The following is a 144,179-nucleotide window of genomic DNA, read 5'->3' on the forward strand; positions in this document are numbered from 1 at the left end:
GAAAATAACAATAATTTATAATTTACCAAGGGTTCAGGAGGGCAGGGGATAGAGGGAAAAAAGAGGAGCTGATACCAAGGGCTCAACAGAAAGAAAATGATTTGAAAATGATGATGGCAACATATGCACAGATGTGATTGGTACAATTGATGTATGGATTGTTGTAAGAGCTGTAAGAGCCCCCCCCCCATAAAATGATCTATTAAAATTTTTAAAAAGAAAAAGGAAAACTTAGGTTTAAGAAAAGAGCTATAGGGACCCCCAATAAAACGATAAAAGAGACATCTTTAAAAAAAACTCTCTGGAAATGTTGATGGCAACATATGCACAAGTGTGTTAGTTTGGGTACATTAAAGAAACAAATTCACAGAAACTCATATACATAAGAGAGAGTTTTATATAAAGGGTAGGTGCACATCAAGAAAACATCCCAACCCAGTGCTGCCCAAGTCCACATGTCCAACATTAACCCATATGTCTGACACCAATCCACAAAGTCCTCCTCCATCTCACAAAACACACGCAATAATGCCGACTGCAGGAGGAAAATCAAGTCAGTGAATGTGTAAGCATCTCAGCACTGGCAGGGGTCTCCACATGGCTGCTCCAGCACCCAGGACTGCATCAGGGTAGGTCCATGCAGCTTCTCCTCACAATGTCTTGCAGGAAGTGAGCCTTGCTAGCTGAAGCAGGTAACTGACCAAGGCAGCTGCACCCTGGTCCGACCATCAGGAAGCAAGAGACCTGAGAACTAGAAAGGCGAGGCTCACTGAGCCATTTATCTCTCCACCCTTCAATGAACCCCACATGTGTTTATCGGCCAGGTTGGCACAATAAATTTGAACTATCTCAACAAGTGTGCTTAATATAATTAAATGATAGATTATCATAAGATATGTAAGAACCCCCAATAAAATGACTAATAATAAGAAGAAAAGAAAACCAAATCAAGTTAAATTACTAGGAAACTAACAGTAAAATTCTTACTAATACAATTTTCCCCCTAAAAAATAAACAACTCCTAATGGTAGATTAGTGACTTTTTCTTTCTGTTCCCACAGCTGTCTGCGCTGCCTGTTTAGAGGTCTTAGTTTCCCAAAGGAAAGACTATCCTTTCAGGGGATAAAATGGTGGTACAATTAAGCAGGAAGTTCAGACGACCACCTGGCCACTTTGAATTATTTCTACCAAGAAATCAAGAGGCAATGAAGTAAATTACTGCTTTGGTTCAGTGATGGTGAACATTCTGGGAAGAAAATTATTTTGTGTGGAATAATTGGTTACATTTAGATCCCTGACCACTGGGCATCACTACCAATATCAAACTCTAGTCATTGGTTCAAACCCCAAATACACTATTCTTGACTATCAAAACTTGAGGGATATGGAACTGCACTCAACTGAGAATCACTTTTTACTAGTGCATCCTTTCAAAAGTTAAAATGCTAATGTTTATAACAGTTTTCACAAGTAACAATAGAATAATAAGCTTTATAAAATATTTTGTATTGTTTTAAACAAAAACTGGAAGCATAGTTTTCTATTACTCTATTTTCTAGTTGGATACTTAGTCTCTAAACCACCTTATGAATTTGAAATATGATTATACACTTCATGAAATTGACCAGGGTGAGTTCCATAAGCTTAAAGATAATCTGAATGGTGATTTCTAAATTATGGATTCGTGGCATCAAAGATTATTTGACAGAGAGTCAACTGAAACTCTACAGTGCTATCAGTATTGGTAAAATTATTACTTTATTAGAGAAAAAAAGGTCCTCATCTGAAGGAAGAATTACATTGGCCTTGGCATAGCAAACTCAGTTTCTAAATTAAACTTAATTTGGGCCAATGGGAATTGCATCAGTTGGTGCAATGTGCATGCACATGTGTACAGACACACCCCATTCTGGTAATTCTTACCTTCTGCTTTTTGTTTTTTTATCAGAGTGTTTATTGTAGCAACAAGAGCAAAGCACTTCTGGAGGAAAGCACCTTACTGGTGGCAGGTCATACTGTGGCTCCAGAATAAGCTCTAAGGTCCTGTCAGCTTCTTGTATTTCCTGGGAATGCCCTCTGTGTCCCTTCTCACCCTGGCCTGTTGCTGCCACTGGAGACAATTCCCATCCCAACTCTGGGACTGATGAACTCCTTTTATCTCTCTAGGTATCAATCATCTGAATTGAAGAATTAAAAGTTTAATAAAGGGTCTCCCAAAACTTAAATATCCCTGCCCATGTCACCATATTGTGTATTTAGAACTAATTTCTGTCCTTATTGTTTCTAGTTCAAAGTCAGGGTGACATTTCCCAGAGCTATCCGATGCTACAGCAGCTCATAAGGAGACAGTGTCCGCTTGCCTCCTTAGAAATACTTCTTAAGCCGGTTGCTGCCTCCCATCGACTTCCTGACCTCCAAGGATTCAGGTTTCTAAGTATAAAGCTCTCTGAAACCATAGATAGCTACAGTCAGAGGGGCCCACGGAGGGGGTTATCACCTACCGAAAGTCTTCATTAAACAGAAGGGAACACTGTGTCCAGACTGACTAGAGCACAGGGTGACTTGCACAGGGTCCTAAAGGCAGTTGGCAGTAGGGCTGAGGGTTTTGTATTTATACTTCTTGACTCCCAGTGGAGTGCTTGTTCTATTGAGCCACGAGGGCTTCACCTGTCCGGTGTGCCTAGGGATGTCTGTAAGTACTGTATATTCTCTTAGGCACTGAATGTCTACGTTGGCTCTAAAATGCTTACACTGGGGTTCAGTGGGCTGTGGCAATGGTTGTGCCATTTTAAGTCCAGCAGCCGAGGCGCCCTCAGTAGTAGCAACAGGGAGCCAGGAGGGCCAAATGAGACTTACTTTTGCTAGGCGCGCGCGCGCGCGTGTGTGTGTGTGTGTGTGTCTCAGCATAGATTGGAGTGTGGAACGGCTCTATCCAGCGGTGCGATGGTAGAAACATGCATTCATGCATTCATTCAGTTTGCTATGTCCTAGCTTCCACACTGGGCACATTCATAGGTATTTAACATTCTACTTTACACACAACCACCCCCCAAGGCTGGTGCTGTCTCTCCTTGGAGAGATGAAGGAGCTGATGCATCTGGTTAGCACAGCTAATAAGCAACGATGTAAAATTAAAGAAAATATTGATATAAAACACCAATACACGCTTGCCAGAATCAATATATCTGCAACAAATATACTAGAATGGTTACCAGTGAGGATGTGAGGTGAATAAAATGCAAACAAAAGAGAACAAAGAGGCAAGCCGACTCCACAACCGTTGGTTGCTTTTTATCAGCACACCTACTGCGTTCTTACCATTCCACTGCCAAGATGATTAAGCCAAGGGTAAAGTAAAGCAAGCCAAGGCATTCTGACATTCAAGCTAAGGAATGGGGAGCACTTGGAAGGAGTCAGGGAAGAGGTCTCTGCTGTCAGATGCACGATTGGACTGTCCTGCATCCCTACAACTGCGGGATCTTTAGGCTGTCCATAAGTCACACTCTTCTCAGGGTCCTGCAGCCCCAGAAAGCCTTTGTGAGAGCAGATTCCAGAGGTACTGTGATTTCTGACTACAGGAAGGCTGTCCTCTGATCTCTGGAGGGCGCAGTCCATGAACATCATCAATGAACTTCACATAAGTAAATGGCAAAGATGTAATTGTGATGTGTTAAAAAAAACAACACTCTTTTTTTGTTCCTAAATAGAAGACTAGCTAAATAAATGATTCCCATTCATTTACCAGAATATAGACACTGCACAAGATATGACTATAGAATAATATTAGTGAGTTAGAAAAATATGCAGGATACGTTGTTATTTAGAAAATAGGCCAGAAAGTGATGTGTAGAATATGATCCAGGTTTTATACAACCTAGCATATATGTAAACTATACACATCCATATACAGAAATATGGCAGGCAAGGTACGTATATCATAATATGAACAGTGAGAGGGGTAAAACGGAAGGGCCATTTGTCTTATTTCACTTGTATCTTCTAATTTTTATATGACAAACCTGTATCGCTTCTATCAAGAAAAAAGAATCTATTTTAAAAATAGCTCAAGTGTTACCTATGGTCCAGGCTGCTTTACCTGTGGATTTGTGCTCCTCTTCTCCCATTGGCTTGAAGGAGACCTTGCCTGCAGCTGCCAGGCTGATGCAACCACAGCACAGGTGGCCGTCCTCAGGCGTGGTGGTTGCAGCACGGAACTGGCATGCCGGTTACTTACTGTGCACAGATCCAATTCCAAGGAGCTTGGCATCGTGCCCAGAACACGAGTAGGTTTGAAATGCGTGAATTACTGAATGGATATGGGGTCACTAGCCTTGGGTTTCGATACCAGCTCTGCCATTAACTGGCTCAGTGAATCCTAGACCCCTTGATCTGTGCAGAGGTCGTAATAATGATGAAAGAGTCCAATGATCCCCATGAGGATTTGCACATGGCTAAGTGGTGGTCCCAAGATGAGTGGGAGTATAGATGAAGAAGTTACTGGGATTGCTCCATCATAGATCAGGTTTACCTCTCCCCATTGCTTATTTCTCTTTGGCTCCCCAAGGCATCATTGTTACCATAGCAGCCAGATGCTGATGATGCCTCCGGGGGCAGTAAGGTGAAGCTGAGATAACTCACATCTTTGCCTCCCCAAGCCCTTGGCAGGCCGGCTTGAGATGGTCTGAAGCGGACTCTCCTGTTGGGTCCCCACCCTGTTGCAGGTAACTTAGGCCCACAAACTTTTCCTTGGGAGCCTCAATTTAGGGCCCTGGGCACCTCTTTGGAGACACTCTCCTCCCCAAAGCCCAGTCTCTTGGCACCCTGCCTGGTTGTCGTGGAAACAGGTTCCACTGCGGACAAAGGAGGGAGCTGGGTCCTGCTTCTTCCCGGACCTATAGATGAGGATTTTCAGACCGTGGAGACTGCGCTGCCCTGCGCTGCACCTGCCCACGCTCCCTGCGTGCTCATTCAAGTGGAGTTTGCCTTCGCTCGCCCCCGACGACACCATGTGTAAAAGCGTGACCACAGGTGAGTGGAAGAAAGTCTTCTACGAGAAGATGGAGGAGGCCAAGCCGGCGGACAGCTGGGACCTCATCATAGATCCCAACCTCAAGCACAATGTGCTGGCCCCCGGCTGGAAGCAGTACCTGGAATTGCATGCCTCGGGCAGGTGAGTAGCCTTGTGGACAGCCCCTGACCCTAAACCCCGGGAGCATTTTCCAAGAGGAGATTGAGCTCCTAGAACACAAGTGTTTAGGTTCCACCTTGCTGTTGGTCCAGGTGGAAAATGGGAGGAAGAGAATTCGTCCCTCACCAGGAGGAGTTAAGACAATTGAGTCACATTCCTGCTCTGGGCCACATTTTCCCATTCGGGAACATAAAGAGGTAGACTATTTTTAAACAGTCTTATGCTCTTATACAGTTCCAGACTTCAGGAATTTCTTAAAATGTGGAACCAAAGGGAAGGGGGCTTGAGATCCAGTGAGGTGAGGAGGCCTGCGCCCCTGACCTGGGACACTTCAATTTAGATCACTTTAACTAATCATTATTGAACCACGATGAGCACTAGAGAACAGGCTCTATTAGTAGCTCTGTGACCCCTGAGCATTTTTTGTGCTCTCCTTTTCCCCATTGGCCACACGAAGGGTTATCTTACACCTTTGCCCCTCACAGTGTGGTCCAGGGACTCACAGCAGCAGCAGCAACCTGAGTTAGAGATGCACAGCCTTGGGCTCCATCCAAACCCTCTGTCATCAGAACCTGCATCGTAACAGGATCCCCAGGTGATCCAGAGGTGTACCCTGCTTGATTCTGTCCTGCACTCCTGTCCATAGGTCTATAATGCAGATGCCTTCTCTTTGAGCTATAAGTTGGGGGGAAGCCAAGTGGTGCATCTTGGGGTCAGAACAAAGTCAAGAAAACTTTAACGGGCATTTTTATGTGCTGAGTATTGAGGTCTGAGCCGAGAGAGAAAGATAGTTCCTAAAGGATGCAAGAGACAAGAGCGCCCACGAAACCACAAAGCCTCTAACCCAGAGGTTCTCAACCTTCCTCAGGCTGTGACCCTTTCATACAGTTCCTCATGTGGTGGTGATCCCCCAACCATGAGATTATTTCTGTTGCTACGTCATCCCTTCAATTTTGCTACTGTTATGAATCATCATGTACATATCTGATAGGCAGGGTGTATTTTCATTGTTACAAATTGAACATCATTAAGGCAGAGTGATTCATCACAAAACAGTATGTAATTATATATTGTGAAATATTTATTTCTAATGACAAATGAAATTTTGTCTTGAAGCATGGGTAACCATCATCACGCTGGGTACTTGTACGTGGGCGTGTCTGCATGTGGGCGGACCCACCTGGAAACGATAGAGGTTCCTAAGACCATTAGAAATACGTGTTTTCCAATGGTCTTAGGCGACCCCTGGGGTCGAGACCTACAGGTGGAGAACCGCTGCGCTAAACTGGCTGGTGGGAGGGGGACAAGGTCTGGAAACTTTCTGGCAGTGGCCCAGGAGCTTGGAAGGTGGGTGGCTCTCACGGACCTGGCTGGTGACTTGCGATCCTCAGGGGAGCTATGGCCCTCGGGGACTGGTCTAGCAGAGATTGCCTGCACTTTCAGGCCCTGGGGTACATGAACCCTAGCACCCATGGGAGGCAGGGGCGGCCATTTTTTCCTGGTTTGGATCTAGCCTGCTAAAAAAGCAGTCAGTGTTGACAGAATCGACCAGGCAAATGGGTCAAATGACTTCCTATCTGGTGCCTACTTTCCACGTTGCCGCACTTACCCGAGCTCTGAGCAGGAAGAAGTCATTTAGCGCATCCTGTGCTTTTTCGAATTTGGAAGATGAGGTTTAGAGAGGCCCGGTGGCGAGGCCTGCGGGCACGTGGTGCAGGGAGCTGATGCCTACGGAGAGAGCCAGGTGGCCTGGGGAGGAGGGAGCAGGCTCTGTTCCAGGGCGCTCACACAGGGGCAGGCTGGAGGGCCTCAAGGGGACTGAGTGCTAATGAGCCCAGGAGGCCATCAACAAGCCTTCTGCCCATCACACCATCTCCACCTCTCCTCCTTCCTCTCTCCTTCCCCGCAGGTTCCACTGCTCCTGGTGCTGGCACACCTGGCAGTCACCCCACGTGGTCATCCTCTTCCACATGCACCTGGACCGCGCCCAGCGGGCCGGCTCGGTGCGCATGCGCGTCTTCAAGCAGCTGTGCTACGAGTGCGGCACGGCGCGGCTGGACGAGTCGAGCATGCTGGAGGAGAACATCGAGAGCCTGGTGGACAATCTCATCACCAGCCTGCGCGAGCAGTGCTACGGCGAGCGCGGCGGCTACTACCGCATCCAGGTGGCCGGCCGCCAAGACCACCGCCGGCACCGCGGCGAGTTCTGCGAGGCCTGCCAGGAGGGCATCGTGCACTGGAAGCCCAGCGAGAAGCTGCTGGAGGAGGAGGCGACCACCTACACCTTCTCCCGGGCGCCCAGCCCCACCAAGCAGCAGGCGGAAGGCGGCTCGGGCTGCAACTTCTGCTCCATCCCCTGGTGCCTGTTCTGGGCCACGGTTCTCCTGCTCATAATCTACCTGCAGTTCTCCTTCCGCAGCTCCATCTGAGATGTCTTGGGTGGGCCCGGGGGGGACCGAAGGGTCCCAGGGCTGTGGAGGCCAGCCGGCTGGTAGGAGGAAGTCAAGGGAGACCTGGACTGGGAGTGGGGTCCATTTCTAGCTGTGGGTGCAGTACCTCGGTGAGGATCCTGGACAAATCACCCACTTCCCCATCTGTCTGTCACATGGAGGGTTTGTGCTACAACCGGGCACTTGGAAGCAAAACCTCAGGACCCCACGTTTTGTTTCCTCCGGGACTCTTGGGCTGGGTCGAGTGAGTGGGTTTCCAACGCCTGGTCCAGTTCCTACGATCTCATCGGACTTTAATTTGACCAGTTCCATTCTAGATCAAGTTCTAGTTAAGGTTTTTGTTGTTGCTGTTGTTGTACTAGACAAAAATATCCAACTGCTTTTAAAAAGTTTGAAAAAAATACGTTGAACCCGACAGAAGGAGGTGATATCCAAAGGCTTTCCCACAGCGATGACGTCATGCCTTTTCTTTTATAAAAGCCCGTCCATCCCAGCCCCAGTGTCTCCCACATCCTGCAGCTGCAGCCTTAAGGAGGCCTGCCTAGGGTAGAGGCCTCACCCACAGCTCCCTGGTCGGGAAAGAAAAGAAGCAGTATCTTGCTCTCCAAGGCTTCCCCCCTAGGTTTCCCTGAGCCCCGGCTTTCCGCTTCCCTCCACACGGGGCGGCTTTTGGACCTCCCTAGCTGAAAGGTGGTGCTTGGGCTAGGGGTGTCACATAGATCGCAGCATCCTACTCATTTCAGAGAATGTAAACTGGCTGAGAACTTAAGGGAAAGGTCTAAAGGCAGAGGTTTAGAAGTGGTCCTAAATCCCTGGGAATCAAGCCTAAATACTGTGTCTCCGGAGAAACCACACATGACTAATTGTCAGCAGCTCTGATGGCCAGAACGTGAAGAAAGGGCCTGCTCTCCCGCATTCTTTGTGGAAACCATAGTTAAGCAGTTTTCACCTTTGGACTATGTGTGGACCCTGTCACCAAAGACCAAGAGCCTCGAACCACAGGGATGGCAAATTCTCAGCAAGAGGGTGTGCTAGAGACATGAACTACTCCGTCCGTAGAGAAGTACACAGATATGCAGGAACACCCTCCCATTGTATGCACTGTGCTGGGTACCATTTGGAATTGGGAGAGAAGACTTTCCGAATGTGGTCGTATGGATGTGGTAGGGGCAGGGCGACAGAGAGCGGGAGGGGAGATGCCACCCTGTACTCTTGTACACCCCACCTTGGCGAATAACTTGATTCCCAACCCTCCTTCCTGCACTGTTCTCCTCCTTCAAGGAGTTCACTACTCTCCATAATGGTGGAAGGAGGCCATTGATGTACTTTAATAAAGAGGGGAGATCATTCATCAGGCTTAGTAGTCATTGATGTGTGGTTCAGAGTCTCCATCTCCCTCCTATCCCTCATCTCTGCTTCTCTCGCTCTCTCTCCTTGAGTTATGGACCAGGCCTGTCCCTAATCAGGGGGGATACAACCCCTCTTTCCCTCTGTGCTGACGTTCTTCCTTGACCCCCCTTCTCCTCCAGAGGCTGCTTTACCTTCTTGTTTTCACAACCACACATTTTAAAAGATTGTGCTCCCGAGCTCCACAGTTTGTCTCCATTAATTCTATAGGCTGACAAACACCTTCCCAACGCCACAGAAATGGCCTAACCAAGGCCACCAATAACTATCATAGGGTTAAATAAAATGTGTGCTTTTAAACTGTAGTTTTCTTCACTTCCAAAGACCAGTGGCAGACATTTACTCCAAACACCTGTTTCAGAGATACGCCCCTCGCCTGAGTTATCTTCATTTCCTCAGACTTCTTCTCCACACTGTCTATAAAGAAGCCTCTGCAGGCCCCACCGCCTCTGCTGGCCTTCTGAGGATAGGCATTCTTTCGGGTTCTGTCCTAAATCTTCTCTGTGAACGGTCCGCATTTAATACCTATGTGCGGATGACTCAAAATCTAGGTTGCTGGGCCTGCATGCTCCATGAGGTTCTGACATTTATGTTGTTGTTGGTCGGTGCCATTGAGTTGACAGCCACCCTTAGCGACCCCGTGCTCAGCAGAACCAAACACTACCCCGTCCTGGGTCATACTCACCATTGCCCTTAGGTCTGCGCCCATTGTTGCAGCCACACTGTCAAACCATCTCCGCGAGGACCCCCCCTCTTGTTCGCTGCCCCTCCACTTTACCAAGCACGGTGTCCTCCAGGGACTGGTCTCTCCTGACGATATGCCCAAAGGATGTAAGATGAAGTCTTGCCATCCTTGCCTCTAAGGAGCACTCTGGCTGGACTTCTTCCAAGACGAATTGGCTTGTACTTTTAGCAGTCCATGGCACCTTGAATAGTCTTCTCCGGTCATCATTCCTTCTTCATTGTCTGTTCTTAGTCGGGAAGCTCCGCTGAAACCGCTTCACTCTGGGGGACCCTGCTGGCATTTGGACTACCAGTGCACGAGCTTCTGGCATCACAGCAACGCACAAGTCACCTCACTGTGACAGACTGACAGACAAGTGGGGGGCCTTACATTCATATCCCCTTCTTATCTGAACACTGTTGACAGCATGTTTCACAGGCACCTCCAAGTCCATGTGTCAAAGTCAGTTCTAAACTTTGCTTCCACGTCTGGCTCTCACTCCATAAGGGGATGGTGGCTCACCCAGGCAAGCCAGAAACCCACTGTCCTGGTGTTTCTCATGCCAGGCAGCCTCTTCTTGCCTTCTTAACAATGCTACCTCATCTTTTCACATCTCTCCATGTAAGCAGAGAGTTGGTGCTTCCATTAAGGTTGTATGTAGTTCCTTCTTCCTCTTTTGTTTCTTACAGCCTCTGATCCTCCTTCCAACTCTAAGGCAGGCTTTGTAATTTGGAAAGTCTCTTTATGGAGGAAAGTATTTTCAGGATGTCACCTGCATTTCGTCACCTGCAAAATGAAGACCTGGGTTACCTCATTTTGCAGGTGAGAAAATGTAGCCAGAACACGGAGGTGACAACCCCAGATCTCACTGTCAGTAGCAAAACAAAGAACCCACACCTCACCTAGCCCCATTCTAGAACACATTCTCAGGGCTTTCTACTCAGCTAGGAAGACATTGGTAATTTAATAAGGCTCTGTGTCCCTTCCTCTCCTGTCTCTTATTCTTGCTACAGGGGCAGAATTCTTGGCTTGCTTAGGAGCTTAGTCCATGTCTTGGCAAAGATTGTCTGGGCAGTTCTTCTTGGCACATATTGCCTTGTGCCACATGTTGAACTTGTTAAAGATATACTATGTGTCATAAGTAAATAACAGTAAGTGCTATAAATAAATGACCCCATGTGTGACAAATCAATGACTTGGGGACATCCCAGCATGCCAGGCCTCTCATACTGGGGCTTCCGTGCATTGCTTTAGATCTCGGAGACCCGAGGAATGCAGCAACATGGTCCCAGAGGCTGTCATCCTTAGGGTGAGGTCACCAAGCAGTGCCTTGATCTTTTCCCTCAAGTCCATCTGGACAGGAGACCAGCTCAATGGGAAAACATTTCCTGGTGGTCAGGAACCCAAAGAAAAACACCTAACGTAATAAATAATAGGCCATCAGAGCTGTAAAACCAACTAGACATTCCCAATTTTGATCTGGTAGCCTATAGATGAGAAACTGAATCTCAAATAAACTGCTCTAGTTTAGAGTGAAGACAAGATCATGACATTTGGGGCCAAGGGACACTTGAGTCTTGGCTCTACTACTTACCTCCTGCGTGAGCTCAGGTAGGTTATCGTCACTCGTTAAGTCCCATTTCCTCCTTATCAAAATAAGAATCATAACATTGGCCTTGGAAGTCTATTGTAAAAAGTTAGTAAGTCCACATTTATGACAATGGCTGACACAAACCATATATTCATCGACTATCTATCTTATTCTTCCTGCTTCCCCTCTGAAATTTTAGCCTCTCTTTTCAGTCTTTGGGTGGGGGTGGGTAATTTATTTTTCAGTGCAGACTAAACTCTGTTGGCAAAGGCTTTAGAAAATAAATGGAAGGCAAGGGCCAATGTCTCAGCTCAAGGGTTAGAACTGGTATATTTCACTTTATGTGAAGTCATTGATTTTCTGTCTCTCCAGCTTATTTCAAAGCAATGACTTCATTTTTCCAACTTTCTGGTAGTCACTTTTTGTTCTTCAAATTTAGCTATTTGAAGAATCTCCCCCAAACAGAAAACACCAGTGCTTTCTGGGCTCCTTTCCCATTGGCTGAAATACCTCTGAAGGCATTTAGTTCTTTTCCACATCCCATTCTGGTTCTTTGTAGGACTCCCAGCTAAGGAATTTCTTTTGGAATCAGTTTTTGGCATGGTGTGGGTACTGCCACATGCCCCAGGAAAATAAAATCCGTCTGCTGAATGACTAGTGTGAGGGTGTGCCGGTGGTGGCTGGGCTGCCGAAGCTCATTGGCAGGGAAGTCAGACAACCTGGATTTAGCTCTTCTTTCTCTTTCTGGTTCGCACTTTCCCCACTTGTCAAGCAAGGTGATAAGGTTCAGAGCGCTATCCGTTAGCTCAAGGCACCCAGCCTTTCTCACAAAAACTCAGTCCTTGAATTGGAATCCTGTTGATGTCCCTTGAATAAGACATGGTATTTCATCAAGCCTTAGCAGGATGTGGCTAGTTGTCCCCATTTCCCCCCCAGTGTATTTGAAATATTTCATAATTTTTAAAATGCACTAAAAGAAAAAAGACTTAGTGGGAAGCCCAGACTGCCAGCATGGATTTGCACATCATTGGATGTGCAAACACAGACCAAAGGGAGATGTCAGAGCTGCTTCAAGGCTGGATTTTGTTGACTTGGATCCTGTTGGCAGGACTGGGCCACACGGTGTTTACTAGGCATGGACTAAATAAGGCAGACAGTCCCCTGAGTCGGGCCAGATAGAATAAGATCACAGGACAAGCAGATGCAAGGAGAGTCTTCACTGTGAACGTATGTCAGGAGCTTTCAAGACCCGAGACCTGGGTTGCCCCTGCCCCAGACCCTGGATTCTTGAAGCCTTATACTGGCTCGGGTTGGCCCATGGGAGTGGATGGAACAAACATGACCTGTTACTTTGCTCCAGCCTCCACTTGGCCTGGCACAGGTAGACACTGCCACTAAGACGTGATCTTCCCAGCTCATTCCTTTATGGGGACTCCCTTGGAGACTTTGGGATCTACCTGCATGCTGAGACTGCACTGGCTCTTTTTGCCTGGGATCAGAAGCTCACTGCTGGGAACGGAGCCGGCATTTTTGCATCTATGTGACATTTTCTCAAAAAAGGCCAACACACACCAGATGCAGGAAGTCACTGTGAAGGCTCGGTTTGGCTGCTTCCCTCAAGTTTGGAGAGATCTTTGCCTTCCTTTCTGACACTGAGGCTTGCATGTCTCAAAAAGACCAGCGTCTTGGAAAACTGCTGTTCCTGTTGGGGAGTGGTCCTTACTCACTTCTCTCTCTCCTGATTTACCCTGGGCTGTTCAAAGAGGTTGGGAATCAGGGGAAAGTGGCCTTAGAGGCTCTGGAAGCAGATTCCTTTCCTCCATCGCCACTGTCCGGGCATCGTTGAAGACTACACAGTCATTGGCCTGATGTTTGTCACCACCCTGAGTCTCCCTGCCTTTAACTTTCTCTTCCCTTCACTTTCAGCATTAATGGCTCATTCGAAAGGTGTCCTTTATCTAGAGGGACATCAGGTTGCTTGGTGTCCCTAAACCTCTGGACCCCTTGCATGTCTATGCCTTCACACATGGTGCTCACACACGTCTCTGCTGATTTTCCTTTCAGCAGTTCGCCAGTGACAAGCAAAGACCACCGACTTTTTTCAGGGAGACGTTAATGCCCCGTGGCACTGCTGGGCAGATTCAAACCACCAACCTTCGGGTTTGTTGGTGGTGGTATCATTGGGCAGTTCCAACTTGTAGCAATCCCGCAACCCAAGTAGACTGCTGTGTAGGGTTTCTGAGGCTATACACTTTAGAGGAGTGGGATCTTCTCTTACAGAGACACTGGGCGAATTTGGACCACCAAACTTTCAGGGTGCACCCGAGTGCTTAGCCACAGTGACACCTGGGTTTTTATTATTTAAAAATATACATTTAAAGGGTTAGTAGTCGAGGGCAAACTGTTTCAGCCATTACAGGAGTAGTTCCCAAGTTCCAGACTCACTGCCATCGAATCAATTCTGTCTCCTAGTGACCCTATGGGATGGTAGAAAACAGCTCCTGTGGGTGTCTGAGACTGTAACTCTTTACAGAAGTAAAAGGCCTCATTTCCCCCTGTGGAGCAGCTGGTGGTTTTGAACTGCTGTCCTTGTGGTTTGCAGCCCAATGTGTAACCCACTACACCACCAGAACTGATTTGAAAAACCCAAGGCATGTTTGTGTATCTAGGCTAGGGTCTTCCAAGAACCATCTCTCCATCTTCACAATACAGCAGTTCTAATTGACTACAGCAACTTTTGGATAAATGAGCACACAACTTACTCAAATCATTCGTGCCTGAAAAAACACGCAAGCCAGGCAGTGGACTTTGACTCAATGCCAATGTTTATTGGAAAAGAAATGTGTGATCCTCCACAAGAACGATAGTTGCTAATGACATCTGGGCATGGACGTCATTGCTAACCATGATATTCCTTGCATGAAATCAGAGAGATATTTTACAGCAAATTTGCCCAGCACATCACATCATTTGCCATCTTGACTGTTACTTCTGTGGGTGTTAATTGTGGAGACACACACGTTGAAATCCTCGACCACCACAATCTTTGCTGAGCTTAGCAACTGTTGGTTGTGTTGTGAGGCTTTTTGTTTGCTGTGTTGAGGTATAAAGCTAGCCTGAAGCTTGTGGTCATTGATCTACATCAGTACGTGCTTCAAATACTCTTCGTTTTCAGCCAGAAACATTATGTCATCTGCATATCTCAGCCTGTTAGATTCCTTCCAATCCCAATGCTGTGCTCTTCAGATAGCCCAGTGAGGTAGTTAGTTGATTGTGCCAACCTGGCCGATAAACACATGTGGGAGTAATTGAAGGGCGGCGAGATAAATGGCTCGGCGAGCTTCGCCTTTCTTGTCTCTTGCTCTTTGATCATCGGACCAGTGTGCAGCTGCCTTGCTTGTTCTGTGCCTCAATTTACAAGCTACACTACCTGTGGGACACCTAGCCCGTGGACTGTGTTGCTGTAACTTGAGGTTCCTTCAAGACCGGCTTCGCCACACCATTAGAATTTATATCTCTTGAGCTGGGGACTGTCAGACCCTGTCATCTGGCTGACTGTTGGTGACCTGCCTTGCTGTTTGCTGCCTGTGCCCGGATAGCCTGAATTGCTCTACAGAGAACTACCCAGTGACCCTCAAGAGTTGAAGGACTGTCAGTGTCTCACGGGAGTGAGTTGCACTGAGCCATTTGTCCTGTTTGATAATTTAACTGCTTATTTCTTGTGTTATATATCTATCTGTATAAATATATATTTATCGGTATAAATATATATATTTATATTATCTGTATAAATTATATATATATATATAATTATCATCAATCTGGTTTGTCGCTCGAGAGAACCCTGTCTAACACACACAGCTACTTGACTCATTTGCTGAGCAAGCCGATCTAGTAATTATGACTAGAAGCTACAACTTGATGACAGTGACAGTCACTATGATTAGTGACACCCAGTGTGGTTCGCCATGATGCCACCTCACTGAGCCACGGACCTCTTATTACACCAGACAGAGTCTTCAGCAAAGCTCATCATGCATGTTAGCCACAGAACAATATGTGATAAATATCACTGTCCATGGCTTAAATGTCATATGTCTCAAATGAGTAATAAAATTGTTTTGTAAATTCTTTCGATTTTGAATTTCATTACTAGTTACCATATTAGTAACTGAGCAGAAGTCATTAAAGCTTTTGCCATTTTCCTTTAATTACTACTTAATTCTCAAGGAAGTTATTGCTATAGGTTCATAAGTACCACTTACCCCAATAGTGTATCTAAAACACCAGAACACTTGACAACCTTGGTGACTATAAAGACATTATCTGCAAAGGAACCAGCAGCGTGCACCTGTAGGGTCCACAGTGGCAGCCGTGTAATGTCTGACTGCAATGGGGACTAACTGTAATGGGAAGCCTGACTGTAATGGGGACTAACGACAGCTCCGGCTACAGCAGAAGGTTCAAAAGGTAAGTTAGCAGAGTTTTAGTCTTGTAGATAGATTGATACATGCAAACTTGGATAATGAAAATGATTTTTGTTGTTATAACTAATTACAGGAATATTTTATAAGAAAGAATAAACATCTGCTGAAATACTGCACAGAGATCTTTAGGACACCCATTTTGATGTCCACCCCTCCCCCCCATGGACAGTGTTACCTAGTGTGGCCCATCATTGTTCCACCCCCCAATCACACCGTGAGCGATTCCATTGCTGATGTGCACTTCCCTGATTTTAAACCAAGCAGCATCTCCCTTTTCTGTTCTAAGTGCTGCCTCTTGTTCTATGTACAGGTTCTGTGTGAGCACAGCTAAACATTCTGGGATTCCCATTCTTTGCAATGCTATCCATAATTCTTCATGATCCCCACAGTCAAATATCTTTGTATCATCAAGAAAAGGTGAGGTAAACAGCTTTCTGGTACTCTTTGCTATCAACCAAGATCCAGTGAATGCAAGGAATGTTATTCATCCTTCTACAGCCTCTTCTGAATCCAACTGAGATTTTTGGAGAATCTCCTGTCTTTGTGCTGATTCACATTTTAAAAATGATGTTCAGCAAAATTGTACTTGCATGTGATATTATCGGTATAGTTCGATGATGTCTTCATTCTCTTGGGCCCCCTTTCTTTGGCACCGGCATATATATGGACCTCGTGCAGTCAGGAGGCCAAATAGCTGTCTTCCCAACTTCTCTGCAGAGACAAGCAAACACTTTCAGCATCTCCTCCATTTGTTGATGGCTCTTGTTTTTCACCAATGTTCTCAGTGCAAGTTGGGCATCTTCCTCCAGGACCACTGGCTTTTGGTTTTGTAGTTTTTAAATCATATGCTAGCTCCTAACATGGTTGGATGTCAGCCAATTCCTTTTTGGCCCAGTGACTCTTTATACCTCTTCCATCATCTATAGTCCAGGGACTTGGGTATTGGTTGCATAAACTTTTTCCTAAGAGGAAATTGGAATGGGCTGTTGTTTGAGGTAGCAAATTTTCCATCATTCAAAATGGTCAGGAATAATAGACCAGGTGGTCCTAAGAGAGACATTTATGATTCTGTAAAACATTTTAAGTTTCTTTGATTTTAGCACTCGTTCACGGTTTGGAATTCTTAATAAATGCGTGTAGATCAAGGGCAAGAGGAAGTTCCGTGACCCGTCTGGACATTTTCTCAATGCAAAGATACACTTGCACTTGAGGAATAAGCAAGATATCCTGGGTTGAGCTTAAAGTCAGTGATTGGACACGAAAGCTGATGGTGTTCCAAGTTCTGCTCAGCGGTCTGACTTTAGGGAGGAAGGCTCTTTTAGATACCATGGCTGCTCCATCTGTCCCCAGAACCCAAAAGCTGGTTTCTAGGACACGAGGTTCTTTGGGAAGGAGTTGTTATGCTCTGAGGAAAGGTTGAGCATTCCTATGGGACTCTTCTTAGTCTCCCCATGTGACGTGCTCAGATTCCTTAACTTCTTTACTGTTCAGCTCCAGTACCAGCTCTTCCAGGAAGTCTCCCCTCACATCCCACCACACTTTCTGGTATGAAAGAAAGTCTGGTAGATTTTCTTCTACCACAGAGCACTGGGCAGGGCTCGTTTGTTCCATGGTAGTCACTTGTGCACATGCTACTTTTTTTTTTTCACTTTAGGAATTCCTAGAAGTCATGAATCATGTTCTCTTGCTCTCGAGAAGTCATGAATCATAGTCTCTTGATCTCGATCGTTCCCACAGTAGTCAGTACAGTGTGGTCCATATGGAAGTTAGCTTATGTTGTGCCATTGGAAAGTAGGGAGCCTTGGGATGCTTTGGGGCAATTCCAAAAGTTCTCATTATGAGTCTTCTTGGGTGTCTGTCCCCTTCGCGATTATTTAATGGAGTTGGGCATCATTTCTTTCTTCCCTTTACAAAATCAGCATTGAGGTCCAGAAAAGTAGAATAACATACCCAGACCGGCTGCACTCAAACCAGCAGGGGCTGAGTTGCTGTCCCTGAGTGTTCAGTCTACAGCTTCATGGCTATTACTTCTCATTTCCCCACATTGCCCCCTTTTTCAGCAAAATACACAGATGGACCCCAGAGCTGCAGGTTAGGCCAAGAGTTAAAATCCCTCATGAAAATCAGATTTGATAGTGCAGCAGTCAGGGACTTGGGCTTCTGATCTCTCAGAGAGCTCACATCTCACAGGGGAGCAGGGAAGGAGGCCTCTTCATGCTTCCTGGTGAAGAAGTGGCTCTTGGATGGTGAAAGCATCCTTCTTGGGAAGCCCCTAAGACTTTGAAAGACTAGAACCTTCAGGGGGAGGAATAGGGGTGAGGGAGAAGATCAGGGGGATTGCTCTTTGGTGTCTCTGTGGATTTGGAGAGGGCACATGCAGGAGCCTGAGGTCTCTTCCTACCTTGTCCACCCAGGTTCTCAGGGAGGGAAGGAGGCCAGAGCCCAGAATAGCTCCTTTGCTTAGAAATCGGGAGAGATCCCTTGGCTAGCCCTTTGTTTGAGCCCTGCCTGTGGGAACCTGGGTAGGTTGGAGCATTCTGTGTGCATCAAAACTCTTCTGAACTTAGGTAATATGCTTTTTGGTCATTTTGACTTTAACTCAACCTCAACCGGGGGGGGGGGGGAAATCTTCATTAGATTGTAGATTGCCAAAGCAGGATGGATCCTCTGACATGAAAGGAAGGAACTGGTCTCGGGCCATCCAGGGAGCTAGAGATGAGCGCTCATCCTAGAACCAGCTATCTTATGCTCCAGCGCATCATTCTCAGTCTCCTTTCTGGGCTCTGCTTCCCACGCGCATGCTCACGACTTGGCATCTCGCTCTTGTTTATTTGTTGTGGGCCATGCGATAGGACAAAGAACCTTATCTCTTCATTGTTTTATGGTGAGGAAGGGGGGCTGGGGTTGGGGAAATTATATATTATTAAAGAAGCGTGGAGCCTCTGGGGGCAGATGATCAAGGTTGAGGGTAAGGGTGTATCATGAGTCAGCTTTAAGATCTAGTCAGGAGTTTCTTAGAGAAATTTTTCTGCCTGAGAGACTCCCTAGTCTCTGAAAAAAAAAATCACATTTATTGAGCACTTAGTTTATGCCATATGTCTATATAAATTAATTTCATTCTCATCACGATTTTATGAGGTAGGTAAGGCATGCCATTCATTTCTACTTTGCGGATGAGGAAACAGGTTCAAAGAGGTGAAGTCACCTGCCCAGTGTTGCAAAGCTTCAGTGATGTAGCCTGGATCCTGTCTGTGCTTCATTAAAAGATGCCACCTTTATCATCAACTAACGAGTGGGCCCTGGTGACGAAGTGGTCACGCCTTGGGCTGCCACTGCAAGTTTGAAACCATCAGCTGCCCTGTGGGAGAAAGGTGAGGCTTTCTACTCCCTTAAAGAGTTACAGTCTGGGGAAATATATTTATGTGCGTATGTTTATAGGTTTAGTATTAAGGTAGCAGATGGACATTGGACTTCCACTCCAGTACTCCCTCAATGCAAGAATACTTTGTTCTATTAAACTGGCGTTTCATGATGCTCACCTTCCTGACACAGTCGCTGAAGACAGAGCAGGCGCATAAGCAAATGTGGTGAAGAAAGCTGATGGAGCCCGGCTATCAAAAGAAATAGCATCTAGGTTAGGGGCTTAAACACTTGAAGGTAAACAAGCAGCCATCTATCTCAGAAGCACCAAAGCCCATATGGAAGAAGCACACCAGCTTGTGTGATCACAAGGTGCCAAAGGGATGAGGTATCAGGCATCAAAGAACAAGAAATCATTTCGTTGTGAATGAGGGGGCGTGTGGAGTGGGGACCCAAAGCTCATATATAGGCAACTGGACATCCCCTTTCCTCTAGTTCCTTAATGCTCCCCCCCCAATATCATGATCCCAATTCTACCTTACAAATCTGGCTAGACCAGAGGATGTACACTGGTACAGATAGGAACTGGGAACACAAGGAATCCAGGACCGATGATCCTTTCAGGACCAGTGGTGAGAGTGGCGATACCAGAGGGTAGAGAGAGGGTGGGGTAGAAAGGGGATCTACACATAACCTCCTCCCGGGGGGTCGGACAATAGAAAAGTGGGTGAAGGGAGACAGTGTAAGATATGACAAAATAATAATTTATAAATTATCAAGGGTTCATGAGGGAGTGGGAAGCGGGGAGGGAGGGAAAAAATGAGGAGCTGATGCCAGGGGCTTACGTGGAGAGCAAATGATGAGGGTAATGAATGTACAAATGTGCTTTATACAGTTGATGTATGTATGGATTGTGATAAGAGTTGTATGAGCCCCAATAAAATGATTTAAAAAATAAAAATAAAAGAGTTACAGAAACCCACAGGGACAGTTCTGCCTTGTCTTATGGAGTTACTGTGAGTCAGCATGGGCTCCGTGCAGTGAGTGAGTGAGTGAGTGAGTGGACTCAATGGGGGTGAGACAGGGAAGAGGCAGGGGCAAAGGGTGAAGGGTATTTGGCATTATGATTCTCTGCTGCTTATGGACCACGCACAGATGGTGTGGAAGCTGAGAAACTGAGCTCAGTTCCTCACGCCAGTCATGCTCTGGATCCAGGCTTTGTTGTGCAGGATGTAGGAATACACTCCGTATTGATCCTTCTTTCCACAGTCCTCGCCCCAGGACACCGTGCCCACCAGGTACCACTGGCCTCTCTCTCTATCCAGAGTCACCATGGGGCCTCCAGAGTCACCCGCACAGGCATCTTTCCCTCCTAAGATGAGTAAGAGATGCAGGTCAATTACAGTGTGCCCACCGCACCCAGGAAGTTGAAGGAGGCCTCCCTCCCGCTGGCCCATTTGTCTGACTTGTAGTTCGGTGATTTAGACACCAGAGGGCGAAGCAGACTGATGACCCAAACCAGGGCTCAAAGCGGTCCTTGGTCAGACTTCCCTACAGCTGCAATTGCTTTGCGCCTAATTCAGGCCTTTCTCTTCCCAGAGGGGCAAAGAGGGACCCGGGACATGTAATGACAGAAATGCGGTACGTTCAACCTCAGGCCACCTAAGTGGAGAGTCAGGAACTTCATGCTCTTGCCTTTAGCTTAATGCTTGCTCTTGCCTTTAGCTTCTTCAAGGGTAGCCCCGCCCCGCCCTGCCCTGCCCTGTCCCATCCTGTCCAGGCCTTACCTTTGACTCCTTTCTCTCCACCTCCTTTCACCACACTCTAGGAGCTGCTGTCTGCCACCGGCCCCCGCCCCCCCCCCCCCCACACATGGCCATTGGGTGCCCATCAATCTCTGGAGCCGCCAGTGCCCTGTTCTCTGCCCTCTCTTGACCTACCCTCCTTCTCTCCAGCACAGATCATGTCCGGGGTCACGTTCTTCTTCAGCTTTGCATAGGCCTTCTGGCAGGTGCGATGGTCAACGATGGGGATTTCGATCTGAAATATGAAGCCGTGTTGGCTCCGACCCCAGGCTGGGGCACCCCTGTTGTTTTTACTTCTCCTGGAGCTGACTCTTGCCCACATCCTTCCTGCATGGAGCAGCACAGGTCTTCCTAGCACTCCGTTTCAGAAGCTGTCCTGGCATGCTGGAAGGGGCACTAAAGGGGGGTGCAGGGGATTCAGCTTCTGCCACAGCTTCAGCATGTACTTGCTGTGTGGCCTGGTGCAAGTCACTTGCATCCCCTGGGTCTCCTCTATAACTGGAATTGGATAAAGCTTGCCTAGTATACTCTAAGCCAGATAAAAATAAGGCTTTCTGCTCCCATAAAGAGGTACAGTCTTGGAAACCCATAAGGGCAATTCCACTCTGTTCCACAGCATAGCTGAGTCAGAATCAACTCTATGGTAGTGAGTTTGTGTGTGTGTGTGTTTTAGTATAATCTATGCCCTCTGCCATCAAGTAAATTCCAACTCATAGTGACCCTGCATAGAGTTTCTGAGGGTAGAGATCTTTATAGGAGTTGTCAGCCTTGCCTTTTCTCACAAGGATCTGCTAGTGGGTTCTGAACCACCAGACTCCTGGCTAGCAGTCCAATGCCTAACCCACAGCGCTGCCGGGGCTTCTTATTTGCCTAGCACCTGCATTATTTCAGATATGGCAACAAAGCAAAAGCCATGGTTAATCTTCTTTTCCACCACTTCTACCATTATTGGCTGTGGAACTTTGGGCATAGGATTCAATCCCTCTGTCTCTCGGGCCTCTGTAAATATTTCCTGTCTGAAACATTTGACCTGATGGTCACATGGGATCAAAGAAGAGGTGACTGGGTGCTCTGTAAATGCAGACGGTCTACATATTAGGTAATTGCCGGGGGTATCCCTGCTGGCTTTGCAGCAAACATCTGCTTGTGCTGTTCTCTCTCAGTAGAGTGTGAGCTTTGACATTCGGGGTCCAGCTTGTGCATTCCTGCTTTGCACTGCTGGGAACATAGTAAAGACTCAGGCAATAATTTGCTGAGTTGAGGAGGTAAATGCACACATCAATGTAATGCATTGTGACTACAGGCAGTCCTAGATTGTGAACACGTTTTATTCCTAATTCTGTCTTTAAGTGCATTTGTACATACGCTGGGACAGCTAGGTATGGTTGGTACATAATGCCAGTCAGATGTTTGTCTAATAGTGTGTGGTATCTGGGGTACCTTTCTGTGGATAAAAAGCATTCAAAGTGATGGCTCCAGCTACATGAAAATGCCTTGAGCGTAATGATGCAGCAATGATAACATTACTGTTTGATGGGTGTCTCGGTGTAGCCCCTGCTTGTTATAATGACCCATTCTAAATTTGCATATAGTAGGTTTCACATGGGTTGGTTCATAACTGCAGGTTGTACATCAAATGGATGTTCATTACCCAGGGACCACCTATTTATTGTTCCTGATTCTGTTTGGGGATCAATGTTGGCTTGGCATAGTGATCTAGAAAAAGAGCAAATATATACATCTCCTTCAACCAAACTCAGAACTGGGTGGGCAATTTGTCCCCCAGATACAACTCCTGGGGGTCCCTGCTGGCAGGAAACCAGAGATCATTCAAATCTCTCTTGGACCATGGCTTTCTCCAGTTGAGTGAGTGGGGTTGAGACAGCATATCTGCAGGCAATTGTCCATCTCCTGGTTCATTGATCCGTTCTCATCTAAGTGGCACTTTTTCTGGGAGAAATAGGAGCTTTGGTGGCATAGGGGTTATGTGTTGGTATGTGATCCGTATGTTTGCCCTTTCAAAACCACCAGCAGCTCCATGGGAAAAAGACTGGACTTTCTACTCCCATACACAGTTAAAGCCTCAGAAACCCATGGGGGGGTGGTGTCACTATGAGTCAACCTTGACTTGATGACAGTGAAACTCTCTTGGTACCCTAGACGAGGCAAAGCCTCATTATCTGATTTTATATGATAAGGTCCACAGCACCTTACACTTCTTCCTGATCTCAACTGGCCCCTCTAGCTCCTCTAATAGCTAGTCCAATGTCTGGAAGATGGGGGGGGGGTGTCACCAAAGACACACCTTGGAGTTAGAGAATGAAGGAATGAATAGGTGTTATCAAGTTCAAAGTTTAAAAGTTTAAAGTATGGTAAAATAACATGTAGAAGGATTTGAAGATAGTTGTGTCAGCTATAAAACCTGATGATGTTGGAGCTGGGAGGCTTAGCATCAGCTAGCGTTGTCCCCCTAACTTTGTAGTTTGAGATACGATGATCGAGAGAGACAAAATGACCTGCTTAGATCACCCCCCAAAGTTGGCAGGAGCCAGGGCTGGGAGCCAGTGATCCTAACTCCGAGTTCTGTGTTCTTTTCTGGAATGATACTGACTGTGGACTTCTAAATCCCCAGTCAAGTTCATTGTTGCAAGGACTGTGTCACACAGGAGTCTTGCCCGATTTGGGCCAATCTGAGATGTGGTATACTGATGGTCCATGACTCTTTACTGTACTGTTTTCTGAAAACTGCTCCAAAGCTCTGACTTTCATAAACCTCTAGGAACACTCCACAGTGTTTAGAAACAAGAATCTCATGACAAGTAGGATTAAACAGATCAATGTTGCTGGTGTTCGAAGTCCCAGCACACTTTGGAGGTGAGCCTGGTTGCTCCCCCTCCCCCAAATCTCCAGATCCCCGAGGGGCAAGATGGAGTGGGAAGATCCAATGCTGGACAAAAGGGTCATAATCCATAGGGTGTAAATTGAACTTCACCTCCATCAGAGTCTCTGGGAACTTTTGCAAGAACTGCTTCCCCCAGCCACTGACGATGACCATGGCCCCTGGAGGAGAGAAGATGCGATGAGAGCAGAGGCAGGGGGGAGGCAGGGGAGCTTTGTCTCTTAGATAAAGGTAGCATGACCGGGAAAAAAGACGTCAAGGTCAATGGTTACTTGCAACAGAGCTTAGGACACGGGATTCTGTGAGAAACTGCCTGCTTCATTTGGCTATTTGCTCCCACCTCTAATATGGAGTCAGGACTTCAAATCAGTTCTTTCTGGTTCAGACATGGCCAATGTAGTGAGCCGTTGTGAAATGTGTATGACTGAGAGCAATAACTGGAACGGGAAACATTGTGGGTCGCTGCCCTGCTAGAAACTTAAACAACGCACTGCCATTGAGTCATTTCTGACTCAGCGACCCTACAGGATGCAACAGAACAACCCCTGTGGGTTTTCGAGACTGTAACTCTTTACGAGCGTAGAAAGCCTCATCTTTCTCTCACAGAGCTGTTGGTAGTTTTGAGCTACTGACCTTGTGGTTAGTGGCCACCTTCATCTCCTTAAGAAACAAAATGCAATGTGTGGGTTGCATAGCAAACAAATTTCATGACTGTTCAAGTCTGAGACCATGGTGGCCTACACAAAGATGGTGGTGGGCTGCGGCACTTTGAAAATGCGTGGTTTTCCACGGGGCTGGCAAGAATCAGGCTTCTGAAAGGGCTAACTAGGCCTCTTCTGAGCCACCCAGTCCAGGCCTTTGACCTGGAACTTTCCTGTTCTGGTTATAGCCTCAGCCCAATTAAAAAAAAACAACCAAACTCCAAACCAGAAGACAGCTGTGCTCTGATTTCCTTGTGTTGGCCATAACAGAACCAGTTCTGAGCCCTGCGTGGGCGCTGCAGTCTATGGGGCCCCCAGTGTAGCCTCCTGCCTACAACAGTGCTGGCACCTAGCGGGCATCATCTAGCCTTTTAGCCTAGCCAATGGTATTCATGCTACCTTTAACAAGTCCCCTCTCTTCCCCTTCTGAGCCTCAGTTTCCCTGTCCTCAAAAGGAAGAGGCTAGACTTATTATTCTCTCAGAGACCATTCAACTTGGACTCTCTGGAAGCATATGAAGTTAGGAAACCTGGCCAGGGGTGGGGTGGGGTGATGTGAAAATGGATTGAGTCCTGATGGAGTAATTCTTTTTGCCTTTGAAAAAAGAGACTAGATCCGGAAGACCGTTGGGCTTAATGTTGAAATACGTTCATCAGGATGAGACAATGGACATGTGGTAGGGACATGGCACTTGTGGAACCAGGGCCACTTCTACCTGAGACTTTCCTAGTTGCTCAGATCTCCTACGCACTTTTCAGGTCAGATCTTTGCCATTTCTTTTCCTTCCATCATTTTTGAACCATGGGAAGTGAATGGCATCGCTACATTTTGAACGCTTACTTTATGTTGGATATATTTCAAGGTTATCTCGATTAAACATCATAACCACAGCATGGGAGTTCCTTATAGGGTTTAAAGGCAAGACATATGAGGCTCAGTCAGGTTAAGCCACTTTTTAAAGGCCACCCAACTAGAAAATGTCAAGATTGAGACTGGAACCTGTGCTACTTATTAAGTTATTGTCCCTCAGTTACAAACCTATTCTTGTGTATTTGTGATGTGCAGATGGGGCTCTGAAGGGGCAGCTCGGTCTGGCCAGCTGGTTTCTTGGAAAGTCAGGACACTGCTGGGGAGCCTGAAAAGGTTGCTGCCCCTGTTGCCATAACTCTCAAAGTGATGATACATCCCAGCAGTGGAAGTGGATTCAAGCTTCCAGGTACTTTCCGTATCATCATCTGTTGGGAAACTCTTCTGCCAGCAAATAAGTTCCAATCCCACAGACCCCCTTGTAAAGACTTCTAGGCTCAATAACTCCAATCGCTGCACTTTATCTTCCCGACCCTCGGCATGGCCACTTCTGCTTACTGTGGCTATACCTATCACTAAACACCTCTTTTCACTTGTGCAGTCCTCCACTACTGCTTTTCTGGCTGGATCCTAGTCTACTTAGAACATAGGTCTGCCTGTTTGCTGCATGCTTGCCCACACCATGTGCTTCCTTGGGACCTTTCTGACCTAGTTGTGCTAGAGGAAGAATAGGGAAACATGCAGCCACAGTCTGCTGGATCGGTTATTCAATCACAATCTATGTGGGCCCCAGGGCCTCACCAACTCTGAGGAAGAACAGAGTGAACAGGAGAACCCTGCAGAAGCACCAGCCGCTCTTCAGAGGTGGGGTGGGGAATCATACCTTCATCAGGGGGCCCCTCGGGCAGACAGATGGGCATCACAAAGTCATCCAGCACCGGGCTCGTGGATAGCTCCACCAGACCCACATCGTTCTCAAATGTGGTGGGGTTGTACAGGGGGTGGAGAATGGTGCGTTTGACCATGAGATGCTGTTCCTTTTCATCTGACCGCAGCCTCCAGTGCTTGCCTGGGCAAGAAGAAGACAGGTCAGGCCACGGGATAGCGGAGGGGGAGGTCACACCTGGTTCCTTGTCAGCCCCACGTCCTAGTCAGTCAAGGTGTCTGGTTCAACCCATTTCACTGCCTTTCACCTATATTCCCTGCAAGTCATCCCACCTATCTGCCATTCCCTACATATTTACATGGTTTCCCACCTGTTTGTCCTCTGAGTGGGTCCTTCTACCTTGTAATGCTAGTTTCTGTTGCCACACAGTCAAACCTTCTAGCAAGACTTCAGTGTCTGGTTCATATGTTGCCTCTTCCATGAAGCTTCTCAGATTCTTGAGTGAGATTTTTCAGTTAGAAAACCTTTCCTTAGGAGGGTGGCAACATTCGGTGTTTCTCTTATACAACTGACTTCTTCTGACTTTATGTGAGAGGTCTTTGTGCTCTTATTCCTCCATTGGGCTGTAAGACCCTGAGCAGAAGTCTGAATTGTGCTTTTAGACTCTGGAATAGAGGTAGTATGTAAATGTATATGGAATGGAATTGAATCAGCTGGTTCTCTTACTTCTATAAAGGAGAATTAAAACCTTGACTTTATGTTTATGATCGACTTAAAACCATGGAAGGGCCTATAGAAATGATCTAGACTGGGATCTTCAGTTTATCACTGTGAAAACAGAAGTCTAGTCGACTCCGATGACTTGCTCATGACCACACTTCCTGAAAATCACAGACGTGGCCTTGAACTCAGGTCCCTGGCTTCCAGTCCTTGGCTCCTTTTCAACTGACTTCCTGCCTTGATGAGCGAGAGAAGGAGTGAGTGAGAGAAGGAGCGAGTGAGAGAAGGAGCGAGTGAGAGAAGGAGTGGGTGGATATGTCCTGAGAATGACAGGAGTGGTACCTCCTTCCCTAGCACCTTGCCTGGTCTTCAAGAAATCCATTTCTCTGCACTCACCCAAAATGATTTTGAAGTCAGAAGGTCTGATCAGGTAGGAATCCTGCAGGACCGTGGCCTCCAAATCAAGTGCTTCATGGAGGCAGTGTGCAGCAGTCACGACCCAGTTGGTGCCTGGAGGACAGAGTACACACATTGTCCTGCACCACCCAGCCGTCTCCCCCCATCTCCAGGGGAGGGAAGAGCTCCCACGGAGTGCTCCAGGGCAAACCCAATTGTCTGCAGATGCACGCTGTGGCCTCAGATATGACATTTACGTGACCCTTATCTGGAAATAACAGACTGAAGTAGGATTTCATCTGTTAGCCCCAACCCAGGCCAAGAGTAAAGAGGGTTTCAGGGCTGCTGGGGTGGAAGAGTTACACACACACACACACACACACACACACACACACACACACACACCATGTGCTCACTGCTATGTTTCAGGACTTGCTACATAATATGGTTTATGGGCCATCAGCAGTATCACCTCGTACGTCCTGCACAATCTCAGGTTCTTACTGCAGACCCCAAACCAGAAGCTGCCTTTTAACAGCATCCAAGTGATTCTTCCATACTTGTAGCTCTGGTGCTTCTCAGCTCTGTCTACATGTTGGAATCTTTTGGGGAATTAAAAAAAAATAAACCGATGTCTTAGGCCATTTAAGTCATGGGAGAGGGCTCAGAAACCAATGTTTTTAAAGTTCCTTGGTTAGTTGCCTGTTAGCAGGATGGAGAATCCCCACTCTGATCTCATTTTATAGAAATGGACTTGAGTTCTGCTGGAAAGCACAAATGTCCAGGGCCACACAGACTAATGACAGGTTTGGGCCAAATTCTAGGTTTCCTGATGGCCAGCCTAGTGCGTTTCTTATGTCTCACCTGTCTTCCTCCCTTGAGCAGGTCCATCTCCCAGTCCTGCCCTTTGGTGTACACTCATTTAGGTGGGGCAGATGACAGGTAGCCAGGCCCGGAGACATAACCAGGGTAAGCCAAAGAGAAAGGCCCCAGGGCTTGGTAGCGAGGCATCAGGGGAAAAAATCCAGAGGCTAGGGTAAGCGGAGGTGCCTTTCTAAAGTAGGAGTCTGAGGTTCCACTTGGCCCTCTAAGAAGCAGGCTCCAAGATTCTGGGGCACCTACACCTAAGCCACCTCTGCTTCCTCTCTGAGGCATTTTAGGCACCTGTCCTTTTGGGGCTGTTAGCCATATTTGTCCAGGTGGGCTGACACACCCAGGTTAGAATTATCTTCCTCTGAGCAGGGCCTCTGAGCTGTTTAGATGAACCTAGGGGTGTGCCATGGGTGGGGGGCGGGGCTAGGGACCCAGTTTCTCCTTCCTGCTCTGCAAACTCTGAGTCTCTGAGCCAGTCTCTCTCCACCCAGCCCTCAGAGGACTTTGCCTCTTTCTGCTGTTCCTTAGTCTCGCTTCTGAGTCCTCAGCCCTCTGCCCAGCCTTCCTTCCCACTTCAAGACTGAACAAAAGAAGGAGGAGAAGAATTATAAGTTAGGTTAGCTGTGGGGAGGATGAAGTGTGTGGGAACTTTTAGGTTGACTGAGGGTAGAGAAGTGAACTTTAAACATCTTTCAAGACATAATGAGGAATAAATATGCAGTAAATACAAATAAGTGTGGAACGTCAAGGGGCTTTGGATCAAGCCTTAAGAAATCTAATTTAATTCCTAAGACTGTGGGCACATAACTCATCTCTTTGACGTGTCTTCTAACAATCCAAATGTCTGATGAAGGGACATCTTCACTTCTTTTCTGGGTTAGCCTCTCCTCCTCCTTCAGCCCCTGGCTGCTTTTTATCTTTTCCACCCTACCTCTTCTTCCTCCTCTTTCCTGATTTTCCCATTGTGCCTTTCTCTTGCACCTCCCCTGCCCTATCAATCTCCTTCACTCTTGTTGTGTTTCCCTATTGTTCTTATTCTCCTTTTTTGCCTGGGCTCTCTAATTCCACCTCTGTCACCCCCCCCCGCCCCCGCTCCCCTGCCCCCCCCACCAGTTTGTCTTCAGTTCCTTCTCTCTCATTGTCCTCTCCCTCCCTGCTTCCTCTTGGGGGCCTGGAGTCCCATCTTTCCGCACCTCTGCCCTTTAACACAGTCATCCGCTCTCCTCATCCCTTTGAGTGGCTCTCTCTCAGGAGTGAGAAACTTCATTGGGTTGTTGTTTTTTGTGCAAAGTTAAAGAGGAGGGCTTGCCTCACCAACAGGTGGCCTGGCTGTCTTTCTGGACCTGTGGGTCGTGACCCCTTTGGGGGGGGGGGTGTCAAACAACCCTTTCACAGGGGCAGCCTAAGACCATTGGGAAAACACATAAATATTTCACAATATATACTTACATAGTGTTTTGTGATTCATCACTGTGCTTTAATGATGTTTCATGATGTTCAATTTGTAACAATGAAAATACATCCTGCTTATCAGATATTTACATGGCGATTCATAACAGTAGCAAAATGACAGTGATGAAGTAGCAATGAAAATATTTTGATGGTTGGGGGTCGCCACCACATGAGACACTGGCTGGAAGGAGGAGGACCCCTGCTCTGGCTGGCTGAGGGCATGCGGAGTGAGAGGCATGGCAGCCAGACAGTGGTGGCTGACCCAGTCTCCTTCCCCTGCACAGGGGTGTCATCAGAAACTGGCCTGGGGCTCTGAAATGTCACTCCTTATTCTTAAGAGGTCAGAGCCACCAGGGGGCTGAAGTCATTTGGGCCATACAGCTCATTTCAAAGATGGATGTCTGAGCCCTGCAAGGCTCAAAATGCCAGAGCCAGCAGTGGCGAGAAGAGCCACTGGCCGTTCCATTCATGGCCGGACTCTCCACTCGCACCCACACGCAGTCCATCACACCGCAGTCTGAGATGCATTTCCTGACGCTTTTCAATCTGCGCCCTGATTCCCCTCTCACCCCTCTCCCACCTGTGCTTGTTCTAAGGCTAATTCCTTCTGTCCTCATTATTGCAGTTGCCACCCCACTGGACTCTTGGCCTCTAATTCACCCTGTTTTGGATCCAGCTGTCTCTGCAAAGCACCTGCCAGAATATGTTTATGAATCTGCAATGGTATTCAGAATAAAATCTAAATGTCCAAGTATGGCATTCAAAGTCTTTCTGTCTCTCCCTCCTGTGACTTCCCCAGGGTGAGTTTCCTATTTCTCCCTTATCCCACACTCTGAGCCCACTTGGCTCATTACCTTATGTTATAATTCATGTCTGAGGGTCTGACCCCCTGACTTAGTCCTTCAGCGTCAGAAGCTCACCTGATTAGGTAAGTGTTTGCTGATGGAAGGAACTAGTTAGAACAGAAACACGCGTCTCCTGCTTCCAGGTACAGGCTTTTCCTACCACATTCTACATGTCTAGGCTCCAATACTGATGTGGACAGTGATCCTAAACATCTCAGTTCACCTCCAGATGGGTCTGGGGTCCCATAGCACTCACCAGTCCCATGACCTTGATTTTCCCCACCCTTCCCACCTCCTTACCTAGAAGGGAGCCACCACAGAAGGGCTGTCCCCTCAGGTGTGTTAGCATGGCAATCCAAGGTGTGGCGCCCTTCTGTGCTGGGCGTCCACTGAAGATCCTGGCCGTCAGCGTCCGGGAGAACTTGGGGAGCCCACACACTGCAGCCAAGGGAGGGAGGGACAGGTCACATCTGGACTTCATCTTGCCCTTTCCCAGAGCTACCAGTTTCTCAATCTTTATTAGAAACATCTGTTTGGGGGATTTCCCAGCAGCCATTGCCCCTTCCAGAAGCAGTATTTCTCCTTTCCTTTTGCATCTACTCTTCATCCAGTCTTAATCCAAGTGGCATGAATCACACTGACCTTCTTTGTGTTCCCAAGGGTGGGAACATGGCCCAGACCTACATAATCAAGACCTCTATCCCTTGATCACAGCAATTGCTTGGGATAAAAATGTTAATCTGGACAAGACAATAGAACCTTGAACTGGGTCTTTTGCTACACATAGAAGGGAACAAAAGTCTTTTGTTCCACATGAGCAATTGCCATTCTGCTGGCTATCAACACCTGTCTTGCAGCAATTGTTCTCTTTTTTCTCATAAGCTGTTTTGTGTTGGTGTTCTGCCCCTTGCAAATGAACTTGTACGTAATAGTAAGTAATCCTCATGCTTTGTCTCCTGAGAAAAGCCCGTTCTCAGGATCTTGGGTCCCTGAGGATCACCAGAACAAGTCTATGCTTATTCTATAACCCGTCTCTTTGATTCATGGAGTCACAGACTAAGCAGGCCCTTGGAAATCACCTAGCCACTCCCTCCTATTACACAGCTGAAAAACCAAGGCCAAGAGGAGGGAATTGATTTGCCAAAGATGATTGGATGAGTTCATGGGAAGATTCTAGTTCTAGGTCCCCTGACTCCCAACTGTCAGCTATTTTCTCTTGCGGCAGCACTAGCTCAGAGCTACACTCATGGCTTCCCAGTGTATGCACACTCCAACCCCCTAGAGCTCTGCCTTCTTTCTCGCTGACACCAGTCGGCTGAATCGGCGGAAAAAAAATCCTGTGTGAATGTGCTGCAGCCTGGCCTGCATCCTCAGTACCTCTGAACATTGTTCTACAAGCCCCAGGCCAACTGCCCCATGCTGGTGTATTCCTCTGCCTCCACTCCCGGCAGATGCACAGAGACTGAAAGGTGGGCACTTCCAACGTCATGCATCCCCTCTATTTGTGAACTTTCTTCTATTCAGAAAAAAAAAAAAGCTCTCTGGATCTCTTCATTTCCTAACTTTCAGGATTGGATTTTGGGGATTTTCATCCCTCTCCTTCATCTTGTATCGTTCATTCTTCAATGTATGCAAAACATGGCGAGCCTTTCTATGTCAGAAAACAAACCGTCTGCTTTTCCTGCTTCCCATTCATTCGCTATTGTTCCCACTCCCCCCTTTCAGAGTCAGGATTATGGGAAGAGGATTTGACATGCAGGCTCCCTGCACCCACCCTTCAATTGGAGGGGGCCTTTGCAGAGGTAAGGAAAATAAGGGGCTCCTTACAAGATTGGAAATTGATATTTGTGGTAGTTACTTAATCTGCTGTCAATTTGAAAATTAAGAGTGAAGGGGAGGAGTTTAGCTTGTCAATTAGGCCACAGCTTGATGACCTCATTTGGAGGTGCAATGGAGATAAAAAGCTTGCCGGAGGCCAGACACTCCCACACACCCTGTGCCACATTGCTGACGACAAGCCACACGGAGATAAGCTGATGGCAGCCAGAGCCTCTAGCTGGAGAAACCTCATGGAGACCCACGCCAGCGCTGAAATGCTTCTACCACCACTGGATCCATAAGCCTTTCCACCCACTGGGCTGTGATCTTCCTGCATTCCTGTCATTTCATGGCTGCGTGAGTCTAAAGAGGAATTTATGGACTAGTATCAACATATGGGGTAATCAGACTTTGTATGGACTTGATCTGGACTGGGATGGGATGTTTTCTCAATATATAATTGCTCTTTGACATGAATCTTCTTTGGTTTGTTTTACTAGTCTTCCTGAACTAACACAATATTTAATGAATCTAAAATCATGAATAGAGGTAGAACCTCTGGACCCATATATGAAATTTCAGCGATAATGTTTGCATATAGAGAATAGTATTTTAAAATTTTTATCTTACATATTTTTCACCCCTAGGAGTTCCCATGGCCCTTCAGATTCCCAACCATTGAAATTGGAGTCCAGTCTTTCAGACAAATTCTAGATACAATTTTGACCTTTGAAAAGGCAAAGCAGAAGCCAAAGTTTAGAAACACAGATTTTCATTGAATAGTCAGCGTTTGTGGTATAAATAGAAGATTAACAATCAGTAGGATTTATCTTCGAAATGCAAAGGTGGGTCAGCATAAGAAAACCAATCAGTGTATTACAACCACATTAATAAACTAAGTGGGAAAAGCCCCCAGAAAATCATCCCAATCAGCAGAAGTATTTGAAAAAATCCAATATCCTTCAATGATAAAAATGCCCATAAAACTGATGATAGAAGACACATTCTTCAACTTGATAATGAGCATTTGTAAAGAAACCCATATTTAGCATCATGTTCAATGGTGAATGAAATACTGAAAGCTTTCCCCTAAAATAAAGAAAACATAAGGATGCTCACTTTCACTGTTGCTCTTCAATATTGTACTGGGAGATCGAGCCAAAGCAATTAGGTAAGAAAAGAAAAACAAAAGCCATCCAAATTAAAAAGGAAGAACTAAAGCTATCTCTATTTCAGATGTCATAGTTCTGTATATAGAAAATCCCAAAGAACATACATACCCCCACGCCACTACCAACACCAACAAAACAAACTATTAACAATAATAACAACAAAATCCTACTACAACTAATAAATGAATTCAATAGTTTTAGGGCACAAGGTCAACACACAATCAGTTGTGCTTTTATACCCTAAAATGACAATCCAAGAGGATAACTGGGAAATAATACCATCTAGAAATGTATTAAAAAGAAGGAACTGCCTCGGAATAAATTCAACTAAGGAGTTAAAAGTCTTTTATACCAAAAACTACAAAACAGGACTGAAATAAATCAGAGAGAGCCTGAAGAAATGGAAAGATAGCTTATGTTCATGGATTGGAAGACTTAATATTGTTGTGATGGCAATGCTACTCAAAGCTACCTGAAAACTAAATGACACTTTTATAAAAATCCAAACAGCCTTTTTTGGGGGGTGCAGAAATGGAAAAGCATATGGAATTGCAAATGATGCCAAATAGTCAAAACAATGTAGAAAAGGAAGAACGAAGTTGTAGGATTCACATTTCCAGATTTCAAAGCGTAACCACAGCATGCCTGTAGTCAACTCAGTGTGACGCTGGCTCAAAGATGGGCATATAGATCAATGGAATAGAACTGAGACCTTATAAATAAGCCCATTCTTCTCTGGTCTATTGCTATTCCACAAGGGTGCCAAGACCAATCAATAGAGAAAAATATAATTTCTTCAGCAAATGATGCCGGAACAACGGAATATTACATAAAAATAATAATGTTGGACACCACCTCACACCATATACAAGAATGAATTGCAGATGGATCCATGATTTCACACTAAGCAAAAACAATAAAACGTATAAAAGTTAAAGCAGTTGATCCCTATGACTTGGCAATGGTTTCATAATAAAGCTTTTTAAAAATTAAAATGACAAATATTGTCAAGCATCTGAAGCAACTGGAGCTGTTGTTCATTCCTGGTAGGAATGTAAAACACTGCAGTTTTTTGGAAAACAGTTGTGTAATCCTAAAAAAAATTGTTAAATATATAATTACCATAGAAGCCAGCAATTCTACTCAGGTGTATACCCCGAAGAATTGAAAACAGGTATTCAAAGTAATTACACGAACATGCGTGTTCATTGCAGCATTACTCAAAATAGCCCAAAGGTGTAAATGACTCAACCCCCTCAATGGATGAATGGATACACAAATTATGATATATACAGCTAGTGAAACATTCCGAACCCCTCAGAATGAAGTATAGATGCATTCAATAATATGGACGAACCTCAAAAACATTATGCTCATTGAAAACAGCTAGATATAAAGACACATATTTTATAATTCCATTTATATGAACTATCTAGAAGACAGAAATCTTTAGAGACAGAAAGTAGATGGGTAGTTTCCGAGGCCTTGGGGGCAGAGTGGGGTGGGCAATGGTTACCGGGTTTGGGTTGATGAAAACATTTTTGAATATCAGGAGGTAGTGGTTGCATAGTATTGCAAATGAACTAAAGATGGCAAAATCCGCGAACTGATTAGTTTTATGTTATGTGAATTTTACCTTAAGAAAAAGAAAATAGAAATTATTCAACAAAAGATTTGTAGGTTCAAGGTACCCATACCTAGAGAGCAAAGCATCTAAATTTTTACTAAAGCCGTCATAGTGAAAAAAGGGTGCAGAATATGGCGAGGGCCATTTCCTGCCTCTCAGGGAAGAGCAAAGCCCTTGTGGGGCAGGAAAGGAACCCGAGTGGCATAGTGGTTATGCTATGGGCTGCTAAACTCAAGGTCAACAGTTCAAAACCACCAGCCACGGAGGAAGAAAGATGGTGGAGCTTTCTCCTCCCCAGGACTCGGTGGCAGTCAGTTCGGCTTTTGGCTTTGGGGCAGAAGGAGCAGCCTAGAGAGAGAAGTCAGGCGTTGGAGACTTTCACACAAGCACACGGCCTGCTCGCCAGTCTTCCCTGAGAGCTGGCACGAAGGACTCGGTTCCTCTCTTTGGGAAGCGACAGTATGAACACAACCAGAAGGCTCCTGAGAAATGAGGATGGAAAGAGTTGACCCTTCCTCTAGTGTCCTTTGGGTATGTTCTTAGGAGGGACCTGCCCCTGGACTTTCCTGGGCAATTGAATACTTAACGACTTCTTGAAACGTCTTATATTTCCTTCCTTGATTCTAAAGTACATCTTGTCTTGCATTTCTAATTATTTTCTTTTGAGTTTCTCTCTCTCCTGCCCCCCCTCCTCAGGGCTTCCTTTTTTCCCAAGGAGCCCTGGTAGTGCTGTGCGTTAAGCACTGGGCTTCTCGCGGAACCATCAGTGGCTTGAAACCAGACAGCACTCACTGGCGAAGGCCTGGCAGGCTGCTTCCACAGCTCCAGAGGCTTGTGTAGTGTCTGCAAGGCTTCATTATTTCTTTATTTGTCGTTCTCTTTTTCTATCCACACCTTGCATGCTCATGTTTCCCTGTTCCAGTTTTGGTTTCTTTTCTTTTCTACACACCCCCGTAGAGGATACTCTCTGATCTCACAGGCTTTCGAGTCAAAGTCTCTACCTCTCCCCCCTCCTCTGAAACCTAGACCGGGATTCCTTACTGCCTACTTGCTGCTCGAGCTGGCTAGCTCGCAAACTCTTCAAGCACAGCACAAGCAAGTCCTGGTTTCCATTCTTCAGAAACACATGCCCTCTCCTCTGCTATTTCAGGTGTCTGCTAAATCTGCACACCCACAGCCTTGGACACTGAGTCATAGGAAAATGTCCAGGAGTAGCGGAGAATACTGTGTCCCCCTGCTCCATATCACAATATCCCCCCATCTAACCTTGGTGTAGTACTAGTCACAAGATTAGGTCCAATTATCTAAAGAAAAATGAAATTATGAAGAGCATGATACATGGTAGCCCTTGAAAGCAGCTACATCTGAAGCAGAATTTAGAATATTTGGTTCATAACTATGTAAAAGGCTTGGCATTTTCATTATGATGCAGCCCCCCAAACAGATCTCAACTGCATCCCCAGAAAGCCCCTACTATCAAGTTAGTGTTGGGATCCTTCTGCACTTTGCCCTCGCAGTGTATCCTGGGATGCCTACACACCACAACCTGCTACATATGTTATCATTGTTGAGTGCCTTCACGTCGATTCTGCCTCATAGTGAGCGACTAGTGTGACGGAGTAGAACTGCCTTGTGGGAACCAATTGTCAAGTCTTTCTCCCTTGACACAGGTGGGTGAGTAAGCAGCCAAATGCTTCAATGCACTGTCACTAGGGCTCCTTGTTGAATGTACTGCTTAAAGATTTTTAAACTGCCTGCCTGGAACAAGGGAAAGGTATATGCCAGGGCTGTATGCTTTCACTACTCTTATGGGATCTATATGCTGAAAAAGTAATCACAAGAAGTTGAACTTGGTAAAGAAGAATGTGACCTTGTTGTTGTTTTCAAGGACTCTATGAGCACAACATTGACTACTGCAGGAAGCATCAAAAGACAATGGAAGGAACACAGAGTCACGGCACGAAAAAGAACTTGTCAGCATTACACCCTTGCTAGAGGCAGCATAAGCTCAAGAACCAATGGTACAGAAGGAGGAAGTTCAAGTTGTACTGAAAGCATTAGCAAAAATTAAGGCTCCAGGAGTTGACAGAGACTACCAATGAAAATGTTTCAACAAACGGATGCAGCACTGGAAACATCAATTCATTTATGCAAAAAAGAAAACGTGGCAGAGATCCATCTTTGTGCCAGTCCAAGAGAGGTGACAATATTATCCAACAGTATCATTAACATCACGAACAAGCAAAGTAAAATATCTTTGAGGTAGATATTTTAAAAATTGTTGCCAACTGTAATCCACAGAGAGCTGCCAGAACTTCAAGCCAGACTCAGAAGAGGACGTGGAATGAGGAATGTCATTGTTGATGTCAGATAGATCCTGGTGAAAAGTCGAGAGGGCCAGAAAGATGCTTACCTGTGCCTTATTGATGATGCACAGGTACTCAACTGTGCGGATTGTAATACATTATGAAAAACCTGGCCAAGGATGGGATTTCCAGAAGACTTCCTTTTATTCACGTAGAACCTGGACAACCCCAGAGGCAGCTGCTCTCATGGAACAAGGGAGAGGTATATGCCAGGGCTGCATGCTTTCACTACTCTTATGGGATCTATATGCTGAAGAAGTAATCACAAGAAGTTGAACTTGGTAAAGAAGAATGTGACCCTGTGGGCTGAAAGTGAGAAGGACTTAAAATACTCTAGGATGCAAGTCTCTAGCCTTTAGTAGGGATTGCAACGCCTATAAAGAAAACAAACTGACAGCTAGACTAATAGACAGCCTCATGAGAAAGGAGGACTGGGTTGCTAAGAATCTCATTTTACCGGGATTCAAAAATGAACATGTACGGAAGCAGCAGTCAGGAAGTACATGACATATTGCACTGGGCAAATTGGTTACCGAAGATCTGTTTAAAGTGTCACCGAGCAAAGCATCCCCTTGAGAACCCAGTCACCTTGCATGCCTGCCACAACTGGTCAATGATTAAGGAAAACCCAAGAAGAACTGACATACTTGAAGTATGATTTGGGGAAAGAGTATTAAATATACCATAGGCTACCAGAGAAAAAACAATACTATCTTGTCTCGAAAGATGTACACCTAGAATGCTCCTTAGGTATGAGGATGGAAAGAACTGAGACTTTCTCTGGTGTCCTTTGGACATGTTATTAGGAGGGACTGGTTCCTGGGAAGTGACTAAGCATCCTTATACAGGGACAGCTAAAAAGACGAGGCGTGTTGAGGAGATGAATGACAGAGGCTGAAGCACACCGATGATTTCAAGGATGGTGCAGGCGCAGGCAGTGGTTCAATCTGTTGAACATAGGCTGACTCGAGTCAGAACGAACGCAACAGTCCAAAACAACAACCCACTCTCGGGCCGACTGCTTCAGAATTTTCCAGAGATGAGACCCTGGAGATTCTGATAGAACCTAGAGTTAACCAATTAGTAGATAGAGGACAGAGTCCAAGCATGCTATCGCCCCATGGACTATTTTACTCTTCCCTACACTTGTTTTCCATCAGCCGCCCCAGTCGTAGGACGACATCCTGCTTTTAGCTCTTTCTCTACCATAACCCCACCCCCACCCCCACCCCTTCATCTCCCAGTACATCCTCTGGAATCTCTCTGCCAAGCGATTCTTTCTTCTTCCACCTTTGTGAAACTGCCCTCAACTTTACATCCCCAAATGCTTCAATGTCTACTCCCATTACGACATGCAGTTCCTTTTGCTAGAATCAAATAGAAATGCACACAACCCACTCTTGCACGCTGGCTTGAGCTCTGTGCAATCGAAGCCTCAAGTAAGTGACAGGCCTGTAGACATGGGAACAGGCAGCCTCGGAGAAGTCAGCATCCCACCAATCACACTCTTGCCCTCATCCCTTCTCGTGGATGTCCCAGCTGCCGAAGGATGCTCTCTGCTTGTCATCACAGTTTTGGCTGAATGAACAGGCAGTTTCTCTTCAAAAGGACCAAACCACAATAACCAGAAAACACAAGGCTGTTGGTTAGTCATAGAGTTTATTTCCACGTTAGTCCCCGGACAGGAGCAGTGGCATAGAGGCACCTTACAGAGCAGCAAAGCAGCGATACAATGGATGCAGAATACAGAATCCTCTACGCCTGCCATTCCTAGGCAGAGGAGTGTGCACTGGTGTGTGCACTAGGAGTGTGCACTGGTGAGCCAACTGGAAAAGCAGACATTTCCCGATTGTTTTCTTGGAAGCCCTCCTCAAGGATTCTCTGGCTGAGCTCTTTCTATGGTGAAGAATCCTAGTTGCAAGGGAAAGGAAGATAATCAGTCCTGTGAGAGCCCGGGAGAAGCTTCCAGGAAAACATGGAATGACGGAGTTAGATAAATGCCTTCCTTTTACAGATGGGGAAACTGAGACCAAGAGTGGTAAAGTCAAAAGTTGTACAACCACTCGGGACAGTGCCAGTGGGGGTGGGGGGTTTCACAACCCAAGACTTTTGCCTCTTTGCCCTTTTTCATTGCCCTTCACGTTTGAATCTCTGCTTCTGTGAACTTGGGTCCCTGGATCCTATGAACATCTGTGCTGGGGTTTCCTGCAGAGCTCAGCTGGGGTCTTGGTGTCTCCCAACGTCCTTAACCACGCACAGTGTGGGCATTCTTCCATGCAGTCTGGCCCTGTCCCCACATCTGCGCTTATGTAGCCTATCGAGAGAACCTATTTCAAGGCAAGATTGACTGATCCTGGTCCGAGGCAGCTGGTGTTGGTTTCCCAGGCTGTCAGCTTGTCGTTGAGAATGGCATATGGTCTTCAATGACATGTTCTGAATTGACAGCAGAAATTGAAAGGGGTTGGGAAACTTTTCACCACTATTCTTCCAAGTCTTCTCAGCTTTCTCTGTCCTTTGAAATGTCTTCAATGAAGAAAGTCTTTGGGAGAGAAACCCACATTCAAAGGCATTCAACTAGAGGGAATGGCCCTCCCTACCACCCCCTTTCTTAACACCTGACCAGTATTCTCTTAGAGGAAGTGCTAGACAATGTGAGTTCACAGACCAGACCTAAGAAAATACGGACACAGAGTTTAGCTTAGCACAAGGACACATTTGATAAAACTCAGGCCCAATTCTCAGTTATAACAATAGTGGGACCAATGGGCTTGCTCAGTGATAAGGAGCGAGTAAGAGCCACTGAGATCAAGTGCGGCCTGGATAGGAGTGATGGAGCTGGCCCCAAGGTCAGCTAGGGATCCCTGTGCTGGCAGGGAGAGGAGGGCCCAGCGAGGAAAGGGACTTGCCCAGGGTCCTACAGCCAGGCCTCTTGTACAGAGCCTTTCTCCTATCCCACACTGTTGCCTCTCAGGGCCCCCGGGGCCATCTGGGGAGGATCCAAGCCCTATGGGGCCAGTTTGCCCCATTCCCTTTATGCTGGCAAGTAACCTGGAGTGCACTGTCAGGAGGGTGGGATGCAGCCTCACTTGGGGCTGGGGCAGGGCAGGCCGGCCCTGTGGACAGAAGGTAGCTCACCGCTCCACCTGGAGCTCCCCAAGACCCTGCTGGGTGCCCATCTGCTCCCACACCCAGTCCACATAGTTGGAGACTTTGGTGTAGACTCCATAGACCTGCTTGCTGCCACATTCTTCCGGACCCCCCCAGGACACCAGCCCTTGGGCCACCCAGTGCTGGGTTAGGTCATCAAGGATGACAAAGGCCCCCCCGCTGTCCCCCAGGCACGTGTCCTTGCCACCCTCGTAGTAACCCGCGCAGAACATGTTCTCTGTGACGCTGTAGTTGCCCGAGCGGGACTCGTAGCTGGTTTTGCATTCGGCGTGTGGCACCACGGGTAACTTGACGTACTGCAGGACATCCGACAGGGTCCGTGTACCACTGCTGATGATCTCATCTACTGTCACATTGGGATTGGAGATGCCCCACCCAGCTACCAGGCCCAGCATGTGGGGTGCTGGGCCCTCCGGCTCAGGCCTTGGCAGGCAGATAGGCATGACGTGAGGCCCCAGGGGCACAGGCTCCTGCAACTGCACCAGGGCAATGTCATGGTTGTAGTTCTGGATGTTGAAGTCCGGGTGGAGCACGACCCGGGCTGCTGAGCTGTTGACAGCCCCCGACTTGTCTCGCACATCATGCAGGCCCAAGTAGACAGTGATGTGCTCCTTGGAGACCGGGGTCACGGTGTTGTCCCTGCGCTGGGAGCGCAGCACGTGGGCTGCTGTTAGGATCCAGGACTCAGACAGCAGGGCCCCACTCCCGAACCACTTGTCATTTGGCACCCGGGAGGTGTCCTCCACCACTATCAGAGCCTGCCATGGGAAGAGTCCGGGCTCCGCGTTCCGGCCGCCGATGATCCGCTTGACCAGGTTTGGCAGGGAACGGGAGGGCTGACCGCATGCTGTAAGGAGAAGGAGGGGTGGGGAGGAGAGACATAGACTGGTCAGGTCAGCCACAGGAAAGCAGGCACTATGGGAAATTCATGACTCGGTCACTATAGATTATGCCACCACGAGTTACTATGCTGTAAATCTCTCTTAGACTAGGCTGGCCCATCTGTAGCTGGCCCATCCATGGCCCTACCATTTCAAGGTTGGGACTTCTCCATCCTGAACCATCTGTTCTGGACCATTTTGGGGACTGGACCATTTTAGTCAGGCCAATCTCCAGTTGTAAGGAGCCCTGATGGCACTGTGGGTTGTCCATTGGGCTGCTAGCTGGAAGGTTGGCCTTTCAAACCCACCAGCCGCCCTGTGGGAGAAAGAGGAGGCTGGCTGCTCCTGGAAAGAGTCACAGTCTCAGAAACCTCTGTGGGGTTGCTGGGCGTCAGAGCAGACTGGATGGCAGTGGGCTGTGGCCCACTGCATCCTTTCTCCCCTTCCTTTCCCAGAAAGGTCCTAGGAAAGGATCCTCAGATCCTGGAAGTGGTCCATGTTGTGGACACTTAGCAAATGTCTAACCATGATAGATGACGGAATTTGAAAGCTGGAAAGAACCTGAAAGCAGGTCAAAGCAAACACTGGACTAGGAGCCAAGACCCCTGACGCCTGGACCAGTCTTTTCTTTCCTATTTCCCGCCTGACTCTGAGCGGTTCACGTTTCCTCTCTGGATCTCACGTTTCTCCAATGATCCGTCAATTCCACAGACCTTGGAGTTGTGCTGTTCTACTCTGTACAGTTTCTCTGAGCGATAACCGTGCTGCTGAGAAAGTTTTTTATGGCAAATAACACGAACCCTTACCCGAACAACCACTCATGGTCCGGGTTCCGCTTTCGTAGGGCATTCAAAACAGATTCACTCCCTTCATGACACAGGACACTCCTGCTTCCTCCTTTGAAAATTAAAATGCTTTTTTCCCTCCATTTCAGAGGGGATGATAGCCCTCTGGTGGTTAAGCCTCTGGAGGGTTACATGGCTAGTAGACTGAGTTATAAACAAAAACAGCAGACAGTGGCCATGACGTTAGGGCTAACTCGTGACAGCCTCCTAAGCATCAGGGTAGAACTGTGCTCTGTGAGCGGTTGGATGACTGCTTTTGTCTAAGTAGATAACGGAGAATCCTCCCTTGGGTGGATTTGAACCACTCAACTTTAACTACAGCCTAGAATGCTGTTTACAACACCCAGGGACTCTGATAGGTTATGTTGCAGGAACTCCACTAGATTCTAAGACTAATGTCTTTTCTAGTCTTATATCCTATGCTCTCAGGACATGGTCATGGTCATGGACCCTTAAATCTTTTCTGGCCCAAAAGGATTTGTGAATTGGTAACTCTTGGTCAGTGTGGGGTTAAGGCCCACAGTGTATTGGAGGCTGGAGAAAGGTGGCATAATCTAAGAGCAATGATGCATGGGCCCTGCTGTGGGCCACCCATCATTGCACCCAGGAGCCTTGCTGTACCTTCAGGGGAAGGAGAAAACTTCATTCCATCGAGTTGCACCCAGAGCATGCACATGCACCACCAGCCTTCTGCAGCCAAATGCCTCTGCCCAGGAGTGGAGGGTCTTCCGCACCAGCACCCATTGGCTAAGAACAAGCTCTCAGGAACCCTGCCCAGGCAGGATGCTTGAGTCTGGGAAATAAGCCTGGTCTGAATGTGGGCCTCTTCCTGGTTGCAATGGGCTAGACTCGTTGGCCCTCAGTGTTCTCAACAATTCTCTGAAGACCAAAGAGCATTTGCATTTTATTGGCAACTTGGATTTTCAGTCACTGAATACCTTTCAGAGGTTCTTTCTGATGCCAGACGCTTCTTATGTGATTCTGCGGCTCCCTGTCATTTACCTCTGGCCACATGTGACCTGGGGCTCGCTAAATCTCTGTGGCCTGCCCTCTCAGAGTGGAGAGCTGGCCTGACTTCCCAATTACAAGCAGCGGTCTACACGGCAACATCTCCAGCAAGACTGTGGCCGGTTCTCATAACAACACATTTACTGCCAACAGGCTCCCACGGTGAGGAGCACACCTGTGGCCCCCATCCGCCGTGTGATGAAGCCAGCGCTGAACGGTGCCTTCCTGTAAGCACAGCCCAGAGAACACACCCAGGTCACACCCTGTCGGAGCGAGGGGGAACCTGGGAGAGCAGACTCTTTCCAGATAGAGAAACAGGTTCGTAGAAGGCAAGTGATTTACACAAGATTGTTCCTGGCAGAGTCAGAAATGGAACTCATTTCTGGAGGCTCTATCCTTAACTTCCCTCACTAACATTCTTGATGGACTTGTATCATTTTATGGGGCTGAATCGTGCAACAAACCTTTAGGAGCGCTCATTTAAATGACAAAATCCTTGGCCACTGCCAATCCTACCCAGAGTGTCCTGGGATAAAGGAATCTTCCAGCAATGTTATAACTTTGTTTATGTTGAAGTCAGGCTTGGGCTCTAGAATATACGGGGATGCCAAGGGGCGACCCTTAGAATAACAATATGATCGCCAAGATGATGAGCTCCTGAGTATAGTGTCAAGCATGTGCAAAGTCAAAGAATGCCTCTCCCGGCATTTGAAACAAGCTGCTCCGCACGACTCATGCTGATATAAAAGGTCTGTGTTCACTTTCCTGCCTGCTCCCAACTTCCTGGAGTGTCCTTGGGAAAATCACTATTCCTCCCCAATCTTTAGTTTTCACATCTGTAAAATAAGGGAACAAATAATATTTGCTTAAAAGGTTCCTTGGAAGGGTGGGCATTAGGATGCTAGATGAACAGTCTTCCCATCACGGCTTGCACCCGGTTGTAATCTCAGTATTCAGGAAGAGAGGATTTAGAAATCCCTGGCTGGCCTTCACCATGCATAATACATTTCATGACTTATTGTATCCAAAGTGCTTCATACAAACAGACAGGATGATGATGGTCGCTGAGGCATAAGATACCATGGGCCACCTTAGGCTGCTCGCTCATTTGCGAGGTGTGGAATCTGGGTCCCGGAGTGGTGAGACTTCTTATCCAAGATGACAGTAAGGACCCGGCAACCGCGGGAAAACGCCCCAGACTGCTGCCTCCCCTGCTGGAAGTCACACTATTTCTGACCTTAATAAAATCCCCATGTAGGGTTTCAGCAAAATGGGAATGTGAATAATCTGCTAGAGAAACAGGAGGCCATCAGCTGATCTGCTCGCAGGTAGATTGGCGGGCCTTCCTTCCGCAGGACCCGTGGAGGCGCTCGAACCTACAAATGTTTGCTTTGTTGTGGAACTTTGTAACTCTGTGCACTATCCACGGCCTCCTTACCTCCCTGCCTCCCTCCTTCGTGGAATCCCATAGCACCTTGGGGGATCAAGAACTTGCTCCCAAATGATAAGATTCCCCCCAACCCCAGTCTTAATGATTTATGTTCTATAACTCCATAGTCTTCCATTTCCACGTCTAATACCAACAATCGAAGTCTTCTGAGTGGCTCATCAAAGGTTGCTAATACATTAGAATAACACATTATCTTAGTCTAGTCAGCGCTCTTGCTTTAGTGAAGCAGACACGCCGCCACTCATCACTCAATACGTAAGCATTGTGCAAAGTGCCTGCTGCCCGTGCACACGCGCCGACAGAATCAGGAAGCACACTTAGTTATTTGTGCTCCTCAATGTTGCCTTCAACAAACCTACCTTTCAATCAATACGATGCTTTTTTTTTAAACCTGTCAATTATTGTGCTGTGAATATTAGATATTGATCGTGGGGGGTCATTGTCTGACGTGACAATGGTCATTTGGAAGGTGTAAGTTTTCATGGGTAGCTGTGGATATACGTATGCATTGTAATTGCATTACAAATTCCCCAGGCTCTGAGATACCAAAGCAGACATGCGCAAAAGCTCCCCAGAGCCCATTTACACAGTGACACTTTCTGTTACCACACAGTTCTCTTTCCGTCTTAAAGTGGGACCAGTAAGTGAGCCACAGAGAGGAATCTACTTCAAAGGACATGAACACATTGCTTTTTGAAATGTTATTCTGTCTTATTATGCTGTTTGATTAAAGCTTATTGTGCTGCATGCGGCCAATCTCCCAGGTAGTTTGGAGAGCACCTGAGCACAGAATGGCTATTTCCTTCATTTTCCTGGCACACAAGCAGTGCACACGCAAACTGTGGTGGGTGAAAAACCTAGGCGGGGGAGTGCGAAGCGGGGAGGAGGCAGAACTGGAAATAAAGGGGTTAGGAGGCTCCTCGGCTTGTTAAAACAGACTGAAAATCGAGGCTGGTTGGTTTGAGAAGGTGAGAGATGGCTTCTGTGACCAGTAACATCACCTGAAAACATCTCCCTAAAGACAACCAAAGCAGCCTGCCTTCCCTGTACTCCCTCCACCCTGTGAACAGGCAGAGATTCTGGGCCCCTAGGGTCTTGGATGGGAGACTTTGAAACATAGGATTTGGAGAGAGGTACCTGGTAGGCATGTGGGCAGCTTTCTCCCCAGTATTTTGTTCATCCAGATGCCTTGAGCAGAACAGGTATATATGCCTAGGAGAGTGGGTGTAGAAAGAGAAAGAAAATCGTTGATTTTTAGCACATGGGAAAAGCAAGCTGAGTGAAAATTCCTCTGTTGTGGATCATCGCAACATTCCAAGTAGTCTCTCTGAGCCCGTTCTCTGCCCAGAGCAGCCGGCAAGGCCTTTCTAAGATGGGAATCTGACCCCAATCCTCACTTATAAAACCTCCGATGCCTCCTCATGGATCCTCAGATAGAAAGGAAACTCGTTAGCATGACGCCCACAGTTCCCCAAACAACACTGTCCACCCGAGGACTGCTCCCGTGACCACTCGCACTGCCCAGCCCCTGGCAAGCGCCTTGTTGTGACTAGTCCCCCAGGTCTCTGTGTCGCACATGCCCCCCAACCCTTCCCCAATGAACACACGCTTCAGAAAAACTAGCACCATGCGCTCTACCTCTGTCCACATTTTTGGAGAAGTGAGGCATTGGAAATTAGAATTTCCAATTAGAAATTAGAATTTTCTTAGAATTAATGTGGTGGAAAGGAGTTCTGGTGATGCAGTGGTTAACATCGGGTTGTTCACCACAAACAAGGTCAGCAGTTCGAAAGCCCCAGCGGCTTAGTGGGAGAAAGATGAGGCTTTCTACTCTCAAAGCATTTCAGTCTTGAGCATTGTAAAGTCGATCAGGGTAGATGTAGTTAGGTTAAAAGCTAATATTTTACCATTGGACCTCCCTTTTGACTCATTTTAAAGTTGTTTTAATTACAATAAAAAGTGAAGGGGAAATTCACATGGATGAAGCCTCTGGTGACCAGAGACTGGGATGTGAATGAACTGGCTTTCACCAAGAATGCATTGGAAAGTAGATTGGAAAGGGCAACCGCAGTGAGGTGAACACCTTAGCATATGGTCTTCCTTTTGATCCATTTAAAATTGTTCTAGTTTTAAATATTTCCTGTTTTTTTTCTATTGAGTTTTTTATCTGTTTTTCTTTGTTTCTGTTACTAATTTTTGTTTTTTGAAAAGTTTTTCTGGATATGAAATCCAGGGTCCGCAAATCTATAGAGTCAGTAACTGGATTACTGATTCCTTGGGGGTATGGCAGGGGAGAAGAGGGGAAATAGGGAGTCAATAACTATGAGTACAAGAACAAAGAAAATGGTCTAAAATTGTGGTGGTTATTGTACACCTCTTCTTGATGTTATTGAACTATTGAATTGTATGCTATGTGAATTGAATGCCAATACAACTGTTAAACAAAGAAAAGGAATTAGTCTCAGAACCCCACCGGGGGGTTCTACGCTGGTCTGAAGGGTCACCAAGAGTCGGAATTGGTCCCACGACAGGCAGTGAGTGTGTAGCAATGCGGCAGAAGCAGACCTGCTGGGTCTTCTCATCTCCCTGAAGTCCTGCAGCCATACTCTTCTCTGACATGAGCGAGTGAATGATGAGTGAGTGTTGGGTGCTGTGTGGCCTAACTCTGGGGGGTTGAGGGTGGGCTTAAGGCAGGGAGAGGTGGGGCAAGTGTTCTTCCAAACCCTTCCAGACTTCCACTGTTGAGACCAGTAGACTGCCTATTAGTGGTCCTTTGCCCTGCAGCCCTTGTGCTGCTGTCCAGTTCTTAGGACGGTCAAGGGTCTTCTGCAAGGTTGGGTGAACGAGGCCTGGACAAGGGTAGCCACAGCTTTGCTGGAGAATAGCTCAGGGGATGCGCCCGCTAACCTGAGCTGTGGCTCTGCCCCTCATGGCATTCTACCCCAGCGGCCCCTGTGCATATCGGGGGACGGGTCTGGGAGGGAAGGCGGTCACCAGGCCTGCTGCATGAGTCTGGTCTGATCAGATGCAGCTTGGACCAGAGGCCCAAGCAGAGGCTGATGAGGCAGCAGTGCTGGGCTTTTCCCCTGGGTCCCCAGATCAGCTTCAGACAACATGTCATTGTCTTGGGAGATCTCCGGCGTCCTTCAGAGTTCTTACATATTCCCTTGGTGGTGTCCGTATACAGCCCCTTTATATCTCCAACAAGGTCTAGGCCAGCGGTTCTCAACCTGTGGGTCGAGACCCCTATGGGGGTCAAATGATCTTTTCACAGGTGTCACCCGATTCATAGTAGTAGCAAAATGACAGTTATGCAGTAGCAACAAAATGAATGTTATGGTAGGGGGTCACTACAACATGAGGAACTGTATGAAAGGGTTGTGGCATTCGGAAGGTTGAGAACTACTGGTTTGCACTCATTGGTAGACTCTATACAAGATTAAATTTTAAAAAGTAAAAGAAAACCCCCCAAAGCTGGGGTGTGGGTTCAGTTTCTGCATCTTGAAATGGACACAATCACATGCCCTCATGGGTGCTGGGACCAATTAACCCTTTCATGGGGGTCTCAGCCTTCAGCTGAATTCTGGGGGCGCGAGGAGCTCACCTGTGATGTTGCGGAGCATCTTGTAGTAGGGTTGCTGGCAGGAATAGCGAATCTCAGACTTGTACGTGGTGAGGTTGCTCCTGCTGCGGAAGGTGACCAGCCCGTGCTCCAGCTCTGCCGGGGCTCTGCAGTCGGCCACTGAAAGGAAAGAGGGGTGAGGCCTCCGATACACCCTGCACTTTCCCCCTAAGGAAATCTGGTGCGTCTGGCTCCTAGGGATGGGTGGGTTTTAAGCTTTCAGAACTCCAGATGGAAAGAAAAAAAAAAGAACTCCAGATGTGCAGTGTACAACCTGTACAGCAGCCAATGGTCCTGCTTTTGGGGACTCTCAGGTCCACTGTGGTGCCACTTGTGTGGTCCAACTCACCTGGCCTGATGTCACCTCTAGAGGAGGGGCAGGTCTGCTGGAATTTCAGCTGACCTCAATCTCTTCCCCCTGGGCCCCTTTCCTCAAGGTCCAGTATTACTGGGCCATCCTCTCAGCCTCTCTGCCCCTCCTGGGAGCCCAGGGCTCAGGGAGAAAACTCTGACCGACCAGAACCCCAGACTCTTCCGTTCTCTGCTCAAACACATGCGGAGCAAGGCTGGTTACTGCACTTACATTGGCTTGGCAACAGAAAACACAAAACACCAACAGAAAAACCAGATCTGGCAGGATTCCGTACCCCTGCCCATTGCACTCTCTGATGGCTGCTTCCTGGGCCTCGGAAGGGTGAGGAAGGGCTGGAGTGGATCAGTGTCTACTCTCTGCCTGCTCAGTTTCTCCATTTATTGCTAGCTGGGCATCTGGGCTGACTGGAGCTCACTGCAGAACACGGCCAAAGATGCCTACTCCACAGAAGTGGTCTTAAGGGTGCTCACTGGTCCTTAATGAATCCAGTGTGAACCAGAGACTTAGCACACAATTTGTTAATCCCTCCTTAGGTGCCTCCTTTGGGGATGACAGTCTCTCTCTCTCTCTCTCTCTCTCTCTCTCGCTCTTTTCATTTGATTTCATTATTATTTGTAAAAGCTTCATTTGTATTTATTCAGCTCTCTGACCCTGGGCATGTGCCTTCCATACTTCTACCACAAGGCTCTGCTCCTCAATAAGGAAAGCTCCCGTCCTGTCTTGGACATGCTCGGCACACCTGGCACCACCGCAGGCCCTGCTGACATGCTTTTTTTGGTTTGGACAACCTCCTGAGAACTTTAGGTCTCATGGCACAGACTTCTTGAAGTTGGCCTGGGCACATGCCCCAAGCAGTTTTGGTGCTTGATCAACCTTCCTTGTATAAAAGTAAGCAATTCTATTACCAGGGGTTCAGGACCACCTAGTTTTGTTAGAGGCTGTATCATAGGACAGCGTACGTGGCTCGGTCAGACACTGAATGCCATTTTGAATGCCTCTACCCAGCATCCCTGGAAGATCAGGATGGTATTCCTTTTTAAGGAAATAGATCTGGAAACAGGTTATTCCAGAGCCCAAGAATTATAGAGAACTCCCAGAATTTCACAGTTGTGAAAGAAATGAAGGCAGACAACATAGGATCTTCTCTTTAAAAATAGAGGGGAGCCCCGAGAGGGCACTATCGGGCCTAAGACCACACAGCAGGTCACTCTCAGATGGAGAACTAGAAGGTGGGTTTCCTAACCTATCTCAGTGTTTTTTAGTCTACTGCCTGTTCTGAAAGATTGGTTTTCCAGTCCTGGAATTTCTCTGTGATTCTTTGACTCTGACCTAGGATTTTAAATGGCTACTAACTGAAAGGTCAATGGTTTGAACCCCCAACTGCTTCACCGCAGTCAGGTGTGGGCAGTCTGCTCCCATCAAGTTGTACTGCCTTGGAAACCCCAGAGGCAGTTCTCCGCTGGCTTCTATGAACCAGAATCAACGGCACGGCTATGGGCTTAGCTGGTTAATGTTAGGTATGAGCTGCTGGCCTGCTGTGTTTAGAGGATGGCGTCCTACGGTCCTGGTAGAATTCCCAGAGTCCCTCCTCCTCCAGATTGAAAACCTCTCATCCTGGGAAACAGTAGGACCACGTCCCTCTGAAATGCTCTCCAGATATTGTGATTTATGACTCCAATTTTTGTGCTGGAAGAGAACTGAAAACATAGCTGTTCCCCAGCCCCTTCCAAGGAGAGGGGAGGGATAGAGGATGGCAGGAGTGAGCATAGGTACGTCTGTCCACAAAGAACACACAAGCTAGAAAAGTGGCTAATGGTGTGCTCTGGTCTCCATTTCCCCTGGGCAAGACATTCTCATTTATTGTTATCCCTTAGAAGTAAAAATACACATATACTCTCTACGGTGAGTGTATGCGGGTCAACATTAAAGTAACACGAAGTGATAATATTTATTATTTACAACTACAAACAGTTTTAGATTCATTCTCTTGCTGGTGCTCAAAGCAGGGTTTTTTTTCCTCCTTTTTGAGGAAGTGCTATTGATTAGCAGCTAACTATGGTTATTACTCTTAGCAAGACTGCCTCTAGTTTTCCTTAACTTTGGCCCAGCAGTTCATTCATCTAAAATATGCTCAGATGTTACTACTTAATTCCTAGTGGAGAAATTCCAGGGTTGGTTTTAGACACGGCCAGGTGGTCAGATCAATGTCTCCGGCATTAGCCAGGGGTTGTTTTCTGGGTCAAGTGTCTGTTTTCCCATCACTCTAAAGAAGGAACTTTGCCCACCGAGGAGCTGACCCTACCACCATCCACAAACCAAATCAGACTAAACCATTTGACATCAAATGGTTGCCAAATCATGGTAACCTCATGCAGTTCCGAGCAGAACTGTGATCCACAGGGCTTCCTTCCAATGGCTGTTGCCTTTGGGAAGTCGATTGGTAGACCTTTCTTCCAAAGTACTTCCAGGTGAATTTGAGCAGCCCACTATTTGCTTATAGAGAAGATAAACTCTTTGATTATAGAGAAATTAAAATATTACATTGAATGAGGAAATGATGGCTTTCTTCCCTACAAAGAGGCATGGCTCCCTGAGACTGGGAGGCAATTTCCCTTAATAAAGGCCTACTCAAAGATCCTATATCCAACTCCTGCCTCCTCCGTTTTGCTTCATAGTTTTAGGACGGGCTCTATCCTCTTGACTGCTCCTTGTCATTACCTGGGATAAAAATGACTGTCTTTTTCTCATCACCGTGATCCCCTGTTCTCATAGTCTGACATAGGATGGTCCACCCCCCACTCTTTCCCCACTTTGGTTCTTGCTGCCTTGTCTTTCAGACCCACCTTCCTTGACCTGAGCAGGGTTTTGCCACAATCTGGCAGGTTTCCTAGAGCCAGGGGCACAATCAGGTCCCAGGGAGTTGGTGCCAGCCCCCTTCCCAGTCTCATTGCCACACTCCCCTTGGTACACCTGGATGCAGCACCACCAGACACCCCCCCCCCCTTTCTCATTCTTGCCTGTGGCTTCCCCCTTCCAAGTCTCGGCTTGTCTAATCGCTGCTGCCTGGGATGACTGCATGGCCATGTCTCAGGCATGCTGGGGGCCGGTGTCAAACATTACTTCTCAAACATCTATCTTAATTCTTCTCACTGGAGAGCACAGCTTCCTTGTTCACCTTTCCTCGTCCTTCAGTCTCTCTTTTCTGAGGACGTGTCTCTCAGGACTGCTGGTACAAGGGGAACTTTAAAAAGCTTGGATAAAAATGGAATGAAAAGATAGTGGAGTCGCCCCCCCACCCCCTGCTCCATGAACTGTTTCAAGCCCCCTCACATAATTCTGTAGCTCCATATCAAATCTTCTGTTCTAAATTTGGAGCCCCCCTACTCCACCTGGTTTTCTCCACTTTGTGGCCTTAAATATATTTATTTGATAGATCTTCAGTAGCTATGGTCTAAGATGGCAAGATTTTATTGCCTTTTTTTTTTTTTGCAGGATTCTGTTTACAGGTGGACATTGAATTACCCCATGGGGTGAGGCAGTCACAGTGTAGTGCAAGGCTCCTCTGGTATGTCTCCAGGTTTTGTTCGGGCCGAAGCACATTCCTGACACGATGGCCACTGTGCCACTGCCCTTTCCACACTGCTAGTTTTGACCCTGCGATGTCCATTGGCAGCATGGCCGAGGATGCTTGCTGTCAAGTGGGATGCCTTCACCTTTAATGTCTTTGTTTTTATTTCCGAATGTTTAGAAACAACAGATTTGTAACTTGGAGGAAAGACTCATGGGTGAATTTCAATCCCTGTGTTAGATGTGGGTGGAAGGGACCCTTTGGAGCATGAAAAGATGTCTGGGTCCTGCCCGTGTCCCCTTGCTAACTGCAAATTCTCTGAGTTATTAATTTTATCTACTCATGGGTATTAGAAAAGAAGGACACATAGAAACCTTAAAAGTCAAAGTTACAGGCATTCTGGCCTATGGAAGCTTGCAGTGGACAGTGGTTTGAACACCAGGCTCCACTTTGTTCTGGTCAGCCTAAGGCCACGTGATTGTGTATTAAAATCACAAGTCTCTGGGAACGTAAGTCATTGTCTTTTGAGAAGAAGACAATTAACTCAGAAGTGCTTTGAAAAACTCTTTCCTGGACATTTCCATCTTTTCCAGAGTAACATCTGTGAGAGGGGTAGACCCCCGAGTGGAGGATTTGTTCCCACACAGGCAGCTGCTTCATTTGCGTGACACCGTGTTGTCCTGTGAGCATCCATTCTAATCCACAGGGCATGGGGCTTGAGTTGTTCACAGAGTGGGTTTGTGCGAGGGCACTCGGGGCCCCGGAGGTTCTGTGAGTGGTCCCCTGCTGGATGTCTGCACTGTGTGGGGTCCAGTCAGTCATTCACTCTGTCACTTGCTCTGACTCCAGTTCTCTCTCCAAATCAGTTTCGCTTCCTGCCACCGTGGCGAAGATCAAAGAGGGATCAGGTGGTATAAAGAAAGAAAGCAGGGAGAGATAGAGAGAGAGAGAGACAGAGAGAGACAGAGAGAGAGAGAGAGAGAGAGAAGAGAATGAGAAAAATTAGCAAGCAAAGCAGAAATAGTTCATGCAGGAAATACAGAAATTGTTCCACCAGAATGGATTGAGAATGCGTCAGTTGGAAGTTACAGTCAGTTGGAAGGACAGTGTGGGATGGTGGGATTTGTGCCATGCTGAGAATTTGTGCAGCTGCACATCCTAGCACATGAGAATGATAAATTACTGCCTGTGGAGGGAAATGTTTGCATTCATCTGGTCTATACCGTCATTTGACATCAGATGGCACTGACAGTGAGACAGGACTGGTTTGCCATCGGCACAATAAGGCAGAGGCAGAGCCAGGGCAATAACTCAAATTTCCACCTCTCCCTCCATTGGCTTTTCCATTCCCTTGTACTGGAACATCTTGTCTGTTCTCAACTCCCTTCTCTGTAGTCTCAGAGATCTCTCAACACCCCAGTCCTTTACTGAGCTTTGACTGTGACCCATGTGCTCCATAGGTAAACCGTTTTGTAGTTAGCTCTCAATCAAATCGGAAAGGTAGAAAACAGCCTAAAAGGGGCTGAGCAAATTACTCAGGGACACTCAACTAGCAAAGTCTGGATTTGAACCTAGAACTACCTGCCTCCAGGGTCACAGTCTGTCCACTGACTCCATAACCTCATTCATTTTCTTCTTCCTTTCATTGTCCTGCACAGTGCTTTGCTTAGACTCAGTCACAGCACCACCGTATCGCGCAGAATGTGGATGGTCTGCTGACACTGGAGTTCCTTGATGTCTACGACCTGCAGTCCCAATCTGCATTCCCATAGAACTCTAAACAAGCATCCCATAGATGCAAACAAAGCCCTCCTTTCCCTACATTGGGCTCACAGGCCAGCCTCATCATCACATTAAAATCAAGAGCATTCTGCTTAAAGTTCTGCCTCGAATTTGCCTCAACTGCTTGAGAGTGTTTCCCTTGGGTAGTTGATGTTGATCTCTCCCTACGGAATCCATAGATCCATAGGAGAAGGAGAAGGAAGGCACAACTCCAAAGTTCACACGCAAAAGTCATAGGGTGGACCCAACCCTAATGGCTGACTCCTCCCTTCTCCATCCTAAAGCAAATCCCCTCTCCCTTCGTGCCACCTTGTCTTTTCCCCTCTTCTTTCCTTATTCATTTTCTTGCTCCATCTTTCCCTGCCTTTCCTGTTATTAGTCCTCTTTTTACCTGATGTTGTAGATAATTGTCCAAAATTGGATTCCTTACAAGTCCAGCATTACCAGCACTTGGGCATGTGTAGGGGCTGGAACTTTGTGTTTTCACAAATGTATATGGATCATATGGACATATAGATTATTTGACAGACTCTAAATTTATATATGAGTTATATGGACTGCAAGCTTTAACGATTCATTGCTCTGGATAAATCTACTGCACAAGACTGCTTTAGAGTGTTGAAAAGAAAGGCAGTTACTTGGAAAGTGGAGATGACCCACGCCATAGGATTTTCTTTCTTTCTTTTTTTGTGTGTTTGTGTGTGTATGTTTTTTAATTTAATCATTTTATTGGGGGCTTGTACAACTCTTATCACAATCCATACATCCATCCATTATGTCAAGCATATTTGCACATTTGTTGCCATCATCATTCTCAAAACATTTGCTTTCTACTTGATCCCTTGGTATCAGCTCCTCAAGCCCTAGGTTTTTCAATGGCCTCATATGCAGGTGAAAACTGGACATTGAAGAAGGAAGACAAAATGGTGATACCATGGACTGCCAAAGGGCCAAACACATCTATCTTGGAAGAAGGACAACCAGAACTGCTTAGAGGCAAGGATGGTGAGATTTTTGTCTTACGTTCTTTGGATTATGTTGTCAGGAGAGACCAGCCCCTGGAGAAGGACATCATGCTTGGTAAAGTAGAGGCAGCGAAAATGAGGGAAGCCCTCAATGAGATGGATCGACATCGTGGCTGTACCACTGAGCTCAAGCATAAGAACAACCGTGAGGATGTCACAGTACCAGGCAGTATTTCGTTCTGTTGTGCACAGGGTCACTATAGGTCAGAATTGGCTCAATGGCACCTAACAACAAGTTACAAAATTACTGACATATATTATAGAGTATTAAAGCTAGCTCAACGCTTTTCTTTTTATCGTTGAGGTGAAGAATCTTATCTGTGGCCACAGAGAAGTTAGCGACAGAGCTGTGACAAGAACTCCAGGATCCAAGACCCAGTACAAAGCTGTGTCTTCTTCCTCACACAGGTGCACAGGGGTGACCCCATGGCCCTTCCTACCCAGGGGTAATCACGAGCTGTCCTAGAAGATTTAGTGGGTGAGGCTGTTGGTCCTGTAGAGAATGGCAAAATAACTCAGTTCCGGGCATAACCCTTCACACAGCGGAAGGAAGCCCGGCCTGGTCCTGTGACAGCCTCACCATGGGACTTCTGCCGGAGCTCACCGCTGTCTCCTGGACGGGCACGAACAAAGCTTCTCGATGCCAGGCCACAGTCTGCATCTGGAAGCTCTTAGCAAGTCCTCACCCTTGCTTGTTTCTGGGCAGAATCACACACACACACACACACACACACACACCAATCTAGTTTCTGTCTTACCTTGACAGGTAGGCATCTTGTTACTCCACGATCCATCCTTCAGACACTCAATCTGGAATGTGTCCATCTCCACGCCATCCTAGGGAGAAGCATGTAGAAGCTGTGAGAAGAAGGCAGTGGAGGAGGGCGCAGGCAGTTGCTTGTCAGCTCAAACTCTAAACCTGGCTGTCCTTTCATGGGATTGTCCAACCAGGAGCCTTCAAGGACACGATAATACAAAATACCAAAATAGATGCTGAAATCACATCCACTTCTCACAGCCCGGAGAGGAGGAAGAGGAGGAGGAGCGGTTTATAAGAAGGAATCAGGCAGTGATCTCTGAGGGAATTGCTGAGCCCTTAAACTTCATCTTTAGGGGTCTCAAAGCTAGAGCTCATCAGTGCCATCTGCCGGACATATTCATCAAAGACTGGTTTGAGTTTCAAAAATATATGGGTCAACAGAACCCGACAACCAGGACAAATCACCAGAGATTGCTGGACCACCCCTGGAGTTTCTGATTCAGGAGGTCTAGTGCGAGGCCCAAGGATTTGCATTTCTTGCCAGTTTCCAGGTGACAGCGATGCTGCCGCTCTACGGGTTACACTTGGAAAACAGCTGAGAGCGCATTTGGGACGCGTGCTTCTGATTTCCAGAAGATGTGAACTTCTGGAGCACATCGGTGATTGCTGGGAAGCTAGGAAACCCTGTGCCAGGCCTATGAGACGTTCCAGAGACCCAGCTTCCCCAGGAGGATCGGGAGAAATTCTTCTCATCTGCAGACTCAAGAGCTGTACCTTTAGCACTTTGTAGCCTGTGTCACAGCTGATGAGCACTTGGTCTTTGAAGAAATACTTGGCCTGCAGGGGCTCGATTTTCCCATGAACAGGAGGCTGCAACTCTGGGCACTCATTCCCTGATGGGGAGCAAATGAAGGGACAGTGAGTGAAAAGCCGGGGAAAGTCTCACAAGGGGAGAATTAGCCCATAAACAGGAGGTGGGACGAGATGGAGAAACGCCAGAACTTAGGTTGGGAGACCTGAACCTTCTAGGCCCTTCCAGGCATGTACTCTCTTCAACCTTCAGTAAGTCGGCATCCAACTAGGGCCCTTCATCTCCTTATTTTTAAAATGAGAATGGCTAGCTCCTTTCGTTAAAACTGAGGATGGGAAGGAGATTGAGTGCTTTTGAGTCTAACCCTTGTCTGTTGCTTCTTCTACAACATCCTCCTGAATAGGCACTGTGTACATCTGTTTCCCCCACTTCTACCTTCATACACGGACATCTCTGATGAAATGATTAGGGTTTCAATATTCAGTTAAAATGGTCTCCCTATAAATGGATATCATTTGCCTCTCATAATGATCCCAATGTTTCTTTTTCTCCAAGATCATTGTTCAAAGTGTCAGCAAGAGTGTGAATAGATGTGTCGGAATGGTCTAAATCTGACATGGTCCTCAGGCCAGGATCTCGCCAGATATTGTCGGCTGACAGGTGGCTGTTTCTGAGTACCTTGTTCTACCCTGTTCCCAGAACGAGATAGCAAATGTGATAGCACAGACAGAGCCAAAGTCCCAGGCTCTATGCACTGTGGGTTAGTTACGATGCGCTATGGTCTTTTTGTCACCCCTGCCCACCCTCTTCCTTGACTTACAGCAGACCCTTCGGGGGGAATGGTCATGTCAAGTTTGGGTCAGCGCTCAGAGCCTGGGGGAATGGAGAATGAGACCTGTGGGCCTTGCCAGTCTGGGTAGCCCACACGGAAGTTACAGCCCTAATGCAATGCGGCTCCCAGGCCCACAGCTAAATGGCAGCTCTGGACACAGAGAAGGCTGGAGCTCGACAGATGCTCTCAAGGCCTAGTGGATCCTAGCAGGAGGGGGTTCAAGAGACAACATTTTTTTTAAAGCTCCTCTTGTGCTTCTGAAGTACAAGACATTTTGAAAATTACTAGCTGAGTTCAATCCTTGCCTTCCCCAGCTCCCGCTTTAGGAGCGAGCCCGTGTAGAGACCTCGGTGCTCAGTGGGAGAGTTGGAGTGCTGTCAGGTCAACAGAGAAGCCCCAGGCCAGCACCCGTCCTCCCCCTCTCTCCCCTGGTCCCTGAGAGGGCTGAGCACAGTGGTAGCCACCCTGGAGGGGGAGCCCGTGTTACCTGCCGCTCTGTACGAGAGCCTCCAGCCCCGGTTCTCGCCCGAGTTATCACTGTGGAACACGATCTGGATGCTGTGACTCTGGGTATTGATGGGTCCTGGGGCTTTCTCTCCACAGAAGGGGCCTAGTACTTTTGAACCCACTTTAATCTATGAGGTAGAAGATAGAGAAAGAAGTACCACTTTGGAATGGCTACGGTGTCTTCTGCAGGACAGCCCTCCCCTCCACTGTCAGCTGGGGATTCCGGAAGCCTCGGTGTGGACCCATGGTCTTTGCCCACGTTGTTGGTAGGCGTTATCATCCACTAATCCAGTTTCATCCCCAATCTCCCATGTACACTTTACAATGGCTCCGGAAGTGGACAAGGCTGCCTACTAATTCTCTGCTAAGCAAAATATGAACACGTTGTAGTTCAGACAGGTGTAGATCCTGCTCAGGAGCACTAAGGAGACAACATTTCTCTTTCCCAAAACCAGCAGTTTCGTCAGGGGAGACTAACAAGAAATAAATAATTACAGGCTATGGTAAGGGTTATAGAAAGAATCAGTAGGACTGATATAACACCTCATGCATTTTGGATATTTATCACGCAGATAGTAAGACTTATATCGCTTACATTGTTCATCATGTACATAAATGACATGAGTAGAGTAACTGAGAGAGGTGGTCAGGGAAGACCTTTTTGAGGAAGTGGCAGTTTATGTAAAGATGAAGGTGAAAGGTGGAAAGACTGGTGAGTTTTAAGAGCAAAACCAAGAAGTTCATGTACTTGAATCCCAGGAGTATGGTAGGGGCGAGTCCTGGTACATCCTTGAAACAGTAGGCAAGGGGCACATGTGCAATGGAATTTACACCCAATTCCAAGTTCAATCTTCATCTAATCCAGGTTTTATAAGCTACATGAGGCTAGATGATGTAGGGCAAGAGTGGAAACGAGGAAGTGAATTGGGTGTTGACTAGGAGAGACTCTGGGTGGGATGGAGAGGAGGGAGATGAAGAGAAGGGCAAAGTTGACTCCCGGATCCACCTTTCTCAACTCCAGGCCTGGACCCTTCTCTTGCTTTCCACCCCTTTGTTTTTCATCTCTGAGGACCAGGTCTCTTTAACCCTCATTTGGGGACTTCCACAATCTTGGGCGACATCTTGTCTTGTCATCATCTCTCTTATGAAGAAGGGGAAAAAGTAAAGTCCCCAGAGGTTAAATCCTGGATAAGGCTCACATCTCCCAGGAGACGATGTGTGTAGGTGAAATGCTAAACTACTCTCATAACCTTCTCTCTCAGGACTACTTTATGATAATGTTAGTTCCATGGCAAAAGATATTTTGTGGATGTAATTAAAGGTACTAATCCAAAACTTTAGGGATAAGGCTATTTGTCTGATGGACCTAATCTAATAACACAAGCTCTTTAAAAGCACACTTTTCCCCAGCTAATAGTAGGGCAGGAAGTCAAACCTGAAATATAAGAGGAACTCAGTGGAGGGAGGTTCTTTTGCTGAGATGAAAGGAATCATGTGGCAGGACTTGCACTCACAACTAGCACTAGCACAACACTTCAATTCTATGACCACAGGAGCTGAACTTTGCCAACAACTTGAATGACCTTGGAAGCAGACTCTTCCACAAAGTCTCTAGAAAAGAGCCCAGTCTGACCAACACCTTGATTTTGGCCTTGTAAGACCCTAAGCAGAGATGCCAATCGATCTCACTTAGACTTCCGACACACAAAACTGTAAACTAATTTGTTGCCACTCAGCAACAGAAACAAGTGCTCCGTGCTTTCTGCTAGACCACTTGACATCAAGCTGTCTCTTAGCCACCTTATCCAAATATCGAGTGTGTAAGTTTTCTTTCATAGACTCTCAGATTTCTTTACCACTGCTGACAGACCCCCTCTTTGACAGTCGAATTATTTTTCCTCTCGGCCTCTAACTGCGCCTCTCCACCCCATTTGTGGACACTTTTTCCCCTGCCTTTGTTCTTAGTCTGTTGTGTTCTTCCATCTCTTTCCCAGGAGCTCCCTCCTGTTTCTGTGGCTCCCACACTGCCAGGTGCCTACCTTTAGCTCACACTCAGCGCGGCTCCGGAGATCACAGCTTCCTATTCAGATGTGCGCTCCATTTGGGTATTTCAGCCCATCACACTCCAAGGGTTGTGGATCTTATTTCTTACACAGCTAAAAATACCGTTTCCACCATCCTGACTAACCACAGCTCACATTCAAATTCACATTTCACCGACATCAACAGAATAATCACAAATTGAGTTACTCTTGGCCTAACCAGGACTACCTCATTTCTGGACCCAGCGCAGAGGAGAATGTGGCCCCTGTTATAAAGTTATGAAGAATGTCAAAGATGCAACAGCAGGTCATTCCGCTAAGCATTAACCCTTCTGAGCAGAGTCCTGGGCAACTGAATCAGGAATGCCCCCAGAGCTGCCTTACAGCAGATTTGAACCTAGAACCCTCTGCTTAAACTACCCTGATAGTCAAGCATCAAGTTTGATCACCTATGGGGAAGCTCTAGACAGGATCTCACTGAGCTGGTGGGTGTTATTTTTAATAACAACAACTTTCATAATTTTTTTCAAAGAAATTAGCTGTTCAGCTTCTTATCTAGGGAAGAAGTAAAGGCCCCAGAATATCAATTTCCTCGTCAGCAGCTAGGGTTTTCCAGTCTTGTTGGGGAAATGTTCATCGCAGACTTACCTTGATGTAATCGTAGGGGCAGGACACCTCGGGATGGTCTTCAATGTCAAAAATGTCCTCAAATTGCAGGCTGATCATGAAGCCCTCCTCTAGCTTGATGGCGTAGAAGCATTCAGAGCTCTTGGGGTAAGGGTTGGGGAAGTCTGGGCTGGTGATCACGCCGGTCCTCTGGGTAAAGAGGTTGTCACTGCATTCCACTGTGGGAGACACACCAGAGCAAGATGACACACCAGAGCCATCTTTCCTTACCTGCTACTCGATCTGGTTTTCCCAGTGGCCTCAGGAAACCAGCCAGGAAGGAATCAATGCTACATTTTCCATATCTGGAAAAGTGAGGGGAAGTGTTTTGTCCATGGTCATAGACACACTTATTCATATTCACACTCTAGACTCAGACTCAGGCTTTCTGGTTCTCTCTCCGGGGTTCCCTTTATCTGGTGTGATGATTTGTCTCATCAGATTCTCTGATACTACTCAGGGGTGATGAAAAAATGAAAACCGAGAGAGCGAGAGAGTGAGAGAGCGAGCGAACTTGCTGTCTCTCTGCTTGTCCTCCCTTTGGACTAAGGTGTTCCGTGAGTTATGAAACTTTAAGGAGCCCTAGGAAAGAAGAAACTGTTGTGTGAGGCATAGTTCAGAGTTCGGAGAGAGAAGACTGGGGAACCCAGCTTTTCCTTTAACTTGAACGAGCTAATGACCTAGAGTAGGAGAGGAGGTAAGCCTGGGGGACCAAAAGGGGCCACTTGGCCAGAGTTTTGTTTTCTCATGCTGTCCTATGGTAACTTGAGTCCAGGATCACAGCTACATGGGAATTGTAGCATCTTCATCCATGAGGTATCTCAGGTCTATATCTATGGATTGCATTTTAATTATTGCTATGACTTGTGAGCTCTCTCTACTCCCGTTGGGACGATGTGCACATAAGGTAGTGTATGGACTGACTGCCCGGTCCTACCTCGGCAGGTCCTGTTGTCCGTGTGGAGGAGGTAGCCAAAGCGGCAGGAGCAATAGTAGCCGCCAATGTAGTTATGGCAGTAGTGGTCACAGGACAGCTCCTCATCCTCCCTCTCCGTGCACTCGTCCACATCTGCAGGGGAAGGAGAGTCCCTCCGTCATTAATACATAGGATGCCCAAACAGTCAACAGTTATAGACGCTGCCCATGGGGTGGCCACTGCGCTGGGAAATACACAGATTCTTGCATTGATTCCTCACATACAGCCCAAGGGCAGCAGTTATCTCACCTCTACAAGTGGAGAAACTAGAGCTAATGAAGGTAAGGCAACTAATCCAAGGTTGTAGAGAATCAGGTTTGAACCCAAGCTACTATGGGGGCGCTATGCCCCTAGCAGCTATAAGAACGGCTGTGTGCTCAAAGGCCCTGCCACTGTCCCCATCCTGTAAATGAAAAACGCAGATACAGAGGCATGAAGTAATTGATTCAAAGTTACAGTTACGTAGTAAGTGGCTGAGTTAGAATTCAAATCACGGTGGGTTCACTCCTGAGTGTGGGCTCTTAACAACTACTCCATGATGCCTTTCTCTCTATTTCTAAGTGCTTAATAGGTGCCAGGCTTATCCTTGGCATTTGGGGAAACAAAGATAAAAAGGTACATCTTCTCAAACCCAAGTTTTAAAATCTGCAACCATTTTGAACATATTTCTCAAAAAAGAAAATACAGAAAAAAAAAAGAAAATACAGAACATCTCAAAACATGATACTCCACATCATTGATGGTCAGGGAAATGCAAATTAATACTACAATGAGGTACCACTACCCCAAACAAATCAAACCAAACTCACTGCCTTTGAGTTGATGCTGACTCATAACAACCCTAGAGGACAGCTAGAACTTCCCTGTGAGTTTCTAAAACGGCAACTCTTTGGGGAAGTGGAAAGCCCAGTCTTTCTCTTGTGGAGTGGCTGGTGGTTTTGAACTTCGACCACTGTGCCACCAGAGCTCCAGTGGTGCCACTGCACACCCACCAAAATGGCTAAGTATTGAGACAATGAGTGTTGTAGAGAGACCAGAACTCTCTTGCACTGATGGTGGGATAAAAATGGTATGAACACTTTGAGAAAGGTTGATAATTTCTTAAGAAATGAAATATTCCAATATAATTACCATGGAGGACCATTCACTCTACTTTCATCATATCAAGATTCAGTTCTATACAGTCTTCAAGACTGGGATCAACTTCAAGAGCTAACTTACCCACAATAGTGTGTATTAAGCTTCCAGTGGAAATGAAATTATATGTCCCCCAAAAGGACTCATACAAAAAGGTTAATAGTAGCTGTATTCATGATCTCTTCAAAATGGAATATACTGCATTATTACCAATGTGTTTCCTCTGTGTTCATTTACATGAAACCAGAAGATTAGCACAACGGATCTTTACTCACTGCCATCGAGTCAATGCCAACTCAGAGCAGCCCTCAGGGGGAGTAGAATTGCCTCTTTGGAGTTCCAAGGCTGTACATCTTTATGGAAATACGAGGTTTCATCGTTCCCCTGAGAAGTGACTGTGGGTTCAAACTGCTGACCTGTGACCCACAGTCCATGTCATTTTGGGATTTAGTGAACAAATATTGAACTCTAGTTAATGATGGACATCAGTATGTAGAAGGAAGTGCACTGACAGAGGGGCAAATGGACAGAGACGGGGTAAATAAAGGATAGCAGAAATAAATGGTAGCATCTACATGGCGAGTATTCCAGTGTCATCAGTTCTCATAGTGCTGGGGAAAAGGAGGCAACTCTGGCCCTTTAGGAGATCATAGCAGTCAGGACACTGAGGTGTCAAAGCCTTCATTTGCATCTCCCCTCACAACCTACGGGCATCATTGCACACGGGACCCTCCAACAACTCTGCGAGGAGGCAAGGACCCATGGATTTATTCTTACACCACATAGAAAAGAATACATTTTGAGACCAGCTAAATGATTGGTCCAAGCTCATACAGCAAGTAACAGCAGAACCTATCAGCGGGGACTCTCTTCCCAGCACTGCCTCTCCTTCTCAACAGCATGCTGCTGCTCAGAACAAGCTCATGGTGAAAATCAATGGTGATGCAGGGAGGGAGGGAGAGAGAGAGGGGCGAAACTGTCTCTATTGGAGAAGCAAAGAACAGAACCTCCGAGCCGTGGTGAATTTTAATCTGATCTTGAAGAATATGTCGAACAGAGTCAAGATGTGATCAAAGTAGAGTGCAAAAACATCCCGATGCTGGACAGATTCTTCAGAGAGGTGGTGGGAGAGCTCAGAGCAAATGTGGGGAGTAAAGACTATTTTAGTCTGGCTGGAAAGTAGCAGAATTTGTGTTTTTGAAGAGAGGTATAAATAGCTAAATTGGCAAAGAGGCGAGCCTGGATTGTGGAGGACTTTGAGTGACAAGTGAAGAAGCACAGAGCTTGGAACTGGAATGGTGGAGCCTAGAGGGGAGGGATCATGGAGAGGTGCAGTGATTAAAGACTCTTATGGACAACTGCCTCCTTCCTGGCTCTTTACGAGACAGAGAGAGAGAGAGAGAGAGAGAGAGAGAGAGAGAGAGAGAGAGAGAGAAGTAAATGTGGGGAGAGAAGGAAGGCATGAGGAAGAGGAGGAGGAGGAGGAGGAGGAGGAGGAGGAGGAGGAGGAGGAGGAGGAGAGACAGAGAGGGAGGGAGGGACAAAGGGACAAAGTACTCACTTCTAACTTACCCACAGCCATGTAGTGGGCATCAAAGCCCGTGAATCGTTCCTCATTGGAGAAATCGGATCGGAAAGTGATGGACATGAAGGAGCCAGGGGAGAGCACTGGTTCTTGGCCAGGAGTCTGCTCTGTGTCCGTTGTCTCTCTGCCACAGAAGCTGACCAACACCTGGTCTTCAGTTTCTACCTTTGGAATCAAAGGGAAAGGGAACAGGATGAATAGCTTCCCGAGAGAGCTTTGTCTCCAAGAGGGAAATGGATGGAGCCTGGTCAGGAGTACAACAGGCAGCTTGGGAAACCCAAAGAAAGGGGATTGGGATTTTCAAGACACATTACAGGTTAAGTCAATGCCACCTTCGGTCACTATTTCACTTAATTGTTTTAGTACCATCATAAGTGGCTTGACATTTTTCATTCTTGTTGACTGTCAACTGGTTTCTCTGTTGGAAATAATTCAATGCTAAAATGAAAAAGAAGTTAATTGGCTTCATAGATGGGCTACGAGTCATGGTTAGGGGTTCGCAGATTCAGTTCAAGCGCATAAGGACCCTATGTAAAATGGAATGGAGCACTCCCCATTCCTATACGGTCCTCACAACTCTCATGTTTGACCCCATTGCTGCAATTCATCTGGTTGAGTCTTTCTCCTTTTTATGAACCCTTAATTTTACCAAGGACTATGTTTTTTTTTTCCTCCAGGAATTGTTCTTTCATGACAACATCGAGTCCAAAATATATGAGACTTTGTCTCACCATCCTTACTTCCAATGAGCATTCTGGCTATACTTTTTCCAAGACAGATTTATTTGCTCTTTTGGCAGTTTATAGTACTTTCAATGATCATCACCAACGTAATAACACAAATGCACCAATTCTTTTGTGATCTTCCTTATTGTGATAGTTAGGTTTATTGTGCCAACGAGGGCAAAGAGATAAAGGGCTCTGCAAGGCCCGCTCCCGTCTCTCTTACTCTCTGGTGATCAGTGTGCTGGAGTGTGATGCTGCTTTAGCTGCTTCTCTGCCTCGACCTGTAAGCTCCACTACCTGTGGGCCAGGCCAACCCATGGATCGTGTCACTAGAACTTGAGGCTCTTTTAAGACCTACTTCACCACACTGCTGGTGCATACATCGCTTGAGCTTGAGGCTGGTGGATCTGTTGCCTTGCATTGTTTGAGATGGATATCCTTTCCAGGCCTGCTTTGCTAAGCCCCTTAGCTACTGATTGTTGCTGGCCCACCCTGCTGTTTGCTGCCTGCAGACAAACTCTGCCTGCCTTGCCTCAGGGAGGACTCAGCTGTCTGCTTCCTTGACCTTGGACCTGGCAACCCAAAAGTTCCAATATATTTACTGTTCCATGAAAGTGACTTGAACTGAGAGCCCTCTGTACTGCTGGGTGGACTAATTAGCTGTTGTTTTTCCTTCTCTCCGTATAAGCTTATGCTCTGAAGTATATGTAATCATAAGTGTTGTGGTTTTGTTTCTCAAGAGAACCCTGGCGAGCACACATTCATTGTCCAATTTTACACGATTCTGAGGCGATTGTCAATACTAGAGTTGGAATCAGGTGCATCTTCTTCTTCAAGGTAACATATTTTGCTCTCCCAAACTTTAAAGAAGTCTTGTGCAGAAGATTTGCCGAATGCAAGACATTGTTTGATTTCTTGATTGCTGCTTCCATAGCTGTTGACTGTGGACCCCAATGAAATGAAATACTTGATAATGTCAATCTTTTCTCCATTTATCATGATGTTGTCCATTGGTCCAGTTGCAAGGACTCTAGAGAGTTGCAATGCATACTGACAGCCGCAGTCTTTGACTTGCATCCGCAAGGACTTCAGGTGCTTTTCACCCAGCCAGCAAGCTGTGCCTTCTGCATTTCATAGGTTGTTAATGAGCCTCCCCCAAACCCTGTTGCTGTATTCTTCATCATAGCCCATCTTCTTGAATTATTCGCTCAGCATGGTGCTTGAATAAGTATGGTGAAAGGATATAACCCTGACACACAACATTCTTGATTCTAAACCATGCAGTATTTTCCTGTTCTGTTAGAACGACTGCCTCTTGGCCTATGTTCAGGCTCTGCATGAGCACAGGTAAGAGTTCTGGAATTCCAAGTCTTGACAATGCTATCCATAGTTTGTTATGATACATAGAACTGCATGATTTTGCATAGTCAATAAAGTGAAAGTTGCTATCTTTCTGCTTTAGGTCAAGGCCCATATGATATCAGCAACGATATTCTTATTTCCACATCCTTTTCTGAATCTCAGGATGAAGATTGAGCTTTCTAGTCTCAAAAAGAGTTACAATCTAGGAAAACCCAGGAGCAGTTCTACCCTGTCCTGTAGGGTCCCTATGATTCGGCGTTGACTCAATGACAGTGAGTTTTGCTTTGCTTTTGGTTTCGGCAAATCTGACTTGAATTTCTGGCAGCTCCCTGTGGATGTACTGTTGTGGCTTTCAAAAAATTATCTTCAACGAAATCGTATTTGTATGTGATATTAATGATGTTGTTAAATGATTTTTGAATTCTTTGGGGTTGACTCTCTTTGGAATGGAATCTCTTCCATTCATTTGGCCAAATAGCTGTCAACTCAATTTCTTGGCATAGACTAGTAAATGCTTTCAGTACTATATTAGCTTATTGCAAGATGTGTTAGTCTGGATAAACTAGAGAAACAAATCCAGAGACACTCATATGTATGTAAGGGAGAGCTTTATATCAAAGAGTAATTGTATATTAAGAAAACATCCCATCCCAGTCTAGATCAAGTCCATAATTCTGTACTTACCCCATATGTCTGATACCAATCTAAATTCCTCTTCAGACTCACAAAACACATGCAATAACACCAAATGCAGGAAGATTACAGACCAGAGACTGGAAAGTCCTGTGGATCCAGTGGTGGTGGAAGTATCTCAACACTGGCGGGGGTTTCCATGTGGTTCCTCCAGTTCCAGGGCTCTGACTCCATGTGGCTTGTCAACAGAATGTCAAGCAGGGAGAATGGGTGTCCTGCCTCCTGGGAGGAAGACAGGAGTTCCCAGTAAACTCAGGAGAAGGCCATGCCCACACAGAGGCTTCATTGATCATTACCTGATTGACAGGCTAGACTCCACCCCTCAAGTTGATAGTAGATTATGTAAGTGCCACACAAGACTTCTGTTGGTATCCCATCAGTTTCTGGAGCTGTGTTTTTGGAGAACATCTTCAGGGCATCTTGAATTTGAATACCACTGACTTTTGAGCATGTTACTCTTTGAAATGGTGGAATGTCAATCATTTCTTTTGACACAATGACTGCATATTCCTTCCATCTTCTTTGGATACTTCCTGCATTATTTACTATTTTGCTCATTTAATCCTTCAATACTGCAACTTGAGGCTTGAATTTTTTCTTTCCTCAAGAATTTCAACTTCAAATATGCTGACTGTGTTTTTGCTTTTTGGCTTCTTAGCTCAAGGTCTGTGCACCTAGGGTGATGTGGTTTCATTATGGACTCCATATGCAATAGCAACTTATCATATTTCTAAAGATAAGAGGCTATATTCACAATATCGATCATTCATTGAATATCGAGTGTGCCTGTCCCTCAGCAGAGTTATAGTGATGAGAAGGGAGTAAGACATATTCTTGTTCACAGGGAGGCAGTATTCAGTTGAGGAAAAAAACGTGAACAGAGCAGAGTGCCATGGTGTGACAAACACTGTGAAGGATGCACTTTAAAGCTCTCACAAGAATGTAAGTTAAAGGAGTTGTAAAGCCAAACACACTGTCATCGAGTAGTTTCTGACTCATAGCAACCCTAAGGACAGGGAAGAACTGCCTTTGTGGATTTCTGAGACTGTATCATTTTTGTTTTTGTAAAAATAGCACAGGACACCAGATACATGCAGATGGCAGTCCAGGGGTCACACCAATCCCTCTCATTGTCAGAAAAGAACTCTACTTTGTGGAGCCTAGGAAACTTTGGGTGCTTGAATTGAGGTAAGAGCTGGAGTCAAGGCCTTGGCTGGAGCATCACCCTTGCTTTGTGCCTTGGTCTGGGTCTTGGACTTGGGTTGGCAGAGCCTTAAATCCTTGGCAATACATGTCTTAGCCCACCAAGCTTGGGGTGGATGGTGTAGGCTAGTTGACTGAGCTTGTGATTGATGCCCATTGTAATCTTAGCCTTGACCTACTTGGACTTCACAAGAGTCTTGATAGCCTTGGCACAAGCATCCTTGGCCTTGGCCTGCATTTTCTTCAGGCCTTTCTTGTTGTTATTCTTGCAAAAGCACATATTCCTCAGGAACTTGAGGTCCATCCCATTAAGAATTCCATATCGCTGAGATCAGAGTCTCTTGATGCCATTTCTGTGCCATTTCCGGGATTGATTGTGTGGTGTGGTTCTTGGAGTTGGCTATGTCTGCACTGATGCCTACTACTCTCGGAGCACCAGAGACTAGGAGTAAGAGAGCTATATAGCTGTAAGTCTTTATGGGAGTAAAAAGTCTCTTCTTTTTCTTACAGTGTGGCTGTGGTTTTTGAACTGCTGACCTTCCAGTTAGCATCCCAACAAACAACTTACAATGCAACCAAGGTTTTCAGGTTGTAGGAGGGCAGGGCTTTATTTTCCTTACAGAGATGTGCTTGGTCTACAGAATAGTACCTGATATATAGTACATACCCAATAAATGTTTGTTGTCAAGAACTAAAATTACAAGACCTTCTGAGAACAAAGAGGAGCCTGGGCATTTGTGGAGAGTAAAGGAAAACACCTACTTTCAAGGACAGTTTGAAATTTCATGATGGTTGGCATTGAATGTCAAAGTGCATGGCAAGAAGAGATTCTGACTCCTTCATGCCATAGAAAACTTTACACGAGGAAGTTATGCAATCAGTAGGGTACCAGAGAATGCTAACTGATTGGAGTATTTATTCAACCATTAGTACTTGATCTACGCTCCATGTTCGATAGATCTCCATCATCTTACACCTATACCAGTCCTAGGGAGTGTGGATAGCATGAGAGATGCATGCACGAGGAAATCTCTTACCAAGACTGTTTTCTGCTGTCTTTTGAAGTCATTAAATCAGAATTCTCAAAGGCTGCCTATTTCTAGTAGCTTTTCATGGATTCTTTGTTTTGCTCATTAGCTTAATATGTCAAAAGTATTCTTGACATTTGATACTTCTGTTCTGAAACTAATGGTTTATTTATTTAAAATAAGTGGGCGTATGAAAGAAACACAATTTCCACTGGCAACAAAACACAAGGACAATTAATCATTAACTTTGGGAAAGAAAGTGTAAACAGAAGATGAGATCATGGCTTTGCTATTTATTCCTCGTTGCTGGAGATGACAGCTGAATTCGCAGGAGCCTTACAACTGTATAATGTGCCCTTTTGCACAGGATGTTGGGCTGTGCTGGGTTGCTTGGCCTCCACTGAATGCTCCCAGCCTCTCATGTTTCCAGAAAGTGTATGTTTTTCATTTCTTTTTAATAGTGAGGAGAGCAAATTTTATTTGGTATATGTTGTGAAGAGAAAAGAGAGGTGAGATCTGGACTGACACGTCATCAATGCCATGTCTACCCTGGTTTTAAGAACAATACAAGCCCAACAACATATGTACAAAAGCCAATGGAGGTTTGATTCTTCTCTAGATAAACCAATTCTCAGTCATTGCATTTCTAAAGATCACTGATACACATTTGCCCCCAGACCATTTTATTAGGAGCTAATCGAGGCATCACACCATCCGATAGTTCAGTCACACCAAGCACGAGTGCACAATTTCTACCAGTGCTTATGTTTTCTTATGGAGTGTTTTACTTCTACTTCTCAGCTCATTCGTTGTACTTTCATTTGCTTATTTCTGCTTATGTTGTGGAATAGAAACAATTCAATAGTTCTTATTAGAGCGTAATACAAAAGTACGACTAGATTTATCGCGAGGCTCTGGGGGAGGTATTCTTCCCTGTGCGGTTGTATGGCCATCAGTGGATCACCATTGTGAGCTCTGCTTTGGAGCAGTGCAGAGGCTGAACTTGGCCATGAGAGGTCCTGGGTGCTATCCCTGGTCCTCCTGTACACTGCCATCTAGCCGCACCCTGTCTAACTCTCAGCGACCCACCTGCAGAATTGGGATTTGAACTAATGGAATTCTAGCCACCTTTCTAACTTACTAGCAAAATAGCAAGAGTTCATCCTAATGATACATTAAATAAACCAAATAATGAGATAGTGAACAGAAGTTTCAACAAACTCAGATTACTGCCTGCTGTTGAACATGAACCTGTTTGTTGCCTATAACAATATAATACCAAGTATGTTATGTATGACTCATCATGATTTGAGCATTAACACTTCCAATCCCAGCAACTTCCTTCCTGGAATGTCCTCTTCCCCCCCACCCCCCATCCCCCTTGGATTTGATGGTGCTCATAGCAGCCTGAATGCTTTGAAGTGAAACCAACCGAGGCAAATTGGATTGAGGGCCAGGCCTCCTGAGAGGCTGTGATAATCTCCTTTCTCATAACTTCTGGGATAAAGAACTATGTCGCGATGACAGTATAAATGCCATCACCTGCACAGTCACATTATCCCGAGGACCAGGAGCGGGTGCCTCATGTGGGCCCACAGGGATATATGAGCCATGTACACTTTTAGAAGCAGGGAAGAAGCTAGTAACCTGGGTCCCCAGGGATTCTGCCTGCAGCCCACAATAGAATCCTGGAATATTAGAGAGACCTTTTAAAAGCTATTTTATCCCTCTCCTCCTAGGGAAAATTGAGGCCCAGGGAGAGGAAGTGGTGTTCTGGAGAGTGGAAAGATAACCACGAGCATCCTCCGATAACAGTTTTGCCCATGGAACTACGCTGACCCTAGTAATGGGAACTCATCAACCCAGAGTACATGACCAAAGACACGGGCACTTGGCCAAACATTTTTCTTAAGATCAAGGACCTCTTGAATCCTTATCTTGTGTGCGTGGACTGTCTCCCAGAGAGGATGTCGCTTAGTGACAGCTCCAGTCCTACCCTAAACAGAGGGGTCACTGGCCGGAGTTAATATTTGCGGCCCCTTCTGTGGATCGTCAAGTTCTATAATGATCAGTTCTCCCTCGATACAGGGAGTGATTAAACTCTAGCTTTGTGGGACTGCCCCATTTCGGGGCCCATCGTGTGCCAACAGAACTGAGGGAAAAACCTTATCAAATGTAGCCCCGAGGTTCAGAATGATAGAAGTTGGTGATCGTAGGCTCCTTAATTGTCTCTTAGTATTCTTTCTTAATTTAAGCTGTTGTTTTTTCTTTTTGTTTTTTTTTGGGGGGGGAGGTGGGGTTTGGCAACATGTCCTTACATTTTTCCCTTTTAAGTTCATTCAATAGCTATTTATATACAAAGTTCTAGCTGAACTATAATGCGGGAGGTGCCAAAAGCACATCTGTTTCTTGAGCTGAATAAACAAATCTCCCGCCTCAGGGAAGCTGAAGTTTAAGAGGAGAATTAGATAAGTACTCAAATGTGCATGTGTCCCTGTATTGTCAGAGTGTGTAATTGCAATCAAAGACAGGAAGCCCCAGGGGCTGAAAGAAGGGAAAATTTACATTCTGCTGGAGGGGATCAGAAAATAATTAGCAAAGACAAGGTCGTTTGGGCTGAGGAAGGGAAAGTGGCCAGGGTTTAGGTAAGGGGAGAGTTTGGGTCAAGGTTGGGGAATTGTAGGAAGACAGGTAGGCGGAAGGCTTAGCAAAGCCCTGTTAGGTTCACTCAGTAGTTCCTATGTCCTACAAAGAGTTAATGCTGCTGATAGAAAAGGGGTGGGGGGAGAGGGTTGAGTCCACTCCGAAGTTCCTCGGAAGAAAGTCCTGGTGCTCTCCTCCTGAAAGACCAGTCCCCGGGGAGTCTATGGAGCACAGTTCTACTCGGACACACGGGTCACCATGAGCGGGTGTGGATGTTACAGATGTATGTAAAAGCCATACATCTCCTACAGCTGCAGAGAAGAGGGTGCAGTGAGGGTCATGAGTTAAGAGAGAGATAGAAAGAGGAGACGCCCGAGTCTTTGTTTTCCAAGCATTTTGATCCAGTAGGAACAGTGCAAATGTGCTGGAAAGGTCAGCCCGGAGCAGCAGGAAGTGGGCTAGATTTCCGTGGAAAGACAGCAGCAACTGCTTCGCACTCGGCCAGAGGGTTCCCATGTCCGAGTTTCCAAAGTGCAATGACACCGTCATTGGCTCCTTGGAGCCAGGTGTGGAGAAGGAAGTGTTTCCCCTAATTTTACAGATAGGGAAGCCAACGTCCAGATAACTTAGAGGAATCCGGCAAGGTCACATGTGAGTAAGTGGTAGATCCAGGTTCATAGGACAGCATCCTGATTCATTAGTCCAAAGTTCCTTTAAAACAGCAGTTCTCGACCTGTGGGTCGAGACCCCTTTGGGGGTCGAACGACCCTTTCACAAGGGGTCACCTAAGACCATTGGAAAACACATATCTCTGATGGTCTTAGGAAACCAAGACACTGTTCCTCTGTCGTCTCCAGACGGGTCTGCCCACATGCAGACACGCCCAAATATGAGTACCCAGCATGAAGACGGTTACCCATGCTACACCAGGCTTCAAGACAAAATTTCACTTATTTGTCATTAGAAACAAATATTTCACAATATATAATTACACATGGTTTGTGTGATGACTCACTATGCTTTAATAACGTTCAACTTGTAACCATGAAAATACATCCTGCATATGAGATCTTTGCATTATAATTTATAACAGTAGCAAAATTACAGTGATGAAGTAGCAATGAAAATAATGTTATGGTTGGGGGTCACTCCAACCTGAGGAACTGTATGAGAGGGTGGCAGCATTCGGAAGGTTGAGAATCACTAAAGACCTGAAGCAAACTGAGAACGACCAGGGTGCTCCACGACCTCATCGTCAATGACCCCAAGCGATATCCTGGCGTGCCTCCGAACATTTCATAGATCCTACATAAAGGCCCTTCACCGCCTAGCTGCAGGTGAGAACTGGGCAAAAGAGAACTGTGTGGTTTCAGAGAACCTAAACCGAGTGTCATCGAGTCCACGTCACCTCTTAGTCACGGGCAGAACTGCCCCGTGGGTTTCTGTGCATGGGACTAGACAGTCCGGCTGTTCACCTGAAGAGCGCTGGAATTCGGAACCCGTGTGGACTGCAGCCCCGTGCACAACCACTAGGCCACCAGAGCTCCTGCATGCTGCCATAGCACCCAGTGTGGTTTACAGAGCAGCCCGCACTATCCTCGGAAGGTCAAACGCTCAGATGGACAGATATCGATCAGACTAACAGGTTCTAACTTGTCTTCTGCTCTGCATCCAACTCTTTTCCTTCAATACGAGCCCTGATACCCTGGTAAACAATGGTGACCAAGGTCTACCGTCAGATCTTTGGAAATCGTCCCACAGGGGTCGTAGCTACCCTGTGCGAAAGAAAGCCTGCCCAAACCTCTCTGAGGTTCCCTCTCCAGAATCCCACTCTTGCTGCCAGGCAGGCTTGGCTTCCCAGACTCCTCTGAGAGCACCAAGCGCCTCCTTCATGTAACTGCCTATGGTAGGAATGGTATCTTCCAGTCCCCGCCCCCCCCCCCACCTCTGCCGCTTAGCCTCCACTTTCCCAGCTCTTCCTCTGATCCCATGAGTTCTAATGGCATATGGAATCTCCATGAATAGGAATCAACTCAATGGCAACTACAAAATAGAAAGAAAATGCCCAGAGTCACTCCTTATCTTTTCATATGCGGAGTGGAGGCTCTGCTTTCCTGTCTGAACCCTGATGCATATGGGAGGCTGCAGGGACACAACATCAGAGCATGTGGCCTTGATTTGGGAACTGGGTTGCAAGTGGAGGCAACAAGGCGGGGGTTAGAAAACAGCTAGGCGAGGTTTGCACAAAGACAATTTGAGTGAGGTGGTAGTGAAAAAATGGGTACAGCTATTGCCTGTGGTAACTTAGGAGTTGGAAAGTGTACATTATAACCTTGTGGATCTGGCTAAGGAAACCTTAAAGCAGAATCCTAGGCTGCACGGCAGAGGAGAATTGTTCTACATGGAGTCTCCTAGACCAACCAGCAGCCAGCCACCACTGACCACCAGATGGGTTCATGAGGTTATCTTAAACCTTTTGGCTTCCGTTAAGTCACTAGTTATCTCATGAATGAATCCCGCTGAATTTAGCAAAAGGGCTGCCTCCCTGAGCTCAGGCCAAACCCCTGACTCACAGAAACTTGAGTTCAAAATAAGAAAAAAACATTCTTTTTTTAGTTAGTTAGTTAGTTAGTTATGGGATAGTATGCTACACAGGAATCATGATTTGATTTAGGGAGTAAGGAACCAATTTGGGACAAGGAGCAAAACAGACCATTGGAAAATCATATTCTCGTGAGCGCTGCAGTCTTGAGAATCACGTAGACTTACCCCGATGTTTCGAATCTACCCTTAGGAAGAAGTCACAGCACCTTTTCATAATAAGCTTTAAAGACGGGAAACTTCTTTCGTCCCAAGATAGATCAGATAATTTCCAGTCGTCATTCATTTAGAAAAGTCCCACCTTGACCTCCTATCTAGGAATATAGCCTAAGAGGAAAAGTTCCAAGTAAACGAAAGCTTTCATGAACAAAGATAGTATTAGCAGTCAGATTTAAGAGTAGAATTTAAGATACATAACGAACATTCAATTATAGAGATTAGTGCAATTAATATCCACTTCATACATATTAAGTAAGCATTAACATATTCATAGAGAATTTACAATGAACTGGAAACATTCATAGTAGATTATATCAAGAGAAAAGGCAGGGGAAATTTTATAATTACAACTATGTTTAAAAAGCTTCATATTGAGCCCCTGCTGGAGAGTGCATTCTGACTCATAGTGACCCTGGGGTCCCAGGGCTGTAAATATCCAGAAGTACAGTGCCTTATCTTGCTACTACAGAGCTGCTGGGGTGGATTCGAACTGGTGACCTTTTGATTAGTAGGCCATGGCTTAACTTACTGCACTACAATACAAAGCAGAAGAAAGTAGAGCTAACTTTCAGCAAAAGCTGGAATCCCTGATGGGTGTAAATGGTTAAGGTCTTCATGTACTAACTGAAAGACAGGTATCTTGAGTCTGCTCAGAGGCTCCACAGAAGAATGGCCTGGCAATCGAAAAGCCTGATGGTCTCCTTCCATACAACCACTCGCTGCAAGCCCTTTGATACAGGAGATCTCTATGAATCAAAGTCGCCGTGATGGGAACTGGCAACTGGTGGCTAATAATGTTTGGTGGCACTACAGCAAATTCCCCCCTCTGTTTATATGAATTTTTTTTTCCTTTTGAAACTTGCGCCCAAAGTCTCCTTCCTCTAGCTTTTACCCCCGGTACAAAGCCAGCCAGTGTAGACCCGCAAACAGAGCACAAATAGGCGAGCTAACCCAGTCTAGATGTTCGGGCTGCCTTCCAATCCTCCTCTCTCTCCTACCCCCTAACTCCTTATGGGACATGGTGCGCGCCCTCCACCCGCTGCTACCTCCTCTACTTCTTCTAGCCTTAAGGTATCAACAGAGCTGAAAATGACATTAACACGCTTCTTCCGTTCCGGACAAACAATGCCAGACAGATAATGCAATGAACATGAAACACTAGGAAAACAAGCAAGAAAGGCAGAATTGCTATGATTTTCATATAGCTGTGAATGCCAAGGGAGCGTTTGTGTGAATGTGAGATCTAGAGAGGGTGAAGTATACGAGGATGTTTCAGGGGAGACAGACAAGATGCCCATAGACTTTGGCCCCCAAAAAGAGAGAGAGAATTGAGAGTGTGTGTGGAGGGGAGGGCGGGGAAGAAGTGGAGAGGGCGGAGGGACAAAAGAGATTGATTAGAAGTCAGGGAGAATTTATGAGTCTGAAAGCGAAAAAGAGATAAGCAAAGGTGCTTCAAAAAGTTAGTGACAAAAATGTATCATCTTTTAATTCTGTATTTCTATGAACCCCCTGAAACTCTCTCATACATAGAGAGGCTATTTAATAAGAAGGTGAACATTAAAAGCATCTCTACCTTTCTGTGATTTCTCAAAAGATCGAATCAAATCGTGAGACTTGCTTTCAAATATAACTATATCTGAAAAAAATATATCTACCCCAGTTTTCTGTTTCTTTACTTGCCAGCCCTGACTGAGACTGGATCATGTGATGGGAGTGAGGGCATGGTCGTTTCATGGCTTGTCCATGAATGTTCACCAATTAGTAGCTGTTTGCAATTACTTGAATTTGTCAGTTTTCTGGTCTGTAAAATATTCAAAATAATAGCATGCATATCACAGTATTGTAAATATGGCACGAGTTACGACATGGAAATCACTGAAGGCCGTGGCTGGTATCTGGTCAGCTCTCAGAAAACCAGGGAGAAAAACCGGACTGCGGAGATCCACTCCCCTGAGACCACACCTTCCAGGGCTCCCAGCTATGACAGGGAATAAGTGACTTCAAGAGTTTGAGGAAGTAAGGACCAGAAGTGTCCCTGGAGACGCTGTGATTTCCAGGTTTCACCTCCTTATTCTGAAACTCAAAGAAGAATCCCAGATAACCGACTGAAAGAGCCAGAAGGACACCTGGAGAGCCCGCAGTCCAGCCTGCTCTTTGGTCTGGTGTCTTTTAAGGGGTGTTTGGCTCTCTGCACTTTACTAAGGCTCCTAACAGCAGGAATGAGATGGGTGGAAGGCACGGAAAGGGTTGTGTCCTTATTTTCTTGGTGAAGACCCCAGTAATACAAGTGATCATTATCGGTAAGAGGACAGGATCAAGTGCAGGAATCCCTTTATAGTGGGGACTTCAAATGGTTTTTCCAGGTGTGTGCTTTTTGGGTTGATGCTCTAAGGCAGCTGTGGGCTCGCTCAGTTGAAATCCACTCAATGGCAGTGGGTTGCTTTTGGGTTTATAATCAGAGTAAAGACCTCCTAACAGAACCGGGAAGCTCTTAATAAGGCAGTGTGTACATGTAAATGCCAAACACCATAAAAGAGTACGAGGTCCCAAGAAACAGCTGGCAGGTCTTAGGGAACCTAAGAATTCCACTGCTGCTGGGAAGGATTGTACATTTGTGGGATGGTCTCCCGGCAGCATAGGCCAGGGGAGAAGAAAGAGCTGGCTGGGGAGGGGGCCCTGCCTCAAGCTCGGGAAGCAGGCATCCCGCAGGTGGGAAGCTGGCAGTGCCCACCATCTCAGGGGAAGAGGGGTAGGAGTGGGGGGAGGGAATAGTGTGGGAATCCCGGGTTGGTTAGGAGGGTCAGGGTGGGATTTATACTCTCTTTGGCTTGTGAATGGCTCAGACTCCTCCATCCCACCCCTTTTGGGATTTCTGAGCTGAACTCATTCACATGCAAATCCCTCTGCCACTGTGAGGCTGGGCCCCAAACCCTGCCGAGTAGGAAAATTGCCCAGGGACAGACCTACACAAAGGGTCCTTGTACTCTTCTGCAGCCCCAGCAGCCTCATTCAAGGTGTGTGAGCCTCACGCAGGAGGGTCGGCTGTGTTTAGACAAGCTCTGTGTGGCGCAAAGGGTTGCCATGTCTGGCTGCTAATCAAAAGGTTGTTAGTTTAAATCCACCCAAGGGGGCTTTGAAAAACAAACCAACCAGGGCCTGGCACTCTTCTTCCCAAAATAGACCCTACTGAGCACAGTGCTACTCTGACCCTCAGGGGATTGGCATCAACTTGAACAGCCACTCATTAGTATTGGAGCTCCTGGGAGAAGGCAAGGGGAGGATTTCTAGGAAGGTGTAAGCCGGCATTTGTCTGACTGTCTAGGTTCCTGCCAACCCCTGGCTTCACTTACATCCTTAAATCTTCCAGAGCATTTACTAGCAAGGGCTATGAAACAGGCAGCCGGAGTTCTAATTACCTCTCTACCCCTCATTCATTTGTCGTGTGTCACTTTCACCTCTCCACCAAGTAGTGTGCTGGAGCCAAATCGAACTTAGACCCAGGGCCACTTATTTGATTCTGACCCATACCAGCCCTATGGGATAGAGTCGAACTAACTGCTCCTTAAGGCTTCCCAAGACAGGATCTTTCTCAGAACAGAAGTCCTCATCTTTCTCCGGGGAGCAGCGGGTAGGTCCCAGCAACTGATCTTGGAGGTGGCAGCCCAGGGTTAGGCTGCTGTGTCATCAGGGCTCCAGCAAGATCAAATTGTCGAATTTTCGGGCATTTTGCAACCCTGTTGTTAAACACAGCCTAGCCACCATTAAAAATTAAGTTTCATAAATTCATAATTAGATCAATTATATTTTTTGAAATCATACAAAATTCATCCCTTTCTCGTTATTTTTATGTTTTACTATGATTTATGCTTTTTCTGTGTGGTACTGCCTATTATTGCTGAGTGGTTTATGGTGCATTACAAGCGTCTTTTCCCAGCTCTGTGCTCAGGGACATCAGTAGGGTGACTTGAATTCATCATGATGCAAAGTAATGCGAACTTCCTAGCTATAACCAAACAATTTGAGGGAATAGATTGCTAGTCTTGGGATCAGGACTATGGTCTCTGGGACACCAAGGTCAATTGGCAATGTAGTTCACAAAGACAACATCCTACTTGGTGAGCAGCAGCTGGGTATAAAGGCAGCTTGCAATTTTGTGCTGGTTTATCAGCATTTTGGAAGGAACCTATTTCCCATCACCCCCTGCAGCTCTGGCTCGATTCTCCTTGCTTCCCACCAGTGTGTCAGTGCCTGTCTGCCTTCATCTCCCATTTGTATCACCGTTATTCTGCTCAGTAATACTGCCATTGTAGCTGGTCTTTAAACATACCTAGCACTCCTCCACCTTAAGGCCTTCGCATGCTCTGTTCCCTCTGGTCAGAGTGCTTTTCCCACAGAAAATGACATGGTGAATTTTTTCTTCTGGAAGTTCTTTGTTTAAATGTAATCTTCCAAGTAAGGCCTGGCTATATTTAAAATCATAATTACTACCCTAACTAAGAGTCCCTGGGTAGGGCAAATGGTTAGCATGCTTAACTAACTGCTGCTAACTGAAAGGGAGGTGTTGGAGTCCACCCAGAGATCTGTGTTAAAAAATATATCGGCCACGGAAACTCTATGGAACACAGGTCTACCTGACGCAAATGAAAACAGCGCGACTAGATGGACATTAGGCTTTTGGGTCTGCTTTATCCCGACATAGTGGGAGGATCTTTCGGCTGCTATCACTAGGGCAGCAGGTGGAACTCATCAGCATCACTCCCAGGACAAAAGATGAGGCTGGCTGTCCTTGTCAAGAGCCACAGTCCCAGAATTCGATGGAACAGTTCCACTCTGGCCTAAGGGTGCCTAGAAGCTGGAATGAACTTGATGGCAGTGGGTTGGTTGGCTCGTTACCTTGCTGTGTTTAATTTCTTTGCCAGTCATTTTACTATTCACTGTGTTATTTATTTAGAAGCTCTGGTGGTTTCGTGAGTTATGCTTTGGGGTACTAGCTGCAAGGTCAACAGAAGCCACTGAGAGAAAGAGACTTTCTACTCCTGTAAAGATTTAGTCTCAGAAACCCACAGGGGCAATTCTACCCTGTCCTGTGGGGTTGCCATGAGTCAGAATTGACTTCACAACAGTTGGGATTATTTTATTTTCAGAATATCATTTATTTATGGATCGTGTTCAGTGTTTGCTCTCTGTTTCCCCCATTGGAAGCATGATGCTGCAGGGAGTTTTGTTTATTTTAATGGCCTCTGTATTCTGAATTCTTGTAAATTGCAGGCACTCGGTGAGCGTGTACTGATTCGGTGAATAAATTAACACCTTTCCCACACTGCTTTTTCTCTCTATGAGCACACAAAGCAAGACATTGGGACCTTCCCTTGACATCAAGTTCTGCTTTTACCATTTACAGGGAAAGCTCACCCAAGAACAGGCTGGAAACACGCATGCATGTAAATACACACCCTTCTCTCAGTCCCCCTAACTGCCACTCTCTTGTTCTCTCGTTCTCTTTCCCAGCGAGGGGAGCTTCTTTCTGTTTCCCCTTCCCGTTGCATTTCCTGCAGAAAATGAGTTTCACACTTTCCCAAAGCTCATTTTCACCTCCCGATTCTTCTGAATCAGCTAGAAGAGGTGTTTGGGACCCTGCCATCTCTGGAGTGGAAGAATCCTGCTGGGAACTACCAGCAGAATTTATGAAAGCATTCGTCCATTTCTCATTTCCTGGTGGGCTCACGCCCTTCTTCCTCCTCCTGGTTCCTGGAGCAAGGCCTGTGTGTCAGTCCCAGAGAATGAGCAGAGCTGCTTTGGAAGCTGGGATCCGAAGTAGTCTGGAGGTCGAGGGCCTGCTCTAAGTAAACACAGAGGCTGCACAGAAACTAGATGCTTGGGGAGTCAGGCCTGGAGGAGAAGGAGGGCTTGGGAAAGATTTATTTCTTACTTACTCTGCAGGCTGCAGAGCAGACCCCTTGCGGTCCAGGGGCGGGAGCAGGGGGAGTAGAAGGTGGACAAGTGCTGACACGTCTAAGGTCCCTGGAGGCTGGTTTCTATCCCTTTCCTTTACCTCCTCGACCATTCTTTTCCCGACCTCACGAGGCTGACCTTCTGGAGGGAATGACCCTGAAGGCGCCACCAACAATAATGGGCACTTCCCATCCTTGGAGGCTCAGGCTCCATTTCCTTATTTAAAAAAAATCATTTTATTGGGGACTCGTACAACTTTTATCACAATCCATCCATTGTGTCAAGCACCTTTGGACATTCGTTGCCCTCATCATTCTCAGAACATTTGCTCTCTACTTGAGCCCTTGGTATCGGCTCCTCCATTTCCTATTGTTTTTGCAAATTATTTACCCTCACAAAGAGGAGATAAAAGGGAAGGGTCTTACCAAAATCTCCACCACACTGGGAACTTCAAAGACCTTCCAGAACCTTCCTGTTCTCCAAAGTGTACTAAATTACTTCAAAAGGCAAAGTGTTGACTTAAGAATGATGGGTGGACAGGAAGCATATCCAGAAGGGCTCATTGGTGCAATAGAACCACAACTGAGTGGTCGGAAGTCCTGAATTTAAGAGCTGGCTTTGTTGTAGTGAATCATATAAGTTCATTTAAGCTCTTTGAAGTTAGTTTTCTCTTCTGTAAATGAAGCATACTAACCCCACATTCCATGAGAACTAAATGAGGTAAAAATTAGAAACTGATATAGAATTCGCATTACTGAAAGGTAAAGACACTGGAGAAGTAACTCAATGGCAATGAGTGGGGGTTAAGTGGTCTACATTTGAACTATCCTCTCAAAGTATTTTTTCATCAAAAAACCTGATTGACGTGAACAAGGTGATATAGTGAGTTAAGGGTAGAGTCGGCTTACCTGTCACCAGCTACTGTGGAGCTCATTCTGACTCCTGGGGACCTCACGGGTGTCCTAGTAGCACCGTGTCCCATAGGGATTTCAATGGTTGATTTTTATGGAAGTAGATAGGTGTTTCTGAGGTGCTATTGGGAGAACATGAATCTCTAACCTTTTGGTTAGCAATTGAGTACATTAGCCATTTGAATCATCATTCAGGGTAGCTGAGAAAAACGGCATTTTTTGAGTGTCTAGTTGATATCAGGAAAGCACTTCATTACTTCTCCGAAGCTCTGGTGGCAGAGTGGCTTAAGTATTGATCTGCTAACCCAAAGGTCAGCAGTTCAAACTCCCTAGGCCCTCTGTGGGGTCAAGATGACCCTGTCTGCTCTCATAGATTTACAGCCCCAGGAACTCTAGGGAGCAGTTGGAACCCATTTGACAGTGATGGGTGGGGTTTACCATCCATATCATCACCACTATACTGTAGTATTTGTCAAGCTATTACATGTGTGTTGGGCCATGTACTTTCCCATTAATATTTGACACGACATTATTATCCTTGGTTCACAACAGGAGGAAAGGACCCTTTGCAAGATTGAACAACTGTTCCAGTTTGAGGTCGGTGCAGAACCTGATTTCAAGTCTCACTGGCCTGTTCCTAATGACTTAGCTCCATGACTGTGATATTAATTCCACTTACGTCTATCGTTTTGTTTAAACTCTTCCATAATGGAGAGGAAGGTATTGAGTCATTGTGAACTGTATCTCACTGCTAATGCAGCCAATACTCAGGGGAGTTGCGAAGCTTGGCCATGGTCTTTCACTAGGATGGTGACATAGGATTTAATGATCATATTTGGCCTCTTTTCACCATTGTCTTCTCTTGTCTCCAAATCCAGACCAGAATTTCCAACTGTACTACAAATTCAATGCACTTTAAGAAATATCTGTGTCTTTTAAAATCGACTCCTCGTCATGTTCCTGATTTGCATTTCTGGGAAAGTAGCCACCACCACTGCGTCATACCCTGGGATTAAAGCCTATAATCCCATCTCCCATAGTCAGCCCGTTTCTGAGAGTCACCTCTGTAGATCTCCATCTGGGCCTCAATAACTCTCTAGATGCCTGCAATTTTCCTTGAAAAAATACTCTGTTCAATATAACTGTATTTAATGTAACAATATTTACCTAAATGGTGTCTGTCATTTTGATAGTTTCTATTTATCTTAGCCTGTGATTAACTGCCACTATATATGATTCCAGGTTATGCTTCGTTAAGCATTTTGATGACTATGTTATCCATTGTCCCAACTCCCATGCCATCATTTCTAACTGGAGGTCATAAACTCAAATACCAAATGATGCTAGGCAGAAAAAAAAAAAGGAAAGAAAGTGAAACAAGCTGTCTGGTATTCTATAGACAGAAAGACTCTTAGCACATTAAATACAGAGGAATACTATTCACTTTAAAAATTATATCTTTAAATAAATACCTTGAGGCAATGATTTGATGGATCTACCAAACTAGGACCATAGTCTCAGTGACACCATGATCAATTGGCATAACACAGTCCACAAAGACAATGTTCTACATCTTAATTTGGTGAATAGCAACTGGGGTCTTAAAATCTCTTGAGTAGCCATCTCAGGTGCAATTACTGGTCTTTCATCATCCACAGGAGAGAAGAGTAACAAAAGATACACAAAAACAATTAGTCCAATCAGCTAATGGGACTACACAAACATTAGTTTCCCAACCCTGAGACCAGAAGAACTAGATGGGGCCTGGTTATCACTACCAGCCAAATAGTGCCTGGTTAAAAGATTAGAAGGTCCTGGACAGAGTAGAAGAGAAATGTGGAACAAAGCTCAAAATCACAAAAGAGACCAGTCTAACTTGTTGGACAGAGACTAGTGTAATCCCCCAAAACTATATTCCTTATTTGTCCTTCAGGTCTAAGACTGAACTCACCCTAAGTTAGAATAATCAACTATTTAAGATGAAAATGGCAGCAGTAACTCAAGCACAAAGCTCAGGGGGTTATAAAAGAAGGAGACATGTAAATAGGAACTACAGGGAGAAAATGAAATAAGGGATGGTACATTTAGGGAATTGCAATGGATGAGTTGAAAAAAGAGTTATGATTTATTGAATGTAAAACTTAGGATCTGCTTCGTAAAGCTTCACTTAATTCACAATACAAAGTTAAAACAATCAAAAGATGCTTTCATTAATTTTTCTGCAGTAGATGTTCTCAGATATTTTCATCTGTGATAGTCAGGTTGTTTTGTGTGCCAACCTGGTGCCTGTAAGAAGATATGGGTGTTTAGCCTGTCAATCAGGTTCCAATTTGATGACCTCCTTTAGAGGTACAACCAAGATAAATGGCTCTCTGGAGGCCAGCACCACCATCGGATCCACAAGACCTGCTGGCCTGTGATATTCATGTGTTCTGTGTAATTGCTTGTGACTGTATGAATCTGAAGAGGGACTTATAGACTAGTGTCAGACTTACGGACTTGAGTTGGACTGGGCTGTTTTCTTGATAAAGTTTCTTTATAAAAATTTCCTTCTTATACATATATGATTTGTTTCTCTAGTCAACCCAGCCTAACACATTATGGTGCCTGAGGATGGGATACTAGAGAAAAATAATTATGAAAATGGCAGTTGAAGTTTGTCTGAATTCTGCCTTCTCGGTTCTTCTTCTTTGGCTAGCCAGAGATCAGATATTATGCCCATGCAGTTTACTGGGTTGTTTTCTGGAAAGAACATGGAAAGGGAAGGTTTTGATACCTAGAAGTTGTCTCTTGTTATTCTGCTCTGAAATGGTGAAAAGGAATGTGATAAATGTACATTTGGAGCTCAGGAGACAAAACCTTCCTTTGAACTTCTCTGAGGCCAAGTCGCTTAGTCAGAATGGCTAGTAGAAGGCCTGGTCCTGGCTTGAGGCAGTCAGAGGCATAAGGCCATATTGCATATGAATTGGATAGTTTAGATAAAAAAGGATTGCATTTGACTGTTTTAAGAATTGTGCTTAGGATCTGACTTTACTAGGATGATATTGATTTCTTCTAACTAGCATTACTAATATAATGTGTGATAGAAATGATTATTGGGAACTATGAATAGTTTGTAAGCCCACTGCCTTCAGCCATTCAATTGGTATAGGACAGGCCTGCAAAGAATACTTAGAAAAGATAAGCCCCACCCAGTAGTGCCTTGGGTGCTCTGGATATTTGCATTTGAAAAGACATGCTGAGAGAGCTGTGGCAGACTGAGGAAGAGGGGCAAAAGGAGCCATTTGGCCTTTTTGAATTTTGAATTGGAGGTTTGTTCCTGAAGCTCAAAAAATCTGGAGCGATGAAGGAACTCTCCTCTCTACAACTGAATGTTAAAGAGAGCCTGTGGGAAGTCTGAAATGCTAGCGAGTTGACCACCTGGATCCACTTGTTGAGCGGAAGTGGGAGAAAAGCAGCATAGAGTCTGGCCACTGACACCCATGGACTTGGTTCACAGGGACAAAAGGGAAAGATGAGAGTGGTTGGCTGGTCTGAATTTTGAGGGGTTGAGTGGGACCTGAGCTTGTAGTATGACCTAGCCCAAGGGGGCTAAGGTTGCTAAGAATTTGTGATGGAGTGCATAGTCGAAAGTCAAGATGGCCAATAGGCATTCTAGTGAGGCTAAACAAGGCAGTTCACATCGAGTTGACCAGAACCCAACTAGGTGAAGATAACATTTTTGAGCCTGTGAATTGGTGCATATTGCTGCTGACTTTATGGAAGGTCTCTCCTGATTTGACTTGCTTATGGATGCAGATTTATAAAGTTCCAACTGGAATGAAGTTTCTTCACATCAAAGAACATGCTTGTCTCAGAGCACTAGATTGATATAAATGGGTAATATAGAAATTGGATACCCCAAATAGGGGGTTTAAAGTTATGAAGTAGCTGGATTATAAACTTTCATAGGTGGGGAAATATATTGATAGTATTATAGGATTAAGGTGTAGGTGTTTACATAACTGCAATTGTTAGGTATAGAATATTCTTGTTTTGTTTACTTACAGAATGTTATGTTAAATGAGGCTGGCACATGTTGCGTTATATGTACTTTGGTTTTATTCAGTTAGGTACAAATATGATTTTACTGTTGTCATTATTTTAAAAATTATATATGACTAGATAGAATTGTATAAAAGTGTCAAGAGACAATGACCGGATTGTGAGAGTTAGTTTTTTGTGCCAACATGGCACCTGTAAGAAGGTATGGGTGGAGTTTAGCCTGTTAATCAGGTTCCAACTTGATGACCTCTTTTGGAGGTGCAACCAAGAAAAACTGCTGTCTGGAGGTTGGACCCTGTTTCGCTCTCCCTTCACCTTCCTTCTGGTGAGTTACTCTGAGACCTCCCAGAGCCCAGGAGATGTGTCCACTGCCATTCAATCCACAAGACTTTGCACCACCGGTCTATGATATTCCTGCATTCTACATCACTGCTTGTGACTGAATCTGAAGAAGGATTTATGGACTAGTATCAGACTTACGGATTTGAGTTGGACTGGGCTGGATGTTTTCCTGATAATGAAGCTTCTTTATATAAATTTCCTTCTTACACATATATGAATGTAACTGAATTCTCTAGTCAACCCAGCCTAACCCATCATCTTTCCCTCTTTTGATAGAGACACTGGGGGAAGGGAAAGGTGTGTTTCCTTTTCTCTGATGTAGAAGAAGCAAAGTACAAGAAGATGCAAGAAAACCATAATAAAAAAATTCCCTCGGGAGTGGGTATGGTGGGGGACATTATCTCCAATGCCCACCTCCACTTGGTGTCAGCTGATGGTTGCTATGCAGGAATATGCTGGAGTGCCAGATTTTGTTGTTTTCTATGGAAATTGAGAAATTTGAATTTTTGGGTGAGTTCAGAAATTTGATAATGTTGACATTAATTTCTTGCTTCCCCCACCCCCACTCCCAGAATGAACCACTATTAAATTTTCCTCTGACATGACTACTCTTAAATCTGTCTACTCTTCATTGACATCATTTCAGACCTATCCAGCCTTCATTCCTCTGTGGTAACAATGCTGTAACCTCCTGCTTGGGGAGCCGCACTCTTTTCTATTCGCCTCACTAGACTTATCTCGGTCATCAGCTCTTTCAGAGATTTTCCTTATCACCCAGAAATCATCACTCCAGAAGGGAACCCTAACTCATACCACCCGAATTACAGAATCCAGCCCTGAGTTACTGATGACGCCCTTGTGTCCTCACACACTATCAAACTGTGGGTTTCCTGAAGGTAACACACGTGATGCTCTCCTTTATTGGCCCAGCGTTTGGGGCACTGTGTAGCTTATGATAGAGCTTCAGTAGGATCCTTGGCTTCATTCCATAGACAACGGGGCGTCATTGAAAAAATATCTGAGGATGATATAATCACAGTGATGCTTTAAGAAGATCTCATTGACTGCATGCAGAGAGGGGGCCACATAGAGAAAGACTGGTGGCTGGTGGTCCAGGTGAGAAAGATAAAATTAGGACAAGATGAACCACAATGAAAAAGATAGAAGAAATGTTGGATGCATCAAGAATAGAAGATTAAGAGTAGTACAAAGGAGTTATCACATATGAGCTCTCAACAAAAGTCAACTGCATACATTCAACAAGGCAAAATAAAAAGCAGAGAGAGAATACTCAGAGCGGCAGTGACTTTTGCCTCCTTTTCCAACGAACACCCTACCTACCCGTGCTGTGTGCTTGAAATTGGGGTTTTTGCATCTACGGTTCTTCCAGTAGTTCTGAATTCTAACTATTTCCTTTAGTAACCGTGGCTCCATGGTTCTTTAAAAAATAACAAGTCAACCACTTCATCTCGTGCTCAACACCCTCTGTCATGGAGTTGATTCCAGCGCATAGTGACCCCATCCCGGGTTTCCAAGGCTGGAAATCTTTTGGGGGATCAGATAGCCTCAATGTAATCCTTTGAATTGGCCAGTAGATCTGAACCACTGACCTTGTGTTTAACAGTCCAATGCTTACCTGACAAGCTACTTGGTGTTCAACCAAAGGAACGGTACCTACTGAAAAATGATATTCTTACTATCTTAAAGGTATTTTAAAGAGTATGTTGGACTATAGTCAACATTTGCCGAACATTGCAACTTAAAAAATGTAAGCATCTACAAAATCATACTCCATTGTAGTTTATTTTAAAGGACTCTGTACCAAGACTCTTGGGGGGTGGAATTCTGATCCTAATATGACCTTAGCCAATAAATTGATTCTCCCTGGGTTTTCAGCATGATCATCATGGAGTTGGACCATGAATTCTAAGGTCTTCCATTTATTAATAGAATACCAGGGATAGAGAAATCTGGTCCAACTCCATGTAATTGGCAAAGGAGAAAACAGAGGGCTTTTTGAAAGGAGTTACTTGTTCAAATGAACTACTAGCAATGAATAAAAACCAGAATCCAGGCTTCCTTACCCCCAGTCTATGTATTTATCATCAGTGTCAGGCTGCCTGCAGCTTTAATAAGCCATGACCCGTACCCGCCAGCTGTGCACTGCAGGAATGCACGCACTGCAGCCACATTCCAAAGAAGCAGATGTGCATGTGCCTTGAAGACCCAGGACTGTGGGAAATCACACTGGAGAGGAATTTTAATCAAATGTGACCATCCAGACTGCAACCTTGGGTCCTGCTCTTCGTCAAGTGGTCGATGTGCAGTGCCGGTACTTCCACCATCAGAACCCTCATGTAAGCAGTTGAGAAGAGTGTTTTGTGCGCTTCCACTGAGCCAGAAAGAGTTCCTATGAGGAGCTGGACTCTATAATTATTCATGCTCTTGGCTGCTAACAGGAAGGTTTGAGTCCACTCAGAGGCAAGTGAGGAGAAAGATGTGGTGCTCTGCTTCTGAGAAATCAGCCACTCAAGTCCACAGCTCTACTCTGACCCCCTCGGGGTTGTCTTGAGTTGGCATCAACTCACAGGCAGCTGCTGTTTTGTTTGTCTGTTAGACTTGTCAGGGAGATTGAGTCACAGAGTAAGAAGACCCTTTATAACAAGGGGTGTGGTTCTATAAAATGAGATGATTATTTTTTAAGTTAGTATTTAAACCAATATTATTTAAAGTTGCTTGGAAACGGGTGGTGAAGGCATGATATCCTCTTCAAAGGGTCTGCTCTCTGAGACCTCCCCAGCAGACGGCAGACACTGCCTGGAGGGCTGATGACCATGGGACTTTGACCACGGACAGTTGCTACATGTCACTGACATTATCCTGAGTAGGCTAATGAAGGTTTGGCTGGGTCATCAGGACTTTTTGGATTGAGAATAGAATTCTGAGATTTTAGAGGAATCAGAAATCATTGCCTCTCTTCCTGTCATGGAATGAATGGGTAGAAAACACAGAATTTTGGGAGGGCAGTTGGCTGACTCATGGCACATGGATACTTTAACCCAGATGGAGAAGGAGGAAGCCAGAGAGTCTGGAGAAGAGTTGTCGATGGCACACTTAGAACCAGCAAATGGCTTTCCAACTGTATGTGGAAAGTTTCTGGGTTGGGGAGTGAGAGGCCTGAGTGACAGTCCTGGACATGAATTTTGGATTTTCTTCTTCATCGGTCCAGCGGAGGAAGTTACTACAGCAGTAATATTCAAACTATAATTTTTCAAAGGTGCTGCAGTACCTACTTTTAGAAAGTCCTCTGTTTTCTCCTCTGCCAACTGCATGGAGTTGAACCAGATGGTCTGAAAAGCCTAACCTACCTCTGGTATTCTATGAATGAATATACGACTTTAGAAATCATGGCCCATTTACGTGATCATCATGCCAAGAGCCCAGATAAAATCAATTTATTGGCTAAGGTTATATTAGGAACAGAGGGAAGCTCAGCTGGACATGTGTTGGCAAGAGCATGGGCTCTGGCTTGTCCTTGTGAGTGCCAGATGCCAGCCTTTGAGGGCATAGCTCCCTGCTGAGGGAGGCCTACATGTGTCTCAGGCTTCAGGTATCTCAGCTGGGAGGTTCCCAGGACAGAATTTGGAAAGAGAGCCAGTTGAGCAAGCAAGAGATATACAGCCTCACTGCCCCTTCCCCCACACCCCAGCATGAACCCTTTTCCCAAAGGAATTGGAACCCTTGTATATGTATTTGGCTGTAAACCACAAGGGCAGCAATTCAAAGCCACCAGCCATTCTGTGGGAGAAAGATGAGGCTTTTTACTCCCAGAAACAATTACAGCCCTAGAAACCCAAAAGGGCAGGTCTCCTCTGTCTTGTAGGGTCTGTAGGATTCATGCTCAACTCTACAGCAGTGAGTTTGTTTGGTGTGCAGAGGGATTCCACAGCTGGGCTGCTAACTGCAACATCCGTGGTTTACAAGCGCTGCTTGCTGCTCTAAGAAAATGGCAGTGTAGGAAAGCTTATGGAGCAGCACCCCCCCGCCCTTGTGCTACAGGCTTAAAAAGTGGGATCTGAGGGCCCCACATCTCCCTGAATGAGAGACAACCTTCAATCCGATCTGTCAGAAATACTCTGACCTTTCTCAGCTCTGCTTTAAAACGAGAACGGCTTCATAGCTGTGCCATTCTTTGGGTGGCTTCTCGATAAAATCCACATATGTGCTTATCTCTCCATAAATTGTTTACATCACTTCTGATCATGACCTTTCACCTCCATCTACGTCCTTTGCTGATAAAATGCAAATTCCTTATCATGACACGCAAGGTCTCTCAGAATCTCACTCCAACCCCCTATCCAAACACACCTCCTCCCGTGTGCTCCAGCTCACCCTACCTTCTCCAAGCACTGGAGCGTTCCCAGTTGGTGAAATAAGGCAGTGCTTTCTAATGCTGTGGATTTGGACATCGTTCTGGCTCTGTGTCTGGTTGATTCTTGCTTACTCTAGGGTCTCTGCCCTTTTCTGTTTGTTGAACTAAGGGTGACCTTTGGCCAGAGGCAGTGGGACTCTAAAAGCTTTTCCCCATGGAAAGTGTGTTCGGCTGAGTCACACCCCATCGCCTTCAGCTTCCATGGTAGTCTTTTCTAATTCTCTCCACTTCCTGCCATCGCCAGCCTTCATTTATCAGTCTGCTACCCTGGGAGCCAGCGTCTAATTCTCCTGTGCTTCCTAACTTCCAGGAGGGGGCCGTGCCCGACTCACCTTCACATGGTCGTATTCACAAAGATAGGACGATTCCAAGTCGAAGTGCGTGAAGTAAAGTTTGATCCGAAATCCCTCGGGCACAGTGATATTCCACGTCACTTCAGAATCGCTGGGATAGGAGTCTGGATAGCCCGGGGACTGGAGGTGACCAAACATGTCATTTAGCTCCACGGTGTGGGCTGACGCTTTCAGCAGTGAGAGGCACAGAGCGTGACAGAGGAAAAGCCACCTGAAAAAGATGAAGGCAGTCTGCTTACATCCACAGGTCCCCAACCTTGAACTAAACCAGCAGCCGGGAGCCCCAGTCCTTGGAACCTTGCTGCCATGGATCTGGGAAATAATCCCCCTCTTCTGCCTATGCAAATGCAGCCTGCAATGCAGGGGAGGGGTGGCTAAGTGATTTTTCAGTTGTCCCCCCCCCACCTAGTTTCACTCTTTTAAAGATCTGATAACCATATTAAACCTTTCCTGAAAGCCCCAAATGTGGGATGCTCCTACCTTTCCTTTTACTGTGGACCATGTGAATTTTATGATCAGGTGAGCGCTACTATCATTTCGCCAGTTTGGCTTCCTTAATCCTCGACTCATTCTTTGAAAAAATTAAGCAGCAAAACCATGGTGAAATCAGAACCAGAGTTCCCGGGGGCTGATTATCTGCTCCCGCAAAGGGTGACCGTCTCAGAAGCCCACAGGGCCTGTTCATCAAGTAGAAACCTCGTCTATGGCCGTGAGTGAGAGGACCCTCGGGTGAATCGCCCGCTGCAAAACCAGCTACTGAGGAGTCTGAGGAGCACAGGTCTGTGCTGACACCCATGGGGTCTCCTTCAGTCAGAAGCACCTCGCTGACTCTTGGTTGTTAATATGGGGATGGGATGTAATAGAATCTGGGGTTTTCAGTGATAGAATCTGGGGCACCTAACCGAGATTTATTCGGTTGAATCAAGTATTTCACCACAAAATTGGTCAAGACACATAAAATCTTGAATAAAGAAAGCATGAGCAAAACAAGTTTGTTCCTCTTCCCCTCTTGGAAAGAGTTCTAAGAACAGGGCCAAAGGCTTGTAGCTCATTTCCAGAGATCACGGACAGGAAAAAGGGTTGCACAAGGTCCAAGGACAACCCAATAAAAGTTACAGAACGTGCCAACTGTGGCTGACGCAGAAAGAGCTAGAGGTAACTGAGGCTGGTCCAAACTGCACTGGTTGGTGTGTTCACCAGACATCGAACACCCCATCCTCCTGCAAGTGCCAGGGTCCCTGAGCTTAAAGACCCTGCCCTCTTCCCGAATAGGACCTTGTCCTCATTTCATATTGCGTTTAGTAGGCTGATCATCTTGTTATTTACATATGCCTGAAAATTTATCACATTTCCCCTCTTACGTGACACTCAGTAGTTACCGACTCCTATTTATTCTAGGTATTTCAATTTGGAAACTCATGTCTTCTTCTGTAGCAAGTCCTCAGTACTCAGTTTAAACTGGTTTATCTTGTCTATTGCTCAGGCATCCTAACTGGTCTTCCTGCTTCTATCCCTCACTTTATAACACTTAGCAATCTTCCACAGAAGTTGATCTCCTAAAACACGGATGCGACAATTCCACTCCACCGCTCCTGCAGGGAAAAGCATCTACCTGCTCCCGGCATGGTTTTTGAGGCCATCTTTGACCTGGCACACTGCTCTGAGGTTCCGCCTCATCTCGATGCCAGTCAGGCTGGCCTCCCACCACCCTGGGAGCTGCTGTGCCTTTCCATGCCTGTGCCCCAATGCACATGATGTGCTCCTTCCTCACCACCATCTACTTCAAAAGCTTCCCAGCCTAGGATGTCCGATGCCATCACTCCTTGTCTCAGTCAGAGGGAGTATCACACTGCACCGCTCTATTCACACCCCTTACAGTTAGGAGGACTTTCCCCACCTACTGGCTTTGGAATCTTCAGTAACGAGTGTCTCCAAGCCTCAGTGTCCTCATCTGTAAGATGGAGATTATGATCCCTAAAGCGCGGGGTTCATGCATGTACTAGAGAGGTATAAGTAAGGGACCAAACTAACCACTTGCTGTGGAGCTGATTCTGACTCACAGCAAGCTCATGTGTTAGAGGGACTGTGCCTCAGTGGGTAATTCAAGTCCATAGAAGCCGATCACCAGGCCTTTCTTCTGAAGCTTGCCAACCTTTAGATGAGGAGTGAGCATAAACCATATGCACTGCTCAGGGATGCCATGTGTGTATTTGTGTCTGCATGCATGTACTCATATGTGTGTGGATAAATTATAAACAATTGATTTTTTAAGTACTCAGAAAGACAATACAGATAGAGGTTATTAATTCATATATAAAGTGAATTGTGTTGTTGTGGGTGCCACTGAGGTAGTTTTGATCTGTACTGACATCACGTGACAGAGTAGAGCTGCTTCATGTTTTTTCTTTGTTAAAAAGCCTTTTATTATGAACTGACTGAAGGCCTACGGGATTGGGTTGCTTACTTTTACTGTTATATGATGCATTAAATGAAATGATTTTCTCTCTGACTAACTGAAGTTTGGAATTGATAAAAACTCAAGCGGTTCAAAAGGACAGAAGTATATGTGGAAATGCAATAAAATGTTTTCTCTCTACCGTCGTCTAGCCAAGGAGTTCCCATCTCTAAGATGGTGAACTTCAAACTTAATCTTACAGATCTATTTCTGATCAATCAGACACCTCTTGTATGTTTCACCTGTTATTTCTGTTAGAAAATTGGTGATATCCTCTCTTCATTGTGATGCTCCTTGCTGTTCTTGATACATGACATTATCTATCTTGTATATCTTTCCACATCAACACACGAAAAGTGTCTCCTTCTGCTGAGTTCCATCATATACATCTACCCCTGTTCAGTGAGTCACATCCTGCCTTGATGTTTGATTGAGGCTGTTTCCAATCTTTCGTTTCCCCAGGAAATTGGAATGGGTCACCTTATCCCTACATCATTTTGCCACCACTCCTTTGTCAGTGTGTCATGCTGTGGTCCCTTGCATGTTGTGGTGATGCTAGAAGATACGCCACCAGCATTTCATGTGCCAGCAAGGCCACCCATGATGAACAGGTTTCAGTGGGGCTTCCAGACTAGAATAGACTGGGAAGAAAGACTAGGTTGTCCACTTCTGAAATGTTAGCCACGGAACACCGTATGAATGGCAGCAGAACATTGTCAGGTAGAGTGCCGAAGATGAGCCCCTAGGGTTGGAAACAACCGGGGAAGAGTCACTTCCTCAAAGTAGAGTGGATCTTCATGATGTGGTTGGAGTAAAGCTTGGGGACTTTCATGTGCTGATGGAGGATGACTCACGACTGAGAAGAAATACACATTGCACGGGGTAAACCTGCTGCACAAGATCTTTCCAAAGAGTTAAAAAGCAAGGATGTCATTTTGAGGACTAAGGGCCACCTGACTCATGGTATTTCCAATCGCCCACCAGGCATATGAAAACTGACCAAGCAATAAGAAGTACCGGAGAAGGGTGGATGCATTAGAAAAATGGTGTTGGTTTAAAATATGAATGTAGCTTGGACTGCCAGAAGGACAAACCAACCTGTCCTGAAAGAAGTACGACCGTATAGCTTTATGGTTTTGAACTGAAATAATACCGTACATTCACCGACCACCTAGTACTTGTTTTGTGCCAGCCACTAAATAGGTCTTAGAGACACAACAATGAGCAAAGTAGACACAAATTCTGCCCTGTCAGCAACTTGCTGGGAACTCCCTCAGTGGGGCAAATGGCTCAGCATCGAACCACTATCCTGAAAGCTGGAGGTTCAAATCCACCCCAGGGTTCCCCATATGAAAGGCCTCGTGCTCTGCAACCCACACTCTCAGCCTTGAGAGCCCAGTGGTGTGCAGTTCCGTTGTCTACAGACGGGGGCACCAGGAGTCGGCTCCACAACAGCATGGTTACCCAACTTGCTGAGGCACGAGTGGCACACATTCTAAAACGAAAGCTCTTCCCACTCCCTTGGGGGAGGGGGGTGGGTTCTTTTTTTGTTTTAAGATTTTATTTTATCCTTGCGGCTGTTGAGAAAACACACATCAGAACATACACCAACTCAACAGCTTCCACATGTTCAGGTCAATGGCAGTGGTTACATCCTGCCAGTCACCCCACCATCCTCGCCTTCCGAGTTGGGGTTGCTCCTCCCCCACTATCATAAACTTAGTGCCATCTACACCTGCCACCTAATCCACCCATGTGCGCTCTGTTGTAAGTTTGACCCACCTTGAATAGACAGATCTGAAAAATCTCACAAGCCTTCAGGCAGACATTTTTCACTGGTGAAGTTAAACTACTGTTTGGCTTTAAGAATATTTCCAGGGGCACATTTTGGAGTAAGGTTTAGTGACCACCTGAAGGCAATCGTTTCTAGGGTTCATCCAGCCTCCATCGCTCCAGAAAATCTGGGTTCCATGGGAATTTTTAACTCGGTTCTGCATTTTCTCCCACCAGATTTTCTTGGCTGAATCTTGATGGAAGCAGATTTTCCGGTCTTGCTGCCATGGAGTCACTGGGGTAGATTTGAACCATCAACCCTCTGTTTGGCAGATAAATGCTTTACCATTATGAGTTTTTAAAAATTTTACTTTTGAGTTTGTAAAAGATTCAAATTTATCTAGAAGAATTATGGGGTTTTTTTTACAATAAAAGAAGATAGTATTTAAATTTTTTTCTAAGCCCTATCTAGCAGCAACAAATTCGATGCTATTAAGCAGGCATTTTATACCCATCGTCAGGGACAACATGTCTTTTGAACGTTAGTCCACGCAGGGAGAGCCTCAGAAGGAGTGAGAAGGGAAGTATCACATGGTGAAAGTTATCTAGGGGGAAAGCTGTGTTTAGACATTCTAACTTGCCAGCCCACTTCCACATAAGGAAAAGGGCCCATGTTAACAGGATGGTGAGCTGGGGCTGAATTCAGCTTGGGAGTGGAGAAGCCCTGGTCCTGGGTCAGAAGAAGTCGATCCGGGTCCAGTGTTTTCCTGCATTTATCTGATCCACCTTGGGAAAATCACCCACGGTCCCAGTTTCCTTATCCGTGAAGTGGTGATAACAGTGGCGTCGCCCAGGGCTGCTGTCTATCAGTGTCAAGGAAACGCCTTTGTGAACCGTCCAGTCCAAGGCAAACATTACTGAGGATGACTCCATCACGCCGCTTCCCGAAAGGCTGGGGGGTTAGGAATGAGCTTTGCTGTCCAAACTGAACTGCCCTGCTCTGGAGGCACTCAGATTATGCAAGGCTGAAAGGTCAGCTTTCTCCATGCCTGCTTTTTGCAGACCCCCGTGGAGGCACTAACCTTCTGAGGCTGGTTCTGTTAAAGACTGCTCACTGACAGCATGGGCTTTGGCCCAGCAGGGCCTTTTGTGGCAGATGACTGGTCAGCGTGGGAAGAAAACCTGCACAGCTTTCTGTTCTATTGCGCTTGCCTCTCCAAGCGGGTGGAAACATTTGAAACAACTAGCTCCGTGTGTGTTATGGGCTTGGGCATATGCTTGCCGGCTTCCATTCTTTAAGCGGCACATGGAAGGATGTAAATAGCAGCTGTCATTCTGCATCACACTCACGCAATGGTTTTGACTTCTGATCCCCCAGACTCTGGCTGTCCAATTTCTGACACCTGCTATCTACAGCTCTACCCCACCCCTAGCTAATCAAAGAATGTAGCTACATAAAGATGGGATTTCATGCGCTCGTCCAAATAGGAGTGGGCTACTTGGACCCATGAAAATGCCTAAATATAGCGATGGTTGTGGAACGAGCAGTACTCCCCACACTCTCGTCACTTTCCTTATTCCAATCGAAACAACGCCATGACTCAAAGTTCTGAGTATTAGAGTTAAGGGACTGCGGAGAGCTCTAAGACAGCACCCTTTCTTGGCAGACGATAAAATGATACCCCACCCGATGACTTGTTATGCTCAATACCATATGGTAAATTAGTTTCAACAGAAGACAGGAATAACAAAAGCTCACCGAGGAAGCTGGGCTCATGCCTCTATAATACCCAGGCATCTGGCCAAAGCAATTAATTCTGTGAAAAATAATTCATCAAGCCCCTGGTTTTCTGTGGAGATTTAAAAACATGCTTATAATGCCCACACCCCTCCCCCCGAGAGCCTGCTTTAATTCGTTTGGGGTAAGGCCAGCTCACTGGTAGTTGTTAAAGCACCACAAGTGATTTTATTTTATTTTATTTTTACCTCACGCTACCAAGCTAAGAGATTTTAATATGGCCAGGCTTGCATGCCACTGGATAGAATGGTGTAGAATGATATACTTGGTTGACAAGCGGGTGGAATAGAGTAGGGAAAAGCCCTGGACTTGCAGTCCTCAGGCCCTTGGCCTCTGCTCTACCCTCAATGTTGTGTTGGCCAATTTGCATAGGTGCTTATCTGTAAATCCTTATTTCATCTGTAATATGATCTCCAGGTGAAAATGTGTCCATGTAAAAGAGCTTTACACATGCCAAGGTACTCTATCTATGGAAGACAAGTTCACTTAGAGACTTTTCCAGGAGAGCACTTTATCAATATTGTTTTCTCTTTCAAGTGAGTTCTTTTTCAATTGAACAACTGAGTTCAGTTCAACCAATATGTACCAAGCGCCTAAGAGGAAATGGAGCCCTGGTGGTGCAGTGGTTAGACATTGGGCTGCTAACCTGAAGGTTAGCTGTTGGAAACCACCAGTAGCTCCAAGGGAGAACAAAAGCGAGGCTTTCTTCTCTCATAAACAGTTACAGTCTTGAGAACCCACAGGGGCAGCTCTACTCTCCCATACAGGTGGCTCTGGGTCAGCTTTGATGGGTCAAGGTACAAACTAAAGTGGGGGCAGGGGAATGCTCTCAGTTTAGGCTGAGCATATGCAAAGACCCATGGCTGTTATTCCGCCCTGTGGGTTGATATGGCTGAGCCAAAGGGGTAGGGAGGGATCTGGATGGAGACAGGAAGGCGCAGGTCAGTCAGATTATCATTGCATGTCAAGGGCTCGAAACCCCACGTCCCTTACAGGGAAGGGTAATGACTCTGGGTAGCCGGTGGAAAATGACAATGGATTTAGCAAGAGTAGGATGATGGAGATAACTTTTAAGACGTTATTGTCTTTGTGCCCTGTAAGTCATCTGAGTTCAAAGAGGCTGCACCCCCTCATCTCCTCCAGACCCAGCAAAAGTGCTAGCTGACTTTGCAGGACAGAAACCAACAGCAATGCTTTCCCAAGTGGACAGGAAATGAATGGGAAAGAGGTGTTTTGGGGACTTCACACAGAGGGAGAGTGGTGGTTTCGGAGTTTGTCTGTTTGTGTTTTGTTTGTTTGTATTGCATTTTAAATAACAGGGACATTTAAAAGTCACAAGAATAATGAGAGTGGCTGGACTTTGAGGCTCCGAGGAACATTGCAAAGGACTGCCTGGGAGGAAGGATAAGGTAACTCTCAATGTAGGCTCTGGAGAAAGGCTGGAGAGCTTAAAACCCATTAGAATGCTAAATCCGCAGTGTCGGAATGCCCTGAGGCGCGTCTTTTTATTTGATTTCCCCCACGTCTGTGGTAGCCCTTTAAGAGCCTCTTGGTACCGCTCCTACCCTGATTCATCCCACCAGCTACCTCTGGTTTCAGGGGGATATGCAGAAATTTCCAAGGAACTGTAAAATGGGGACAGGTTTTAGTTTTTTTCTAAATTGAGGTTTCAACTGGCAAACTTCGGAAGGGCTAAGAAACCACAGAGCTAAGTGGTGGGAAGCTGGTTTCTTTTCCGGTCCGCAGAAATAAACACACAAACACATCTCTCGCTCACAGCGTGTGGGGAGCGATCAACCGCTGCCCTTTGCAGGGAAGAAACGTGGAAGTCAGCTCTGTAGGCAACAGGAGGGGCCACCCCACCCCACCCGACCCGCCAGCAGGCAGCGCCCTGTGCTGGCACAGCGAAATCTGAACCTCAGCTGCCCGGGGCAGGATTTGCATAGTCGCCCAGTCAAGTTGCAGGAGTCCCAGACAAGGCACCTTGTGCCAATCTCCTTTCGCAGAGCCCCAAGGGTTGATGAGAAACCCCCCCACCCCCACCACCACCCACAGGACACAGAGGTGAGTCTGCTCAGGGGTCAAGGTCAGACCCTCTAGGGCTACTTGACACCTGGTCTCTGAAAGAGCACCCCAGCCTTGCCCCACCCTGTCACTCACCTCATTTTCTGCCTGAGTGGTTCCTGGTTGCCTGGCCTCGGTCCTCCTCAGTGTGGCTTGTAGGCGAGCTGGTCCCCGGTGTGCTGTCAGCGATGCCTTATCTTTGTTCTGAGGTCCCTGTGTGTCTCTGGAATTGGCTGGCATTCTCCATTCAGGTCACGCCTTCCCTTGCCTGTAACAGATCCCCTCTCCCCCTCTCTCCCTCTGTCTTTTCCTCTCTCCCCTCTCTCCGCTGACTGGCTCTTCCACACTCAAGGGGAACCTGACAGAACAGAATCTGTCTTCTCCCTTAAATGATTTGCTCCTCCAGTTGCTGCCTTTATCCTGTGTGGCTGGCTCCCAGCCTTGAGAGAAAAGAACGGATAGGCTCAAACTGGTGTGTGTGTGTGTGTGTGTGTGTGTGTGTGTGTGTGTGTGTGTGTGTGTGTGTAGGGGGACAGTGTCTAATTTCTCTGTAGTCTCCTTTGCCAGATGGCTATAATTTGCTGCTCTTCTTCAAGACACAGGAAAGGAACACCAATTAAACAGAAAACAAGCAAGAAGGTCATGTTCACATCTACACAGGGAGGAGAACAACGCAAACAAATCCCAAAGCCTCTCTCTGGGTGTTAGCGAACAACTGCAGGGTTTCCGCGAACAGAGGCGCAGGCTCGGCACGTGAAGACACAGCCTGCCCCGTCCCTCCCTGGCTCTTGCCGCTGCCCAGCCGCTCTCCCAGCGGGCACACCAGCTCCTCCGGCTGCCGCTGTCTCCACTCCACTCCAGCCCCGAGAGGTCTTTGATCACAAGAAAGCCTGATAACCTGGAGGGGACTGAAAGTCCTAAGCCTGCCTACACCTGGCCTCTAAGCTGAGCTGAAGCAAAAGAAAAGGAGCTACCCCTTCCTTGCCACCTGAAAATAACAACCAGCGCTGAGCAGGGAGAAGCCCCGTGCGTGCGAGGGCACGAGGACCGTCTGGAGCCTCTGCAAATGCGGAGGGTCTTCTTGGGGTCTTCACGTTACAAATGGCGTGAGTTTCTTGTCTAAATACCTCGTTACTCATCATGAGTCCCCTGCCAAAATTACCTTCATTGCTGTTCGTAAACGTTACCAATTTGCCAAAGAGCCCAGGGATGATGGGCTCTCCTGCTATCGTCACTAACTAACATTTATCTCGCTCTCGGTGTCAGACCGCGTTCAAAGCACTTTGCCAGCACCACTCCGGGTTAGCTTTACACTTTGTACAGGTGTTTAGTTACGTATCCCTATCTCACAGGTGGGGAAACTACCCAGAGAGGGTACATAGCTAGAAAATGGTGAAGTGAGGATTTGAACCAATGAAGAATCAGAGTTCTCACCGCTCACTATATTATGCTGCCCCTCCCATAGCATTTTAAACACACACACACACACACACACACACACACACACACACACACACACACACTCAACTTTCATGGAGAAATTCATTTGGAGGCATACTAGAAAGTCAGAGCTCGATTGTAATCTCTCCTTTCTTCCAAATCCTGCTGTGCACTTTGGACATAATACTGAACATCTCTGATCTTGTTTCCTCATCTGGATAAGGTGGCTTGCTATGGGTTTTGCTTGAGATTATAGTTATAGAAGTGCCTTTTCAGCTGTCCAGTGGGGAAATGAGGGAGGCCTTCAACTCCTCTACCCAAGAAGACACACGCAGGCACCCTCCACCCTCATACAACTCCCTTTTGGCTCATGGTTGGGGGAAGAGTGGTTTTAATCTCCCTGGACTCTTCTTCACTCTGGTTTCTCTATTTTAACACTTTCAGAAGCCGGCTTTGCCAAGCCTGGCGCTGTGTAAGAGGCTTGTGGTCGAAAATACAGATGCAAGTATATGAGATGAGAGAATGTGTTTGAACTCAGGCACTGTTTGGGCCAAACATCGCTCTCTCTTTCATGCAGGGTGGAAAAACAAAAGTTTTTAAAAGTCCTATTAAGAAGACTCACAGGCTTCTCAGACATCAAAAAAAACTCTCACAAAACAACATTTTAATGATTTAAGTGTAAATGAATCAGAAACACATGGGCTGCATTTCTCTGGAAATACACAAGGGTTTTAAAACGGAGAAAGAACTTGGCAGGATGTCCACCATGCCGTGCAGAGGGCCCTGCCCTCGGAAGGCAATCCCTCCATCCCCGCCAGAGCTAAGCCTGCGCTCTCCTAATTGGGGCACACACAGGAAATGCGCCACTTGTTCTGGGCACAGAGGGAAGAGGCTGGAAGGGACAACCACCAGCTTCTTCTTGTAAAGTGTCAGAGAGAAATGGGCCCACCTGGAATAATTTCCTGGCCAGGTGGGTTTTTTTAAAATAAATCTTTTTATTGGGGCTCATACAACTCCCATGACAATCCATACATAAATCAATTGAGCAAAGCACCCCTATACATTCGTTGCCCACGTCATTCTCAAAATTTGCCTTCCACTTGGGTTCCTGGAATCAGCTCGGTTTCCTTTTTTTTCCTTTCCCCCTCCTTCCCCACTCCCTCCTTCCCCCTGCTCCCTTAATAGTTTATAAATAATTATTTTATCTTACACTGCCCGGCGTCTCCCCTCATGCACCTTCCCATTGCCCATCTCCCAGAGAGGAGGCCACACATAGATCTCCAAGATCGGTTCTCCCTTTCTACACCCCCTTCCCTCCCGATGTCGCCACTCCCACCACTGGTGTTGAGGGGTTCATCCGTCCTAGATTCCCTGTGTTTCCAGATCCCTACTGCACTGCTGTGCATCCTCTGGTATAACCAGGTCCGCAAGGCAGAAATGGGGTCATGATAATTGGGAGGGGAGGAAGCGTTCAAGAACTAGAGGAAGGTTTTGCGTTTCATTGTTGCTACACTGAACCCTGAGTGACTCATCTCCTCCCCACTACCCCTCTGGAAAGGATGTCCAGCTGTCTACAGATGGGTATTGGGTCCCCATCACGCACGCCCCCGCATTCATGGTGATGTGATTCTCACCACCACCCCGCCTTTGTTGTTTGAGACCTGGTCTCCTCTGCCTTTCACGATCACACATGTTGGTGTGTTGCTTCCGTGTGGGCTTTGTTGCTTCTAGGCTAGATGGCCACTTGTTTGCTTTCAAGCCTTTAAGTCCCCAGATGCTATATCTCTCAGTAGCCGGGCACCATCAGCCTTCTTCACCACACTTGCTTATGCACACATTTGTCTTCAGCGTTTATGTGGGGAAGGTGATCACACAATGATTGTTTTTGTTCCTTGGTGTCTGCTACCTGGTCCATTCAATACCTTGTATTCGTTTAGGCTGTGTGCTTCTTCTCTGTGGGCTTTGTTGCTTCTGAGATAGATGGGTTTTGTTTTAAGGCTGTCAGTTTTCAATGGGAGGCACTGGAAATCTGTTCTGAGCCAAACTTCTGCCAATATACAGAGGGCCTGATTTGGGCTTCCATGGGAGTGAGCCAAAGCACAGACGAAATGGGCTTGAGTTCAGAAACTTGGTGGCTCACTGTGTGACCTGGGTGTGATTCAACACAATCTCCCATTGGGTAGAGCTATTATCCTGGACTTTAGATAAAACGCCCTAAGGTGTCATGAACAGGCCATAGTGAGTTACGGGCATGCACTGGGCATTGGTCAGAGAGTACAAGAACTGGGCTCAACCTCTGTAACCTAACTGGTGTATGAGCTTGTATGAGTCACCTGCTTTCTCAGATGGGGGTAGGGTGGGGGTGAAGCATCAGTATCATCAACACTAATATCAGAGAACTGGACCCATGTGAGCTCACGGAGCACATAGGATTGTGGGGGTGTACACTATGGAATGATATTACAGTGGACGTGTTCAGGCGGGATGCTAATGACCTATAACGGAAGTCTGAGGGTATCAGAGTGGTCCCCATAATCTTGCCACTTACCCTTTTCTGTGGTCCTTTACTTCATAGATATAGTATTCAATCATAGATATTGAAGGGGAAAAATTTAAATGATTTAACCAGTCTCTCAAATGCTTAGCAACAAGAGTTAAGGTATGCAGGCAAGGAATTAAACATGTATCAGAATCACAGACAAGCCAGACAAGAGAGGTAGACTTAGCTCCCTCTGAGTCGAGTCAGAGGACCTGAGCAGAAGAACCCTAACAAACCAGACCCAAACTGCTATAGCATTCCCACTACCAAAATGGTTTACATGCTCTACCAAGGTATTTATTCCAACAATTCCTGAGCCAAGGGTTTCTGAAATTCCACCAGTGAGTTAGAAATGTAAGGAACTGGGACAATGGGCTTATTTTGGCAAAGCCTGAAAATCCAGGCTTTACAATAAAGCCTGAAACCTTAGATATATACAATATTTAAGAAACCAAGAAACAGTTCCAAAGATGGCACCCTAGAATGAAGCACTGAATTGTCCGGCACGTGGCTTCATTGCGTGTTGACAGCCAGGGCTTCTGAACTTCTTGAAACGTCAGAATGTCCTGGGAAATTTAAAGCACATGAGTCCATGGGCTTCAGCCCAGGAGGCGCTTCAGGTTTAATAACCTGGGGTCAGGTCTCCAAACCCATCATTTGAAAAGCTTCCCAGCAAGGCTTTTTGTCTTTGGAGACACAAAGAACATAATAGTGTATTTACGATCGATGGCCTTTTAGATTTGATGAAATCCAAATTTACGTTGTGCCATATATGTCCATATCATCACTGCATGTGATTTCACAATCTTTTTTTTTTTTTTAGCAGAGAAACTGTGTTTTCTCAGAGACCTCACAGCTGCTAAGTGGTCATGTCGAGCACAGCTATCTCGGCCCTGGTCTAAGGTCCTTTCCTTCATCTACAGATCCCTGATTCTCCCTATGGGCATGAGCTATGTTCTCATCTATTTCCTGAGTCCAGAGGCTCCCCTATAGGAGGGGCTTTCAAAGTCCCAAGACTCTTACCACCTGTAGTGTTGTTTATTTCAGGCTTTACTCACATGGAATTCAAACAAACAAACAAACATGGGGTCCGTTGAGATTGCTTGGTAAGAAAGAGCAAATGTCGACTGAACCAGACAGTGTTTATATCCCTCCATAACAAGAGTCAGGAGGCAGGTGGGGTGAAGGCCGCTAGGCACATGGTTTTTCTTTCTGGCTGCCAGTCTTAAGATGTGAATTTTAATCTTCATCGTTTTTTCCTATGGTCACAGAAAGAACTGTAACTCCAAATTACAAGCAGGAAAAAGGAGGAAGAGGACGACTTTCACTTACATCTCACTGACTAGAACTTGGTCACTAGCTGCCCCGAGCTGTAAGGGAGACTAGAAAGTTGAGTTCTAACTTTTACATTTTACGTAGCAGAAGCAGACAAAAAGGCAGGACTTAGAAATTGGAGTTGAATGAGAAAACCTTCAGTAATCGCCACAATCCTACACCAAGAAAGTCCTGTCTTTTCCATTGCTCTTTTATCTCCCCAATATTTTTAAGCCCAAAGCCTCAAAGGTGTCATTGTGCCTTTACCTTTCCTTTTAACGAGGTGAGGTAGGTCTCAGGTTCAGAGTTTTGTTGAGGTGATATATTCTGATATGATTCTAAAACTCCAAGTCTTGGTGGTGTGGTGAGTGCCTGCATGGTGGGCTGCGATCTGCATGGTCGGCAGTTCGAAATCACCAGCCTTTCCAGGAGAAAGAGCGCTTTCTACTTGAAAATTCCCAGGGCAGTTCTACCCTGCCCTATGAGTCCGCATTGACTCAATGTCACAGTGTGGTTTTTCTAGGATGTGGTGACATGCTTTCAAGTGATTTTCAGTTTGTTTTTAGCAAACTCAGAAAAATTTTAAATAAAAGTATAAATAATAAGGTAGGTACTAGTCATACAGATTAAAAAAAAACTTATAAAGATCATGTAACCAAATGTTGGAAACAATGTTCTAGATCAGGGATAGGCAAACTTTTGAGACAGAAGATCCAATTCTGTCCCTCAAAACAGTTTAAAAAGACATAAATATACACTTACACCCAAACAAAATAAATCACCATTATCTGAGAGAAAAAAATTTTTTTTTCACTTTTACATCAGAGCTACAATGTGCATGAACTGAAAGAGCTGCATATGGTTCGTGGGCCTACGGGTGCTAACCTCTGCTCTGTGCAGGGGACAAACTCGGTCAAAGTCGCCCAACATAGAAGAAGAACTAGTTTCTGAGTCAAGATGCCCGGTGTGGAAGCCAAATCAACAATATCACCATCTACTCAGGAACCCCTTACTCGGTCCCTGCTACAGAGGAGATGCCGGCCCATAGGTGACGTAGTGGGTAGGCACTGGGCTGCAGTCCCGGCCCAAACCATCGTTCACTCACGGGAGTAAGACACAGCTTTCTACTCCTGTAAAGACTCATATTCTCAGATACTCTCAGGGACAGCTTTCCCCTGTCCTATAGGGTCACTATGAGTCCTTCCTTCTGCAGGCCATCCATTAATAGGGGCTATGGTTTCACATAGTAATATTTATATATTAATCATATCTCAAATTCATCATCATGTATCTTTCACTGCCCTGAATTAGCTGAGGACCTCATCAGTTCCCACTGGATTATTTCAACAACCTGCTCCTTTGAGTCTCTGCCCTTAGTTCCACTCCCATAGAATACAAATCTCATGAACATCCTCCCTTTGTCACATCTCTCAGGACTCTCTTTTGCTTGCAGGATGGTGATGGTGTACTTTAAAACATTTTAAGATAGCCTTTTAAGATATGTGGTAGAGCTGACGCGTTCTCACCAATATTTTTTGCTTAGTTGATCCATCTTGAGGAGCCCTGGTGGTGTAGTGGTTTGGTGTTGGGCTGTTAACCGTGAGGTCAGCAGTTTGAAATCATCACCTGTCTCATGGGAGAAAGATGAGGCTTTCTACTCCCATAAAGAGTTACATTCTCAGAAACCCACAGGAGTCATTCTGCCTTACCTTACAGGGTGGCCATGAATCAGAATTGGCTCTGTGGCAATGAGCTTGTTTTTTTTGTTTGCTCCATTTTGATCTTATGGAAGATGACATTTCCTTGACTCTTTTGTATTTCGTTCTAGGAACCCTGGTGGTATAGTGGTTACACATTGGGTTGCGATCCTCATGGTTGCCAGTTTGAAACCTCTAGAGGCTCCTACAAAGAAAATAGTTACTTCCGTAAATAGTTACAGTCTCAGAAATACTTCCGTAAATAGTTACAGTTTTAGAAACTTACGGGGGAGGGGGGTGTCACTATGAGTCAGCATCAATTCTACAGCAGTGAGTTTGTTTCTAGTTTTAGGTATAATGCATTTCTTCTGACCTGTGGGCCATATCCATATCTTTTATATACCCCCCAAGTTGATGTGTGGTTCACAATTTTTATTAGCGCAATTGCTGAAGCCTTATGTTGACAGGTGCCCTGCAGTTGAAGTAACCTGTGGAGCTAAGCCAATACATAGAAGACAGCTTCCTTGGAGTCACCCGAACCCACAGCAGACGGTGCACGCATGAGGAAAACATTTTCTTAGGTGAATCTACAAAGCTTTTGATGTTGTTTGTGACTGGAGAACAATTTAGCCTCTCTTGACTTACACAACACTTTCATATAGCATTGCTCTTTCATCTTTATAACTCACCCCACAGACAACATGAATACACTTGTGTGTATGTACATGTATGTATGCAAACATACACACACTTTAATGTCCATAACCGATAGCAAACTAGTTGGGTACTCCAGATTATATCATGCTGTCTCATTCCTCCTGGGACTTATATATATTTTCTCTTTGTCTTTAAAACCATTTCCCTCTTCATTGGCCTGGAGAACTTCCTCTTATTCATCCCCTAAAATCTTGGTTAAATGTCAGCTTCTTTGGAAACTATTTCCCAATCATCCAAGTCAGAAGTGAATACTAATTCTGTGTCAAACACATTTAAGTCATTCCATGTTTCAAATTATAGAGCAAATATTTGTCTACTTAAGCCATTCTTTCACTGGATGAATTAATTTGAGGGCTTCAACAGTATCTCTGGTACTCTGAGATCAAGAGAACTTTCTGACTCCATGGATTTTTATAAAAGATATCCACACGGGTAAATACTTGAACTTCATCAAATCTGGAAGTTTTCCATTTACATACCTATATCATAGAAATAGTAGGGGAGACATGTGAATTAAATTAACAAATGAAGAGCTGTACTCAGGAACAAGAGGAAGAATTGGACGCAATACCCCAGAGGGATGGTTGATAATGCTCTTTAACATAAAATGACAATGCTATCTCTGAGGTACACCAGAGACATATATAAACCATAGATGCATGAATGGATTTTGTACTTCCACTGAATTCTAGCCTCGAACTAAGAATAATTAGTTCTTATTACATGGCCCTGCTTGATGCTCTATATCAGTGGTTCTCAACCTGTGGGTCACGACCCCTTTGGGGGCTCAGAGGTCGCCTGATTCATAATAGTAGCAAAATTAGAGTGATGAAGGAGCAACGAAAATAATGTTATGGTTGTGGGGGTCACCACAACATGAGGATTTATATTAAAGGGTTGTGACATTAGGAAGGTTGAGAACCATTGTTCTACCTCATCAAGAGATCACTGAATATATGAGTGCTATAGCAAAGTGTGCTGAAGAAACTAGATGGAGCCTGACTATCCAAAAGCACAGTATCTAGATTCAAAAGTCTTAAAGGCTTGTTTTTAAACTAGCAGCCATCTAAGTGAAGTGCTAACTCGGTCCATATAGAAGAAGCAGACCAGCCTGTGTGATTGAAGGATTATAAACAATACAATCCAAATTTAATGTAGCGAAAGTGACATCAGCATTGATTTGTGAACACTTGGTTTGCAGAAGGGTATGGAAGACAATGGAACCCGAAATCCATTTGCAGGGTCCACACAGAGATCTTCCAGTTAATCCTGTTCAATCACAGTTGAGGGATGTGAATAGTCCTGTTAGCAGACAGAGAGCATTGTAAAGTCAGTTATGGCAGCTGAAGTTAGGTAAAATTGTGACATCTTATTATTTGACCTCCCTTTTGACATATTTTAAGGCTATTTCAGTTTTTTAAAAAGTGAAGGGAAAATATACATGGATTAAGCCCCTGGTAAATCTCCTGTGATCATGAACCAGGGATGTGAATAAACTTGTTAACATGGAGAACTCATTGAAACATGGGATTGTCATAAATGACGTTAGGTTATGGTCCATATAAATTGGCTCAAGTTTTTTTCCAATCATTTTATTGGGGGCTCATACAATTCTTATCACAATCCATACATACATCCATTGTGTCAAGCACATATGTAAATTTGTTGCCATCATCATTCTCAAAACATTTACCTTCTGCTTGAGCCTTAATATCGACTGCTCATTTTCCCCTCCCTCCTCTTTCCCCCTCCCTTATGAACCCTTCATAATTCATAAATTATTATTTTGTCATATGTTACACTGTCCGACGTCTCCCCCTGCCCTCTTCTCTGTTGTCCATCCCCCAGGGAGGAGGCCATACTTAGATTCTTGTCATCGGTTCCCCTTTTCTACCCCACATTCCCTCCACCTTCCAGGCATCGCCACTCTCACCACTGGTCCTGATGGAATCATCTGTACCGGATTCCCTGTGTTTCCAGTTCCTATCTGTACCAATGTACATCCTCTGGTCTAGCCAGATTTGTAAAGTAGAATTGGCATCATGATAGTGGGGTAAGGAAGCATTTAAGAACTAGAGGAAAGTTATATGTTTCATCGTTGCTACCCTGCACTCTGATTGGCTCATCTCCTCCCCACTAGCCTTCAGTAAGAGGGTGTCCAGTTGACTACTGATGGACCTTGAGTCTCCACTCTGCGCTTACCTACAATTACAATGGTATGATTTTTTTGTTCTTTGATGCTTGATACCTGATCCCTTTGACAGCTCGTGTTCACACAGGCTAGTAGTATGCTTCTTCTATGTGGGCTTTATTGCTTCTGAGCTAGATGGTCACTTGCTTATCTTCAAGCCTTTAAGATCCCAGCCACTATATCTTTTGATAGCCAGGCACCATCAGCTTTCTTCACCACATTTGCTTATGCACACGTTTGTCTTCAGTGATCGTATCAGGAAGGTGGACACCCAATGATATGATTTTTAGTTTTTTGATGTCTGATAACTGGTCCCTTCTTTGTGGTCAGACAGGCTGGTGTGCTTCTTCCATGTGGGCTTTGATGCTTCTCAGCCAGATGTTTTTTGCTTCCTTTCAATTGAGGATTTAAAAAAAATCAGTTTTACTTTGTTATTCTTGTTAGTTTGTTTGTTTTTCATTGTTTTCTGTGTATGAAAGCCAGGACAGGTAAATCTGTAGAGTCAGTAACTGGATTAATGAGTTCATGGGGGTATGGCAAGGGAGATTGGAGGAAGTGGGGAACTAATAATACTGAGTAGAAGAATGAAGAAAATAGATTATGGTAATGATTGTACAATCATTTAAAAAATCATTTTCATTGGGGGATCTTATAGCTCTTATAACAATCCATACATCAATTGTATCAATCACTGTGTTAGTCTGGGTACTTTAGAGAAACGAATCCACAGAAATTCATGTAGAAGAGAGAGTTTTATATAAAGGGTAAGCGTGCATCAAGAAAACATCTCAACCCAGTGCTGCCCAAACCTACAAGTCCAACATTAACCAATATGTCCAACACCAATCCACAAAATCCTCCTCCATCTCACAAAACAGACACAATGACACCAACTGCAGGAGGAAAGCTGAATCAGTGAGCGTGTAAGCATCTCAGCACTGGCAGGGGTCTCCACATAGCTGCTCCAGCACCCAGGGCTACATCAGGGTAGGTCCATGTGGCTTCTCCTCAGGAATGTCTTGCAGGAAGTGAGCTTTGCCTGCTGAAGCAGGGAACTGACTAAGGCAACTCCACCCTGGTCCGACCATCACAAAGCAAGAGACCTGAGAACTCGAAATGTGAGGCTTACTGAGCCATTTATTCCTCCACCCTTCAATTAACCCCACATATGTTTATCAGCCAGGTTGGCACAATAAACTAACTAGCTCAATCATATTTGTGCATATGTTGCCATCATTATTTTCAAAGCACTTTCTTTTTAATTGAGTCCGTGGTATCAGCTCCTTTTCCCCCTTCCTCCTCCACCCTCGCACCCTGATGAACCATTGATAAATTATTGTTATTTTCATATCTTACACTACCTATGCTACAACCTTTCTTGATGTGATTGAACTATTGAATTATATGTTATGTGAATTATATGCCAATAAACGTTTTTTTTGGGGGAGGGGAAGTTAGCAGGTCTGTGAGAGAGGGTTGTTGATGAAAAGCCATAGCAGTTGACTGAGATCACAGTGGGAACCCCCCTGTGACAATGTGGGAAGCCATCAAGATTCCAGTGGGAAGCTGAACATGAACAAGGAAATCGCTGGAGCAGGAGGAACCATCACAATGGAAAAGCATCAACAAGAACCAACAATTATTTTTGAAAAGCCTATATATGGAAAATAGATAATAATCCAAATGAAGAATAATTTTATGTAAAGATGTAGAGCCATGAGAAATATTAAGAAATAAATCCTTGTATCCCCAATACCTGGAGCCCTAGGGGTGCTGTGGTTCTGTGTTGGGCTCATAACTGCAAGGTCAGTGGTTTGAAACTACCAGCTTCTCCAAGAGTGAAAGACATGCTCTCTACTTCTGTGAAGAGGTCACGTCTCAGAGACTCACAGAGTGTCTTGTTTTCTAGGGTCGCTGTGAGTTGGCATCAATTCAATGGCAGCGATTTTGGAGCTTTTACGGTGTCTCTGGCATCTAAAGTTAGAGAATAAGATCTAGTGAAATGCAAAAAGAATCAATTGGATAATGATGGAAATTAAAATGAAATGAAATGGATTCAATATAATTATTACAATAACAACTATGCATAGCTGAAAAAAACAAAAGCAATCATAACTATGAATAGCTGACTATATATACAAAAAGGAATTCATCATGCTTTTGGAAAATCAAGTGCAAACATTTTCTCAGATAAAGAAGTCAGAAGTAGAAGTGAAAAGGGCACCCACATTCAGAAGGGCCTGCTATTGTTAGGGACCATCAGGTCCGTGTCGACTCGATGATCCTATGTCAAACAGGAAAACCACTGTCTGCATGGTCCTGTGTCATCCTCACAAGTGCTGTTATGTTTGAGCACATTGTGGTAGATCCTGCAGCAGTCCATCTTCTGGAGGGTCATCTTCTTTTCACTGTCCTTTCACTTTACCCAGCATGACCTTCTTCTCCACGCACTGGCATCTCCTAATAACATGTCCAAAAAACCAAAAACACGTGAAACAAGGTATCACCATCCTCACTTCCAAGGATCATTCTGGTTGTCCTTGCAAGACAGATTTGTCCGGTCTCTTCGCAGTCGATAGTTCTTCAATATTAGTCACCATAATTCAAATGCATCGATTCGTCTTTGATTTTCCTTATCCAATCTCCAACTTTCACATGCATATGAGGTGATTGGAAATTTCCATGGCTTGAGTCAGTGGCACCTTAGACCTCGAAGTGACATCTTTTTTTATTCTTCCATCTTTTGAGGAGGTCTTGTGCAGCTGATTTACACAATGCGATGTGTTTATCAGCCAGGTTGGCACAATAAACTAGCTAACTCACCTATATTTTGTCTTGGACTTCTATTGTTGATGATATTGGAGCAGATCGGTGGAAGGTGAATAGGGGTCAAAGAGTAGAGTCTTATATGCTAGCCAATTTATTGAGAATTCGCCTTGTAAGTCAATGAATTTTCTTTATATAAATCATTTTATTGGGGCTCTTACAGCTCTTATAACAATGAATATGCCCGTTGTGTCAAGCACATTAGTACATATGTCGCCATCATCCTTTTCAAACCACTTTCTTTCTACTTGAGCCTTTGGTATCGGCTCCTCATTTTTTTCTTCCCTCCCCTCCCCTTCTTCCCTCCCTCATTGAACCCTTAATAATTTATAAATTATTATTATTTTCATATCTTACACTGACTGCTACCTCCCTCACCCACATTTATGTTGGTCATCCCCTTTGGGGGGATGCGGTTATACTTGTTTTGTTCCCCCTTCCTTTCCCCACCTTTTCCCTACCCTCGTGGTACCACTATTTCCATTGTTGTACCAGAGGGGTTTGTCTGTCCTGGATTTCCTGTGTCAAGTGCTCTTATCTGGACATGCTCTCGTCTAGCCGGATTTGTAAGGTAGAATTGGGGTCATGATAGTGGGGGAAGACGCATTAGAGAACTAGAGGAAGGCTGCCTGTTTGTTGATGCTATACTGCACCCTGGGTGGCTCGTCCCTTCCTTGTTACCCTTCTATGACAGGATGTCTAATTGTCTACAGATGGGTTTTGGGTTTCTATTCTGCCCCCACCCCTGGTTCACATCAATGTGATTGATATAGGTTTTTGATGCCTGATATATGATCCCATCAACACCTCATGATCACACAGGCTGATGTGCTACTTCCACATGGGCTTTGCTGTTTCCCAGCTAGATTGTCACTTGTTTATCTTTAAGCCTTTAAAACCCCAGATTATCTATCTTTTGATAGCCAGGCACCATCATCTTTCTTCACCACATTTGCCTATGCACTTGTTTTGTCTTCAGCAATCATGCTGGGAAGGTGAGCATCACAAAATGCCAGGTTATTAGAACAAAATATTCTTGTGTCGAGGGAGAATTTGAGTAGAGACCCGATGTCCATCTGCTACATTAATATTTATCATATAATATATGTACCTACATTTATGTCCCTATAATTACATATAAATATATTTACATATGTACTTGGCTGTATTTATACCTCTATAAATGTCCTTTGCTTCCTAGTTCTTTCCTCTACTTCCTTTTATTTTTATTTTTCCACTATCATGTTCAACCTTCATTCAACTTTCATTATTTCCTCTTGGCCACATTGTACTTGGTCAAGCCCCACCAGGCATTAATTTTAGATCACTTGTTCCCTTGTTCCTGGGTGTGTTGGCTCTCGTCTTCCTTTTCCCACTTTCCCTTCTCCCATGTCCCCCTGGAATCATCAGTCCTGTTGTTTTCTCCTCAGGTTTGTTGATCTTGCCTATTTTATCTAGATAGACATAACAATTTAAAAACAAACAAAGAAAGAAAAGCCCATAAATAGTTGCAGGTCTGTCTGTTGACCTTTATGAGTGTTTTCCAGTTGAGTCTGATGAGGTGCCATGCCCTGACTAGTTTTGGGATTCCTCGGAGACTTCACTGCTTTACTCCCATTGCTGCTCCATTGCACTCCCTTTGTGTTTCACCCAGATGTGGTGGGGTCAGATCAGACACAATTCCTGCACGGTGTCTCCTGTCACCATTGTCCCTGTAATATTATGAGTCAGTGAGGGGACACCTTGTTTAATGTGGTGGGCCCATCCCTATGATTCTCTCTGTGCATTAAGCCAATGATTATTAGGCTAACTGGGCATCACAATCATGTGGGAAACATAAAAAGAAAATTAAATTTTAGTCACAGTGACCAGACTCATAGATCCAAAATCTTGGAAGTAGTCTGGAATTGAGAAAAGCATAATTGTGGGTGAAGAAGGATTGAAGAGGCTTTTAAAGAGAATGACATGGTAGGAGCTATTTTTAAAATTTCCACTCCATAGCAGTGGAGTAGGTAGAATTATGTTGGGATTGACCAGACAGCAGTGCCGCTGCAGTCCAAGCTTCTGGACTCTTTCCTCATTCTCCCTGAGGCCGGGGGGTGGGTGGGGGGGAATGAAAGGAAGTTGAAGTAGTTTGGAAACAAGAAGACCTCCTGAAGGAGATCCAGCCCTGAGCATAGCTTGGCCAAAGTTCAGGAACATGTGGAACACATGTTGCTTTGGGCCCCATCGGCCTTCTCTGGCCAAACCTCAAAGCAAATTTAAACATTACAGTGGTCACAAGACAGGGAACCTGAATGAAAATGACAGTTTTAAAAGCATGGTTTTTAAAACAAAGACATTTCTCTAGAAGAAAGCGTCCCAGGAAAGCTAATTTCCCTTTGTTAGAACCCACTGCTGTCTAACCAATTCTGGACTCAAAGTTAGTGACCCTCTCGGACTGAGTAGAAATCACTGCCCTAGAGAATTTCCAGCTGGGCTGCATGAAGAATGCAAAGTCGGGATTGCAGGAAGGCTCAGGGACAACCTGCCTGGAACACAGATAAAACAACCTTGCTGTGAGCAAAGTGAACGTGGAGCACTTCCTGATGAATCCAAGAGCACAGCCTTCAGTAAGGAGGACACTCAATAGGCAGAAAACAAGACTCCACACACTGGGCCAATAGACAGCATCAGAACAACTCAGAAAAAGAAAGATGAAAGTTGTCAAGGATTTCCTTTTACTTGGATCCACAATCAATGTTCCCAGGTTGCCTCATCTGCATGTGAGAGCTGAACAAGGGATAAGGGAAACAGCAGATGCGTTCAGTACAGGTGGGACTTCTTCCATCAGTACTTCCTGTTCTTGACAACAGGAGGGGGTATGCAAAGAAAAACAGATTTTTTTCAAAGGCATGCATTTATTTTGATTTTTAAAAATCATTTTCTTGGGGTCTCATACAACTCTTATCACAATCCATCAATCCATCCATCCATCCATCCATCCATCCATCCATCCATCCATCCATCCATCCATTGTATAAAGCACATTTGTACATTCGTTGCCATCATCGTGCTCAAAACATCTGCTCTCCACTTAAGCCCTTGGCATCAGCTCCTCATTTTTCCCCTCCCTCTCTGCTCCCCCTCCCTCATGAGCCCTTGATAATTTATAAATTATTATTTTGTCATATCTTACACTGTCTGAAGACTCCCTTCACCTACTTTTCTGTTGTCTGTCCCCCAGGGAGGAGGTTATATGTAGATCCTTGTAATCGGTTCCCCCTTTCCACTCCAACCTCCCCCCATGCTCCCGGTATCGCCACTCTCAGCACTGGTCCTGAGGAATCATCTGTCCTGGATTCCCTTTGTTTCCAGTTCCTATCTGTACCAGTTTCCATCCTCTAGTCTAGCCAGATTTGTAAGGTAGAATTGGGATCATGATAATGGGGTGGGGTAGGAAGCATTTAGGAACTAAAGGAAGGTTGTATGTTTCATTGTTGCTACACTACATACTAACTGGTTGGTCTCCTCCCCATGACCCTTCTGTAAAGGGATGTGCAGTTGCCTACAGATGGGCTTTGGGTCCCCATTCCGCACTCCTCCTCATTCACAATGATATGATTTTTTGTTCTTTGATGCCTGATAACTGATCCCTTCGACACCTCATGATCACACAGGCTGGTGTGCTTCTTCCATGTGGGTTTTGTTGCTCCTGAGCTAGATGGCCGCTTGTTTATCTCCAAGCCTTTAAGACCCCAGACACTGTATCTTTTGATAGCCAGGCATCATCAGATTTCTTCACCACATTTGCTTATGCACTCGCTTTGTCTGAAGCAATTGTGTCAGGATGGTGAGCATTAAGGAATGCCAGTTTAATAGAACAAAGTGTTCTTGCATTGAGGGAGTACTTGAGTGGAGGCCCAATGTCTATCTGCTACCTTAATACTAAACCTATAAATATATGCACATAGATCTATTTCCCCATCCTCATATATAGATTTATTTACATATGTACATGCCTGTATTTAGACCTCTATAAATGCCCTTTGCCTCCTAATTCTTTCCTCTATTTTCTTTTACTTTCCTCTTTTCCCACTATCATGCTCAGCCTTCATTTGGGTTTCAGTAATTCCTCTCGGTTACATTGCCCTTGATCAGTTCCTACCAGGCCTCTTACACCCTCATCACCACTGATTTTGGATCACTTGTTGTTCCCTTGTCCCTAGGACGGTTAACACCACTTCCTTTCCGCCACCTTCCCTTCTCATGTCCCCCCAGAACCATTAGTCCCGTTGTTTTCTCCTCCAGATTGTTTATCTTGACCTTCCATTTTGTTGCTCCTGTTGAACACCATATTATTTGAGGAATCTATAAATAAACCTCATGCAAAACCCCTCTTAAATATGTCTAACACGTTCGTTTGTTCTGAAGTTACCATTTTTGCAAGCCCTCGAATTTGCAGTAACATTTGCCTGTCTTGCAATTCCTCTCGGTTACATTGCCCTTGATCATGACCTACCAGGTCTCCTACACCCTCCTCACCAACAATTTGGATCACTTGTTGTTCCCTGGTCCCTGAATTTGTTAACAACACTTCCTTTCCCCCCACCTCCCCCTCTCCCATGTTCCCCTAGAACCATCAATCTGGTTGTTTTCTCCTCCAGATTATTCCTCCAGCCTATCTTATTTAGACAGACCTGTGGAGATAATAACATGCACAAAAACAAGACAGACCAAAACAAAGCAAAAAAAAAAGAAAACAAAACAAAACACCAACAAGCCAACGACCCAAAACAACAACTACAGCACCAAAAAAGAAAAACCTGTATTTAGTTCAAGGACTGTTTGTTGGCCTATAGTAGTGTTTTCCGTTTGAGTCTGATGGGGTGCCAAGCCCTGGCCTCAAAGTCTAATTTTGGTATTCCCTGGGCACTTATTTGCTCTGTTCCCCTTGCTTTTCTGTTCCATGCCCTTAGTGTTTTGCTTCAATGTGGTGGAATCAGATCAGGTGTAATTCCCACACTGTGTCTCCAGTGTTGTCTCCTGTAGGGCTTTGAGTCAGTCAGGGATTTCCTGTTTCATAGTGCGGCCGGCCATATGGTCTTCTCTGTGGATTGGCTGCTCTGAGTGGAAATATTGTGCTCAAGGCTTGGTAGGCCAGGATGTGCTCCACTCTCTCTTTTCCCCCTTTCATTTGCTCCCGTGTGCTCTGATCGGACATGTCCCTCTCCCGGAGCTGCAGATTCACTTCTGTCCTCTGTAATAAATTCTTCTGTGGGGAGGTGTCCACGTTGTTGGGATTGGGGTCGGCCCCTCAGACCTCTCCATTGGTTCCTTACTCTATGCCGGCATCTTGCATTCACATTTTGGGGCACCGGGTTGAAGTGTGGTCCCTCTTTCCCTGTGGAGATATAAACAATACCCTCCCCTTGGGTGGCTTCATGTCCTGTTACCCAGCTACCCATTTCTTTTTCTTTTTTACCTTTTTTCCCCTCCCAAAGCTATGTATTTAATTTTTTTTTTTACAAAACAGCCTTATCACCTTCAAAGCATTCTCCATTACACTCCACCCCCCCAAAAAAACTGGCACCCTGAAGGGGTCCTGAATGGACAAAAATATCGTCTTGTAATGCATTTGAAGGTCATTCATCCAGGTCAGACTGTTAATCAAGCTATCTACTTAGAGATTCTGAAAAGATTGCATACAGTATGTGACAAAAACCACCTGATTTGTGGCAGACTGGAGGCTGGTTTTACCACTGACAATGCACCTGCTCATGCAGCCATCTCAGTGTGCCAGTTTGTGGCAAATCCCCCTCCCCCAAACAGTATGTCTCCCTTACCCCAAGCATCTCTCACCCCTGACCTCGCTCCATGCGACTTCTTTTTGTTTCCATGATTGCAGAGGGACATGAAAGGACAACGCTTTGACAATTTAGAAGAGGTGAAGAAGAAAAAAAACACAAGGGAGGTGCAGTCAGCTATCCAAACAGATGAATTTGAAAAATGTTTCCAAGAATGGAATCGCCGATTTAATAAGTGTATTAAGTGTACTGGAGAGTACTTTGAAGGTGACAAGAAAGTTTCTTTTGTAAAAAAAAAATTAAATACCTAGTTTTGGGGGTGGGAATTCCATTCTGCGGGGGGTACCTCCTCAGATGCCAACTCTTGAACTGGGTGAATGCTGACAAGTTCTTTTTGGTACACTGACTCTGTGCATTCTTTCCTTCTTCTTTCTATGCTACCTGCATGGTTCAGTATTTGCCCTTGAATCTTAACATTAGCACTGCACGCTTGATTTTGTTCCTTCAGTTCGTCCGGTGTAGCATGTGCTGAGAGCGCTTCCTTTTGGTTTTTGTCACTCCAGGTGTTTGCAATTTCATTATAACACTTTGTCTTCTTGAGCTGCCCTTTGAAATTTTCTGTTTAGCTCCGTGACTTGCTCATTTCTTCGCTTTCTTTAGCTACTCTGTGGCTCAGAGTCAATTTCAGTCTCTTCTGATATTCACGTGGATCTTTTCTTTATTTCCTGTCTTCTTGAGGACCCTTTCCTGTCTTCATGAAGGAGGTTCTGATGTCCTTCCACAGCCCATCAGGTCTTCTGTCATTAGTGTTCAATGCATCAGATCTGTTCTTGAGATGGTCTCATAATTCAGGTGGGATCTACTCAACGGCATAGTGCGGCTTTGGTGGATTTGTTTGCATTTTCTTCAATGTCAATCTGAACTGGCATTTGAGCAATTGGTGATCTGTTCCATCGTCAGCTTGTTTGGGCTGCTGATATTGAGCTTTTCCACCATTTCTTCCCATAGAATAAATTGAATTACTGTGTATTCCAAGCAGTCATTTGGATTTCTGTGTACTCCATCTGCGGAAGTCTACATGTATATTCACTGTCTGTGTTCTCAAGAAATGATATTTCCTATGAACAAGTCATCAGTCTTGCAAATTCTATCATACGAAGTCCATGTTTGTTTCTGTCAGTAAGGCAATCATTTTCAACTGCTGTTCCTTCCTCTTCATTTCCAACTTTTGCATTCCAATCGACAATAGTTATCAATGCGTCCTGAGTGCACATTTGGTATTTAAAATTAAAGAAGTTGATAGAATTCTTCAATTTTTTCATATTAAATTTAGTGTGGGGTGCATAAATTTGACTAATAGTTGTATTAACTGGGTCTCTTTGTATGTATATAGATATTACCCTGTTACGGACAGTATTGTAGTTCAAGGTAAATCTTGAAATGTCATTTTCATTATGAATGCAGCATTGTTCCTTTTGAGTGTGTCATGCATGGCATACTAAGCCATAAAATTCTCTGAGTAAAATGTCCAACACCAGTCCATTTCAGCCCACTAATTCTTATAATCTCTATCTTTATGTGTTCTCTTTCATTTTTGACAACTTTCAATTTTCATAGATGCATACTTCATACATTCCAAACTCCATGTATTCATAGATGCTTGCAGTTGTTTCTTCTGATCTTGAGTTGTGCCCCATCAGCTGTTGGAAATCTGAAGTTTCTATCCATTCATGCCATCAGTCAACCTTATTTTGAGAAGGCAGCTCTTCCTCAGTCACATTTTGAGTTTATTCTAGCCCGAGGGACTCGTCTTCTGGCACATTCTCTGATGATATTCTCCTTCTACTCATGAGTTTGCAGTATCTGCCAATGTTCTGCTGCCATCCATAAAGTGTTCAGTGGTTAATTCCTCAGAAGAGGACAGACTATTCATTCTTCATAGTACATTCTTACTCTGGAAGCTCTGCTGAAATCTGCCCACCACGAGTGACCCTGCAGGTATTTTCAATACTGGTGACATAACTTTCAGCAATACGGCAACAACAAACCACCACAGTTTGACTAACAGATAAGTGTCAGTGGAATCAGACTACCACGTCCTTTTGTTACATGAAGCAGCAGGTGAGTTTGAACCTCACATTTTTTATTAACGCCTAACAGCTTCATGCTCTTGTCCGTGTAACACCAAGACTCCGCCCTTTAGACAACTGTTCTAAAAGTTGGGACCTCAAAATATTTTTAGTCTGCAGATCTCATGCTCCATGGACTTTGTACCTGTGTGTTATGTGATGGAGGAAAAGGTGACTGTTCCCATAACGTATCACTAGACCCCTTTAGCTTAGCTCATTGCCGCTTTCTGTAATCCTGTGAGTCACTCTGGGAAGCATGCAAACACTTTGAGCCCCCTTTCTTTTGCATAAGATAGGAGTAATAATAATACCTGCCTTCGGTTCAAAGATACTGTTATTCCATTTTTTCTAACAGTTTTATTAGCACTTCATCCACATGTCATACAATTCAATGATTCAATAGAATGTAGAATTATGCAATTATCACCACATTCAATTGTAGCATATTTTCTTCTTCCTTGTAATCATTGTTACTCATGTCATTATTTTTTCTAATTGTGGCAAAAATGTACACAACAAAACGTTCTCCAATTCCACAACTTTTAAATGTACAAATCAGTTTCACTGATTGTATTCTTCATGTTGAACAACTATTACTGATAACCTTTTCCAAATAATTTGATCACTATGAACATAAACTCAATGCCCCTAATCAACAATGCTTTCTCCTTTCCCCATGGTAACCACTGGTCAAGTTTGGTTTCTTTTTTTAGTCGTTTTCTTGACACAGTTTTCAAATGTTGTACACTTTCGTGTTTTTTTAAAGTTTTGTATACAGCATCACAATCAGTTCTACAGCTCCCTCCTCCATCCTGCATTCATTATTTGCACCCCAAATCCCTCACCTCCCCACTCTCCACTCTCCCTCCACAACCCTGATAAACCATTGCATAAATTACTGTCCCTATTCATCCACTCCTTCTGGGCTTTGCAAACTGGGAAGCCCAACTGAAACAAAAGCAAAACAAAAGTGTAATAATAATAGTATTATAAAGATACAAATAAAGCATAAGAAAGGAAAGACCACCTTCAATATTTGAAAGGCCAGGGAATAAATTTCTGTCATGGAACAGGTGAGAAATACTTGAGCAAATCCAGATTGAGGCAAGAGGGAGGTCAACTGACCAAGCATCATATTATATCATGGCTCCATCCACCATCATCAAGTTTATAATAATCGCTATTTGATAGTCAAGCTGATCAAGTCCCTTGTCTGTGGCTAAGAAGGGATCTGATAGAGGCTTAATCTGCCCAGATACTCTGCAGATGGAATTTAGGCTCCCACTGTCCTCCATGGCCATCTACAAATTGGATGTTCACAATCTAAGCACTGATGTTTTTCCCTTTGCCATATTTGGTTTCATTATTGTCATTGTCATCTTGGGATCACACAAGCTGGTGTGCTTCATCAGTGTAGACTTAGGTGCCTGCTTGTTGGAATACAAGTCTTGAAGACCCCAGACACTATTCTAATCAATAGCTGTGCACCATTTGCTTACTTCCACCACACTTTGCTGTAATTACTTATTCTCAGTGATCATTTCTTGAAGGGAGTCTTGAGCAGGGCCATGTTATAAGAACGAACTGTTCTTGAATTGGGACTAGAGGTAAGTGGTTAAGATTTCATTGAGAAATTTTGTGGTTATACTCATGAGGAATATTGGTCTCTAACCTTGTTCTCATCTTTGCCTTGCTTTGGCATCAGGTTTGTAGTGGTTTAACATAAACTAATGAATATACCTCTCTTTTAGTCCTTTCTGGAATAGTTGGGTAGGAATAGTACTGAATCGGCTGTGAAAGTTGGTCGAATTCTCCAGTGAAGCCATATGAGCTGGGCCTTTCGTAGTTCCTGTTATGGTTGTTATTGGGAGTTTTAAAAGCCATCTTATTTATTTTTATTGTGAATTAGGTGAAAGTCTACAGAACAGATCATAGTTTTATATTCAATAATCTATACACATTCTCATTCGACTCCATTCCTCTACATGTATCATAGCTTATCCCACTTCCTTCCAGTGTTTCCTGTTTCCATTCCCCCTTCCTTCCTAACGCCCTGAACTTTGTCCTTGGGGAAATACCCCCTTTTCCACCTGCAATAGTTGATTATTCTACCATGAAGGTGAATTCCTGTCAAGACCTGAAAGTGACTAAAAGCTATATCTGACTATATCCAAACCATTAAGTGTGGTCTTTTTTATGATGTGAGTGTCCTCCTCATTTGTTCTTCTTTAGTTAGGTTTTAATTATCTAGGGCCTCTTTTCTTTCCATTGGAGAGGTGCTGTGTGCCCACTTTCTGAGGACATCATAAGCCTCAGAGCCGTCCAGAATGAGAGTCCAAGAACTAAACCAACAGCAATACCTTCCAGAACAGCTGCGGGACAGTGTCTTCCTTGGCAGGTCTTGAAAAATTGAATCATTCCATATTGTTGTTCCAAGTTCCAAATTGAAAATAAAATCTCTTGATTTTTTTTTTGTAAAAGCTTTTTCCCTTTCCCATCTTCTGCCTCCACCACTTGTCACCTCTTGAGATTTTTGTTTTTAATGACCTCTCAACTTCATCTATTTATATTTTCTACTTCTATCTTTGTTGGTTTAGATACATAGTGTGTTTCTATAAATTTGTCTAATTCTTCTTGTTTTTCAAATGTATTCAAACAGCTTTTTCATGTGCTGTTATGATCTTTTTTATTTTAATTGGCTCTGTTGTAATGCTGCCCATCTCATTTATTATTTTGTTTATTTGCATTTCCCATTTTAATTTTGTCAGGGTCTCATCTATTTTATTGGTCTTCTCCCAAATCAACAACATTATAACAAAAACTCACTAGCACTACCAACATAAAACAACTTCTGGTCTTTATCGATACTTCCTATTGTTTTTCTTTTTTCTGTTTCATTTGTTTGTTTTTAAATCATTTCATTGGGGGATGCTTACAGCTCTTATCACAATATATCGATCCATCCATTGTGTCAATCACTTTTATACATATATTGCCGTCATCATTTTCAAAATATTTCCTTTCTACTTGAGCTGTTGGTTTTAGCTAATTTCCCCTCCCCCACCCTCCCTCCCTCATGAACCCTTGATAATTTATATATATTTTTTCATGTCTTACACTGACCACTGTCTCCCTTCACCCATTTTTCTGTTGTCTGTACCCCTGGGAGGGGTTTATATGTAGATCATTGTGATCGGTTTCCCCTTTCTCCCCCCACAGTCCCCATACCCTCTAGGGATGACTATTCTCAATATTGGTCCTGAGGGCTTTATCTGTCCTACATTCCCTGTGTTTCGAGCTCTTATCTGTACCAGTGTACCTGCTCTTGTCTAACCAGATTTGTAAGGTAGAATTAGGCTCATGATAGCAGGGGAGGGGGAGGATAATTTTTTTAATCATTTCATTGGGAGCTCATACAATGCTTATCACAATCCACAGATACATCCATTGTGTCAAGCACATTTGCACATTTATTGCCAAAACATCTGCTTTCTGCTCGAGCCCCTGGCATCAACTCCTCATCCCCCCCCCCCGCCTCCTTCATGAACCCTTGATAATCCACAAGTCATTATTATTTTGTCGTATCTTACACTGTCCAACGTCTCCTTCACTAACTTTTCTGTTGACCGACCTCCAGAGAGGAGGTTATATGTAGATCCTTGTAATCGGTTCCCCCTTTCTACCCCACCCTTCCTCCACCCTTCCAGTACCACCCCTCTCACCACTGGACCTGAAGGGTCCATCTGTTCTGGATACATGTGTTTCCAGTTCCCATCTATACCAGTGCACATCCTCTCGTGATCACTTGCTTTTAACTCTAGTCTTTGTTATTTCTTTTCTTCTAGTGACTGTGGGCTTCTGTTGTAGCATGTTTTGCTATTTGACTTGTAGGGTTAAGCCATTGGGTTTAGCATTCTTTTTTATTTGTCTATTACTACAAATTCTCTTCTGAATTACTGTTTTCTCTGTATCCCAAAGGATTTGATATATAGTGTTTTCATTTTCATTTGATTCTAGAAATTTTAAAATTTTGTTTAAAACTTTTTCTATTATGCAGGGAATTTCAAACAATTTATTACTCAGTTTGGGGGTACTTGATTTTTGTTGTTGTTCGTTCTTTCTGTCACTGATATTACAGTGTTGTTCTTTGAGGAGATGCTTTGCAGAATTTTCAATGTTTTAAAATTTATTGAGGCTTGCTTTGTGGCCTAACATACAGTCTATTCTGGAAAATAATCTAGGCTAATTGCGGAAAAATATATTGTGCTTCTGTGGATGAAATGTCTTGTTTTTGTGTATGAGGTTAAGTTGGTTGATAGTGCTATTTAGATCTGTGTCTTTGTTGAGTTTTTCTTTGTAGTTGTTCTGGTCACTGAAGTGGTGTGTTAACGTCTCCTATTATTGTAGCCCCTTGATGAGCTAGATGGACGCAGTGGGTACAACGATGGACTGACACATAATAACCATGGTCAGGGTGGTGCGGAGCAGGCAATGTTTCATTCTGTTGTATGAGGCAGAAATGACTCCATGTTACCTAAGAACAACAACGCTGTTGTAGAACTATCTATTTCTCTTTGCATTCATCTTAGTTTATTGTGTATATTTAGGAACTCTGGCATTGGGTGTGGAAATTTTTATCATGGTTATATCCTTTTGGTAAATTGACACCTTACTGATCATGCAGTGTTCTTCTTTAGCTCTTCTGATGGAACTTAATGTAAAGTTTATTTTATCCTGATGTTTTTGGTTATTGTCTGCTTAATGTATTTTTCCTTTGGTATTTAACTTATTTACATCTATGTCTAAGATGTGTTTCCTGTAGGCAACACATTACTGCCTCATGTTTTTAAAATATATTCTGCCATTGTCTATCCTGTGACAGGGTATGTTAAAACATTTATATGTATTGTGATTGCTGATGGATATGCCTTTACTGCTGCCACTTTGCTCTGGTTTGTGTGTGCTTGTGGTGTTGATTGTTGTCTTCCACTTAATACTCTGCATTTAGATCTTTATGTCCACAGAGTACCTTTTTATTTCCTTTTTTGTTGATTTTATGCTTGATGATTCATTTCTTTATTTTCACGAGTAGATCTATTAATTTTCTTTGAAGTTACACTAAAATTTTCCTTTATCTTAAAACCATGTAAAATAGTCTGTTTTAAAAATCACCTTCATTTCCTTTCCCTATGAAACGTTTATTACTGCAACATTTCTTTCCCCTCTTTGCTTTGAAATTGCCATCATTAAAGATTGGCATCTATTTGCCTTTTTCTGGCTTGATTTTAATTTTGAAAGTTTAAAATATGGCTTGATATCTAGGGATGATGTTTTGTGTTTTATTCTCAGGTGGTTGTCTGCTATTGATCCTCAATCTTAGTGGTTCTCTGAGTTGCGACCCCTTTGGAAGTCAAAAGGCCCTTTCACATGGTCACCTAAGACCATTGGAAAAACATATTTCTGTTGGTCTTAGGAACCGAGACACCGCTCCTCTATCCGTCTCCAGGTGGGTTCTCCCACATGCAGACACACCCACATACGAGTACCCGGCATAAAGACTCTTTCTTACCCATGCTACACCATGTTTCAAGACAACATTTCATCTATTTGTAATTAGAAATAAATATTTCATAATATATAATATATTGTTTTTGTGATGAATCACTATGCATTAATTATGTTCCATTTTTAAGAATGAAAATATATCTTGCATATCAGATACTTACATTTCGATTCATAATAGTAGCAAAATTACAGTTATGAAATAGCAACAAAAAGAATTTTATGGTTGGGTGGGGGTCACCACAACATGAGGAACTGTATTCAAGGGTCACGGCATCAGGGAGGTTGAGAACTGCTGCTGTATCTGAAAGACTCTCTTTAATTTTGTGTGTGTGTGTGTGTGTGTGTGTGTTTGAGCAGACTGTCTTAAGATGAACTCTGGGAAAGGAATTTCTGGGCTTCTGAGTGCATTTAGGGGACAGGCTGGCTTAATTTCCCTCTTTAAGTAGTGCAGGACCCCTACAGTCCATGGTTTAGGCAAGGCCCATGGGAAGGAGCTGACAGTTCAACTGAAGGCCCTAAGGCACTGCATGGCTGGCCTTCAGCTAAGATAAGGTAGACATAGTCTCTCTGGTTCCCTGGGAAACTGCTGAAACATAACATTCTGCAGGTGCTCTATCTTCCCCTCTGGACCATCGACAAATTGGCTAAAATATTCTTGCTTCTTTGTTTGCCTTCTGAGAAAATGTCAACAAGCCCTTTGTGTGAAAACTTGTTATGGAATGCAGGGTATGTGACAAGGACTATATATACACCTGCCTCTTCCGAAGATCTGGGCCTCGAAGCTGGCTTTCACAGTACATGTGTGTTTGCGAGTGTGTGTGGCTTGTTCTAGTTTTTATAAATTTTGTTTATATCTGTTTGGGAATATCAAAATTTTATTATCACATTTAAAAGTCCATTTTTGTGGCTATATCATTCTTGGTTGGCAATCCTTATCTCTCAGGATTTTATATATGCCATTCCATTGCCACCTTGATTGTATGAGAAATCAGGGTTTAGTCTTATCTTAAAGACTAAGTGATTTGTCTTTTCTCATAACCTCTCAGAATTCTTTTTTTAATTTATCTTTCAAAAGTTTGATTATCATATGTCTTGCTGGCTTTCTTTGGGATTTATTCTGTATTGGGTTTGTTGTGCTTCTTGCATGGAAATCCTGTCTTCATGATATTAAGGAATTTCCTGCCAGAACATATTCAGTGATTTTCCCTGTGCTTTTGTCTTTTCCTATTTGGAATTCCAACAGGACATAGATTATATGTCCTATATAATTCTCAGACGTTCTTGATTTTCCTCCATTGTTTTTGCCAATTGTTCCTCAGTTAAATGAATATCAAAGGATTTATCCTCTACTTCTGATTATTTCATTGATACAATTCTATTTCATGGGCTTTTATTGATCGATTTCTAATTTGTATTGTTAATATTTTTGATTTCTGGTTGCTGTTTTGGTATGTTTTCTACTTGTCTATTTATGCTGAAATATTGTTCTTGCATTTTCCCCCTGAATTCTTCTTGAATTTTGTCTATATATTTCCTTGGCTTTGTCTGTGCTCTCCTTGCTCACATTGAGGGTATCTGATGAATACATCTTTTAATTCTTTACTACCATATCTCTGCCTGGTACATTTTCTGATCTTTTCTTTTGGTCACTTATTTAAACCAGCCTGTTTTGCTTTTTGCATGATTTGATATTAGCTGTTATAATTAAGGTAATACGGTGTTATTTTATTTATTGATTATGTATTTGTTCACTTCATCCCGAATTTTTGTTTTGTTTTGATATATTTGAAGAGGGGCTATGCTCATCAGTAGTCTGGCAGCACTAGCATGTCACCAACCTGTCTTCAGGTAGGTGAGGCAGTGATGGATGGTGTACCCATGAGTATCTGTTTGCTGGCCATGGGTATACTGAGGGTATGCTGTGGGGATGTTGGCTACTGTCTGTCATTGGTCCAGTGGCAGGGGAATGGGTGAGTACACTTACTGATTGGGTAAAGTGGTTAGATGTGGTGGGTGTGTTAGCAAGAGGCACATGAGAGTGTTTTCTGTTCTTGCTGAATGGGCGAGGGTGTTCTACTTTTGTGCTAATGGGAGGCAGGTGGATTGGTAGACAGGATTAGTAGGCAACATAATGTCCTTGTGTTTCTTGAAGGAATTGGTCACTGAGGTGGATGGTAGGGCTGCCTGTGTTCCCATGCCATTCTTAATGGTGGGTTACTGGGCAGGTGGTGGGGTCAGGTGGGAAGGGTTACTGCATCAGCTCCGCATTGATCACAGGGTGGGTCTTCTTGTGGGAGTTGTGGTTGGTGGGGTTAGACAGTTGCCAGAGTGATCCTGTGCTACTGGCCTGTGGGGAAGTCATCGGGTAGGAATCAGGATTGCTGGACAGGTTCCAGGCCATTCCCAGAGGTGAGTTCAACAGATGGCCTCATACGGCTTTGGGGATGGGTCACAGGGCAGATGAGATGCAGGAATGGTCCCAGGCTACTCAGAAGGGTGTTCTACCAGGTTGGTAGCAGGCTCAAATGGCTAGGGTTACCAGAGCAATACAATGTCCTTTAAAGGAGTGAGCTGTCAGTAAGGGGTGGGTCACCGAGTTAAAGATAGAATGTGGCATGATGAAGCACATCATTGTTGCTTGGTGGATGGGCCAGAGGGAGATGATGAATGGGGCTGGATAGAGGGTGCAGAGGAGCTCAAAGATTAGAGTCTCTAGCATTTGGGGCTAGGGAGAAAGGGTGTACATGTGTTTTATAACCATGAGTGTGTCGAGAAGAGGTGCATGGTTCTCAGATCACTATGCAAAGGTGTCTGGAAACTTCCCAGTGGGTACAGTTGGGGCCTGACCCAGAAGAAGTATCAGGAGGAAGTGGGGCTGCCTGTAGTTCAGTCAGGTGGGAAATCTATTGATTCATGTGTGCCACTCATCCTACTCTCAGGGAATGTCCCTCTGAAGTAAATCTGTTTATGGAGACTAGCTCACTTCCTATTTGGTATATGCTAAGATCCCTGGAACGTTTCCTTCCTGTTCTTTCACGCCTTAGGTATGGACCATGTTCCATTCTCTTTGTTTCCTTCTGTGTGTGGATATTCAACTTCTCTGTGGAGGATGCTGTGATGCTGCCTGTCGCTGCCTATTATCTCTGCTGGCTCTGTCTCAAGAGGGCCACACTGAACCAGGATGTCTGGCAGGTGCTTTTTTCCTGTGTCCTTCCTCTTTTTCTACATTTGTTCAATGACTTCTTCCAGTTTGTGCTTAATTATTTATCCTTCCTTTTGAAAATCGGGGATATAAGACTGCCATCTGCACGTTTCACTAGATTTTATAGGGTTTTGCAATGGAAGGATAGAGTGATATATCCAATCACAATGCCATCTTAGCTTCCTCTTCCTTCTTTACGGATATTCATCTTTTCTGGTAACATTTTCCTCTAGTTTTGGTATTGTGAGTATGTTGTCCTCATAGAGTAAGTTGGGAAATATTTCTTTCTCTTCGGTGTTTTGGAAGAACTTGTTTAGACTTGGATTTATTTCTTAAGTGTTCATCGGCAATGCTGAATCTGGCTTGGATTTCCACCCCTCCCCCTGTCAAGGGCAGATTTCTAATTAAATATCAAAGTCTTTGATAGATTATAGGGCTGCTCAGATTTTCTATTTTATTTTTAGTGAACTTGGGTAGTTTTCATTTTTTGAAGAGTTTGTCTATTTCATCTATATTTTCAAATTTCTCATTCACTGTCATCAAATCGATTCCAACAAACAGCGACTCTATAGGACAGAGTAGAACTTCCCCTGTGGACATCTGGGATGTAACTCTTTAGAGAGTAGAAAGCCTCATCTTTCTTCTAAGGAGTGGTCGGTGGTTTGGAATTGCTGACCTAGCAGTTAGCAGGTCAACACATAATCCACTAAGCCATAATGTTCCTTAATTGTATTAGTATTTGTAGACTCTGATGATGACCCTTCTCTCATCCTGCTTTTGGTGATTTATATCATCTCCCCTTTTGTCCTGACTAATTTCTATCAAATTTATTAATCTAGCAATTTTATTAATCTTTTCAAAGAACCTATTTTGGGTTTATTTATTTATTGTTCTCTTTTTTATCTCTTTCAATGATGAGATAGTTAAGGTTTATTGTGCCAACCTGGCTGACAAACACATGTGGAATAAATTGAATGGCAGAGAAATAAACGGCTTGGTGAGCCTTGCCTTTCTAGTTCTTGGGTCTCTTGTTTTCTGATGGTCAGACCAGGGTACAGCTGCCTTAACCAGTTCCCTGCTTCAGCTGGCAAGGTTCACTTCCTAAAAGACATCCCCGAGGAGAAGCCACATGGACCTACCCCGATGCAGCCCTGGGTGCTGGAGCACCTGTGTGGAGACCCTTGCCAGCACTGAGATGCTTACATGCTCACTGATTCGACTTTCCTCCTGCAGTCGGCATCATTGCATGTGTTTTGTGAGATGGAGGAGGACTTTGTAGATTGGTGTTGGACCTATGGGCTAATGTTGGACTTATGGACTTGGACAACACTGGGTTGGGATGTTTTCTTGATGTGGACTTACCCTTTATATAAAACTTTCTCTTATACATAAGAGTTTCTGTGGATTTGTTTCTCAGAGTACCCAGATTAACACATGATTTCCTGTCAATGTAATCTGTAGAATTACCTTTCTTCTAATTACTTTAATTTTGGCTTCATTTTTATTGCTGTTAGTTTCCTTAATAAATGGTTTTCACATAACCATCAAGTTGATTTTGAACTGCCCTATACAGAATTTTCAAGACTGCAAATGTGCTAGAAGTAGACAACTTGATCTTTTCCCAGAGTGGCTAGCGGTTTTGAGGTTTTGAATCATCAACCTTTCCATTTGTAGCCAAATGCTTAATCCATGGCATATACACATATAGATAGATGCCCTATCTCTCTCTCTCTAAATATAAATATATATTTTCCCCATTTATATTAATTTTTAAAAAATTTCTAATTTATATTTTGACTCCTGATTATTTAGAAATATGTACTTAGTTCCCAAATATTTGATCATTTCCAAGAAAAAATTTTTTGGTTATTTATTTTAATCAAAATTGTATTTTCATTGGAGAACCTACTTTATATGACAAGAATCACAATAGAGCCAGAATATGATATATCTAGCTAAATGTTTCATCTGCACTTGAAAGGAATCTGTATTTTGCTGTGGCTGGGTGCTATTTAAGTGGTTAGATCCTTAATAAACATCTGTTTGCTTGTTCTGTCAACTCTTGAGGGAGGAATGTTGAAATTTCTAACTTTGACTGTCAATATGTCTATTTCTCCTGGTAGTTTTATTAGCTTTTGCTTCATGTGTTTTGCAATTCTCTTTTTAATCTTAGAATTAATAATATACTATTACAAAATGACATATTTTATATCTAATAATATTCTTTGTTATGAAATTTACTTCATCTGATATTAAATTAATAGTAATTGTATTAACAATGACTCCAGCTTCGCACTAAAATGTGTTTCTTATAAGCAGCATATGGCTGAGTCTTGCTTTTTTATTCCATCTGACAATCTTTGCCTTTCTGCTAAGATACTTTGACTACAATTAATATGATTATTGACACTATTATGTTTGAGTATATAAGGTAACCTTTTTCATTCTATTTATCTCATCTATTCTTTGACACTTTTAAAGCTTCACTTAGATTACTTTAGATAAGAACTAGAATAATTTATGATGTTATTTTATTTGCTTGGCTATCAAAAAATCTTTATTTTTTATTTTACTTCCTTTTTTAGGGGTTACCGAATCACAGTCTATTTTCAAATAATATTATTCACCTTCATGTGCACTTCAAAATTTTATAATATTTATTTCCTTTGGGTCATTATAATATTTTTGTTATTAATTTAACTTACACATATTTTGCAAACAGCACAATAAACTGGCATCATTTCATTTAGACAATTATTTTTTAAATAAAGTTAACTGCCAATACAATAGTTTTATATATTTATCCCTTTAGTTACTGGGACTTTTTTCAGTTGTCTTCAGTCTTTTGTTTAGATCTATATTTCTATTTGGTATAATTTTCTTTCTGCCTGAAGGTCTTCTGTCAGCATTGCTTGTAGTGTGGATCTGCTATATCTCTAAAAAGTTTGTTTTGCCTTGTTTTCAAAAGATATTTTCAATAGAAGCAAGGGAGTATTATTTTGAGGATGAAGAAGATATAATTAAAAGAGTAGTTTACCTATAACAAGGACTCAGTAAATGTCAACAGTGCTCTGAGTTAAGGGTGCATAAGCAAATGTGGAGAAGGAAGCTGATGGTGCCCGGCTATCAAAAGATATAGCATCTGGGGTCTTAAAGGCTTGAAGGTAAACAAGTGGCCATCTAGCTCAGAAGCAACAAAGCCCACATGGAAGAAGCACACCAGCCTATGTGATCACGAGGTGCTGAAGGGATGAGGTATAAGGAATCAAAGAAATCATGTCATTGTGAATGAGGGTAAGTGTGGAGAGGGGACCCAAAGCCCATCTGTAGGTAACTCGACAACCCCTTACAGAAGGGTTGTGGTGAGGAGAAGAGCCAGTCAGGCAGTGTAACAACAATGAAACTTTACAACTTTCTTCTAGTTTTTAAATGCTTCCTCCCCTCACCCCCCACTATCATGATCCCAATTCTACCTTACAAATCTGGCTAGACCAGAGGATGTACACTGGTATAGATAGGAACTGGAAATGCAGGGAATCCAGGACAGATGATCCCTTCAGGACCAGCACTGAGAGTGGTTATACCAGAAGGGTGGAAGGAGGGTGGGGTGGAAAGGGATAACCAATTACAAGGATCTACATATAACCTCCTTCCTGGGGGATAGATAACAGAAAAGTGGCTGAAGGGAGGCATCAGACAGTGTAAGATGTGACAAGATAATAATTTATAAATTATCAAGGGTGCATGAGAGAGTGGGGAGCGGGAAAGGAGAGGCAAAGATGAGGAGCTGATACGAAGGGCTCAAGTAGAAAGCAAATGTTTTGAGGATGATGATGGCAACAAATGTACAAATGTGCTTGACACCATGGATGTATATATGGATTGTGATAAGAGTTGTATGAGCCCCCAATAAAATGATTTAAAAAAAGAATTATTATTTTCACTGTGCAGACTTAGACACTGAGGCCCAGCGAGGCTAATTGAATTGCCTAATATCATACACCTAGAAAGTGACAAAGCTGGATGTATGTGAGTCTGGACTTTGTAATCCCCACCCCATTGCCACCACCCCCCCACCCCACTCACTCCCCACACACACTGTGCAACCCATTTCAGTGCCAGAGTCCTTCAGGGTAGGAGGCAAGGCAGTGGCTCAGGACTAAGACTTGCTCTGGCATGGGCCACTATGAGAGGCCCATGGGCTGGGGCTGAGGACTCTGTCATCTTACGCACAATGTTCCTATCAAGAATAATCAGAGGGAAGACAAATAAATAGTCCAGGAAATGCTTCATATGTGTATTTCGGAGGAAAACAAATCATTCGAGTCATGCCAGGCTCTAATCCAATGGTTTCAACAGGAAACTCCTGGGGTTCTATGAACTTATGCTCCCTAGATACACACCAATAAAGAATGTGATCAGTGGAGTTCCAACAGAATTTGGGTCAAGACCAACCCAAAGTCATTCCCAGAACCTGAAAGATAGCTCTATAAAATCAACTGCGTAGGAGCTAGGAGACTATGACGTTTAAGAAGCTCCTTTCAGGTATCTTTAGGAACATGGGAAAGAAATGGAAGATCTGAGTTTTCTTCTGCCTTTACTACTTTTTTTTTTTTTAAAGGAGCCCTGGTGGCACTGTCAGGGAAGCACAGAACTTCAGACAGCAAGGTCAGTGATTCTCTCTGAGAGGTAGTTGAAGCTATCTGCTCTTTGAAGATTTATGGCCTCAGAAACCCTATAGAGGGTCATCGTGGGTCAGAATCCACTCAATGGCAGTGAGGGTTTTGCTTTGCCACTTTTTCCAACAATATGAGCCATGCGGGGTGGATTTGCCACCCTGAGTCATAGGTCACTAGTCTACCATGTAATGATGACATTTTCCCAATTTATCCCTCCAACCTTTTCTGGATAATCAGGAAACTATGTGTAAATGTACTTGAGAACTCTCTAGAGAGCTCTTTTTCATGTCCAGAAAGACTCCCTGATGGCCCTTTTCCTTACTCTTCTCTAGTTAACGTGCCCTCTTTTACTCCCTGGGCTCTTCTAAATTCCTGTAATATCATTGTCCACTGTGTGTTACACTTATTTGAATCTGTGTCTTATACTTACTAAACTGGGAATTTCAGAATGACGTCAATGGATCCAGATAAATGTCTACAAGATGAGCTACTGTTGTTGGCATGCTCCAATGTGTCCCAGCTCGAAGCTGTGTGTGGCATGCCCTGCAAATTCATTCTGTAATATTCAAAGGAATATTAGGAACATCATTGACTATCCTGCTCATAAATGATATCGGCTCAGGTGAAACAAATACCATGGACCATGGGGCCTTCTCTACAGATAATGACTAATTTTATGCTAATTTTCATATCGAGCTGTCGCTGTGGTGGGGCCAAATAATAACATGACACTACTTTTATCATTTCTCTGTCATTATTCTAGTAGAAATCCTTGCCGTTGCATCTGGAACTTTGTGAGACCTAAGCTGACATTCCTTTCTTTATGTCTGCATTTTAAAATCCTTTCTCAACCATTCTGAGTGACCAGCCTCTTCAAAGCGATTGAGAAACAGTCACACATGGAGTTTCAAAACACAGGCACGGAGCTTGAGAAACTAGACAGTGAATCCAGACTATGGCATTTCCTAGATGTTTGGCATTGGAGAAGCATCTGAGCCTCAAGTCTTCAGGGGTTGTGTTAGAGTAGATGTTTCATGGAAATTTCTTAGCAATGTGCCCATTGCATGGCTTAGTACTTAAATATTAGCACTTGGTACTAATTTCTTTCTCTGTCATAGTGAAGTCTACATGACTTTGGACATGTCAATTTGGACTTTGACCTTCAGTTTCCTCATTTGAAAACTGATTACATTATTTAAGATACCATTAATTCCAATAATTGATTTTATGAATGGACTACTAATTCAATAATATGAATTACAATTTTGATTTGGGTTCTCAAGAAAAACTATAGATTTTTTTTTTTTTTTTTTTGCTTTCTGATTCTCCAGAAATCCCCTGACATTGAACAGCCTCTCTCTAAGAAATCCAGGTTTGGTGAAGAGAAACATATGTTTCCCAGCTCAGAACCTCTCCTATTGGAGTTCTGGGGTTGATTAGATAAGCACCTCATGTTAGAGTTTCACATACTGAAGATGGTGCAGTGAGAAGAGAGCATTTTCTTGGCCAGACCTCTTGATTTCTAATCATAAACCTGTCAACCTTGCTTAAGACTATCTCCAAAGCCCTTTCAAACTCTGACACAGTCTTGTTTCTCCAAGGACAATTCCAAGGTTATGCTAAATGGGCACATGAAATACATACACGAAGAGAAAGCTGTTCGGGAGATGGGCATAGTTGGTGGTATGTGGGGAGTGGGAAGCTCTTTTCTCAAATGCCCTGTGGAAATAGCCTGGGATAAAGTAAACGCCCACAGGGAGTAAAAACTGCTTTCTAACGCCAACCTTAACTTTGGCAGTTTGAACCCACCCAGCATCACTGCAGATGAAAGATCTGGAAATGTGCTTAATTTCAGATTATAATTAAGAAAACATTATGGAACTGTATTACTGGGGTCATCATGAATTGGAGTCATAATGAGTTGGAATCAACTCAACAGTAATGGTTGATAAGACAGAGGGAATGGGGTCTGGGCTTAAGCTACCTGGATGAATGGTCACAGTTTGGTCCTGACTCTGAATTTAAGTATCCCATGCCACTTCCTGAGACGATTTCCTCATTGATAGTGAGGGACGCCACTGACTGTTTATCCAAGTGGGTAAGATTGTCATGGTCGTTGCTGTTATTTTTCTGAATAATTCAAGATTCTGTAAGTGAAACAATGAACACATTGTTTATCACACACTGAAAAAATAAACTAAAAGAACCTTTCCCACAAAGTTAGAATTTGAAACAGCAATTATTTATAAACAAACATTTGCTACTGGACATGTTTTAGTCTTCAATTAAATTCTTTCAAAGCTCTGGCTCCACGGTGTAATGGCTTTGGAATTGGTAATAATAAAACATTAGCTACCCTGGTGATTAATGCTTTTATTTAAAACAGAATGAGAATATTAACCCAGAGGTGTCCAGAATCAAATGCGAGCTCTCTAGTGGCTCACCTTTAAGTGTCACATTCCAGGGTTCACACTCTTTAGGGTTACCGTGTTCACTTCGATCACTGACAAAGAAAATAAGGTACTAATCTCTTACTCAAAAGTTGGTTTGCTAACAATTAAACAACTGGGAGAAGATTACTTGAGAATTACTTGAGACGTTTTGAGGCAGTATAAGCCAGGGGGTAAGCCAAGGGTCCTCAGTCAGTTTGGGTACTTGTAAGTAGGACAAAGTTATCCTGTGTACACTAGGGATCACGCCTGCCTCGCAAAGCAGTGCTTAGCACACGGTAGAGCACGTACTTGAACACATAATAAAAAATAGCCATTCTTCTTCTTTCATCTCACTTTCCACTAGAGTGCATGAGTGTTGACAAAGACAGTCACTGGCAACCTCCAATTTGCGTAGTTTTCCAAACCACTCAAGAACATCTTTCCTCAGAAATTCAGTCTAGAATTGACTACATTTTTTATTTCTTCCCAGCTTCTGTGTCTGGGACATTAGAGATTTCCCCCCATCCTTCCTTTTACTTCCCTCTGCCCTAGCAGCTAGTGCTTTAAGTGAGCCACATTCTCACCTCTCATAAACCAGAATTCCAGTTTCCCACCAATCTTACCAGGGTTACATAAACTGAGGGAAGAGGGTGTGTGTGTGTGTGTGTATGTGTATGGATTACAAAGGAAACATTTTATTTTGAGTAGGATGGAGAAAAAGGGTAACATTTGAAACAACACCCTCCCCTTTCTCTCCCTGAGTGCACCCCTGCTCGGGTCTCCCGTACCCCATTCTCTCTGGGACCCATCCTCACAGATCTGTTTACACTTCTCTTTTGCTTAGATTCCCTGCTTGAGCACTAGGAGTGATTGCTCTAAAATGTTGGAGCTGTAGTTGTCCTATGGACTGGAGAAGCATCTGTAAGAGGAGGTCTCTAAGGTTCTCTAAAGTGGCTCCGGACAAGCAGCATGAGCACCACTTATAAACTTGCTAAAATGCAAATTCTATGAAGCCCCTCCCCACATCTCCTTAATCAGAAGTGAGTTGGGGGTGAGGGTGCCATTTTCACCAGCATCCCAGCGGATTCTGATGTAAACTGGAACTTGAAAACCGCTTTTGAATGAAACTACAAAAAAGGAAAGAGAAGCACCTGAACATTCCACTCTGCTTCTTGCCGAGCAAGGTGAAACCCTCTTTAAAAATATAATAAAGTAAAACCTATAAAGTAAATTTGACTCATGGTGAGTTCATACATTACAGGATAGAAATTCTCCACAGGGCTTTCCTGGCTGTAATCTTTACAGAAGTAGGTGACCAGGCCTCCCTGTGGTATGGCTAGACACAGCGGAAGTGCCATACTTTAGGTTAGTTATTGAATGTAAATCTTTCTCCTTACCAAGGACCATTTAGGGAACATCTAAAGTTAGTGTTAGCAGAAACAAACACAAGAAAAGCAAAATGATATTAACAAACTTGCATATATCCATAATAACACTGAAATCAAATGGATTAAATTCACTAATCAAAAGGCAGAGAGTAGCAGACTGTATAAGAAAACAAGACTCGTGTATTCACTGCCTATAAGAGACACACCTTAAGTATGTGTCTGATAATCAAAGGATGGCAAAAAAATCTTCCAAACCTATGGAAACCATGAAAAGGGAGGAGCAGCAAAATTAATCTCTGATAAAATATATTTCAAGGTGAATAACAAAAGGAGAAACAAAAATGAATACTACATAATGATTAAAGGAACAATACACCACAAGCATATAATGTTAATAAACTTATATGCATCCAAAGAAAGTCCCTCAAAATACAACAACCAAATCCTCACAGAGTTGAAAACAGAAATAAGCTGGATATTAATAGAGACGTCAACATACCACTCCTAAGGGAAGACAGCTTATCAGGAAAGGAAATCATTAGAGAAAGAAAATTGCTAAACAACACAATCAACAAGCTTGACCTCATTGACATCTACAGAGCACTCCACTCAACAGCAAAACAATACACATTCTTCCCCAGCATACACAGTACACACTCTAGGATAGATCACATGGAAGGACACAAGGCAAGTCTCAACAAAATTTTAAAATATTGTATATTTCTCAGATCACAATGCTATAAAACTGGAAAGCAACACTGGAAAAACTAGGAACAAAAAGACAAATGCATGAATACTTAACAGCACACTACTTAAAAATGAGTGGGTAATAGGTCAAATAAGGGCTGAAATTTTCAAATTCCTGGAAATAAATGATAAGGATAACACATCATGCCAGAACCTTTGGGATACAGCAGAAGCAGTTGTCAGAGGACAGTTTATAACAATCAACACACACAGGAAAATAAAGGAGAAACACAAAACCAACACCTTAGCTCAACACCTTCAACAACTAGACAAGGTCAACAACACAAACCCTCCAACCACAGAAGAAAAGAAACCATAAAGATTAAAACAGAAATAAATATACTTGAACACAGAAAAACAATGAGGAAAATCCACAGGAGAGGAAGTTGTTTTATTGAAAAGATGAACAAAATTGACAAACCACTTGCAAACTTAACAAAAGAAAAGAAAGAGAAGATGCAAAATATCTAGAATTACAGATGAAAAGGATGACATCAGAACAGATCCAAATGATTAAAAATGAAAATAAAACAGTACTACTACAAAAGACTGCTCTAACAAGCTTGATAATATAGGAGAAATGGACAAATACCTAGAAATGAATTATCTACTTATATAATTCAGTTGGATACAGAAAACCTGAACAGATCCATAACAAATAAAGAAATAGAGATGGTCAAGGACCAGATGACTTCACAGGGGAATTCTACCAAATATTCAGAGAAGAGCTGTCACCAATTCTACACAGACTATTACAGGCTATTGAAGGGGACAGCAAACTCCCTAGCTCATTCTATGAAGCCAGCATTTGAAAGCTTTTTTCAAAAGCAAGCAAAGGTCCCACAAAGACAGAAAACTGCAGACCAATATCCCTCAAGAATATAGATGCAAAAATTCTCAACAACATCTGGCCAATAGAATCCATTAATATATCAAAAAAATTCATCATGATGAAGTGGGATTCATATCAGGGATGCAATGATGGTTCAACAGTTGAAAAAATAACCAATGTAATTCACTGTATAAACAAGATAGGGAATAAGAAACACATGATCATATCAAGAGATGCAGAAAAAAAACATTTGATACTATCCAAAACCCATTTCTGGTATAAATATTCGATAAGATAGGGAATGATGGGAAACTCTACCGAAAAACCAGTAGCCAATATCACACTCAATGTAGGAAAACTAAAATAATTTCCCCTGAAAATGGGAACTAGACAAGCGTGCCTCTTAGTACCACTCTATTTAACATTGTACTGGAAGTCTGAGCCAGTCCTCACTACACAACAAAGAACAAGCACGGGAATGCAGTGGAGGAAAGAAGAAACAAAGCTTTCACTATTTGTAGACAATATGATTGTATGTAGAGAGAATCCCAAGGACTCCACAAAAATACCGTTAGAAAGAATTGAGGGATTTGGTAAAGTAGCAGGATATAAGGTTAACAACAGAAATCAATTGGATTCCTTTATCAATGAAGAGACCTCTGAAAAAGACATCAAGGAAACAATACCACTTATAATGGCCAGATAAAAGATTAAATATCTAGGAATAAACCTAACCAAAGGAACAGAAGACTTTTACCAACAGAACTAGAGAAAATTATTACAAGAAACCAAAAAAGATCTACAAAAATGGAAGAATATCCCATGCTAATATATAGGAAGACTTCATACTGTGAAAATGTCAATACTGCCTAAAGCAACCTAAAAATACAATCCAATTCCAATCCAAATCCCAACGTCATTGTTTAAAGAAATTCCAATGCAAATCCCAACCTCATTCTTTAAAAAACTAATTATCAACTTCATATGGGAAGGAAAGAGACACAGGAGAAGCCAAGAACTTCTCAAAAAGAAAAACGAAGTGAACTTATAGTCTATTACACAGCCACAATAGGCAAATATTCTGGTATAATGATAGATGCATGGAACAAAGGAACACGATAGAAAACCCAGAAATAAAAGCATTCACCTACAACTTATTTTTGGCAAAGGATCCAAACACATTAAATGGGAAAGGAATGCCTTCTTCAACAAATGGTACTGGATAAATTTGTTACCCATCTGCAGAAGAGTGAAACGGAACTCAGGCCTTGCCCCAGGCACAACATCCAACTCAGGAGGGGACCTAACTGTAAAGCATAGAGCTATAAGGATCATCTATGAGAACATTGGGACAAACTTAGAGGTCCTATTGCAGTATATACACAGACTATCAAATATAATCACACACAGTAGAAGACAAAACAGATGACTGGGACCCATAAAAATAAAACATTTATGTACATCAAAAGACTTCCCCAAATGGATATAGAGCCCATGAATTGGGGGGGGGGGGCGTACAGAAACTTTAACAATGACATAATAAACAAAGGATTAATTACTAAAATCGGTGGAATTCTGCAACACCTCAAAGAGGAAAAAAATTCCCAATTAAAAGATAGGCAAAATGCATGAATAGACAATTAGAAAGGATGACACCTGAATGGCAAAAAAAAAAAAAAAGAAAAGAAAAAAACAAGAAGAAATGCTCACAATCACTAGCCATCCAGGAGATGCAAATCAAAAATGATGATATATCATCTTACACTAACAACAGCCCAACTAAAATCTTAAAAAACAAAAAGAAACAGAAAACAACAAATGCGGAGGAGGGTATGGAGAGATTGGAACGCATACTCTGCTGGTGGGCTTGCAAATATGTACATCATTGCGAAAAGCGATATGGTATGATGCTACCTAAACAACTGGCAGTTAAAATACTACACTGCCCAGAAATACTTTTGCTGGACATATACCCCAAAGAAATAAGGGGCAGAGCACAAACAGACACATGCTATCCAATGTTCATTGCAGCACCGTTTACAATAGCAAGAAGCTGGAAACAGCCCAGAAGCCCATCAGAATAAGAATGAATAAAGAAAGCCTGGTACGTACACAGAATAGAATATGCGTCCCTAAGAAAAAGTGATAGGTAAGCCTATAGAGACAGTGATTAGTTTCATGGATTCTTAGGGGTATGGCAAGGGAAGTTGGGGGGAAATGGGTAACGCATAACAATGTGTACAAGGAAGAAGAAAATGTTCTAAAATTGACTGTGGTGATGATTGTACAACTCTTCTTGATAGGATTGAATTACTGAATTGTGTGATATGTGGATTACGTGGCAATAATTTTTTTTAAGTTAGTGTTAGCAGAAGACCAACGAGATGATTGGGATCTTCTAAATATTAAAGACGTAGGTTCATGAAAATATTTCATCAAAAGAGTAAAAGGAAAACCCACAGACTAGGAAATTAATTTGGCAATGACATATTGGGCAATGAACTATTTTCTAAAATGTACAGAAAGCTTCCACATGTCAACAAGAAAAAGACTAACCCAATTAAAAATGGGCAGAAGACATAACTTATACTTTACAAAAGAAGACATTCAGCCAGCCAGCAAACATGAAGAAACACTCTCCATTATGAGCCATTGTTTTTAGGTGCCTTCAATTAACTCCAACTCCTAGGCGCACTATGTACAATAGAAAAAAACACTGCCCAGTGCTACACTATCCCACAGTTGTTGTCATGTCTGAGCTCCTTGCTGCAGCCCCTGTGTCAATTCATCTTATCCAGAGTCTTCCTCTTTTTTGTTGACTCTGCTTTACCAAGCATGCTGTCCTCCCTCATGATATTATATCCTAAATAGTTGCAACCATCCTCATATTGAAATAGCAATTCTGGTTCTATTTCCTCTGACACAAATGTGTTTGGTCTTCTGGCAATCCAGGAGGCTTTCAATATTTTCTGCCAACACAATAATTCAAATGCATCAGTTCTTCTCTGGTTTTCATTATTCACTGTTCAGCTTTCATATGCATATGAAAACTAAGTTAACGTCCATCATCAATTCTGTTCCAGCTCACGATGACCCTATAAGACAGAGTAGAATGGGTCCTTTGGATATCCAACATATTTAAAGAAACAGAATCTTATCTTTATCCCATTGGTGGTTTCACACTTCTGGTCTTGCCACTAGAAGCCAAAAGTTGTGCCATTGGGATTCCTGGGATACTACACAAGATTAAGGAATAATGGTGACTGTATGAAACACTTCATAACATATGTGAACCTGAAGACATTAAGCTGAATGAAATTAGTCAATCAATAAACGACAAATACTTTATAAGATCATTATCATAAAAAGGCCCAAAAAACGTGGTTCTCATACTAAACAAAACATTCTTTGATGGGTGGGAATGGAAGGTAGGGAGGGGAAGTCATGGGCTAGAGGGTAGACTATACTAACTCTGTGAAGGGGAAAGCAATATACAATAATAAGGAAGTTGGCAAAAATGATGGAGGCAAAGGAAATCACTGGATGATTTGTAAGATTTCAAGGCAACAGAAGCAAATACTGTGAAATACAATCCTGCAATAGTGGTGCTGTAGGGGTAGATGCTTGAATAGATATGCAAGCTGAACAAGTATGAGAGAGAGAGAGAGTGGGGATGTATATAAATTTGAAAGATGGTATTTGTACCTGGGAATTTACTTTTGCTGCAAATATATCCACGAATGTAGTGAGCATCCAGGAGGCAAATCTATGAAGATTTCCTAGATGTAATTAGATCACTTGAGTGAATGAATGAGTCATTAACTCGGGAATTAGTGCCATAATCTTGAGGAAACTAGGGTCAATTGGCATAACATAGGTCACAAAGACAATGTTCTATATCCTACATGGATGAGTAGTGACTGGGGTCTTCAATGCTCTTGAGCAGCTATCTAAGGTTAAACTATTGGTCTTCCCCTCTCTTGAGGGAAGGAGAGTGATGAAAATCTAGGCACATGGAAACAACTAATCTAATAAACTAATGCACCATATGGACATCAGTCTCCACAACTGTGAAACTAGAAGAAATCAATAATACCTGGTAGCTACTACTACCAACTGTTCTGAAAGGGATCACATTAGACTATCCTCGACAGAGTGGGAGAAAAAGGGTGGAGCAAAATCCAAATTCATAAGAGAGTCGTTTACTGGTAGGATAGAGACCAGCGAAGCCCCTGACACTGCAGGCATTGGTCATCCGTCATGTCTGGAACAGAATATGTCTTTGTGGCTCAATTTTCAGCCATCTCTAAGGTGAACATTTTGAAGACAACGGTGCATCTGCAAAGTCATGGTATTTTCAATTGCCTCATATGCATGTGAAAGGTGGACAATGAATAATGAAAACTGACAAGGAATTGATGTGTTTGAATGATTGTACTGGTGAAGAATATTGAAAGTCTCATTGACTGCCCGAAGAACAAACAAATCTGTTTTGGAAGAAGTATAGCCAGAATGCTCCTTAGAGGTGAGGATGTTGAGCCTTTGTCTCACATCTCTTGGATATGTTATCAGGAGACACCAGTTCCTAGTAAAGAGCATCGAGCTTGGTAAAGTAGATGAGCACCGTAAGAGAGGACCATCAACAAGATGGATTGACACAGTGGCCTGATGAAATGGATTGACACAGTGCCTGCCGCAGTGGGCTCAAAAATAACAGCAATTGTGAGACTAGGGCAGGACCAGGGATTGTTTTGCTCTACCGTGTATAGAGCTGCTATAGACAGAATTGACTTATTGGCACTTAACATCAACAGCACACGAACAAAAGAGCACTAGTGAGGTATACACACCTTACAATAATCAACCTTTGGGATTAAAAAGGGTAGGCTTCACACACAGATGAAGTTCATAAGGGTTAGGAAAAGGAGAGGAATGGAAACAGGCAACGAAGTGAGGAAGTGAGATAATCATGTTATATTGATAGAACAACAAAGAATGAAATTAAACAAAATTTGTATAAATTAGCAAATGTAAAACAGATGATCTCAGAAAAGATAGTGGACTAGGTAGACATACTACACAGACTTTCTATAACGAAGGCTCAAGAGACCAAATGAAACAGATACAGGTGAAAATCCAGGAACTCCGGTTTTCAGAGGAAAGGATAGAGAAGTGGGTTGGATACCGACCAGTAGAAGTAGCTGAATAGAATCAGCCAGAGAGGAGACAGATCGGTGAAATATTGTCTGATCAGATACCATGCAGCCATCTTGCACTTTTGCAAACAGAATTTCATTGAAATGGTGGCCTGGCACACAGGTGTCGAGAAAGGTGGAATCCTCCCTTGTTCTCACATCCTCCTGATGACCAGATGTATGTTCAGTCCCATCCTCATGCACCTAGTGACCAGTTACACCCTCCGAAGCATAGTCACTGCATAGTCCCTGCTCTGTCTGAGGTCAAAGCCATCATCTCATGGATCAGG

The 144,179-nt window shown here is 44.4% G+C and overlaps 2 protein-coding genes across 3 annotated transcripts; one reads left to right on the plus strand and one right to left on the minus strand.

Annotated features, from left to right (window-relative positions):
- Positions 1 to 4,898: 4,898 nt before the first annotated feature.
- Positions 4,899 to 7,617, plus strand: RTP1 (receptor transporter protein 1). The gene is made up of 2 exons (XM_075555621.1): positions 4,899 to 5,170; positions 7,098 to 7,617. The coding sequence occupies exons 1-2, from the start codon at positions 4,899 to 4,901 to the stop codon at positions 7,615 to 7,617; spliced, it is 792 nt and encodes a 263-aa protein (XP_075411736.1).
- A 12,771-nt stretch (positions 7,618 to 20,388) lies between these two features.
- Positions 20,389 to 99,637, minus strand: MASP1 (MBL associated serine protease 1). Of its 2 annotated transcripts, XM_075556191.1 has the most exons (16): positions 99,307 to 99,637; positions 91,100 to 91,331; positions 64,600 to 64,777; positions 61,852 to 61,983; positions 60,897 to 61,093; positions 58,187 to 58,334; positions 56,831 to 56,949; positions 56,055 to 56,133; positions 48,531 to 48,668; positions 46,064 to 46,138; positions 30,892 to 31,029; positions 27,422 to 27,535; positions 26,303 to 26,488; positions 24,005 to 24,072; positions 21,148 to 21,247; positions 20,389 to 20,579 (listed from the first exon to the last, which is right to left on the minus strand). In XM_075556191.1, exons 1-16 carry the CDS (start codon positions 99,309 to 99,311, stop codon positions 20,389 to 20,391), a joined length of 2,100 nt encoding a protein of 699 aa, XP_075412306.1. In that variant the 5' UTR covers positions 99,312 to 99,637. The 2 variants fall into 2 exon arrangements, with proteins under 2 accessions (XP_075412306.1, XP_075412305.1); XM_075556190.1 differs by lacking the exons at positions 20,389 to 20,579; positions 21,148 to 21,247; positions 24,005 to 24,072; ... (1 more) ...; positions 27,422 to 27,535; positions 30,892 to 31,029 and adding an exon at positions 39,230 to 41,589 and having other exon boundaries at positions 99,307 to 99,630.
- Between the last annotated feature and the right edge of the window lie 44,542 nt (positions 99,638 to 144,179).

Source organism: Tenrec ecaudatus, chromosome 8, assembly GCF_050624435.1.
Source record: "Tenrec ecaudatus isolate mTenEca1 chromosome 8, mTenEca1.hap1, whole genome shotgun sequence".
Taxonomy (NCBI): Eukaryota; Metazoa; Chordata; class Mammalia; order Afrosoricida; family Tenrecidae; genus Tenrec; species Tenrec ecaudatus.

Bases quoted from the DNA above. Each gene is read 5' to 3' on its own strand.
- MASP1 (XM_075556190.1), bottom strand. The intron at 56,134-56,830 runs GTACAGCTCTTG...GCTTCTCCCTAG, and splicing joins CAGGCTACAAAGTGCTAAAG to GATGGCGTGGAGATGGACAC. The intron at 41,590-46,063 runs GTACCTCTCTCC...TTCTCCTTACAG, and splicing joins GCTGCCCACATGCCTACCAG to CATGCGGTCAGCCCTCCCGT.
- RTP1 (XM_075555621.1), top strand. From the start codon at position 4,899: ATGAGGATTTTCAGACCGTGGAGACTGCGCTGCCCTGCGCTGCACCTG. The intron at 5,171-7,097 runs GTGAGTAGCCTT...CCTTCCCCGCAG, and splicing joins GAATTGCATGCCTCGGGCAG to GTTCCACTGCTCCTGGTGCT.